The following is a 144,179-nucleotide window of genomic DNA, read 5'->3' as shown; positions in this document are numbered from 1 at the left end:
TTGGGCCAGCACTGTTCCAGGAATAGTCAGGGAGTTATTAAACCCTCGTAGCACAGTCTAACAGAATTTTTCTTCCCTTTTGTCCCCTTCCCATTAGAAAGCAAAGATTAGCTGGCTCTCCGCAGTCAGCGGGTTACAAAAGAGTCTTTTAAATCCAAAACGGTAAAATGAGTGATGGAAGGTGGAAGGGCCCATAGCAGGGCATATAGGTTCAGGACTACCGGGTATAAGATCTTCACAACTTTGTTAACAGCCCGCAAATCTTTAACAAAATGTTACTCAACGGTCGATGTCTTCTTCACGGGAGAACAGGAGTGTTGACTGGGGATCGGCACTCCCACAGCAGTCCTCATTCTAGGTATCCAGTGGTCAGTCCCTGCAGCCCCAGGCGAGCAGAGCCTCACTTTGTTTAATCTGAGGAGGCACGACGTTGAGTAACAGCTCCATAGTCACAGGGAGGGCCGTCTGAGCTCGTCTTGGCTGGCCACTGGCCCAAACCCATGGGGTCACAGCATCAACCACTCTTTGAACTTGGTCTCACTGTCCTCTTCCAGATGATCCTAGAACGGCGGCCAGTAGATTGGCCTGTTTCTTCTTCATGTCCTGGTCTTTTTCTTTCTTCTTCTCGACCTCTTTTACCTGATCTCGATTGGTAAAGACCTTAAATGCGTTCAGATGTCAGGGACGGATTATAGATTCACATTATCTGAGGTGGCCCTTCTGCAGTGGGGACTGGCACCTCCTGGAGTGGGTAAAGCCCTCCCAGGGGAACTGGGCCAAATTCTACCCCACTGCTAGTATGGGGTGGGGAGGCCATATCTGTCCCACCTCCTCTGCCCCCCCCCCTTTCAGCGCCTTCCCATTCTCATCTTTTGATACCACCTGGGGGGGGTCACAAATGGGGTTTTTCTAGGTGGGGGAATAAGAACATCCTCAGGTTCTTCATCTCGTCATCACCATTCACCTGCACAAGAGGGGCTAAAACAGAGGCTTTATCCTTTTTCAAAGGCATAAAACATTCTGCATACAGTTTTTCCTCTCACTTGTTACTTCAGAACAGATCAAGCTTTACAATAGTATCAAAATCTCCAGAACCATTTACAGACCACACTTGATTATGCAAAATATCAAGACGTCTCTTAGGGAATCCCATCCTAAATAAGTCCAAGCTGGAACCTTACCTTCTGGGTACCCATTTGCAGAAACTTTCTCCCTCTGGAGCTCGCTGCCGTGGGGTCCTCCCCCGTCGCCAGACCTCTGGGCCACCACAGGTTGAAAGACCTCCACAATTCAAGGAGGGGTGCACCTTCTTTCTTCCCGGGTCCATCCCAGGGGCTTGGTCCTTAGGGAGACGGAACCAGGGTCTGCATAATTCGAGCCCCGCGTTGGATGCCAAAATTTGTTACCCGATTAGGGTCCGTGCCCTGGAGCAGTCAAGCCAATGAAACATACTCTGAGTCAGAAAGAGTGAGGAAGTTTATTAAGGAAATGCTTGCACCACCGGGGACCCCCCTCTCCCTGTCGCAGCAACACAGGCTGTCTCTATGGAGACCCAAAGAACAGTTTTACATTAGAGCTTATATAAAATCTTACAAGGGTTACAAGTGTCTTTGTAGTCCCCTGCCAGTCATTTCTTTATTAGACTAAAGACATATGTATCTGATACCTGGGCTCCAACTCTCCTGTAGGGGTTGTATGCCACAGGTAGTCCAGGCAGAACAAAAGGTTATTTGCATCAGGTTTTAAAACAAAGAACAAAATCATTAACATTTGTTCAAAACAAGGTCATTAACAGAGGCATGTGAGGAGGCAGGCAGAGGAAGAACAATTTATAGGTTTATCATGGCCTTAGTTAAGCTCCCAGTTGCCCATTTTGAAAAAGGAGGAAACATGATGAGTGGTATTGGGGTCACACTCTGCACACATGGGATCCACACGAGTCAGAATTAACTCGTGGGCAACTAATAACTAACCAATGGCTGTTGTATGGAGAATGGACTGTTGAGGTCCAGGAGGGCAAATGGAAAAGTAGAAAAATCAGAGAGAAAGCTATTGCAGTTGTCCAAATAAGGCATGTTGATGGCTTGACTTGGCTGCTAGCAGAAGAAATAGGAAGGAGTGGATATTTTCAGGACATGTTGGTAAGGCACAACAGATTTGATGATAAGGGGTGCATAAGACAGGGTCCAGTCAGACAAACCACACCAATAATTTGAACAGGGAAAACTTAATATGCAGAATTATTAACTAGTAACAGGAGATAAAGCATAACGAACGATTGTGAGGATACCGCCGGGCTGGGCAGTGTTTCGTTCCCTTTCCTTCTGTTGTACATTAGTTGATATGAGTTGGAACCGACACAATGGCGCCTAACAACAGCGAGAGATTAACTATTAAGAGGGGTGGCACTGACTCTAAAAAATACAGGAATAAGAGATGAAGGAAGTAGCCATTACTTCTAGGGCTGAAGAAGACCATCCAAGGAAGGAACAAACTTGAAAAAAGGCCCAAACTTTACAACAAGGCTGAGATTCAGACCTTGTTGGAGATGGGGTGACTGTAGCTCAGTGGACGATAGAGAAGTTTGCTGAGGTGCCACACACTTGAAATGGCAAGCAATACATCAGTGACTGGGGTACCAGAGGAATTCTCTAGAAAGTTGCCTGCTGGGGTGTTAATGAAACTTGCTGAGAAGGTGCATGCTGTGATCTGGCAAAACTCACTGGTTATTTTGACCCAGCAATTTCACGCCAGGTATTTACTCAAAAGAATGAAAGCATATGTCTACAAAAACGCATGTGGGAACTTTCTGGGGTGATGAAAATATTTGATATCTTGATCATGGTGGTAGGCACACATGTGTATACATTTGTCAAAACTCATTGAACTTTACCCTTCAAAATCAGTGTTGGGGGAGGGAGGGGATGTTGTAGATATAATAATAGAAAAGAAAGTGTGAAATTGTTGTCTCAGATTTGGAAAATGAATTTACAACAGAAGTAGAATTAGCGGGCAATGCCAAAGGCCTATTAGAGATTTGTGATAATAAATGTAAATTAAGAGTTCTAAGGTTGTGTAATGTTCTCCAGCAAGCTTGAGCTTCTCAAGTACAGGTGCAGAGTAGAAGGACAGCTGGGTGTATCAGGATTAGAATTTTGCTAGAAGAGTATCATGAAAGAAGAGAGACAAGGTGTTTAGGAGTCTTTGCAAGAGAGGGTGATTTGTGTGATAATTCAATGGACTGTAAGCTAGATAGGCGTCCCTGGGTGGTGCAAATAGTTAACCCACTTGGTTGCTAACAAAAGTTTGGAGGTTTGAGTCCACCCAGAAGTGCATCGGAAGAAAGGCCTGGCGATCTACTTCTGAAAAATCAGCCACTGAAAATCTTGTGGAGCACAGTTCTACTCGGACACACATGACGTTCCCATGACTTGAAATTGACTTGGCAGCAATGTGTTTTAGCTGGATATTTAAAAATACAGAATATATGTTTCCTGTAACATGGCCATAAACACAAGCCAGTTATTTTATCTGGTGGTCAAAAAAATGAGTGATCTCTGTCATTGATGAAAAAAAAAAAAAGTTTGCTTTGAGGATATATGGTAACTTCCTGTCTTAGTCATCTAGTGCTGCTATAACAGAAATACCACAGGTGGATGGCTTTAACAAAGAGAAATCTATTCTCTCACAGTTTAGAAGGCTTAAAGTCTGAATTCAGGGCACCCACTCCAAGGAAGACTTTCTCTCTCTGTGAGCTCTGGGAGAAGGCTCTTGTCATCAATCTACCCCCGGTCTAGGAGCTTCTCAATGCAGGGATCCCAAGTCCAAAGGACATGAGCACTTCTGGCTTTTCTTGCTTGGTGGTAATGAGGTCTCCCTGTCTCTCTGCTCTCCTCTCTCTTTTATATCTCAAAATAAATCGACTTAACACAAACTAATCTTGTAGATTGAGTCCTGCCTCATTAACATAACTGTCTCTAATCCTGCCTCATTAACATCATAGAGGTAGAATTTACAACACATAGGAAAATCACCTCAGATGACAAAATGGTGAATAATCACACAATATTGGAAATCATGGCCTAGCCAAGTTGACACATATTTTGGGGGGACACAATTCAATCCATGACACTTCCTAAAGGATTTTCAATGGCAATTTTAACGTTAAATGATTTTTTTCCCCTTACATATTAGCTGGAAAACCTAACCCTAGAGAAATATGTGACTCTAGTATGTACCAGGAATGCATCAGTTATCCATTGCTTCAAAACAAATCACCCTAAAACTACTGACTTACAACAATGGTTATTTTATTTGCCCATATTTCTGTATGTCAACAATTTGGGCTTGGTTCAGCTAGCGTTTCCTCTGCTAGTCTTTAGTTATGCAGTTTTAGTAATCTGGTGGCTCCGTTGGGACTGGATGGCCTAAGATGGCCTCACTCACATGTACGGTGGTTAGTATAGGCTGTTGACTGAGTCACATGTCTCTAGCTGACTAGCCTGGGCTAGCTGACTAGCCTGGGCTTGTTCACTTAAATATTGGAGTCTAAAATAAGCAAAAGAGAAGGCAAACTCCAATGCACAAGCATTTTACTAGCCTCTGCTTGTGTCACATTTGCTGATATTCCATTGGCCAAAGGAAGACAAGTGGTCAGACCTAGAGCCTAGGTGTGGGGAGGGACTAATACAAGAGCATGGACTGGGAGGTCATAAAAACTAAAAAAAAAACAAACAAAACAAAACCCAAACCTTTTGCCATGGAGTGATTCCAACTCATGGCAACCCTGTAGGACAGAGTAGAGCTGCCCCATAGAGTTTCCAAGGAGTGCCTGCTGGATTTGAACTGCCAACCTAGCAACCACAGCACTTAACCACTACACCACCAGGGTTTCTGGTGTAGTACAGGGGGGCCATTAATTTAGCAATCAACCACAAGCCCATTAGGAGCAGTACTCTCTTCCTACAGCCAATTAAATAGCAACTAAAACCAAGGACCACGGGTCGGCAGTTTGAATCCACCAGGCGCTCCTTGGAAACTCTAGGGGCAGCTCTACTCTGTCCTATAGGGTCGCTGTGAGTTGGAATCGACTCAATGGCACTGGGTTTCTTGGGAAAACCAAGGAGGAAAGTGAACCAGTTATTTTCCAGGAAAAACATAATTTTCCAAAGGGTATTATAACCTAGTCTAGGATGTCTGAAATTTTCTTCAGTGTCACAAAATTCTAAAGATAATCAGTTTGAAAAATACACATGTCATAGAATACTTTGGGAAGAGAGAGCGCATACAATTAGATGGTAACAGTGTTTAGCAGCTTGTAAAACTTGTAATATGGCCCTTATACTTGAAGTGAACATATTTGTAGACAGAAGATTGAATCATATGACCTTCAATGTTTTTTCCTTTACTGATATCTATTACAGCTCGTCCTCTCTTGGCTGAGAAAATGCCCTTTTTTCTTACAAGTGCACACACATTCGCCTCTGCATATAGCAGAGCTCTGAGACAGTCCTGTTTCATAATATTTGTCTCCTGACAGAAAAGGACCAGCTGTTGAGTTATTGCCTCATTAGAGAAAATAAAAATCATTGACAACTCCCAGAATTATGGGAAAGGAAATATTAAAACTTTCTTTTAGAAGGGCTATTTCTGACTTTCATTTTTCTTTGAACACCAGAAACTTGGATTTCTTAACCTCTACTTCTAGATGAAAGGTGCCCTCGTGGCGCAGTGAATAAGTGCTTGGCCGCCAACCGAAAGGTGGGCGGTTTGAACCCAACAGCCGCTCCGTGGGAGAAAATATGGCAGTCTGCTTCCAGAAAGATTTACAGCCTTGGAAACCCTATCAGGCAGTTCTTCTCTGCCCTACAGGGTCTCTATGAGTTGGAATCGACTCGACAGGGATGGGTATAAGTCCTAGAATGATAGGTCCCTGGCAGTTCAAATGGTTTGCACTCTACTACTAACCTAAGGTTGGCAGTTCAAATCCACCAGCAGTGCCACAGAACGGGTCTGGAGATCTGCTTCCACAGAGATTACAGCCATGAAAACCCTATGGAGCAGTTCTACTCTGTCACATAGGGGTGTCCTCAGTCGGAAGCCACTTGAGAGCAATGGGTTTGGTGTTTTTGACTTACTCCTAGATGAGTGGAAAGTCTCTAGAAGGAAATATAGAAGTCTGGAAGTAAAAAAATTTAGACGTGGACAAAGGAAAAAAAAGAAGTAATCATTATCATACCTCGTAGCGATTAGAAGGAAAAATGTAAATAATTTTCATTGTTTTCTGAAAAATTCCTTCTCATGGGGGAAATTCTTATTTCATATAATATCATAAAAAGAGAGCTTTGTTGACCTAGAATTAGATCCCCAAGTATTTCTATTTGCTCTGCTGGCACAGTAAAGCTTATGGGCAACATATAATTGCCTGAGTGCCCAAAGGTTACGGATCAATCACTGGGACTGCCAGTCATGCCAAGTCACAAGCCCAACAATAGACAAAGAGGCCTGGGATCTTTTTTCACGAAGGCAAAATGGCTTATTGTTAGATTTGGAGGAAAAACAGAGTGAAAGGGAAATGCTATCGAGTGTACTTAGTGAGAAACATTATTTATATCTGACAGTAGCACATTTTTAATAATGAGGCCAGCAGGGAACAGACAGCAAGCAAGAAAGAAATCGCGGAGAGAGCTCTGTGCAGCGAGGCAGCTCAGCTGTTGTGAAGTGGACCCAAAAGTCCACAGGGGAGAAAAGAATATTATATTTTAAAAATGCAGTGTACAGTGTTTATTTTTATTTTATTTTAAAAAGAAAAAAAAATTGCTGGAGAGTCAACCCCACCCATTGACTTGATCTCATATCTACAATCATTTTTTCTTGCTAGCTAAAACTTTATTACCTACAGCCGAATTCTTTCTTCACTGAGCTTATTTTTTCAATTATTAAAACATGCCACACCATCCTTTAATAAAAGGGAATTTCAAGTTTGCCAAGAGCTAATATTAGGTTGCATCATATGAAATTGCCAGTATTCCTCTATTTTTGATCCCAAAACAGGCATGTTTTATTGTTCAGGTTTGTGTAGTACCTCTAAGTGATTAGGATACGATAGGTTTAGTGTTTTATATTTGTGTGAAAGGGTGATGGATTATTTAATAGACAGCCCTGAGACTAGAAGGAGACCCGGTGGTCCAGTGGTTAAGGGCTCAGCTGCTAACCGAAAGATTGACAGTTCAAACCCACCAGCTGCTCCACGGGAGAAAGATGTGGCTGTTTGCGTCTGTAAAGATTACAGCCCCAGAAACCCTATAGGGAAGTTCTACTCTGTCCTATAGGGTGGCTACGAGTCGGAATCGACTAGCTAGCACTAGGTTTGGCTTTGGGTTTTCCTGGGACTATTAGACAAGAATTTGGGGAAAAAGTAAAGACAGAAACCCTACATCACCCCCCACACAAAAATAAATGCCAGCTATTATTATTGAGTTCATTGTAAAAATAATAGAAAAATCAGAGAATTTGGGTGAATATCTACATAATTTGGGGGTGAGGGAGAGGCCATAGAACACAGTTCTTATCAAAAAAGGACAGGAAAAGACCAGACCAGACCAGATGCTGTCCAGTCGATTCTGACTCACGGGGACCCCCTGTATGTTAGAGTAGAACTGTGCTCCACAGAATTTTCAATGGCTGATTTTTTGGAAGTAAATCACCCGGACTTTTTTCCAAGGCACCTCTGGATGGACTCAAACCTCCAAGCTTTTGGTTAGCAGCTAAGCGCTTTAACCATTTGCACAACCCAGGGACTCTGCATAGGAAAAAAAAAAACAATAAACAGAAATAAGAATTTTTCAGTACCAAAACATCCATACATTTTTTGAAAACTCTGTAAGTAGAAGTAACCAAACCAAAAAACCAAATCTTTTGCCATCGAGTCAATTCCGACTCATAGCTATCCTATAGGAAAGAGTAGAACTGCCCCATAGGGTTTCCAAGGAGCACCTGGGGAATTCAAACTGTCAACCTTTTGGTTAGCACCCGTAGTTCCTAATCACTACGTCACCAGGGTTTCCAAGTGAAAGTAAGGACAATTTAAAAACTGGGAACAACGTTTGCAACATATATGGCAGTAGAAAAGCCGGGACCCTTAAAGTCTAAAGAGCTCTTAGGAATTAATAGGAAAGAGATAAGTGCTCCAATTAAAACTGGGCAATTTCTAAAAGGAGACAAACAAACCTCAGTAAAGCTTACAGTCAAGATTAGGGCAATTGAAAACTCTAATGAGATACCAAGTGTCGCCTGTCAAATTAATAAAATAAAAAGAATGACAGTACATCTGGGGTCTTAAAAGCTTGTGAGCGGCCATCTAAGATACTCCACTGGTCTCACCCCGTCTGGAGTAAAGGAGAATGAAGAAAACCAAAGACACAAGGAAAAGGTTAGTCCAAAGGACTAATGGACCACATCTACCACAGCCTCCAACAGACTGAGTCCAGCGCAACGAAATGGTGCCTGGCTACGCCACCAACTGCTCTGACAGGGATCAAAATAGAGGGTTCCAGACAGAGCTGGAGATAAAGGTAAAACAAAATTCTAACTCACAAAAAAAGACTAGACTTACTGGCCTGACATAGACCAGAGAAACCCTGAGAGTATAGCCCCCAAACACCCTTTTATCTCAGTATTGAAGTCGCTCCTGAGGTTCACCCTTCAGCCAAAGATTAGACAGGCCCATAAAACAAAATGAAGACTAAAAGGGCACACCTGCCTAGGGGCAAGGATGAGAAGGCAGGAGGGGACAGGAAAACTGATAATGGGGAACCCAAGGTCGCAAAGAGGGGAGTGTTGACACGTGACGGAGTTGGCAACCAATGTCACAAAACGATATGTGTATTAATTGTTTAATGAGAAACTAATTTGCTCTATAAAGCTTTATCTAAAGCACAATTAAAAAAAAAAAGAATGATGGTACAAACATTGGTGAGAATATAGGGAAATAAACATCCTCATATATATCTAGAAAGATGGAACTAAATTCATGCCTTCTAGTGGGCAACTGGTAATATATGCCCCAAAATCTTAAAACTATGCGTGTCTTCTGAACCCACAATTTTCCCTTTTGCAAGTTTTCCAAAGGATAAAACCACAAATGTGCCTAAAGTTACATTTATAAATATTTCATCATTGTGAAAATTTGGAAACCCAATGTCCCCCCAAAAAGCAGTCATTCAGTAATGATGACACATACAAAGGAAAATACCGGTGATAAAATGATATTATGAAGCAAGATTTCTAGGTATGGGGAAAGGTATGCATGCTACTACACGAAAAGAAAAAAAACATGTAATCTATCAATATGTGTTTTATATGTGTACTGTACAATTGGGTGAGGGCACCATTCACACTATAGTTTAAACTTTACCCCGTGGCCCTGGTGCCTTACTTCCTGGTCTTGGCCTAGTAGGTACTGAGATACATGACGGCGATGTTATTACTATGGAGAACATAATCATATCCTAATTCAGCCTCCTTCTTCAGAGCTTGGAATGGATCACCTAGAATCATTTTGACCTAGTTCTAGATTGTCATGGAAGCGGCCTGTAGAGAGGGGCAGGATAAATCCCACTTTGTGGGCCAGATGAAAACGGGCTTTAATAAACATTAATACTAATAATATCCATTGCCCATTGCCATTGAGTCAACTCTGACTCATAGCGACCCTATAGGACAGAGTAGTACTGCCCCATAGGGTTTCCAAGGCTGTAAATCGTCATGGAAGCAGACTGCCACGTCTTTCTCCTGTGGAGCAGCTGGTGGGTTCAAACCGCCTAACCTTTCAGTTAGCAGCCAACCGATTAACCCACTGCGCCACCAGAGCTTCTCTTACCAGAGTCTTCTTGGTACTAATAATAGCTTATTATTTCAGTGGCATCCTCCCTCCCCACCTCCAGAACTCCGCATCCCTCTCCAGCCCCCTCATCCTGATTTTCTCTTCTCCATAACACCACTTCTAAAATTTTCTATAATTCATGTATTTATTATTTTTATTGTCTATTTCTCCTAACTAGTAGGAAGTCAGAGATTTTTGTCTGTTTTATTGACCACTGTTATCATTAGCACCTAGAACAGTACCTGGTACACAGCAGGACCTCAGTAAATGTTAGTCAAATACATGAATGAAAACTCATATTTACTGTATATACACTATGTACCAGGCACCTTGATTTATTTAGTTAAGTACAGCTTTTAGGTGAAAAGAGATCACGAACGGGCATCATGAGGGGTATATAGGAAAAGGGGCCATGTCACCATCGTTTTTTCCTTGCTAATAGCTGTGAGGGTATTGGGGAAGAGCTGATGAGTGGTGAGACAAATTTCTTTTTCAAATGCAATCATGAGGCGCTGTCTCCCTCTTCACCAATTGTTCCCCTGAGAAGCGAGCCCTAGTGGCGCAGTGGTTAAGAGCTCAGCTGCTAACCAAAAGGCAGTTTGAATCCACCAGCCGCTCCTTGGAAACTGTATGGGGCAGTTCTATTCTGTCCTATGGGGTCGCTATGAGTCGGAATTGACTCAATGGCAATGTCAATACGCTGCCTGATGAGTGCAGAGTGAGGACCCCAAAGTGAGAGAGCTAGGGAGGCCCTTCTCATTCACTCTGCCCTGGGTTTAAAGCTAGTGGACACTTCTCTAACAATCCAGGGTGATACATTAGTGGTCAGAGGAGTATGTGAGAAGACAGTGGCATTAAATTACCAGTCTCAGTAAGGAGAATAATTGCAAAATTGAGCAGATGTTCATGATGGTTATAGTTTTTAATTATTTTTTTAAATCCACAGTGGCCTCACTATTTGAAATCTTTCTTTTGCTCTCAATATTCAAAATTCATCATGCCCAAAAGGACCATAATTTTGCCCTAGAAAGACTAGTTCTTTGAATCCTACCCCATAATAATGTGCATTATATTGTCCTGCCGAGCAAGATCATTTTTGAGCTGGTTTAGGCAGAAGTGAAATTTAAGAACATATGTCCTGTCCTCCTTTCCTTCTCCCGGCGTTATCTGTCATAGCTACTGGCTTTCGCCTCTTCTCTGATCATTAGTTTGAATGTGCCTACCATGAATAAAGCCTTCATTTTGATGCTTTAACAAAAGAAAAAAAGATGTCTCCTCCCGCGAGTACAAAATAGCCAGGGTTAACAACGTGAACAGGAACTTCAAAATTATTGCCAGTTCCTGACATGCAGATAATTCTTCTAGAATTGCAGTTTTCCAGTCCAAATTATACTTGAAAAACTACCAGCTCCCTAGAATAAACTCTGTGCAATGTCCAGCTCCTACCTCCCCCGCAATAACAGGAAGAATACTTCTTCATATTTCTCCCTTGAAAGGCAAGGCAGCCTAGCTGATAAGAGATCAGAGCAGACACTGGAAAACCTGGCTGGATTTATGACTCTACTTCCTGAATACTGTGCTTTTTTCCCCTCCCTCCCCTCCCCTCCCCTCTCCTCTCTTCTCTCATGTCCTCCCCCTCCCTTCCCCGCTTTCCTCTTCTGCCTCTCCTCCCCTCTACTTCCCTCCCCCCTTCTCCTCTCCTCCCTTCCCCTCCCCTTTCCTTTCTTCTCTCTTCTACCTCTCCTCTCTTCCCCTCCCCTCTCCTTTCTTGTCTCTCCTCTTCTCTCTTACTCTCCCCTCCTGCCCTCCTCTCTTCTCTCCTTCTCCTTTACTCTCCTCCCCTCCCCTCTCCTCCCCTCCCCTCCCCTCCCCTTCACTCTCCTCTCCTCTTCTTTCCCACCCCCTCCCTGCCCTTGCCCTCCTTTTTTCCCTCTCTTTGCTTTCTCTCTCTCCCTTTCCCCCTCTTCCTTTCTTCCCTTGTAAAATAAAACCTTAGTTATAAATTCATTCTGGGGCTGACAATGCTAAGTGTTATCAAGGATGTGGATCAACTGGACCTCTCATACATTGCTGGTCTAAGTGTAAAGTGGCACAACCACCTTTGGCAGTTTCTTATAAAGTTGAAACATGAACCTACCTTTTGACCCAGCAGTTGTACTCTACTTTGTTTGCTCAAGAGAAATGAAAATATATGTCCACAAAAAAGACTTGCACGGATGTTCATAGCATCTTTGTTCATAATATTCCAAAACTAAAAACAGCCCCAAAACCCATCAACAAGTGAGTGGATACAAAATTGTAGTATGTTCATGCAATAGATTACCACTCAGCAATGAAAAGGAATGAACTGCTGACACATGCACAGCTTGAATGAATCACACCAACACTGTGTTGATTGAAAGAAAGTAGACACAAAACAGCACATACTATATGGTTTTCATTTATTTTAAGTTCTAAAACAGATTAATCTATGGTGATAGATTAATCTATAGGGTCCTGAGTTTGAATCTACTCAAGAGCAGTGGGTTTGGTTTTTTATTTTTGTATTTTTGGTTATGGTGCTAGAAATAAGATCACTGTTCCCTGGGGCCACACAGATGGCAATGGTCAAAGGGCATTGACTTAAAAGGGGAATGAAGGAAATTTCTGGTGAGATGAAAATGTTTTATAGCTTGATTGTTATGGTAGTTTCCAGGCTGTTCACATTTGTCAAACCTCATCAAACTGTATACTTAATAGCTACGCATTTTATTGTGTGCAAATTATATTTCAATAACGTTGACTGTAAAATTCATACTGGTGTCTGGGCAAGTGTTTAGAAAGTATGTTTTTCCCAGGCTACAATGGTGAATCCTGTATCAGCCTTTCTGTAAATTAGTTGGTAGGATGGAGAATGTGTGTTGAATCAGTAACGTTGCATGTCTGCTGGTGAGACTCAGGCTATCTACCCCATTAAATTCAGCAGATATTCACTGAGTACTTCAAGCTGCATGACAATATGTTAGGCATTGGAGATATAAAGATAAATAATTCAGAATTTTCACTCTCCAATTGCTGTTTTTTTTTTTGTTTGTGTTTTTGTTTTTCCCTAGTGATGATAAAAATAGTGGTCATGCACTCAGTTAATTACTGTAAAATAAAAAATAAGTGAGTGTCATGGATTGAATTATATCTCCTCCAAAATTTATGTATCAACTTGGTTAGGCCATGTGTGGTTGTCCTCCATTTTGTGATTGTAATTTTATGTTAAGAGGATTAGGGTGGGATTGTAATTTTACCGCAACTTCGCGAGTTAGAGCCACCTGCCCCAAATAGCCAATTCTTGAGACAGAGGTGAGGTGGGTAGCAAGAGCTTTATTCGATATACTGGTATATGGAGAAAGAGGGGAATGATCTCCTCCTAAAGTCGCCTGTCTCACCAGACTATGATCGGTTCGAGTTTTTAAGGGAAAAGGGGCCATAAGTTTTAGGGACTTGTGGAATGTGCACTCTCTTTCTTCTGTTTGGTTTTAGTGGTCGTATCTCAAACATGTTGATCTTTTCCTGCCATTATCCCATCAGCTCAGGGGGTAGCTGGCGCCATCCTTCGTCTTATTTGACAGGCTTAGGTCAATATCGCTTGTTTTACACAGTCTTAGAGGAAACATGGGTTAACACTTAACTATTTGGGGAGCTAACATCAGGATCTTCCTTGGAGGCAGGGATGGGCTAGGGGAGGGAAAAGGAGAGAAAGAAGAAGGAAAAAAAAAATTGGCTCAGGTACTGTTCAAGGTACGGCCGAGCAGCCTGTTTCAGTAACACCACCCTTACTCAGATCACCTCCCTGATCCAAGGTAAAGAGAATTTCCCTGGGGTGTGGCCTGCACGGCCTTTTATCTCTCAAGAGATAAAAGGAAAGGGAAGCAAGCAGAGAGTTGGGGACCTCCTACAACCAAGAAAGCAGCACCAGGAGCAGAGCGCATCCTTTGGACCCAGAGACCCTGCGCCTGAGAAGCTCCTCAACCATGGGAAGACTGACAACAAGGACCTTCCTCCAGAGCCAACAGAGAGAGAAAGCCTTCCCCTGGAGCTAACGCCTTGAATTTGGACTTTTAGCCTACTTTACTGTGAGGAAATAAATTTCTCTTTGTTAAAGCCACCCTCTTGTGGTATTTCTGTTATGGCAGCACTAGATGACTAAGGCAGTGAGTATCACAGGGTCATACTTATGGCCTACTTACTCAATAGCCAGGAATGTCACAACAAACTATTGGATGTCTTAGACCTCACTTGATGTACAGATGACCAGGAAAATAGGGAACACACGCCTAAGATGAAGGTAAGTCAAAAGGTGAGTGCCTACTTTGGGACACAGAGGTGGAAAATATGAAAGATAGTTATAGAATAGTAAAGAGGAGAACTATACAGAATAGCTTCACATGGTCTTTGTCTAGGTCTTTATTAAAGAGAGTTGTAAAACTGAAAGGGCAAATATGTTAGAGCAGGTAATCTCAGTGACTTGATACAATAAAATTTTATTTCTTCCTCACTCAGTGCTATGAAGATATTCCTGTTTGGCCAGCTCTTTTGGGTCATTGTCCTCCAAGTGGTGACCTGGGGACCCAGGGACTTCCATTTTGTGACTTCAAGGTAGCTCTGGTGTTATCTAGCTAATAGACGGGGATATGAGAGCACAGAAGATTATGTGGAATGTTTTATGGCTTAGGCCTGGAGGTGGCATACATCAGTTCTACCTCCATTCCATGGACAAGGACTCAGTCACATGACCCAATTTAGATACAAAGGTAGCTGAGAAATTTAATTTAGCTATGTTCCCAGCAAGGAGAAGAGCCAGATTAGTGAATACCAACAGTCTTGACTACAGTAAGGCTACCGCAATGTACCAAGTTCATAAATTCTTAGTGTGAAGAACCATTTGAAGTAGAGCATAGGCCTGACACTCTTTTAATAGTCTGGTCAACAGGCATTTATTACTTACAGAATAACCCGGACAGGGATGAGTAGAACGGCAAACATCATCATCAACCAAGTTTTCCCGAAGTTAGGCTCCCATCCCAGGGTGGAATATTACAATAACATCCAAGTGTGCCCAACTTTGCATCATGGGTGAAGAACTCCGAAGTCCCTCTTTCCTGGGATGAATATACAGTGAAACTTGTGAGAGCCAGAATTTGACAGAACTGCCTTGTTTTTCTGGGTCTCACAAGTTTTCCACCTTTGACAGTTTTATCACTTTTCTGTCGCTTGCTTTAGTGGAAAATATTTGAGTTTTCCTTCTCTGCCAGATTTCTGCCTTCCATTCTGCTTTCGCAGGTTTTACTGTACTAGCAAGCTACAATGATTACGTGCCAAACAGCATGTACAGAAGAAATAGAGAAAGGGAGTAATAAAAGGGGAAATCTTCCCTGCGAGCAAGGACACTACTCATTGCCCCCTGCTGGGGTGTGTGGCCATCTCCTGATGGCTATTCTAGACTTACTGGCATCAGTGAACAATCCTTCCTCCTTTAGCCCACTAAGATAGACGCTAAATGTTTCGGGTCCCTTGGAGCACAATCGTCTCCCCCTAAGGCACATACTTCACACCCATTAGTAGCTATGGAGACAGTGGGGGGACGATCACAGTGCAGCATACCTGGGCACCTAGAGGCCACCTACTGAGTGATTGGAGGACTATAAACGTTCAGTGCTCAGTTACTTAAGGGCAGCTGAAAGAGACACCATGAAGCAGAGGGAAAGCCTTCTTCTCTTTGAGTAGAAACTGCTGTGCTCCTCAGCGGGACTAGGTGAGCAAATCATCGACAGTTGAGACCAGAAGAGCAGCTCTACCCAAAAATGCGAAGTAATTCCAGAGCCAGGGGAGAAAAGTAGCAGAGGTCTGGGGTAGAAATAACTTTGTCAAAGACCTGATAAAACGGCTCCTATGCTTTAAGGGGAGTCCCTGGGTGGTGCATATGGTAATGCACTTGGCTGCTACTTCAAAGGTTTGAGGTTTGAGTCCACCCAGAGACACCTCAGAAGAAAGGCCTGTTGATCAATCATTAAAAACCCCGTGGAGCGCAGTTCTACTCTGACACACACGGGGTCACCATGAGAAGGAATAGACCCGATAGCAACTGGTTTTATGCTTTGAGGACCCCAAGCCTGGGGTTGGTGAATTACTCAGAGCAGCGGGTGGTGGATTGAGTTGATTCGATTGTGTTGAACTGGCAAATATAGTTCCAGAGTTTAACTAGGAGCTCTAGCCAGATATCTCATTATTAGTTGGGGTCTTATTTTTTTCCCTTTGTTTAATGTAGACTAAAACTGATGGACCAGGCTCTCCAATAGAGAAAAAAAATAATCTGCTAATAATCAGATAAAGATTCCAGTTGGTAGATGGGGATGGGAGAAATCAAGTAAAGCTTCACGGAAGAGGGAGTTACTTCACCTGGGCGATAGAGAATTTCAAGCTGAAGACTGGTAAGAGGAAGAAGGAGGGCATATTCCAGGCTGGGGGGAAACGGGAGCAAGGGTAGATTAATAAGAGTATGTGCTATATCAAAAAATGATGATTAGTCCAGTTTATTCATTGCATGAAACTTCAACTCACTTTTTTGGACATGTCATCAGGAAAAACCAATCTCTAGAAAAGGACATCATGTTTGGTAGAGGGTCAGTGAAAACAAGGGAAACCCTCAGTGAGATGGATTGGCACAAGACCAACAATGGACTCAAACATACCAATGACCATGAGGATGGCACAGAACGAGGCGACATTTTGTTCTGTTATACATAATGTCACCATGAGTCAGAGCCAACTCAAAGGCAATTGACAATATTCATTGCATTTCCTGTTATCCCTGCTGGGAGTTTTGATATTCTCTCCCTGGAACTGTGGTGGCTGAGAGCTCAATACTTCCCGGTTCCTGGGCCATGGGTCCTCATCCGAGGCACAGAAAACTCCCACCTGGCTTAACATGAGGAGGCATAACCCTTAGTCATTGTGCGTGAATGAGTTTCTACTTTCTTCATACCAGGGGAGTTTACATAACTGTGCAATGTGTACGTGCTACCTTTTTCAGGGGAAACCATGATATGCTGAGGAATTTCATCCACAGACGCTCTTTACATATTGTCATGGATTGAATTGTGTCCCCAAAAAATGTGTGTCAACTTGGCTAGGCCATGATTCCCAGTATTGTGTGATTGTCCACCATTTTGTCGTCTGATGTGATTTGCCTATATGTTGTAAATCCTACTTCTATGATGTTAATGAGGCAGGATTAGAGGCAGTTATGTTAATGAGGCAGAATTCAATCTACAAGGTTAGATTGTATCTTGAGTTGATCTCTTTTGAGATATAAAAGAAGTGAACAGAGAGACAGGGGACCTCATTACCACCGCAAGAAGAGCCAGGAGTGCAGGCTTCCTTTGGATCCAGGGTCCCTGCACTGAGAAGCTCCTAGACCAGGGGTAGATTGTTGACAAGGACCTTCCCCCAGAGCTGACAGAGAGAGAAAGCCTTCCTCTGGAGCTGGCACCCTGAATTCAGACTTCTAGCCTCCTAGGCTCTGGGTAGGCTGTGAGAGAATGAATTTCTCTTTGTTAAAGCCATCCACTTATGGTATTTTTGTTATAGCAGCCCTAGATAACTAAGACATGTATTATCAGACACATTTTTTTTGGATGGATAATATTTCTGAAATATTAACTAATATTTTTTCTCCCCCATGCTTCCTCCTTTGTTTCTGCCTGTTCAAGCAGGTATGTGAGTTGGTGCAAGTTGCCTCAAGGGAGGGGTGAGACAGGGTGGTGTTTTAGATCCTTACAAAAGTTAGACACAACTTTTCTCTGGACTAAGCGTTGTTTTGACCCTTTAAAAACCAAGACAGAAGTTTCTGAATACCAACAGTCAGGTTTGTTTATTTGCATGTGTGATTTTACCTTTATTCCCCATCCAAGACAGTTCTAAATGCTATCAAATAGTGTATTCTCTGCACCATTTTAAGCATTCTGCTTAAGATGGACTTAATCTTCCTACCTCTGAGCTGTACTGGATCAGGAGCTGCATGAGCTCATCTGGCCTCAGGGGTGGCTTGACCACACCCCCAGCCAAGCTTTGTGGACCTGCCTGGTGCACTCTTGCAAAGGGGTCAAGATGTTCTGACCATTGTATCACTTGTCCTGGGGCAGAAATGAAGGGCCGAGGGGACAGCCAAACAAACCCTTCCTGCCTCATCCAAGGGGCAGTCTCTCACTAACGGCTGCATCATATAGGAAGTGAAAAATAATTTCTAAGCACAGTGTGGTTTTCCAAATCATTACATAGTCTCGTAGTAGAAAAATCAAACCAAGTGATCAAAATTACCATCATGAGTAATAGGGAACCCAAGGTCGAGAAGGGAGAGTGTTGACATGTCGTGGGGTTGGTAACCAATGTCACAGAACAATATGTGTACTAATTGTTTAATGAGAAGCTAGTTTGTTCCGTAAACCTTCACCTAAAGTACAATAAAAAAAAAAATTAACACCACGAGTAAAGCACAAACAGACATGTTGTGCCTCTCATACCTTCAGTAGAATGCAACATCACTTCATTGCTATAAGATGACAAGCTCAACCTTAGGATTCCTAAAAAACATCTCCTGGTTGCTTTCAGAAATTTTAGGAAGCATTCGACTAGTAGCCAAAAGGTTGGTGGTTTGAACCCAGCCAGAGACACCTCGGAAGACAGGCTTGGTGATCTCCTTCTGAAAGGTCACACCCTTGAAAATTCTATAGAGCAGTTCTACTCTGAACACATGGGGTCGCCATGAGTCAGAATTGACTCAAAGGCACCAAACAACAACAACCCACATTAGAGAATAATTATGTTCTAGTTCCTATATGGAAACCCTGCTTGGCCATTAGGAGCTCGGCTGCTAACCAAAAGGTTGGCAGTTCGAGTCTACCAGATGCTCCTTGGAAACCCTATGGGGCAGTTCTACTCTGTCCTATAGGGTCGGTACAAGTCAGAATTGACTTGATGGCAATGGGTTTGATTTTGGTTTTAGTTCCTATATAGCACTTTCAGCTTAGGTCATCAGTTGTAAAGTACAATGGATAATTAAAGGTAAATTTGCATTTTTAATCTTTAAAAAAATCACCTAAAAACAACAACAACATTTGTAATTAGTTCTCCTGGTAGAAAGACACACTTTCTCTATATCTCCTAAAAGCAGTGCTTCTCAAATTTTAGTGTGCTTAAGAGTTCAGCTGCTAACCAAAAGATCAGCAGTTCAAATCCACCAGGCACTCCTTGGAAACCCTATGGGGCAGTTCTACTCTGTCCTAGAGGGCTATGAGTAGGAATCGACTCCACGGCAACAGGTTTGGTTTTGGTTTTTTTGGTTTGTCAATCACCTGGGGATCCTGCTCAAATGCGGATTCTGGTTTCAGTAAGTCTGGGATGGGGCCCAACATTATGCATCTCTAACAAGATCCTAGGTGGTGGTGGTGGTGTTGGTCTATAGGCCAAAGTTTAAGTAGCAAGGTCCTAAAGCTGTGGTTCTCCACGTGGTCCTTGGACCAGCAGCATCAGTATCACCTGGAAACGTGTTCTAAATGCAAATTCTCAGGCCCCACCCCAGACCTACTTACTGACTCAGAAACTCTGGGAATGGGGTCCAGTTCAGCCAGGGAAGGGGGACTTGTTACATAAAGTCGAGTCGATTCTGACTCAGCAACCCTACGCATAACAGAATAGAATACTGCCTTGTCCTGCGCCATCCTTACAATCGTTGTTATGCTTGAGCCCATTGTTACAGCCACTGTGTCAATCCACCTTGTTGAGGGTCTTCCTCTTTTCCACCGACCCTGTACTTTATCAACATGATGTCCTTCACCAGGGACTGATCCCTCCTGGCGACATGTCCAAAGTATGAAAGATGCAGTCTCGCCATCCTGGCTTCTAAGGAGCATTCTGGTTGTACTTCGTCCAAGACAGATTTGTTCATTCTTTGGCCCATGCTTTTGGCAGTCCATGGTATATTCAATATTCTTCGCCAACACCACAATTCAAAGGCGTCAACTCTTCTTCGGTCTTCCTTATTCATTGTCCAGCTTTCACATGCATATGATGTGATTGAAAATACCATGGCTTGGGTCAGGCGCACCTTAGTCTTCAGGGTGACATCTTTGCTCTTCAACACTTTGAAGAGGTCTATTTCAGTTGATTTGCTCAATGCAATGTCTTTTGGTTTCTTGACTGCTGCTTCCATGGGTGTTTGTGGATCCAAGTAAAATGAAATCCTTGACAACTTCCATCTTTTCTCCGTTTATCATGATGTTGCTCATTGGTCCAGTTGTGAGTATTTTTCTTTTCTTTATGTTGACGCGTAGTCCATACTGAAGGCTGTGGTCTTTGATCTTCATTAGTAAGTGCTTCAAGTCCTCTTCACTTTCAGCAAGCAAGGTTGTGTCATCTGCATAACGCAGGTTGTTAATGAGTCTTCCTCCAATCCTGATGCCCCATTCTTCTTCATATAGTCCAGCTTCTCGGATTATTTGCTCAGCATACAGGCTGAATAGGTATGGTGAAAGAATACAACCCTGATGCACACCTTTTCCGACTTTAAACCTTTAAAGTCAAGGCAGGGGGACTAGGGTGAGGCAAATGATGTGCCTAGGGTGCAAAATTTAAGGAGGCACCCATTCACTAAGTGCCACCTTAAATTTTGAGCCCTAGGCATCTTGTTTTACGTAGCCCTGGTGGCACAGTAGCTAACTGCTAGGGCTGCTAATCAAAGGGTCTACAGTTCGAATCAACCAGGTGCTGCTTGGAAGGAAACTCTATGGAGCAGTTATACTCTGTCCTATAGGGTTGCTATGAGTTGGAATCAACGCGACAGTAAAGGGTTTTGTTTTTTTGAGTGGTACAAAGGAAACCTTGGTGGTATAGTGGTTAAGAGCTACGGCTGCTAACCAAAAGATCAGCAGTATGGATCTACCAGGCGCTCCTCAGAAACTCTGTGGGACAGTTCTGCTCTGTCCTATAGGGTCACTGTGAGTCAGAATTGACTTGACAGCAACAGGTTTGGTTTGTTTTTTGATTTGGCGGCGCAACGGTTAAGCTAAGCACTTGATTGCTAACCGAAAGGTTGGCAGTTCAAACCCACGCAGCGGCTCCACAGGAGAAAGACCTGACAATCTACTTCTGCAGTTCTATTCTGTCACATGGGGTTACTATGAGTCAGAATCCACTTAACAGCACCCAACAACAGCAACGAGAGGAATCTTGTCTGCCTCACCCTAGTCCAGACCTTGAGTCCAGCAGTCTGTGTCTTAACAAGCCCTCCAGGACATCCTGATGAACCCAGAAGTTTGAGAACCATTGTCCCCTTGCTTCTTAGTAAACCACCTCATGACAACAGCTTAATTGTGTATAAATCATCTGAGTTCCTGTTCAGAGACATGGAGTCAGAATCTCCGGAGGGAGAAAATTTTTTAGCTGGTCCATAAGAGGATTGAATGAGAATGCTGACCAAAGAGCTGTTTCAACAGCAAGGATTTGGAAGGAAAAAAACCCGATGTATCCACCATGGTCCATTGGATTAGCAAAATGGGTGGTGACATACTGGGCAATACTATATAGCAGTTAGAGGCAAGAAAATAGATGTACCACAGAGAAATGTGATAGGATCTTCAAAACAAAGAGGTGGACGGAAATTGTATGAAACATGATTTATGGCACAATACCATTTATGTAAATTTAAAACATATTTTTTTAAAAAGAAAAAAACACTATTTCTTTTAAATCTTGTTGTTATTAGCTGCCATCCAGTCAGCTCTATCTCAGGGTGACAACAGAACAAAATGTTGCTGTGTCCTGAGTTATCCTTACAATCACTAGCAGGTTCAAGTCCATCGTTGTGGCTATTGTGCCAATCCATCTCCCTTGCCCCGGCTGACACTTTACTTCACCAAACATAACGTCCTCCTCCAGAGATTAATCCCTCTTGATGACATGCCCAAAGCAAGAGAGTCAGACAATGTTCTGTTGTGATCCATCGGGTTTCCATTGGCTGGTTTTCGGAAGGAGATCAGCAGACCTTTCTGCCTAGTCTCGGTCTGGAAGCTCCGCTGAAACCTGTCGTCATGGGTGACCCTTGCTGGTATTTAAAATACTGGTGGCATAGTTTATAGCATCACAGAAACACACAAGCCACCACAGTACAACAAACTGAAAGCAACACACTGGTTCTTTTAAATAAACATGCATAAACAGAAACAGTGTCAGCAGGCAAGTGGAATGGCAGTGAGGGCCAAGGGCGTGTAGAAATCTCTGCAGATGGAGTCGGGATACCCATTTAAAACAAGAACCCCAGATAATTTCTCTGCACACCACCTACATCTTTAATTCCGAAACATTTTGACTCTTTAGCATTTCCACGATTGGTTGCTGCTTCTCTTTCCAGCCTCACCCTTGCTGCTCTCAACCTACCCCACAATCACCCTGCCTTGCACAGTCCAATCCAGTAACACAGTAAATGTCATGATGTTTCCCACCTCCAGATCTTTACTCATGCTGTGTCTCCTGCTTGAAACATTCGTTTTATCTTTCTTCACTTGGCTAACTCCTATTTATTCTTTTTAACTCAGCTCAGGAGCCATCTCATCAGGAAAGTGTTTCTGACCCCTCTGGCTGGGTTAAGTTCACTCTTTTGGCTTTCATAGCACTAGGTTCTTTGGTCATGCTATATTAGACTGAAAGCATTGATTTGTGTGTTTTTTCAGCCTCTCCAGCACAAGGACCCACTCTTATCGCCTTTTGTACTTTAGCGCCTGTCAATATTGCACTTGGAATTCAATAGGCCCTCAGTAAGCGAACTGAACTTAAAGTAGATGTGGTAGGGCCGAACCTGCACTAGGAATCTTGTTTATTTATCCGTTCACTTATATAAGACCTTGTTCAGAAAGGAGTTAAGGCAGCACTTTAGAACGAAACTTCAGAGAGGGAGAAGGTGGAATTTCACTGTAACTACCACCGACAACAGCAGCCCTCTGCAAGCTGTAAGGATCCATCATGGTTGCCCATGTGGACGGTCCAGGATCAAGAGCCCTGCCTGCAGTTCTGGCTGTGGCTGGTTAGCAAATAATTTCCATCCCAGCCTGCTACTGCCATCTCCAGGGGACTGGTTGATTTTCACCCAGCTGCAGGCCTCTCGGCTGAAGGGAAAGAAGCAGCTAGGAATGAAAATCACCTTCATCCATGAGCTGAAACATAGCTCGTTCTTCCCTTTTCTCTTCCAGGTCTTTGAGAGATGTTGCACACCCCGTATCTTCCAGTCAGGTAGAGACCAGAGACCATTTTATACAGTCTCCTCATGTACACCAGATAATTTCTGAAAGTATAGCTTCAGAAGAAAACTCCTAAAATATAGACTGCCTAAGCAAACCGGGGAGCTGCATGATAGACTTAATGTAAAAAACTGGAAAGTTCATGTCTTAAAAGATTCACAAATCCACCATTGAGACAACGTTTGCAGCTATAGTCATGCCCCTCCCCACAGAAAGGAAAACAAATGTTTCATTTAAATCAGTGATTATGCAAGAGTAAAGAGAAAGCTGAAACACCCAGGCTCAAATGAGCTTGTCTTTCCTTCCTGCATTTTCTTCAATCTTAATCATGACAGTTCTAAGAGAATCATCATAAAGTTTTTGTTTTATTTTAACTGAACAAGTTATACTTGCCTAATGATTTTTTTAATGATAGAAAGGAAACTCTGGTGGTGTAGCGGTTAAGAGCTACGGCTGCTAATCAAAAAGTCAGCAATTCAAATCCACCAGCTACTCCTTGGAAACCCTATAGGGCAGTTCTACCCTGTCCTAATAGGGTCACTATGAGTCGGAATCGACTTCATGGCAACGGGTTTGGTTTGGGGTTTAATGATAGGAAAATACAGTCTGGTAAAATCTGAAATTCAGTTGGCTAGAAAAGCCTTTCCTATCATTGTAAAGGATTATCTCAGAAAAAGTCAAATATCAGAGAGGTAACTGGGATACTCAGTAGAGCAGGATTTCTCAGCCTCAACACAATTGATGTTCTGGGCTGGATAATTCTTTCGGGGGATGGTGGGAGGGGAGCTGTTCTGTGCACTGGAGGATGTTTAGCAGCATCTCTGGCCTCTACCCTGGGTACCCTGGTGGCATAATAGTTAAGAGCTACGGCTGATCACCAAAAGGTCAGCAGTTTGAATCCATCAGGTGCTCCTTAGAAACTCTATGAGGCAGTTCTACTCTGTCTTATAGGGTTGCTTTGAGTCGGAATCGACTAGACGGTGGCAGGTTTCTGGCCTCTATGCAGTAGATACCAGTAGTGCCCACTGGCCCCCAGCTGTGACAACCAAATATGTCTCCAGACATTGCCAAATGTCACCTGGGAGGGGGGAATCACCCCCAGTTAAGAACCACTACACTAGAGGCAAGACACTAAGTTGCTCACGATGGAGTCTGTAAATAAGAACATGAGACAGAATACACAGGCCTTTCCTCCAGTCCCAACCGTGTTGATTTATTTTTTTTAATTCAAAGGTGTCAAATTTTGCCAATACTATATTTGAGAGCAGATTCTTTTCTTAATTGCATCTCAAAATCTACCCAAGAGATCTGACAGCAGAAGTCTATTTTTCAATAATTAATATATTCTTTCCCTAGAAAAACTGACCCTTAAATTTTGGCATCTAACAAAATACTGCTACCTAAGAAGAGCAAAAGCTATGTTGACCTCAGTGACCAAACTTAACCATTCTTGAGAAGAAATAATTAGAGTTTTAAATGCAACAACTAATTATGAAGTGGCTGTGGTAGGCAGAACAATGCCTTTTGATTCCCGGAGTGTTTCTGACTCCTAAGCCTTACTTGTCAGTTCTTTGTTTTTTTTTTTTTCTAATTTGATGGGCAGCCCCATATTCTCCCAATAAAGCTCCTTTTCAGTCACAAAATGACTTGTGTATAAATTTTTGAATGAGAAACTAATTTGCACTGTAAACTTTCACCTAAAGCACAATAAAAATTTTTAAAAGAGTGATAATGATATTGTGAATACTAACAACAACAAAAAAACTCCTTTTCATTTAAGTTTACAAGGGTCAGTTACTTTGCTTACAAACAAACTTAACTGACCGGGCATTTGGGAGACTTATTTGTTGAGAACCCAAACTGGAAATTGTCTTTCCCACCAAACGAGATGCCCTAGAACAGGCAGAACACAGAAGGTTGATCAGAGAACAAGGAGAACTCCTATTGAAGGAGGTTGAAGACTGCAGAGCCATCCAAAAGAAATGAATCTACAGTCCAATAATGAATCAGGAGCACTTTGGCAAGTAGACGATTTTTCCTTAGCAATTACTGTCGCATAGATTACGTAGAGTGAACTTTGAACACTGATTCAACCATCCCAGCATCCACTGGTGTGGAAACAAACAGTAAGGGATGTGCCGAACCTAAACAGTACAAGAGGTGAAGTGAGGCTCCAGCTGTTGATAATTAATCCTTCTGTTGTTTTCATGTACTGCTATAGACAAGGAACCCTGGTGGTGCAATAGTTAAGCACTCAGCTGCTAACTGAAAGGTTGGTGGTTTGAACCCACCAGTGGCTCTGTGGGAGAAAAGATCTGGCGATCTGCTCCTGTAAAGATTTCAGCCTGGGAAATCCTTTGAGGCAGTTCTACTCTGTTATATAGGGTCGCTGTGAACTGGGATTCAACACCATGGCACACAACTGTCATAGGTAGCTATCTCAATCTGATAGATCCTACTGACCACTGCAGTCAAGGTATTATTGACACAGTTGACCAATCAAGTACAGTAAGGATCACCTCCAACAGACGGCTACCTTCCAAAAACCAAACCCATCGTTGAGTCAATTCCGACTCATAACAGGGACTTTATAGGACGGAGTAGAACTGCCCCACAGGGTTTCCAAGGCTGTAATCTTTACAGGAGCAGACTGCCACATCTTTCTCTTGTGGAGCGACTGGTAGGTTCCAACCGCCAACCTTTCGGTTAGCAGCCGAGTGCTTAACCACTGCGCCACCAGAGCTCCCAGTTCCCAGCTAGGTTACCTTAATAGGGCTCATTTCTTTTATAAAAGTAGGACATGAATAAAACTTATTTAGGATTCCCTAGGCTTCTGCAAGCCTCTGCAACATTGCGATCTAAAAATGTTTCATTGGGATGCATTTTCCCTCTGCAAATATCTATTACAGGTATAGCTACAAACCCACAGCCTTCAATCTCTCAATGTTATGATAAAAACTTTGAGGTCATCAGCAACTTCACTGACCTGATTTTAACAGGTCTTAAAGTCGCTTTCAGTGTCAAAACTTTTTTAATTACAAAAAGCTACATTTTTCCAATAAATGAAATGTCAAATGTTTGGAGATTGCCTGAGGCAGACTTTTTTAAGTGTTGTGGGTATTTTTTTAACTTGCCATTCGTGACTGATTCAGGGACATTAAAGTCCTTATGTATACTGTCATCATGCCCTCAACCTTTTCAACGATTTTGTCCTAGATTTAGCCTATAGAAGACAAGTTTGACTGTCACTCTTTAAGAATGTTACTAAGGAGTCAGTCATTCTACTTTTCCGAGGCAGCTGACTCTGTGATTGGTAGATCTTTACGGAAAAGCACTTCTACTCTAGTCTTTTGACTGAATGTCTAAGGAAATTAAGAGAACAAGAGCAAGTTAAGGAAACATTCACATCTCCGTGTATTTTGTTTTATTACGAAAATATGGCACAGTTGGTCTGCACTCATCAGTCATCAGGTCTGGCTTCTCATCACAGCATACCCACTAATTAGCTATATATCTGGGATAAAAAAATGTCCCAAATCCGTTACCTTTCCCTGTTACAGCTTTTCCCATCAAAGGGTGGGGTCTTTTCCCATCCTTGGAATTTTAACTGTTCTGGTGATTCGCTTTGGCCAATAAAATGCAGTCAAAGTGGCATTGTGTAAATTCCAAGTCTAGGCCTCAAGAGGTCTTGCAGCTTCCACTCTTAGGAACCTGACACCACTATGTGAATAGGCCTGGGCTAGCCTGCTAGAGGTTAAGAGGCCATGTGGAGAGATGCCCAGCTATTCTAGCCATCCCAGCCAAGGCCCCAGACATAGGAGTGAGCCCAGTCGAGAAAAGCTGAGCTTGGTCAGACCATATGGAGTGCCATTAAAATCACGAGTTAACTAAGTGGATGCTGTTTTAGACCACTGGGCGGCAGTGATGGTTCAGCGGTAGAATTCTTTTATATGGGAGACCTGGGTTTCTTGGCCAACGCACGTCATTTGCAGCCACGACCCCTCTGTCAGTGAAGCCTTGCATGTTTTTATGATGCTGAACAGATTTCAGACTATGACGGACTTAGGAAGAAAGGCCTGGGATCTATTTCCAAAAATTAGCCAATGAAAACCCTATGGATCACAACGGTCAGATCTACAACCGATCACAGGAATGTTGCAGGATTGGGTAGCATTTCCTTCGACTGTGCATGGGGTGGCTATGAGTTGGGGGCTGACTTAAAGGCAGCTAACAACAACAACTTTAAACCACTAAGTTTTGGGGTGTTTGTTACACAACAAAAGCTAACTGATACAGTAGCCCTGATGGAGATCAAAGCCACACAACTCAGATTCTTCTCCAGGCACCCTCAGGCCCACTGGTGCCCTCTCAGATTCTTGGAGGTTTAGGAACACTCAGTGCTTTCCCCTCCCCAGGCTGATGTGTGTGGGCCCCCTATGAGGCTATATCAGGTATAGCCACCGGGGAACCTCTCTCAGCCTCAGCTTCCTCTGTTCTGTGCCTTGCTAAATGAGAGGTTTCTCTTAGAGTCTTGCAGTGTCCTGGACACACCTGAGATGTGTGGCACAATTCCTTCTGCCCTCAGGTCCTCCATAACCTATCTGAGGCTAGCATCACCCCTCCCACCTCAGACTCATTCCAGAGAATGGGGGCCAGGCTCCAGTACTCTCTTAGGAGACACTCACTGAAGTCTGTCTCTCTTTTCTCTTCCAATTCCTTTCTTCCCTCATCCTAATGGACTCTTTACCTGGTCTGGGGCAGGCTTTGCCCTTACATCATCCATTCTTACCCATTTTGCTGTTTATGGATAAACTTTATATTCTACTCCAGATTGTAAAGGGAGTCAAGTGGGGAAAAAAAAAATGCTCTTTGAAAACTCCAAAGTTCGGTTAAACATATAAGGTGGCATTTGAACTAATGTCTCCATAATGAATAATACCTTCTTAGTTTGAACTTAGTATTTCTTAAAACTTTGGGGAAAAAAGAAAAACCAAAGTAGTCTACAATTGATGATCCTAAAATGTCAATTTATAAAGTTGTTTGCACATGATATTCTTTAGCTTAAATACCTTATTTCTCTAGGGTATGGGTCCCTTTTGTCAAAATTTGCATTAGCTGTAATAACAGCTGATTTTTCTTCTCGGCACCAAAACTAGTTTGAGGCTTTATTTTTCTTACTTCTTGTGTCACATATAATTGATTATGAGATGGACTCCCTCAAGAAACATTGACCACACTATTAACATATTTGGAAACCCTGGTGGTGTAGTGGTTAAGAGCTGCAGCTGCTAACCAAAAGGTCGGCAGTTCGAATCCACCAAGTGCTCCTTGGAAACTCTATGGGGTGGTTCTACTCTGTCCTACAGGATCGCTATGAGTCAGAATCGATTCATTGACAATGGGTTTGGTTTGGGTTTTTTATTATTATTATTAACATATTCAGGTCACAGCCAGTCCAAATGTTCAATGGTCTAGAACTAAAACGAGGAGGAAAATGTGTGACATTCAACTTTAGATGAGAAATAAGGTTCCCAGGAAGTACCAGAAGAATTCTATATGTTGGGAGACCCTTTCATAATCTTTTCTCACTCTTGGTCATGCACCAGGCCATCCCTAGGGCAGCTGGATCCACAGTATTTGATATTTTATGCTTCCTCCTTCTACTGTGAGTTTTTTTAATCTGATATAATTTGATTTTTAAAAATCAGATGCAGCCTTAAAGCAAAAAAAAAAGGTTTTTTTTTCCTGAGCCAAATAGGCATTTTATTATTGTTGTTTGGGAAGTGCTTTATTCAGATTGATGCTAGTGATAAGAATTTCAGGATCATATATTGATTCTGAAGGTAGGAAACTTCTTTTTTATTTTTGGTGAAATATATACACATTAAAGCAATACATTTCAACAATTTCTACATGTACAATTCAGTGACATTGGTTACATTCTTCACGATGTGGTGCCTTTCTCGATATCCCTTTTTTCAAATTATTTCACCATGATTAACACAAACTCATTTCCCACCTAAGCTTCTCATCTAAACCGTTGAGTTTCTGTTGTCAGTTTGAGCAAATATAGATAATTCTTTAAAAGAGCACAAGGCAGACATTCTTTTCTAATTAAGCTAAGCCGTTGTTTGGTTTAAAGATGACTTTTGCAGATAGTTTTGATTTAAGGTTTAAAGATGTCTTCAGGGCAATAGTTTCAGGTGGTCATCAAGCCTCAATGGTTCCAGAAAGTCTGGATTCTGTGAGAGTTTGAAATTCTGTTCCACATTTTTCCACCCTTTTGACCAGGATTCTGCTATAGAATCTTTGATCAAAATGTTCAGTAATGGTAGCTGGGCACCATCCAGTTCTCCCAGTCTCATGGCAAAGGAGGTAGTTGTTCATGGAGGCAATTAAACACACATTCCAGTTCCTCCTCTGATTCCTGACCCTTCTTCCTCTGCTGCTCCAAGGCAGATAGAGACCAACATTTGCGCCTTGAATGGCTGCTTAAAATGAAAAATGTTTACCTTGAAGAGGTTGCACGGAAGGGAGAAGAGCTAGTTGCATCTACTTGCTTAACTTTGATGATGATACCCTATAATAACAATAAAATAAAACAAAAAACTCATTGCCATCAAGTCAATTCCAACGTATGGTGACTCCATGTGTTTTAAAACTGCTCCATAGGACTTTCAATGGCTGTGATCTCATGGAAGCAGATAGCCAGGCCATTTACTCCACCTAGGAACCTAATAAGATTTAAAAACAAACAAACAAACAAACAAAACCCGTTGCCATCGAGTCAATTCCAACTCATAGCGACCTTATAGGACAGAGTATAACTTTCCCATAGAGTTTCCAAGGAGAGTCTGGTGAATTCGAACTGTCAACCTTTTGGTTAGCAACCACAGCACTTAACCACTACACCACCAGGGTTTCCAATAAGACAGTAGCTAATATTTATTGAGCACATACTGTGGGCAAAGCACCGTGCTGGACCTTTTACTTATTTTATCTGGTTTAATCATCACAATAACTCCATAAAGTAGGTACTCTTATTATCCCCATTTTATAAATGAGGAAACTAAGACTCAGAGAATGTAAACCACTTGCCCATGATCAATCACACAGCTGAAATAGTGAGATAGTGAGAGCATCTAACTCAGGAGATGCATGAGCATGAAATGAAATATTCTATGTAAATTAATTAGAATATTGTGGGAGCTTTTTAAATATTAGATCCCTGGGTGGCACAAACAGTTTGCACCCAACTACTGACCTAAAGATTGCTGGATTGAACTCACTCAGTCGTACCATAGAAGAAAGGCCTGGCAATCTACCTACGTAAAGATTATAGCCAAGAAAATCCTACGGAGGAGCAGTTCTACTTTTTGCTTCACTTGCTAATCTCTTTTAGGAAACCCTGGTGGCTTAGTGGTTAAGCGCTACAGCTGCTAACCAAAAGATAGGCAGTTCGAATCCACCAGACGCTCCTTGGAAACTCTATGGAACAGTTCTACTCTGTCCTATAAGGTTGCTATGAGTTGGAATCCACTCAACGGCAACAGGTTTCTAGGGCTGGATTGCTCATTTAGGATCTAGATAGAAGAAAAGGCCAATTGAACGGACAAGAAAAAAACAAGCAAACATATACTTGAAACTGTTGATTTAATTTTGGCATTGATTTTTATAATTGCAGGCAAGAACCACTGTCTTGGTGGTGGTGGGGGGGGTCCATTATGGTAAGAGCCTGTACCATAAACAGGATAAGTTAGAGGCTTTAGCTTTGATTTTCTTAAACCTGTTGTTACCCGTTGCTGTCGACAGGGTGGAACTGCCCCATAGAGTTTCCAAGGAGTGCCTAGCAGATTCAAACTGCCGACCTTTCAGTTAGAAGCCGTAGCTCTTAACCACTACGTCACCAGGATTTCCATTGGTTTTCCTAAAAGCAGACCCTAAGACAAGGATTTTGATGCAGGTAGTTTATTTGGAAGTTGGTCCCAGGAAGCACATGTGAGGGAGTGAGGAAAGTAAGAAAAGGGAGGGAGAAAAGTCTATAAAGGATGTAGTAATAATCAGGTCATCATTGTAGGTGATTGGAACTCAATCCTGCCTGCTGAGCATCCTCTGAGATAAGGTGTGATAAACTCCTCAAAATTATCCCATTGAAGCTTGCGGAAACTGAGGAATTGATCCAGCAACTCTTTGACTGAGAGTTGTCCTTAAGGCCATCAACTGCTCCACACAGGCTTTGCCTACACGAAGCTGAGGGAGCTTTAGCAGTGCCAGAGAAAGCCATTGGCAGAGGAGAGTGACACAGGAACTTTGTCACTAAAAAACTTCTAATTTGCTGGGAAAGTCCATCTCTTCAAGTGACTTAGGCAAGCCGAGAGGATATGAAGCAGGATTTCACTTCTTATGTCTCCTTGCTTAAAGCAGGTCATATGGCCAAACCTTACCTCAAATGGGCATGGATATATCACACTCTCCCAGAAAAGCAAAGTGAATATTTTGAATAATTATATAACATGCCATAGATATGAAAACTCAAGTTGTAAAGATATCGATTCTTCTAAAATAAAGTGATTAGTTTGATGCAATTCAAAAAAATCCCAGCATTTTTGGGGGGTTAAAAAAAAAAAAAGGCATTGCCTTCAAGTCAATTCTGACTCATGGCTACCCTATAGGACAGAGTAGAACTAACCCATATGGTTTCCAAGGAGCGCCTGGTGGATTCAAACTGCAGACATTTTTGTTAGCAGCTGTAGCTCTTAACCACTATGCCACCAGGGGGTATGTACTTCTCTATTTGTCTGTTTTTGCTTTTCTTTCTCTCATCTGTTTTGTTTTTGCGGAATCTGCAAACCTGGTTCTAACTGTATATGCAGAACAAAGGACCAAGAGAACTGAAGTAATTTTAAAGAAGATAATCAAGGAAGAGAGATTTCCTCTGTGAAATATCATTCCTCATCATAAAGCTTTATAAATTATGAGGTTGCAAGTATAGACTCAATGATTCCACTTCTAGGGATATTGTGTAAAGAAATTATTATGAAGTATGTACAAGGAGATGCTAAAGAATAGTTATCTGTGATTTAAATGGGGCTGTTTGTAACAGCATAAATTGGAAATAACCTAAATGGGCACCAATAGTTGAATGAATAAATAATTTGCAGTACATCAAAAAGTGGAATGCTATTTAACAACTTAAATGACTCAAAGCTACATGTATCAATATCTATGAATTTTAAAAAGCAGAATCTTAATAGAAAAAAGGAAGTTACAGAGGGACGTGTACTTGGTTGTTGTTAGCTGCCACTGAGTCAGCCCCTGACTCATGGTGACCCCACGTGTTACAGAGTAGAACTGCTCCACAGGATTTTCTTGGCTGTAATCTTTCTTTTTTTCAATTGTATTTTAGATGAGGGTTTATGGACCAAATTAGTTTCTCATTGAACAATTAATACACATATTGTTTTGTGGCATTGGTTGCTACCCCCATGACATGTCAACACTCTCCCTTTCTTGACCTTGGATTCTCCATTACCCAGCTTTCCCGTCCCCTCCTGCCTTCTCGTCCTTGCCTCTGGGCTGGTGTACCGATTTAGTCTCATTTTGTTTTTTTATGGGCCTGTCTGATCTTTGGCTGAAGGGTGAACCTCAGGAATGACTTCAGTACTGAGTTAAAAAGGTGTCTGGGGGCCATACTCTCAGGGTTTCTCCAGTCTCTGTCAGACCGGTAAGTCTGGTCTGTGTGTGTGAGTTAAAACTTTGTCCTACATTTTTCTCTAACACTGTCTGGGACCTTCTACTGTAACCCCTGTCAGAGCGGTCGGTGGTAGTAGTTGGGTACCATCTAGTTGTGCTGGGCTCATTCTCATGGAGGCCGTGGTAGTTGTGGTCCATTAGTCCTTTGGACTAGTTTTTCCCTTGTGTCTTTGGTTTTCTTCATATTCTCTTGTTCCAGACTGGGTGAGACCAGTGGAGTACCTTAGATGGTTGCTCTCAAGCTTTTAAGACCCCAGACACTACTCACCAAAGTAGGATCTAGAACATTTTCTTTATAAACCATGTTATGCCAATTGAACTAGATGTTCCCTGAGACCATGGTCCGCTTGTCTGTAATCTTTACAAAAGCAAATCATAAACATTTGCTTCCACAGAGATGCTGGGTTCAAAACTACCAAGGTTCAGGTTAGCAGTTGAGCCCAAACCATTTGTGCCACCTAGGGACCTACGTGTACTTTAATAACATTTATCAGAAGTTTTTTTAAAAATGTAAGCAATATCATATATAGAGAGTATATGTAACATAGTATATATTTATGTACACACACATTTGGAGTGATATTTATATTATTGTATATATAATATATAATTCTGGCACATACAGAATAGTGTTTAACTTTAGTAGTGAGGGGTGAGTGAATTGAAGAGGGGAGAGAGAAGGGAACAGGTTAGGAAAGAGTCCATGTGGAAGGTTTCAACTGTCTCTGAAATGTTTCATTACTTAAAACATATCTAAAACAAATACGGCAAAATGTTAACATTTCACAAAGCCAAGTATTGGATACTCAAGTATTTATTATTTCATTTTTTATAACATTGTGTGTTTACAATATTTCATAGTAAGATAGCTCTAGTATCTAGCAATAACCACTGTTAACATTTTCTACTCTAAATTTCCAGACTTTTTCTATGCATAAAAACCACTGTTAACATTTTCTACTCTAAATTTCCAGACTTTTTCTATGCATAGGTATATGCAATTATATAAGTCCATATTTTAAATAATATTGAGCTCATAGGATTCATAGTACGCTGTTACATGCTATTTTTCACTCAATAGTATCATGAATATCTTTTATATTAATGAATATACATTTAAATTATTTTAATGGCATATAATAATTTATTATACATTTATATCAGAATTTTAACCAATTCTATATTGATATAAATTTCATTGTTTTTAATATTTCATTGTTGTATTCAGATCTACAATAACTATTACTTTACAAATGTCTTCATTCAATTATGTGATTATTTTCTTGTGATAAATTTTTTCAAGTGAAGGTGGATTGATAAAAGAAATGCAGTTTTTAATACATATTGCCCAGTTGTCCTTGAGAAAAAAATATATTCCAGTTTACACTTTAAGTGTGTCTGAGATGTTTGTTTTTCTCTATTTTATGTTCTCCCAATTTTTACTTATAGATCTTTGGAAATCTAAATATCGCAACTGGCAGAGGGCAACTAGGGCTGGTTCTCCCTAAACTAGTTGTCCAAAGAGAGTTGTTTGTTTAAACGTAAAATTTCTCAACAAACCACCCTACCTACAATTATAAATTGTGTATTGCTGAGTGGTAGAAAATGTGACAAATTTGGGGAACATATTGTTTATACCCTTGAGGTCAGTGCTATCTGTGACATTATGGTAATTTGAACTGTATAGAATGTGTACAGTTCTCCCTCACTTTAACCATTGACTTATCTTGTCCTGTAGTCTAATTAGTCTAATTGAATGGGGAGATTGAAAGACTGAGAAAAGTAATCCAGAGCAAGAGGTGGTTTGTTTTGTTTTGTTTTTAACTCTATTGGTATTTTCCTGCTGGTTTTTAAAATTATCCTGAGCGCCTGGAGAGAGAATCTTCCCCTTTCATTTCTAACAACAGACTATTGAAGAAACTAAAATCATGTTTCAGGTTTTGGTAAATGTGGGCCTCGCCCTTCCAGTTTCTGGTTTGACAAGTACTGTTGGGAATCAACAAATCAAAACAAAGCCTTAATCAGGTTAGTGCAGTGCCATGTGAAATGAGACACAGAACAGGCCACCTTGGCAGATCTTATTAGAGCTAGCCCTCATCACAAACTTCTTATTCCCCGAGAAATTGCTTAAGTTACAAAATAAAATAGTCATAAATAAAAAAAATGTTTAGGTAAAAAAAAAATGCCTAAGTAAAGTATGTCCTTGTTACATGATAGATTGCCCTAGGCTAGACCTCTGTAAGCACTAATGAACATAGTTCAGAGGACATTATGGATGCATATTTGGAATCTGGTGAGTGAGGTCGAGGAAGCAAGATCAGATTTCAATCAACACCCAGGAGGCTCCTTTACTCAGCTTTTATAATCCAAGGACAAGTACCTAAAATTTTGTCAGTTCCTCCTAAATTGCATTCCTGCTAAGGCTTTTTACATAGTATTATTTTTATGGGCAATTCTCTAATCCACCCCAAACTACAGCCCTACTGGTTTGCTGATCATTCAATTGAAATTTAATATTCACATCTATTTGCTAAATTTTATATATGATATTGTTCAGGCAATATTTTACATGGGCATGAATGGCCACTCATATACTCTTTATAACCTTGGAGTGATATCTGTTAGGAACAAGTCATTTTTAGGTTTGATTTCATTGACCAGTCCTTGATCATTGACTGTGCAGATTCAAACGGCAACTCTGTGATCTCAACATGTACCTCTAATTATTCATGCTTGTTAGACCCCCAGCCTCAGCACCATTGTAAGAATTAGGATCTGTCTTAATGACCTCCTGATAGCTAAGTCAATGAGTTAAGGGGTGTAATATAGGGTTGAGGGCACTGATGGTTCGGTGGTAGGATTCTTGCCTTCCATGAGGAAGACCCGAGTTTGATTCCCAGCCTACGTACCTCAAGTGCAGCCACTACCTGTCTGTCAGTGGAGGCTTGCGTGTTGCTATGATGCTGAACAGATTTCAGTGTAGCTTCCAGACTCAAGATGGACTAGGAAGAAAGTCCTGGCGATCTAGTTCTGAAAATCAGCCAATGAAAAGTCTGTGGATCACAACATCAGATCCACAACCGATCACGGGGATAGCACAAGACTAGGTAGTATTTTGTTCCTTTGTGCATAGGGTTGACGTGAGCCAGGAGCTGACTCGCGGCAGGTAACAATATAGGGTTGCCTTTTTTTTTACCCTTGTCCCTCCATCTTATATCTTGACTATTTGCAAACCTCTTTTAGATATCATATCCTCTCAGTTTAACTCTCGTTATAGAACAGAAAGATAAGTATTTTTTTTTAATGCTGATAACGTGGTTTTATTGACATGAATTGGCAGCCATATCAATAGAAATTAGGTTTGAAACAGAGGATTAAATTCCCCTTTGAAGGCTCTTCTTTTGCTTTGGGAAGCCCACAAAAGTGAAGTCATGATCATATTCCAGAACGGACTGTGAAGAACTAATCTACTGTCTTCATTGTGGGCAGGGTACCGTGCTTAGAGTTTATGCTGCTTTGACTTATGGTCATTATTATTCCCTAAGTAAGTTGCTGCAGTCCCTTTTTTCACTCCTAACACATAGAAATGCTTGATAAAATATTTTTTAAAACTTTTTTTTAAATTTAGTTAAGCTCAAAGGCAAATCTCCAGGTATCAGAAGAACAAGCGTTGTCATGAAGCAGTGAGAAAGAATTGAAGCTTGGAAGCATTTGGAGTATTGAACCTGGAGACACACCTCAGGGACTAGGCTACTGACACATGATCAAGACAGGAATTCAGGCTAAAGGAACATTCCAATTGGGAAACTGGACAGAGGCTCTCTACGTAAAGGAGGGCACTAGGAAGGAGCTTCCCTACCCCTAGTCAGAGAGCAGAAGCAGAATGAATACAAGCAGGGTGCTCACCCTGGTGGAAACAGAGCTACTTACAAGAAGCTAGAACCCCAAGTCTGATCTGTGCCTCGGCTTGAGTACAAATTTGCATTACTTTACAGTGTGAGTGCTCTATGCTGAGAAGCTTGCTCAAAACATCTTAAATCCATGAAATTTTCAAGGCTAGAGCAGAGGAAAATGTCAAACCATTTAACTGAGACACCTCCTCAGACCAGAGAACACAGAGGACTCTCAGGAAAGATAATTCCTACTGAAGATGAGCTCACAGCAGAAAATTACCTAGCACTTGAGGAAACTCTATGCCGTGAGTTTTTTTTTTTTTTTTTTCCTGTTGCTGTGGAGTCGATTCCAACTCATAGCAACCCTATAGGACAAAGTAGAACTGCCCCATAGGGTTTCCTAGGAGCGGCTGGTGGATTCAAACTGCTGACCTTTTGGTTAGCAGCCATAGTTCTTAACCACTACGCCACCAGGGCTTCCTAAACACGTTATCCTGCCAATTAACTGGGATGTCCCATTAAACCATGACCCTAAGCCTCTAAACCAAGGAACCAAATCCTATTAGGTTTTTGGTTGTACACAAGCAGCCTCAGATGCTAGTCTTTTTTTTTTGTCATTATTGTAATATGTCTATTACTCAACTTTTGCCAAGTCAACTTTTTACAGGCGTACAACTTCTTGACAGTTTGCAAGAATCAGCTGTTCAACCTTGCCCTTAATCAATTCTATTTTTTCACCACCTTATACCCAAACTCAGTATTCTATGAACAATAACCTCCCCTTTCCCCCTCCCTTCTGCCCCTGGTAATCACTAATAAACTTGGTCTCTATACATTTGCCTTTTCTTGTCTTTCTATATAAGTGAGGCCATACATATTTATCTTTTGTGACTGACTTATTTCACTCAGCATAATGTCTTCTAGCTCCATCGATACTGTTGCATGTATCAAAACTTTATTTCTCCTACTGGCTGAGTAGTATTCCATTATATGTGTATACCACACTTTGTTTATCCATTTATCCATTGATGGGCATCTAGATAGTTTTCACCTTTTGGCTGCTGTAGATAGTGCTGCAGTGAACATTGGTGTACAAGTCTCTGTTTGAGTCTCTGCTTTCAAGTCTTTTGGATATACACCAAGGATTGGCATTGCTGGGTCATATGGTAGTTCTATTTTTAGTCTTTTGAGGAACCGCCACACTATTTTCCACAATGACTGTACCATTTTGCATTCTACCTGCAAGGGATAAGGTTCCAATTTCCCCATATCCTCACCAATATTTGCTATTTTCTGGGTTTTTTTTTTTAATGATTTTTATTGTGCTTTAAGTGAAAGTTTACAAATCCAGTCTCTCACACAAAAACCCATATACACCTTGCTACACACTCCCAATTACTCTACTTTCTGTTTTTTAATCTAAGTCACAATGATATCTCATTGTGGTTTTGATTTGCATCTCTGATGGCTAATAACGTTGAGCATCTTTTCACGTGTTTGGTAGTCATTTGAATTGTCCTCTTTGGTGAAATGTCTATTCAAGTCCTTTGTCCATTTTATGATCGAGTTATTTGTCTTTTTGTTGTTAGTTTTATATATTTTTTGGTTACTATATTCTTAGCAGATTATATGGTTTCCAAAGATATTCTCCCAGTTGGTAGCTTGTCTTTTCACTTTTTTGGTAAAGTCTCTCTCTCTCTCTTTTTTTTTAGTTTGTATTGTGTATTAGGTGAAAGCTTGCATGGCTAATCATTTTCCCATTTGATTGTTTGAATACAAAGTGCTCTATGACATTGGTTCCAGTCCTCACAAAGTGCTTGCCCTCCCCTCATTTCTATCCTAGGTTCCCCATTATTTTTCGTCCTGAATTGCTGCCCCTTCCTACCTTCTCATCTTTGCTTTTGGGCAAATGTTGCCCTTTTGATCTCTGATAATGTCTCTTGATGAACAAACGTTTTTAATTTTTATGAGGTCCCATTTGTTTGTTTTTTGCTCTCTGTGCTTTTATTATTATATTAGATAATACACTGTTATTAAAAGCTAGGTTCAACGACCTTGTCCCTGTATTTTCTTCTAAGAATTTTATGTTTTTTTTTTTTTTGACATTTAGGCCCAATCCATTTTTTTTCTTATTAACTTTTATTGAGCTTCAAATGAACGTTTACAAATCAAGTCAAACTGTCACACACACGCTCATATACACCTTACTCCGTACTCCCACTTTCTCTGCCCCTAATGAGTCAGCCCTTCCAGTCTCTCCTTTCGTGACAATTTTGCCAGCTTCCCTCTCTCTCTACCCTCCCATCCCCCCTCCAGACAGGAGATGCCAACACAGTCTCAAGTGTCCACCTGATACAAATAGCTCACTCTTCATCAGCATCTCTCTCCTACTCACTGTCCAGTCCCTTTCATGTCTGATGAGTTGTCTTTGGGAATGGTTCCTGTCCTGGGCCAACAGAAGGTTTGGGAACCGTGACCGCCGGGATTCCTCTAGTCTCAGTCAGACCATTAAGTCTGGTCTTTTTATGAGAATTTGGGGTCTGCATCCCACTGATCTCCTGCTCCCTCGGGGGTTCTCTGTTATGCTCCCTGTCAGGGCAGTCATCGGTTGTGGCCGGGCACCAACTAGTTCTTCTGGTCTCAGGATGATATAGGTCTCTGGTTCATGTGGCCCTTTCTGTCTCTTGGGCTCTTAGTTATCGTGTGACCTTGGTGTTCTTCATTCTCCTTTGATCCAGGAGGGTTGAGACCAATTGATGCATCTTAGATGGCCGCTTGTTAGCATTTAAGACCCCAGACGCCACATGTCAAAGTGGGATGCAGAATGTTTTCATAATAGAATTATTTTGCCAATTGACTTAGAAGTCCCCTTAAACCATGGTCCCCAAACCCCCGCCCTTGCTCCGCTGACCTTTGAAGCATTCATTTTATCCCGGAAACTTCTTTGCTTTTGGTCCAGTCCAGTTGAGCTGACCTTCCATGTATTGAGTATTGTCCTTCCCTTCACCTAAAGCAGTTCTTATCTACTAATTAATTAGTAAAAAACCCTCTCCCTCCCTCCCTCCCTCCCCCCTTCGTAACCACAGAAGTATGTGTTCTTCTCGGTTTATACTATTTCTCAAGACCTTATAATAGTGGTCTTATACAATATTTGTCCTTTTGCCTCTGACTAATTTCGCTCAGCATAATGCCTTCCAGGTTCCTCCATGTTATGAAATGTTTCACAGATTTCTCACCGTTCTTTATCGATGCGTAGTATTCCATTGTGTGAATATACCACAATTTATTTAAGCATTCATCCGTTGATGGACACCTTGGTTGCTTCCAGCTTTTTGCTATTGTAAACAGAGCTGCAATAAACATGGGTGTGCATATATCTGTTTGTGTGAAGGCTCTTGTTTCTCTAGGGTATATTCCGAGGAGTGGGATTTCTGGGTTGTATGGTAGTTCTATTTCTAACTGTTTGAGATAACGCCAGATAGATTTCCAAAGTGGTTGTACCATTTTACATTCCCACCAGCAGTGTGTAAGAGTTCCAATCTCTCCGCAGCCTCTCCAACATTTATTATTTTGTGTTTTTTGGATTAATGCCAGCCTTGTTGGAGTGAGATGGAATCTCATCATAGTTTTAATTTGCATTTCTCTAATGGCTAATGATCGAGAGCATTTTCTCATGTATCTTTTAGCTGCCTGAATATCTTCTTTAGTGAAGTGCGTGTTCATATCCTTTGCCCACTTCTTGATTGGGTTGTTTGTCTTTTTGTGGTTGAGTTTTGACAGAATCATATAGATTTTAGAGTTCAGGCGCTGGTCGGAGATGTCGTAGCTGAAAATTCTTTCCCAGTCTGTAGGTGGTCTTTTTACTCTTTTGGTGAAGTCTTTAGATGAGCATAGGTGTTTGATTTTTAGGAGGTCCCAGTTATCTGGTTTCTCTTTGTCATTTTTGGTAATGTTTTGTATTCTGTTTATGCCTTGTATTAGGGCTCCTAAGGTTGTCCCTATTTTTTCTTCCATGATCTTTATCGTTTTAGTCTTTTTGTTTAGGTCTTTGATCCACTTGGAGTTAGTTTTTGTGCATGGTGTGAGGTATGGGTCCTGTTTCATTTTTTTGCAAATGGATATCCAGTTATGCCAGCACCATTTGTTAAAAAGACTATCTTTTCCCCAATTAACTGACACTGGGGCCCAATCCATTCTGAATTAGTTTTTGTGTGTGATGTGAGGCATGGATCCTGTTTCATTTTTCTTCATGTGGAAATCCAATTTTCCCAGCCCCATTTATTGAAGAGACTCTTCTTTCTCCATCAAATGAATTTAGCAACCTTGTCGAAAATTGGTTGACCATAGATGTGTGGGTTTATTTCTGGACTCTCAATTCTATTCCATTGGTCTCTGTGTCTATTTGTTATATCATTACCACGCTGTTTTGATTACGGTAACTGTATAATATGTTTTAAAATCAGAAAGTGTGAATCCTCCTACTTTGTTCTTCTCTCAACATTGCTTTAGCTCTTCAGGGCCTCTTACCGCTCCATATAAAGTTGAAGATTGGTTTTTCCATTTCTGTAAAGAAGACTGTTGAAATTTTGTTCAGGATTACATTGAATCTACAGGTTGCTTTGGGTAGTGTTGACATCTTAACAATATTAAGTCTTCCAATCTATGAACATGGAATACCTTTCTATTTATTTATGGTATTTTATGAAAATAATGTGCACCCTCTATGTTTTGTTTGCCAACTGTGCCCTCCCCCCCAAGATATTTTTGTCAGTGCACTGTGCTAATTTTTTTACAGCAACATATAAAAAGATATTGGCGTAGCAGAGAATTTTTTGCATAAAAATATGGTAAGTCTTCTTTATCTCTTTTAGCAGTGTTTTATAATTGTTACTGAATAAGTTTTACACGTCCCTGGTTAAATTTGTTCCTAGGTACTTTATTTTCTTAGATGCTATTGTGAATGGAATTTATGATAGCATCCAAGAAAATAAAATACCTAGGAATAATTTTCCTAATTTCCTTTTCATATTCTCCATTTCTGGTATGTAGAAACTCAACTGATTTTTGTTTGTTGACTTTGTACACTGCAACTTTGTTAAATTCCTCTATTAACTCTAGAAGTTTTCTTGCGGACTCTTTAGGATGTTCTATACACAGGATCATATCATCTGCGAATAGAAATAATTTTACTTCTTCTTTTCCAATCCGGATGTATCTTTTCCCTTATTCTTCTTTTAAAGATATTTTATTATGTTTTAGGCGGAAGTTTACATAGCAAATTAGGCTCCCATTTAACAATTTTTACACAAATTGTTCTCTGACATTGGTTTCAATTTTCACAGTGCATCAGCATTCTCATTATTTCCATTCTGTTTGTTCTGTTTCCATTGATCTAGCTTCCTTTCCCCCCTTTTCTTCTCATCTTTGCTTTTGGGTAAATGTTGACCATTTGGTTTCATATACTTGATTGCTTAAGGGAGCACATTACTCATGGATATTATAAGCCCATTTATTGTTTGACCGAGAGTTGACCTCCAGAAATAGTTTCAGTTCCACGTTCAAAGAATATTTTAGGAGGATAGTCTCAGGGGTTCCTCTAATCTCTATTGCTCCAGTAGGTCTGACCTTTTTTGGAATTTAAATTTTATTCTACATTTTTCTCCCATTCCATCCAAAGTCTTCCCCCTTATTCTTTATAAAAAAATATTCTTTATAGGCCTCTTTAAAAGGAGCATTCCCCTTTTTAAGTATTTGAAAGAGTCGTGCCTTAGTTTACACATATCGGGAAGCAGACTCTGAGACAAGGATTCAAGTGTAAGCACTTCATTTGGGAGGTACAGAAAACATCTGTAGGGGAGTTTGGGGAGTAATGCAGGAAAGGCAAGGCAGGTAATGAGGTACATTATTAAGCCAGACACTATAGTGGGCACCTGGAGCTTAATCTCATGTGGCAACTCTGGGAGAATGGTGTTGTTTTGGTGTTTGATGATTTGCTTGAAGGAATCACAGAACTCAGAGACACCGTTATACTCCCAGTTACAATTTATTACAGTGAAAGGATACAGATTAAAATCAACAAAGGAAAAAGGCACGTAGGGCAGAGTCCAGGAGCAACCAGGCAGAAGCTTCCAGTTTTCCACCTTTAATGGAGTCATACAAACAGTGCTTAGCTCTCCCAGCAGTGATATAGAATAACAAGCACAACGTATTGCCAACCAGGGAAGTTCACCAGAGTTTGGCGTCCAGGATTTTTATTGGGGGTCAGTTACACACGCATAGAGATCCCACATGACTGGCCTTAGCTACTCAGTCTCCAGCCCCTCCCAGAGATCAAACTGATACAGTATGGCCCAGGGCCCCAGGCAAACAAAAACAGGCATTCACCATAAATCATGTGGTTGGCATAAACTATTTGGCGTGGCCTAAGACCCCAAGTATGCAAAGACACTCTTTTGGGGCAAGATATTCCAAGGGCTTAGAGGTGGTCTTCCAGGAGCAGGTCAAGAGCTGTAAAAATGGCGCGGGGGTGGTGTCTGACCTCCTCTAACTTCTCACGGGGGAAGGAGAATCAAGAGCAACAGCCCAAGGCTGATCGCATGAGGCAAAGATCAGACATGCCTCCTCTCTCTGCCGTCTTTACTAATTCTGAAACCAACTGTCCCTCCCAGGGCACCCTCTACTTCTCTGCTGGGTTTGATAATTCATTGCAATGGCCACATAGAACTCATAGACAATACTCAAAATTATGGGATTTATTGGGGAGGTAACAGTTATGATTCAGGCTCAGGAACACTCAGGATACAGTTCTTCCTTCAGGGCAGACTCCTCCCAGCTGTAATCGCAGGCATGCCTCTTCCTGGCCCTCGGCCTCTGCCCAAAGGCTTTCTCTCTCTGTGGGCTGAGAAGCCCACCACGCTGTCTCCTGCTGCCAGGTCTCTGCTGGCTCCTGGCTTTTCTTCCTGGGTGGTGGTGGGATCTTCTCTCTCCTGCCTCTGGGATGACTCACCTCAAGCCCAGCTGGATGGCAAAAACTGACCATTCCCTTTGGTGGGCCACAATTACCCTATCACACAGTCCTGCCCAATCACTTGGGTAAGAGTTACAAGCCCATGGCTAGAAAGGCCACACTAAAGTGATCTACTGCACCACAAGAGCTAATCCTTTCTTTGCAATGTGTAGGGTTTGAACACCTCGTGTTTGCTGAATTAACCCTTTACTGAACAGATTCTAAAACATGCGTCTCAGAATTATCCCACCTGAGGGGTGAAGAGCTAGGGTATTAATAATGAGCTATAATTTATAACACATATGTCTTAGGGTTCTCTAGAGAAACAGAACCAGTGACGTATATGTATATAGAGAGAGAGAGAGAGAGGAGAGAAATTTACTTCAAGGGATTAGCTGACATGATTGTGGGGGCTGGCAAGTTCAAAATTCATGGGCCGGGTAACAGCCTCACAGGATTGTAGAGGGCCGGAAAGTCCAAAATCAGTAGGCCAGGCAATAGGCCAGTCAGAGAGAATACACTGAAATGATTAAGCTGTAAGGGACACAGATGAGGCACTGAGAGTGTCGGCTACAAGCAATTTTTGATGACTTCTCTGTCCTTTTATTCTCTTTGCCTCGCTAGGGGTGGGGGCAGTGCAAGCAGAGCATAGGACCCCTTCTCAGGAACACGCCTGTAAGTTTCTTTTTCCCCTCTGACTCTCTTCTAGTCCTGGAAAGCCTTTATATAGCTTCAGGCGCCTCTCATTGATCTGGTCTTCTGCCAGATCTTTCTTTGTCTACCCTGAAGCCTTCAGGGCCTTGGCTTTTGATACCCAAGCCACTCAGGCTCTTGCAACCCAAAAACTTTTTCTCAAATAAATACCAGCTCTGCCAAGAGCTTCAAAAGCCTATTATGTGACACAGAAGTAAATATTTTCCTCTCTCTCTTTCCACTCATTTTAATAAAGGAGGGACAGTGGGGGTAAAAAGGCATTACAGATAATACAAAAACAAACATTAATTTACATTTCAAAATACTATTCTGCTACATCACATATGTAGGAAATATGGCATTTCTTTGTTTTCTATAAATCACCTTAAATTCTGTTTTGAGTCTCCATTCTTATAGGGCCCAAGATTTCAATCATTATTGGGACAGTTCCCCTCTCAGTGATACATCAGAACCCAAGAGTCTTACAGAGAAACAAAACTCTAACCTTTAATTCATTGTGGCTGCTTGGTCTGTTGTCAAAGGGAGTTTCCTTTGAGATATAGTGGTTCTCTGTTTTCATGCCTCGCATGGATCACTGAATTCACAGAGGTGAGAAGCCCCATGGCTAGGGTCTAGTTTCACCACTGCCACCTTGCAACCACCTCTTTGAGTGTGCTGCCTCCCTACGATTCTACCAAATCTCTACCCCCTTTCCTTCCTTACCATCAAAAGTATTCATAGCAGCACTATTCATAATAGCTCCGAACTGAAAACAATCCAAATGCCCATCACAAGTAGAATGGATAGATAAGTTGTGGTGTAGTCATACAATGGGCTACCATACAGCAGCGAGAATGAACAAACTAATGACCACAACAACGTGGATGAATCTTGCAAACATAATGTTCAATGAAAGAAACGAGGGTATGCACTGTATGGTTCTATGAATAGAAATTTTAAAAACAGGCAAAACTAATCAAAAGAGTTTTAAGTAAGGATGATGGTTATCTGAGGGGGTAGCAACTGAAAAGATGCACAGGAGGGCTCCTAGGGTTCTGGAAATATTCTCTTTGTTGGTCTGCGTGCTAGTTCCATGTGTACACTCACTTGGTGAAAACAGAGCTGCACACTTATGACTTGTGCATTTTTCTATATGTATGTAAGACCTCAATTAGAAGTTTATATACACAGTAGCCCCCCTCTCTTCTTGCCTTTAGGGACACCTTCCTTCAGTGAACACAGGGTTTAGAAAAAACCCAGGATCGGAGGTATCTTGTACATGACTTCTGCCTAGGGTGACCAACTTGTCCTGGCTTGCCTGGGGCTTTCCTGGTTTTAGTACTAAAAGTGTCGCATCCTGGGAAACCCTCCATTGCCCCTCAAGTCCTGGGCAAACTGGAACAGTCGCCCTAAGTTGGCCTACTAACAATATAAGCTTGTCATTTGGGAAGAAGCACAAAAAGAATAAAATTGGGGGAAGGGAAAAACAGGAAGGAAGAAGATACACTATTATCTCAATAAATTATCCTGCCACAATCTTTATTGCTTACTCATTGTCACAAACACCAAAACTCTCCCTGCTTGGGAAGTCAAAGACACACTATATCGCTTTGAAAAGTCGGAATCTACATTAACCTAAAAGCTCAAGACACACACACACACGTCCATCTGAACCTAGATCCAAAGGAAGATACTCAGTTGGAAAGTTTACTTTACAAAAGGTCAAGCTATTCTCCCTGAAGTTCCTGTAGACAAGTGATTTTAGCGATAGGGGCCCCTTGAGATCTAAAGGAAATGCTCTTATAATACAAATAAACTTTCATGCAACCCAGCTGTGACATTTGATACCAGAGAGAATATGACTGAAAATACACAGCACCACTCTGGCTTTTCTCAAACGAAAAGGGAATTGTCAGAGACAACTATAACTTGCAAGGACAAAGACCAAAACGTGTAAATTTCCATTTATAGTTCAAAGGATGAAGATGCCAGGGAGCAGGGAGTGGAGGTGGGCTACAGAATAGCTATCTAACAGAAATATTGAGTTCAATCTTGGTCAAACATTTCCAAACTGGAAAGCCAGAGAAGAGAGGGAGAAAGAGGACCCAGTTTAAATTAACTTCTCGGTCAATAAGCCTCTTCAAACGAAGTGTTATTCCTTTAGTTTTCTATTACACAGTGATTAAATGTGTTCCCACACAGCTCTGATTAAGAACATTTTGTTGGGCCCATTTCTCCAATTCCAGTTCTATAGCACTTAATGTTCCCTCCAAAATTACTTTTGGGGAGAGCAATTTCATGTCAGGGAAATGAATTCAAAAGTGCTTCCCTACGAAGACTGAGAGAAATTCACACCTTCAATCCACCCTTCAGAAAATATCAAGGTTTAGATTGCTTTTGGAAGTTCACAAAATAAATTCAAGAACCCTGATATTGAATGAGGAAATCTTTAGACAACAACCTACATACACATTTAGTCTTTAAAAACTATCATTTTAAAATAGATGATTACCAATATTCTTCGTCAGAATGTACTTGTTTACCCAAGTGAACTATATGATTAGGATGTTTTGTTTTTTAATTTTTATTACGCTTTAAGTGAAAGTTTACAAATCAAGTCAGTCTCTCATACAAAAATTTACATACACCTTGCTATATTATTTTTTGCTATATACTTCTAATTGCTCTCCCCCAATGAGATAGCCCGCTCCTTCCCTCCACTCTCTCTTTTCGTGTCCATCCCACCAGCTACTAACCCCATCTGCCTTCTCATTTCCCCTCCACATAGGAGATGCCAACATAGTCTCAAGTGTCTACGTGATCCAAGAAGCTCATTCTTCACCAGCATCTTTTTCTATCCCATTGTCCAGTCCAATCCCTGTCTAAAGAGTTGGCTTTGGGAATGGTTCCTGTCCGGGGCTAACAGAAGGTCTGGGGGCCATGACCACCGGGGTGCTTTTAGTCTCAGTCAGACCATTAAGTCTGGTGTTTTTACAAGAATTTGGGGTCTGCATCCCACTGCTCTCCTGCTCCCTCAGGGGTTCTCTGTTGTGTTCCCTGTCAGGGCAGTCATTGGTTGTAGCCGGGCACCATCTAGTTCTTCTGGTCTCAGGCTGTTGTAGTCTCTGGTTTATGTGGCCCTTTCTGTCTCTTGGGCTCCTAATTGCCTTGTGTCCTTGGTGTTCTTCATTCTTCTTTGGTCCAGGTGGGTTGAGACCAATTGATGTATCTTAGATGGCTGCTTGCTAGCATTTAAGACCCCAGATGCCACTCTTGAATAGAATGTTTTGAAAGCACTTGCTTTTTTAAAATATCATCTTTTCAGAGACTGTAATTTAAAGTTTTACCTTTGACAAATAAATCCTTCACAACTTTTGAACAGATACACTATGTATGTAAACTCTACCTATGCAAAGTTTAGTGCTCAGTCACAGACTCAAGGGGACCCCTATATGGATTTCTGGGTCTCTTTTTCTGTCTAGTCCCCTCCCCTCCAGTATTTTGCCAAGTATACACAGCTGCCTCCACTGGACAATCTTGCTGGACACATGGGCAAAGGTTTATGTCAAGACAGTTTGCTTGGCCTTGTGTCCACTAGGGAACAGACTCCTCACCTCTTTCACGCTTTCACATATGGCTCTGTTATTCTTTCCTCCCAATGAATCCTCTAACAAAGGCCATAAACCAAAACCAAACCCATTGCCATCAAGTTGATTCCAACTCGTAGCACAATTCCAGGAGGCACTATTTACACATGTGTTCCAGGGAGTGCCACTCAATTAGAATTGGGTGATGCCAAGCCCTTGTTGCACCCTCCAGTCCGTACTTCTGTCCATCTAAGTAAGGACTGTTCACCAGTTCACATTCCCCTAAAGCCATGATCTCTATGCTTTTTTGATTACTTGTCTCAATAGTGAAATGAGTCTCTCTCTCTCTCTATTTATATATACTGTGTTGTTGTTAGTTGCCATCGAGTCAATTTTCGACTCATAGTGACTCTATGTGCCAGAGTAGAACTGCCCCATAGGGTTTTCTAGGCTATAATCTTTACAAGAGCAGATCGTCAGGTCTTTCTCCCGTGGAGCTGCTGGGTGGGTTCGAACCTCCAACCTTTAAGTTAGCAGCCTAGCACTTGACTGTTGCACCACCACATATATGCCTTTATTTATAAAATATATGCATGCCACAACACACACACCCACACACACACACACAAAAGAACTTCTTAAAAGTTTGAAATACAAACTAAATATAAATAGAACTTCTAATAAATTTTTGAGAGTGTCAGATTGGATTAAAAAAAAAAAAAGACCCAAATATGCTGCCTAAAGGAAATCCGCTTTGAACTTAAGGACACAAATAAATTAAAAGTATGGAAAAATATATACCATGCTAAAAAAAAAAATAAAAAAATCTTGTTGCCGTCGAGTCGATTCTGACTCATAGTGACCCTATAGGACAAAGTAGAGCTGCTCCATAGAGTTTCCAAGGAGCACCTGGTGGATTCAAACTACCAACCTTTTGAATCCATAGCTGCAGCTGTAGCACTTAACTACTATGCTGCCAGGGTTTTCCATGAAAACACTAGTCAAAATAAAGCTGAAGTAGCTATATTAATATCAAAGTAGATTTCAGAACAAAGAATATTGTCACGGAAAATGAGAGTCATTTCATAATGATAAAGGAGTCAATTTATCAAGACCCATTGCCGCTGAGTCAATTCCAACTCATAGGAATCTATTAGGACAGAATATATAACAATTACAAATGTTTACAAACCTAATAACAGAACTTCAAAATACCTGAAACAAAACTGATAGAACTGAAAGGTGAAATAGATAATTCCATAATTACAGTTGAAAATTTAAATATTCCTCTCTCATTAATCAAGAGAGCAAGTAAACAGAAAAATCAGTAAGTATGTAGGAGACAGGAACAACACTAACAACCAATTTCACTTAATTAACATAAGACAGTTCATCTGCCAAGAGCAGAATACCCATTCTTTTCAAGTGCACATGGAATATTTACCCAGACCGTATTCTGGGCCATGAAACGAGTCTCGACAAGTTGAAAAGGGTTCAAATTACATAAAGTATGTTCTATGACCAAAATGGAATTAAATTAGAAATTAATAACAGCAAAATATCTGGAAAATTCCCAAATACTTGGAAACTAGATAACATAACCCTAAATAATGCATGGGCCAGAGAAGAAATCAAAAGGGAAATTTTTGAACTGAATGAAAATGAAAACACGACAAATTAAATTTGTGGAATGCACCTAAAGCAGTGCTTAGTTTTAGAGGAAAAGTTATAGCCCTAAGCATTTACATAAGAAAAGAAGAAAAGTCTCAAATCAATGACTTCCCACTGACGAGCTGGGAATTTGACTTATACACTCTTGTACAAGCCATTGGGATTCCTCTTCCCCTGGATTCTGTCTTTGGAGGTTCTTACTCTTGGCCTCTCCCTCTTTTCCCCAGTGACTAGTAGTGACAGATGGGCCACGTCCCTTCTTTTCCTCACTGTCCACTACAGATTGGCAGATCCCTCCCCCCGCAACTTGCATGTCCTTAGAAGTTCAAGTAGAAAATAGGTTCAGACTCAGGAGGAAGGACACATGGGAAAAGCCACTAAGGTCAGTGCACCTCACCAGAGTTAAATATCCACATTGAGACTGGGGAACCAAAGCACTATAGAGGTGTTCCTACTAAATAGCTCTCCCAGAAATCTGTGACACGGTAGGTTGTTAGTGGAGAATTCTGAGACTTTGGACTCACCCATCGTTATCTTCTTCTTGAAGACCCAGCAAACATGCATCACCTTGGACACTAGAAGAGAAAAGGAGTTCTTTATTAACTCAGGGCACAGAATAGCATTACAACATCAGTTCAACATCTTTTAACAAGATAAAAGGAAAATATGCTGCAGAAGAGGGTGAGAGAGAGAGAGAGAGAACTGCAGAGTAGCTGAATGCCAATGGAGCGAAAGCATGACTTCTTATCCAACAAGACATTTATTGTCAAATACCTTCAGGTCTGGGCTCCAGCAATCATCGGCTTTGTGACTTTGGGCCAGTTACTCACCTCTCCGAGGATCAATTTCCAGCTTTGTAAAATGGGAATAATAATAGAAAGCATTTCTCAGATTCGTTGTGATTCCAGGAGACTATATATATGAAGAACACTTGAAAATGTTACTTCCATATTACTGTTACCAATCATTGTGATTAGTGCCTTCCCAGCCATCTTTCCCTATCAGAGATACATGTCCAAGACATGTTATTACATAATTATGCTTCCATAGTTTGTTCCCCTCCTTCTGTCTCCTGGTATGAACATTCAGAGACATTAAACTGAGGTTAAATTCCTTTTCACCAGGTCTGAATGCTTTCACAAACTTCAATATTCTAAATCATATACAGGCAGTCCCCAGGTTACAAAACGTCTGACTTAAGTACAACCCGGAGTTACAAACCAACCCCCGTAAATCCTATTATATTAAAAATTCGGGGTACATACAATGGTTTGTAATAACAAATCGGTGCTACTTTGCAATACACATCAAAACATTATTACTATATTATTATGTTGAAGCCCTAGTGGCACAGTGGTTAAGCGTTTGGCTGTTAACCAAAAGGTTGGCAGTTCAAATCTACTGGCCATTCCTTGGAAATCCTATGGGGGCAGTTCTACTCTGTCCTATAGGGTCGCTATGAGTCGGAATTGACTCCATGGCAATGGGTTTGGTTTTTTTGGTTTTATTAAGTTAAAAATGTTTTAGTGTATGTGGAAATGTGTCTTCAATGTTTTTATGCATAGTGTGGTGTGATGGATCACTTTTGTGTAGCCTTTCTCGCCATGGTCTTGTAACTCCCACCCAGGTGATTGGGTGGGGCTGTGCAGATAGGGATTGCAAAGGGATTGGTCAGTTTTGCCATCCTGCTGGGCTTGAAATGAGCCACCCCAGAGGTGGGAAAGAGAGGCTCTCACCACCACCAAGGAAGAACAGCCAGGTGCAGAGAGCGTGTCCTTTGGACCCAGGATCCCTGCACTGAGAAGCTCCTAGAATCAAGAGAAGGAGAGAGAGCAAGCTGTAACCCTGCCTGGAGAAGTGGTGGCTGGAGAAATCCGCAGGAGACTGCACAGAGGGCTTCCTGGCCCATGAATGGAGAAAGGTGAGTGCCTGGAGTGCTTCTGGGGACTTATTGGCAGGGGCTAAAAGAGCTTCGTAACACTTGCCTGAGCAGGGCAGAGGCTGAGGGCCAGAGAGGTGTGCCGGTGAGCACTGCTAAGAAGGGGCTGTCCTTATGGAAGAACTGTGTCCTGAGCCTTCTTTAACCTGAATTGTAACCTGTTACTTCCCTAATAAACCCCATAATCATAAGTGTTGTCTGTGAGTTCTGTGTGGCCTTTGCAATGAATTACTGAACCCAGCAGAGAAGTAGAGAATGTCATGGGAGGCATGGTTGGCGTCAGAATTGGTAAAGATGGTGGAGAGAGGAGGCTTGTCTGACCTCTGCCTCATAGCAATCAGCCTCGGGTTGTTGATCTTGATTCTCCTTTCCCCTTGGGAAGTTAGAGGAGGTCAGATGCAGCCCTCATGCCGTTTTTTACACACAGAAGCGTACACTATAGACTAAATACTAAGACAAACATTAGACTAACTGACATTAGATACGAACTGTACCTAAGTGTTCCGATTTACTTACAAATTCAACTTAAAGACAGACTTAGGAATGCAACTTCTCAGGCACCTTCCCTCTTGATTACTGCTTATAATCCCACCATGATTTTCCTTGTTAGACTCAAAAAAGACCCAATTCTCCTCCAACTATTTTTGTGTTATATATTTTCCAGTGTACTTTAGGATTATTAAAAAGAAAAAACTCATTAATTTATTAACCTAATAAATACGTATTGAGTGTCTACCAAGTACTGTTCCAGGCATCAGTGAACAAAATAAACCAAAGTCCCCTATATTGTATTTTATACCAATATAAGTAACCTTGAGAATATAAACATCTCAAAGTCTGTTGGCTTTGTTCCAGAGCTTCTGCTTAGAATGGTCATTGTCTCCATTCTCAAATAAAATTGATAATTTAATTTGTATTTTGAGAGTACAATCTAATGAAGGTATCATTAGTGCTAGAAATGAAGGAATCAGGAGCAGATTTATCAGACAAAATAAACATCAAGAACATGACATGATAAAGAATATGAACACACTGAGAAGAGAAAGAAAAATCTCTTTGTGACATTGATTTTTAATTCTCTTTAAAGGTTTATTTTATAATATGATAAGGTAGAAAAAACCTTTATTCAGAATATGTTACAAGCTCCAAATTCACAATAAATATACCTGGAAGAGAATACAAGAATTTTAGAAGCAAATTCAACAATCTGATAATCGTACTGAAAAATTATAAAGGTACATGGGCTTTCTTGTTTTTGTAGTTCTTAAATTGGCTTGCAGCTGTTTTCCTAGACTTTTGAAATCAAGCCCTTTTATTTAGTTCTTGTCAGGGCCCAGAAAGGCAGTTTCATTGCTAGTTATGAGATAATCTATGGGCATCTATACCGATCAGATCAATACTAGCAAGACTAGCTACAATTTGGGCCCTGGTGGCACGGTAGTTAAACATTTGGCTGCTAACCAAAAGGGTGGCAGCTTGAATCCACCAGCTGCTCCTTGGAAACCCTATGGAGCAGTTCTACGCTGTCGCTGTCGTATAGGGTCGCTGGGGATTGGAATTGACTTGATGGCAACGGGCTTGCTTTTTTTGTTTTTTTCACGGTGAGTTATTTGACACTGAACGATACGACAATCTGAGCGTGCCAGTTTTCTATTTCACTGGCCCCGTGCCGCCCACAAGTTGCTGACTCACTTTAGGGAGTGGAATTAAGAACTTGCCTGAATCAATATGCATTTGTAGCAGAGAGTGCTAGCTCTCCTCCAATATCCATTTTGCCTTTCTTCCATAGAAATAGGGATTTTAGCTAGGCACATGGCTTTAGCTAGGCACGGCACTGTGCTCTGGAAGATCTTGGAAGGCAGCTCCCAAGCAACCAGAAGCAATAGCGTTTGGGTAAGTGATTGAGGAAGATTTACAATGTAGGGGAGTGTCTCCTGTTACTTGCTGCTTTAGCAACATCCTGCAGAGGGATAGACCCTGGTGAGGACCAGCCAGAAAGCACCCCAATATGGAAGGGGATAAACTCTTTCAAAGCATACATTCTTCGCCTGGCCTGCAATTTCAGAGCCCCACACAACTGAAAAAGCCAACTGCTTTCTGTAACTCCACAGTGAAACAGTTTAAAGAGGTCACCAAAAAAAGAGAAAAAGGAAGACTTGGTAAGAGGTAATTCTGTGGCTTCTCATTTTTTTTTTTTTAGGCACCTTCCTTTTTGACCAGTAAATGAGAACCAGAGTGGAAGTAAAGGCCATATTAAGGATGTCAGCGTCCCACCCAAATCCACTGTTGCAGAAGAGCTTAGGGTAGCAGTTTTTAAGTTGAACAAGACGAGGATGAGTCAGTGCAGAGAACAATGAAACAGCAAAAGAATTTGCCAGGAAAAGATCTTAGGCCATGGTTACTTTTACATATAACCGACAAGAAGCAAATAGACCAGAAGACTAAAAAGTATTGGAAGGAATCTGAAAGCCAAAGAACCCAAAAGCCTGGCTTGCAAATGCCCGTGATTATTAGAGCCCCAAAGTAATGTTAGGATCCCCCAAACTGCATAGTAGGAAATAGACTGTGAAAGTTGAGCAATCCCTAAGAAAGGCCTGCTGCAAATATGGCCATAAAAATCAATGGAAATGAACCTGTTGCAGGGCAGAGACCAGGGCCCCAGAGAACAAATGAGGAGGGATTCCTTTAAGAGAAGAGAACTAAAGGTTGTCAGAGGAGTTAACCAAGGAACTTAAACTAAAGCTAGCACAAGGAGCTTTTGCATTTCCAAGCAACCAGGATTTAATAATTGCCATAAACTAGTGGCTGCTGAGCAGTTTCCCTTCTCCCTTTTCAGTAACAAACAGTGTTTCTGTTCTTGTGACCTTGCTCCTACTCCACCATTGTATTGTGAATGGGGCACATTAGTTGTCTGATTTTTTATAAATCTCAGTGTTACAAGGAGACACCTCTGAACCTGATATAGGGGCTCACACATCACTTAGAGATCTAAGACTTTGAGATGTATGCAGCAACAGGATTGTGCTTTGGAGTTCTCTCTCTTGGCAACAAGCAAGATGTTTGTATGGCCAGAACAGCAGAATGGCAGAGGCTGATAGTTTTCCCCAAATATCTGTTCACCCATTCTTCTATAATAATAGGAATTTGAGGTGAGTGTATGTTGTTGTTAAGTACCATTGAGTCAGCTCTGACTCGTAGCAACCCTATGTATAACAGAATGAAACACTACTGGATCCTGTGCCATCCTCACAATCCTTGTTATGCTTGAGCCTACTGTTGCAGCCACTGTGTCAATCCATCTTGTTGACAGTCTTCCTCTTTTTCGGTGACCCTCTACTCTACCAAGCATGATGTCCTTCTCAAGGGACTGGTCCCTCCTGATAACATGGCCAAAGTACGTGAGACATAGTCTTGCCCTCCTTGCTTCTAATGCGCATTCTTGGCTGTACTTCTTCCAAGACATATTTGCTCATTCTTCTGGCAGTCCATGGTGTATTCAATAATCTTCATCAATACCATAATTCAAAGGCATCAATTCTTTTTTGGCCTTCTTTATTCATTGTCCAGCTATCACATGAATATGAGGTGACTGAAAATATTATGGCTCGGGTCAGGCACACCTTAGTCCTTAAAGTGACATCTTTGCTTCTGAACACTTTAAAGAGGTCTTCTGCAGCAGATTTGCCCAATGTAATGCATCATTTGATTTCTTGGCTGCTGCTTCCATGGGCGTTGATTGTGGATCCAAGTAAAACAAAATCCTCCACAACTTCAATCTTTTCTCTGTTTATCGTAATGTTGCTTACTGGTCCAGTTGTGAGGATTTTTGTTTTCTTTATGTTGAGGTGTAATCCATATAGAAGGCTGTGGTTTTTGATCTTTATCAGTAAGTGCTTCTAGTCCTCTTCACTTTCAGCAAGCAAGATTGTGTCTTCTGCATATTGCAGGTTGTTACTAAGCCTTCCTCCAATCCTGATGCCCTGTTCTTCATACAGTCCACCTTCTCATATTACTTGCTCAGCATACAGACTGAATAAGTATGGTGAAAGGATACAACCCTGACGCACGCCTTTCTTAACTTTAAACCATGTAGTACCCCCTTGTTGTGTTTGAACGACTGCCTCTTGGTCTGTGTACAGGTTCCTCATGAGCACAATTAAGTGTTCTGGAATTACCTTCTTCACAATGTTATCCATAATTTGTAATAATCTACACAGTTGAATCCACACAGGTAAACACCTTTCTGGTATTCTCTGCTTTCAGCCAGGATCCATCTGACATCAGCAATGATATCCTTGTTCCTATGCCCACCTATATAAAAATGTCATCTCACAGCCTCCCTTGTGCTTGGATGTGGAAATGGGACTAAAGTCTGGCCAATAGAATGTGAATGGGCATGATGTGTGCAACTTCTAGATTTAGCCCTTTAAAGGGAAGGCACATACATGGCTTTCTCTTTCTACTTTCCTTTCGGCTGGAATATGGAGGTGGTGGAAAGCCATCTTGGACCAGTCATTCACTCTTGAGAAAGGACATATGAAAAGGAAAATCACCTGGAAAATATTTTTCCTACATATCCATCAAAGGAGGAAAAAGTAATCTAGAGATTTCATGCTACATGTAGCAATTGTGTTATCTAATGTTTCCTGGGGATTTATTTTGTGCTAGGCCCTATGCTAAGCGCTTTATGTAATTTAATCTTCACAACATTTTATATATGAAAAACTGAGACTTGGAAGAGGTTAAGCAACTCACACAAGGTCACATAACTAGGAAGTGCGTAGAGCAGGGTTTTAAACCCAGGGGTGTATGACTTCAAAGTCAGTACTCTTGACAACTAATGTTGCCAAAAGAGCAACATTTATAATGATAACACACAATGCTGGAAAGACTGGTAAAAGTGGTTTACTCATTAATTACCATCCGGCTTGTTCTCAGATTCCTCACTGCCCTTCTGTTCTGTATCATAGAAGACTACATTTCCCAAGTTCTTTTATTCTCTGGCTTCTGGGTAGGTTTGGTCAATAGAAGTTACTGGCAGAAGATTGGAGAGCAGGAAGAGGGAAGAGATCAAAGTATTTCTCTCTCTCTCCTTCTTTCGTGGGTCCAGTTTTTGCCAAACCACACCTTCTCCATGATCCCAGCTACTACTGGACAGTTCTGACCATGTAGGCCCAGCCATTGTTCTAGTTTCCTCAACGTGGCCCTGGTTTCTGGGATCTGGTAATACAACCTTCTTCAAGTGTCTCTCTATCCCTAGGGGTGGTAGCATCTTTCTGCTGTTGTTAATCTCTGGGTTATTTTACCATCCCTAAATTGACTTCTAAGATTCTCCATTGCTTGTGAAGTCAATTTCCTGTTTTATTTTCCCTGTGTTTTGTTTTCTTTTGTTTTTTTGCTGAACCTTGACTTAATACAAAGCAAATACACCTCCTTTGGAAACAAGAATAATAATTATAATCATACACATTAACCCTATTTTCTATCCTAAGGAAATAATTTAACAGAAACAACAACAACAAATTTGCACAAGGATGTCCATTTCAGCCTTATATATAATTGCAGAAATTGGAAATCACCTAAATGTCCAATATTAGGAGAACGAACAAAAAATCAGCGTCCATAACACAATAGAACAATATGCAGCCATTATAACTACCGTTTCAGTCAGTTTATTCTAGATTATGCTGCAGCGTAACAGACAATCTCTAAATCTAAGTGACTTATCACGGGTTTATTTATGACTCACAATACCTATTCTTTATGGGTCAGCTGCAGTTCTTCTCCACATCTCTTTAGTCCAGGTCTCACGGCAATGGGGAAAGAGCGAGGACAGAATAATACATTAGTTCTTAAAACTTATATGCAAATGTAGGATACACCACTTCTGTTCAAATTCCATTGGCCAAAGCAAGTCATATGACCAAACCTGATATCAGTGAGACAGATAGTGCTTTTACAAGGAAAACCACCAAGGAGAGGCTCTGTAGAGCTGGGGCTGGGGGATGGGGAGTAGGGGGGCAGCAAATACTTTGAACAATAATAAAATCTACCACAATAATGAAGACTATGAAGAAAAATGGAAAATGTTTGACTTAATAAGTAAAGTAAGAATCTACAAGAAGATTTTACATATAAAATTGTAATGGAGTCTGGTAGCTGTCCACCTAAACCCATTCTAACTTTCTTTCTGGACATATGAAGTAAGATGTGGCCATATGATCTAGTCAATGAGATGTCAGCAGAAAGAATGTGTGACACTTTTTGGCCAAGTGCCTTCTCCACACAATTTTCTTCTTCCACTGGCTGAAACCTGGACAATCTCAATTTTGTAGATGACAACAGGGCCTTAGGAGTTACAGAGGTATAAAACAGAAAGAGCTTGGGTCCCTGGTTCACCATGTGAAGGAGAGCCACCTGTCAACCTAGAATACCTGACCTAGACTGTTATATTAGGGAGAAATGAACTTGTTCTTTAGGCCACCAAGTTCTGGGGGTCTCTTTGGGGCTCTATTAGTCTGTCTTATCTGTTGTTGTTACCGTTAGCTGCCTTCGAGCCAATTCCAACTCATGGCTACCCCATGTGTGCAGAGTAGAACTGCTCCATAGTGTTTTCAAGGCTGTGACCTTTTGGAAACAGATTGCTAGGCCTGTCTTCTGAGGTGCCTCTGAGTGGGTTCTAACCTCCAACGTTTTGGTTTGTAGTCAAGCAGTTCAACGTTTGCCTCACCTGGGGACTCCCGCCTGCCGTAACTAATACAGCTATTATTGCAGAACCCTCTGCGTAGTAGAACGATTCTGACGTTTCCTTCAGCTTAGATGTCATTTTCTCTGTGAAGCCTTTCCAGAGCTCCTCCAGGCAAAATTAGGTATCTCTGCTAGGTTCTTTCCATACCTCTTCTTCCCCTACATTATTGTACTTGTTGGTGTATCCATCCGTTTCCTCTAAATGGAAAGTTATGACCACAGTTGTTTTGTTCCCCGTTGTGTCCTCAGCTTCTAGCAAAAGGCCTAGTATCATAGAGACGACTTACATAGATGTTGAATCAATGCATGAGTAAAGAGGAAAGTTTAATTGTGTTACAATCATAGGAGTACAGGTAATTTAATGTAATATTTTAAATAACTATCAATATGACTTTTGAATATAAATTAATATACTTCATTTATAATTTTCTAACTCCAAATATGCTAAATTAAGTATTGTCAACTATTTCTCCTAAGCCCATCTTTTAGACATTACACATATAAACCATGTTATGGGTTTGAAACTAGTTTTTAACCTGTTGCAGTTTAAAAGGACTATGCATGCAGTTCATCAGCTACCCCAATACTATCCTCTCCCCCAAGGAATATATAAGGGGACCCACTCTCATGCACCCTGATTTACCTTTGCCCAACTATTCTCTCTCATATCCCTCGGCTCATGATGATGGGTCAGGAGAGTATAAAGTGAGTTTACAAAGCATTCCTGTGATGTCATCACTCTCTGATTGGGAGCACAAAATTTGGGAGTATACAAGTGATCTTTTCAAGTATCAAAAGGAGAAATTTTTTTTATTAACTTTTATTGAGCTTCAAGTGAACGTTTACAAATCAAGTCAGACTGTCACATATAAGTTTATATACACCTTACTCCGTACTCCCACTTGCTCTCCCCCTAGTGAGTCAGCCCTTTCCAGTCTCTCAAAAGGAGAAATTTTAAAGCATTCTGTACATAATTTCTCCTTGTTGTTGTTGTTGGGTGCTGTCGAGTCAATTGTGGTTCATAGTGACACCACGTGACAGAGGAGAACTGCCTATAGGGTTTTCTTGGCTGTAATCCTTATGGAAGTAGATTTCCAGGTCTTTCTTCCTCGGAGTTGCTGGGTGAGTTCAAATCACCAACCTTTTGGTTAGCAGCTGGGCGCTTAACCACTGTACCACCAGGGCTTCTAATTTCTCTTTAGTAAGACTGAAATAATGATAGACCTTTGTTTATGTAATTTCTTCTCGGTAAAATTGGAACAATGATAAACCTTAATCTTGAATGTTTATTTCATTTATAACAAGCAGGAATATATTCACTTATTTGCATTATGAGTTTATACATGAACTCGTTTGGGATAATCTCCCCAGACAACTCTCTCCTTCCCATAAATTCTCTTAATTCTCACCACCCCAACACTTTCCCAAGACCTTTTTTTTTAATAGCTTCTAGAACATCAAAGACATGAACTATATCTTCATTAGCCACATTCCATTATACTTATTTGTTTATATGACATTTTTCTCCAGTAGTCTGGAAATATCTTGAAGCCAGGGACTTTGGCTTATTCATTTCTGAATCCTCAGAATCTGGCTCAATAAATGTGTGTTGAACAATGACTGAATTCCTAAGGCTATGAGTAAATGACACTAGCTGTCTCTGATGTAGAGAGCTCATTGCGTTTGGGAAGGGAAGGGCCGAAATCTCATCTTGGCTAGACCAGTTTATCCGTTATCTTGGACAATTCTCTTAACCTCAATTTTCATCTGTCAAATGTCTCTTTGTACTATTCCATGTTTACCACGAAAAGGAAACTCTGATGGTTCAGAAAGACCTTAAGAGCATTTGGAAGAGAAAGAAGCTGAAACGGAAGTCATTCTTTTTGTGTATTGCGAAGGTGTCGAGTCTTCTCAAGAGCAGAAAATACTCTCAGCTACTATATTTTGTAAGCACTATTGGTACATCAATCACCTACTTTTGGGGGAAAGGGGTTCATATTCTGCCTCTGTCTAAATTTACTGTATCACCTTTGGTTCCCCAGGTTTGTTTCGTCTCTCTCTTCGTCTCTCACTTCACTTCTTTTGAGTTGGTACCATTCTTTAGGCAGGGATTCCCACTGTAGTTATAAGATGGCTGTAGCAACATCAGATCTTACATTTTCTTGGGAAAATGTGAAAGTGTCCTTCCTGAAAGTCCCAGCAAAAGTCTCATTGCATCTGATTGACTCTGCCTAAGTCATATGCCCACCTCTGAACTGACTGCTGTGGCCTGAAGAATGTGAGAATCTGATTAGCCAGGAGTGAGTACCACGCTCACATGTAGAGCTGAAGGTGGAGGCAACCTCAGTAAAAGTACTTGCACTTGAGAGGGGAGTAGTCTCCTCCAATCCCCACCAAAGGAAATCTGGGAACAATTTCTAGAACAAGAATGCTAGACAGTAAAACAACTCAGGTCCACTACATATAGGTCTTAGACTAGGTTCTCTGGAAACAGATTTTGAGATGAATAAGTAAGTGCAGAAGGTTTATTGGGGGAATTCTCTTGATAAATACACCTGAAGGAAGTGAGAAAGGTAAGACTGAACAGAAGGAGATGCTGACCCATGATGTGGTTACAACCAAAGCCTCAGCCTATCTCATGGAGCTCTGAAGCTGGGATGGCCCTTAAGAGTTGTCCCCATTCAAGGATGCCAGGTCTTTGTATCTCCACATCAGCCAGTCATTGACTGTGTGCTAGCCATCGGGAGAGTATATAATCTTTGGTGAGGCAGTTCTCTGAAGGCAAAGGCAACTCCCAGTTCAGGACATAAATGTAAACTGTCAGGAACTGATTGTCCCAGCTGATAAAGTTGAAGAGAATAAATGCTAAGTTCTGTCACATTCTGAAGAGAGCTTCTAAGCCCTTCTGTACAGAACTTACCAAGAGGTGGCAAAACCGGTTCTATTACTATCACTTAAATATATCTTCCAGCCTATATAAGAGAAAACTAGAAAAGAGATTTTTATTAGTTATCATCTCTGAGGAAGTGTTATAAATTTTCCCGGTGAGGGAAGAGAGGGGGTTTGCTCTCTCCTCCCCTCCCCAACAGAATCCAAGTGAGGGGGCCTCTGAAAGCTAAATTAGGGGTGTCTTTTCAAGACATATCACCCTCCAGCTTCTTGATTACTGAACTGAAGCTATCTGTAGGTCCAACCTAGTGAGAGAGTTTTAAGAAGAGCCTGCCATGTATCCCTGGAGTTTGGGGGCCTGTGTCGGCATAGAAACTGGTACCTGCCTCTTGCCAGAGAATTCTGAAGGCAGGAAGCTTGCTGGAGCAGCAATGACGGGGCATCATATCTGTTGTCTCCTGATGACTGGAATGTGATGTGCTGCTAAGCCAATCTGGACCACATAGACTGGGACAATACTCTAGTAATAATAAAGCAAGATGACAGAAGGAGACTAACTCCTGCTCATTTTGTGGAGCAGAGGTATGCATCAGTCAGCTTTTGCCATGCAAGAAACAATTAAAAAATCTCAGCGGCATACAACAATAAACATTTATTTCTCACTCATGGTTTGCAAGTCAGCTAGGGCAGCACTGCTTGGTATGAAACCCTAAACTTGAAGCAGTTTTTCTACAAATGTTTTAACATGATGGTCCCTATAGGGTGGGGTGTGTGACAGGAGTGAATGAATAGTTCCTGTTCTGACCACAGGCAGCTTCTAAAATGAGTGGCTCTCCACACTAGAACTGCTCTGCTTCAGGATGTGGGTCAAGTTCTGCCCTGGTGCACATGTCCATTCTTATCTCCTGTGTGGAAGGGGATCAGAAGCTCCCAGAGGGACAGCAGTAGTTCCTTCCAAGTTTTTAGTTTTCTGTATGCTTGCAGACACAGCGTCTTGAGACCACCTCAGAGACATCAGCCCCTGCAGGATGCTGCTTCCTTCTCAGTGGTCTGAGTTTCAGCTCCACAAAGCCCCTCCTCTAAACACCTAAATTGTAACAATCTCAACCTCTTCCCTTAGTTCAGCTAGCTCTAGGCATAGTAGCAGCTTCCTGCAGTTGCTACCTCCGTGAGACGTTAGAGTTCTCTTTTTCAGTTTTCAGTTTGTGGCACAGTGATTAAGAGCTCAACTGCTAACCAAAACGTCGACAGTCTGAATCCACCAGCCGCTCCTTGGAAACCCTATCAGGCAGCTCTACTCTGTCCTATAGGGTCGCTGTGAGTCAGAATCGACGCGATGGCAACGGGTTAATTATCAATTCCCTGTGGTAAATCCTCTGCTAAAGTAACTGGGGTGGTTTATTTCCTGACTGGCCCCTGGTTAAAGCCTCTGCCTGTGAAACTCCCTTCAAGAATTTCCTCTTTGATGTTTTCCTGACACCCTTCCGCCCATATCTGTCAGTCCTCTCTGTACTCATATGCATCATAGAACTTAATGTGCTGAACAGTAATCATTGTTTTTTCTCATCCATCTCCACCCCAGGCCAAAAGCTCCCTGAGGTCAGAGTTCCTTCAGGTCTGTTTCGTCAGTACCTGGTACATAGGAAACTCTGAACAACACACGTTAGAATGACTGAATAAATGAGTGAGAAAAAGCAAAACAGGAAGATAAGCTGTTATTAGCATGAGATTGGAACGGCTCATGTAGCACCAAAACCTAAGATAAAGTTAGGCGGTAACGTGCGAAACAGGAGGGTTGTGGCTCTCAGCTGTCAGCGCAGCTCCAAGCACTCAGCAAGCTTTCAATAAATAACGTGAACTGTCAACAAGATGAAGACGAGACAACTAAGACGTTGCAAAGAATAGTTGGTGACAGCGAAGGTGGCTATTCGGGCTCCTCGGGGACGATCAAGCCTTAACAGAGCCGCCTCTCCCTTCGCTGCCCGATCCTGCGTGGTCCTTTCCGGGGTTTCTCCGCCCCCACCTTCTCCGCCCCGTGCCTTTATAGGAAGCAGGTAAAACCCGGAGAACCAGGTCCCTGAGAAACGCCGTTCTGGGCATGCGTAGCCGCTCACCCGCGCGCAGCCGCAGTAACTTCCCCTGAAATCGCTACTGACCATTTTCGATATGGGGGAGTGGTTTGCCCCGAAACCCACTCAGGCTACACTAATTTATCACCTTTCCAGTGAGTCCCCGCCCTCCCGTTCCCGTGGGGGAGCCTCGCGAGATAGCACTCGGCAGCTCCCGGCGGCGCCATCTTTGTGCCTGGCGAGCGACGGCGCCCGATGGGAGCCTGAAGCCTGCGGCTCAGTAGCCAAGCTCACGCCGAGACCGGATCCAGGAAATACGAGGCGGTCCCCGGTGGGAGGGACGCACTGAGAGAGGAGGGAGGGAAGGGGGCGGCGGCGGCGGTGTCTCGCACCGGATCCGGGCCCCGCGCAGCGCGCACCAGAGGGGGGTCGGGCGGGAAAGCGGCGCCGGCCCGGACCCCCCGCGGGAGCAGGCGGCGGGCGTGAGGGCGAGGCGGCGGCAGTGGCGAACGGGGAGCAGCGGCCGACGGGTGAGTGCCTGCGGGGAGGCCCGGCACCTGCCGGGGCCGGGGCGTGGGGGGCGGCCCCGGGTTTGGTCCCGGTGGCCCCGCGCGCGGGGCGGTGGGCGTGTGCGCGACTGCGGGTGTCCCGGGGGCTCGGCTCGGCTCGGCCTGGGGCTGCGCGGACACCGGGAACTGCGGGGTTGCGGGAGGTCTGCGCAGGGCCTGGCGTGTCCGCGCCCGCCCCCGGAGGCCGAGGGGAGAGGGAGTGGCCGGGGGGCTGGTTGGCCTTCGGACCCCGAACCGAGGGATGATGTTCCTCCTCGCCGAACCCTGAACAGGCTTCAAGCCCCAATAAGGTGTTTGGGAATAAAGACTAGCAATACCAAGGTGGTTTAGGGTGTCGAGAGCGATGTGCGGAAGGTTAGTAATAATTGTTCTAAAAGAGGTTTGCAAGTGACTGTTGGCAGGTGTTGAGTAAGGAGAAAACATTGTCTACATTCGTTTAAAGACGATCACACAGCAGTTCTCTGAGGTCTAACAACAAATTAGAGTTATTCCTGGTTGGAGTTTGGTAGTTTAGTACTATGTGCCGGTTCATAAAGTGCATAGAAGCAGAATTGGGGGTTGGGGGCAGGAGAACAAGGTGGGGTGTAAATTGCATATGAAATCAAAAGTTCATAGTGTTGATGTGTTAAAATATAAAGCTTGCTTTCTTTACTGAAACATTAAATTCCATAAGAAAATTAGTCACCTTTGGTCTACACAGGGCCTGTCAATTCGAGATGATGTTTGTCAGTCAAATTACAGTTTTGGCATGTGATGTATTTATTACTGGTTTGTAAAAGAATAAGAGTAACTGGAGAAAAAAAAAAAGAATAATTGGACAACCTTAGCTTGTATGTTTTCGTTTTATATCCAGTGGAATGAAAAGGGATTTAGTTTTCTCTTTGCTTCCCAAACGATTTTGCAAGAGTGTACAAGAAGGAAAAAAAACTTTGATCAAGAAAGGGCTTTTGAGGTGAAAGTTTAAGTTTTCAAAGTGTTAAATTATAAAGGGCATCATCAGCCATGGAAGGTTGTGGTGTTGTCTTTTTATGAACTCCTGAAAGAATGCATGCATGTACCAAAAAAACAAATCTGTAGCCCTGGAGTGGAGTCTGACTCAGTGTGTGATACGAAGTATTCCAGTTTTGCCCCCGCCCCCACATTTGCCTAAAACTGTGGCTTAATCAAAGAAAAGTTAGACTTAAGTGAAGGCAAATATTAAATATGCAATTTTCATCTTTACATCTGAGGACATAATCTGTGTTCAGTCACACTGGATTTTCTTTCACGTGTTTGTTTGACAGTTTCTCCTTAATTACAGATACCGCCCTATGTACAGTTTGTATTGGGGTGAAGGGAGCTAACATTGCCTTCATTGTATATAGGCACTGGGCTTAGTGGGTTTTATGTATATTTTGCAGTTGACCCTCTTAGCTACCCTGTGCTGAAGATAATGCTATCCCTATTGTGCAGATAAGAATACTAACCTTCAGTATTCTTCCATTAACTTTCCTAAGGAGGTCATATAGTTGGTAAATTGCAGCGACAGAATTCAGACTTATGTGTGTATGTTTCTAAAGCATGTGATCTTTCTACTCTGCATAAATTTCTGTGCTGACTGATAGAAACTTTATGAAAATGGAAATTTTGTTACAAAGAAACCTTTCAATTCTGTTAGTAATCTGGAAAGCTTTCAGTGTCCTTGGTTCAAGATAACCTTGTTTTTTGTTTTTTTTTTTTCCTTTTCCAGTGCTCTGTCCTCTGCTTTGTAGCCAGAGGTAATATTTTAGCATTTAGAACTGTAGATTTGTAAGGATTCCTAATAACCAGTAGTGACCTATCTGGAATTCCTATGCTTTCAGTAACTTTGCCTCCAGTTTCTGCATGCCCAGGATACTTCAAAGATCAAATATTTTGTTTATTGTCATCCTGAATAATATTTCAAATTATATTGCCAAAACAAAATGCCAGCTATTTATAGGGCTTTGGATTTCCTTTATTATAGTTTAAGAATATGCCTCTTCCATCAAACAGAGTACTTGGTAGCTGATGCTGTTTTCCTTCTCTTTAACTTAGTACTAAGGTTTCAGACCCAGTTCATTGTTTGCAGGAAATATGACAGCTATTAAGGAACTCGGCAAAATCTCCTATGGGGCTAGGGACTGAAAGACCTTGCAGATTCCCAGGCACTATCCCAGATGTTCGTGCAACAGCAGGAATATCTTGTCAGTGCACGGCCATCGGTGACTTCTGTCCCCCCACTGGTCTGTTATTGCATCTCTGTTACGCTGCTGAGCCTGCCACCCAGACCCTTGTCTCTCTGCTCAAGAGAGAGTCTCCACATCTGGATAGAGTCAAACTACAAAAATAGCCTTAGAAATCAGGGGGAAAAAGATACCAAGGGTCTGACACATTCTCCAGTAGGTCATTTGATCAGTTTACCTGTCACATTAATTATCCCTGGCTGGAAGTTCTAGATAAGTTATCTAGAATTTGCTGCTCCATCTTTTAAGGAGTGAATTATTTTGAGACCTTCAATTAAGTAGCCACGTCTCATAAAACACATGGGTGTTAGAGGCTGAAGGAAGAAATCCTGTGCTCCGCTGTACACATCAGCATGTGTATATGGGGTTTGGGGTTGTGCTTTAAATAGTACCTTGGAGTCTTGACAGGTGATCTTTTGCAGTTGGGCTGAATGTAATTGTACTTATACACTCCCAAGAAAGAGTTAAGTATACTTCCTTATTTGTAAGGGTAATTACCCATGGCATTCGGGCTATTAGGGCAAAAAAAATTGACAAACGACAATGTAACTGAGTGCTTACCAAGTAAATAAAAAAACCTTTCTGAAGTGATTTATATTGCCACTATATAAAGGAAAGACATCAGGAAATTGTCTTATATGTATGTAGTTTATTTTCATACCTTCTGCATAATAAGGAGCCCTGGTGGTGCAGTGGTTAAGAGCTCGGCTGCTAACCAAAAGGTTGAGTTCAGATCCACCAGCTGCTCGTTGGAAACCCCATGGGGCAGTTGTACTCTGTCCTGTAGGGTCGCTATGAGTCGAAATTCAACTTGACATCAGTGGGTTTTGGTTTCTGCAGAATAAACCTCAAATTATTACCATAGCCACAAATATTCATTTGTCTAAAAACGAATTGGGCATGATAAAGTATTTGGAACTGTCAAACTGAATTAATCCTACATATTTAAGAACATTTATAGTTTAATTCGTTGGCAGTTCTATTAATTTTTTTTTTTTTTTTGGCCAACTCTGCAACATTGCACTTCCTGCCTCAACTTCTCTCCTTACTTTCCTTCCTCTCTTGCTTCTAATGCCGTTCCTGGCATTACCTGGAGCCTTCCCTGAGTTGGCACTGAAGTCTTTGGCAGAGTGGAAGTTGAAAGGAGGGTAACAAACACCTCTAACTCCACTCCCCTCCTCTAAATTTCTGTGCTCTAGGAGGTCAAGAAAGGAGCCCTGGTGACGCAGTGGTTAAGCGTTCTTCTGCTCACCTAAAGGTCAGCCGTTCAAACCCACCCAGCCTCTCTTTTGGGAGAAAGATGTGGCAATCCGCTTCTGTAGAGATTACAGCCTTGGGAACCGTATGGGGGCAGATCTCCTTTCTCGTATAGGATCGATATGAGTTGGAATTGACTCAAACGCAGTGGGTTTTTTTGTTTGTTTTTTAAGGAGGTCAAGAGAGGCCCGGTCAAGACCTTGCAACCCACTGACTCTTTCTTGAAAAGGAGAATGAGAGTAGTCAGAGGGGAGGGAGGCAGTGTTAAGACTCCTGCCACAGTTTCTTTTCTGAAGAATTTCAGAATTTAAGCGCATGTTTTAAAATAAAATTTAACAAGTTTAGTCCATCTTAGCTTAATGTTTGTTGCTAAAGCAGATGTCACATTGTTGTTGAAAGAACAGAGCTATGATTTGTCATACAAAAGGAACGTCTTGTTCCTACCATTTCTTGCTGCTGTTTTGAAATTTTTCAAAGGTATGGGAACTCTTGCACTTATTTTACCCTGGTTTACTTAGTGATAAACATAGACGATGTATTTGTTTTACCTGGTAATTTTAAAATAAAGTTTTATCAACCTGTTGTTGAAGTTACATACTGTTACCACTGTTTATGGCATTCAAACAATTAAGTGAGGAATTTCAAAGTAATAAAACCAGAGCAAAATAAATTTTAAATTTGTTTTCCATAAATGTGTTTAGTCTTAGCTTGGCTGAAGGATATATTCCTAATAAAAGCAAAGATGGGTGGGTCTTTTTTTTCCCTCCAAACCACTCTTTTGTTTTAACAATGAAATGAGTAAGCACCCTCTGTTCATTTTAAGAGTTTACCAAATTATTTAATTACACACAGAGTGTGGTAGTTAAAAACATGCTCTCTGAGGGTAAAATGCTCGAAAGTACAGCCCTTCTGATATAAACTACCTCTGTGACCTTGGGCAAGTTACTTAATCTCTGACCTGTTTCCTCATTTTTGAAATGGGGATAATATCTACCTCACAGGATTTTTGTGAGGATTAAATGAGCCAGAGGGTGTATAGTATTGGAACATAACCTACTGATGGTAAATTTTAAAAAATTACATTGTCATCATCAGCATTACTACTATTACTATTTTAGCTACTTTCTGAGATGACACCACTTCTCTTCTGGAGGGTGGGGGCAAGGGGTGAGTCAAGCTATGGCAGGCCGGGCGGGGCAGGATATTAACCACTGGGTACATCCAAAATTGACCATACTGCAGGAATGCCACAGAATTTTTTTTTCTGGTCTTATTAAGAAAAAAAAATTTTAATAGTGCTTTAAAAAATTTTCATTGTGGTAAAATATATAACAAAACATTTGCCATTTTAAGCATTTTTAAGTACCAAATTAGTGGAATTAATCACATTCACCATGTTGTACGATCATCACCACTATCTCCATGAGTCTCCCATTGCTCCAAACTGAAACTGAGCACCTCAAGCAACAGCTCCCCATTTCCTTGCAACTTCCCCTCCTCGTAACTACCAGTAAACTCTTGTCTATGCGTTTGCCTATATTAGATATTTCGTATAAGGGGGATCATATAACATTTGTCCTTTTGTGAATCCACAGAATATTAAGCTACTTTTCCCCCCCCAGTAACATCAGTCCTATCATGTTGGGTAGAAAGAATTGTGCCACTTTGATGTATGAACAAAACAGGATTATTTGAGTAACTGCAATGTCATTATTAAAATTTGTTTAATTATCTTGGCATCCATAAGGCTAGAGTCTGTGTAGACAGAGCCTCAGTTTCTAAATGGTTCCTTTATAAGGTTTTTTTTCCCCTAGAAATCAGCATAATTTTTCCACAGAAATGATGTTACATATGGTGTTCAGATTCCAGGTAGTACTATAAAAATTTGAACACTGGTAGTACTATAAAAATTTGAATACTGGTAGTACTATAAAAATGAACTTCTGTGTATAACAGTGTTTCAACAAGAGCATGTACTGAGTATATCAGGTACTGAAAGGTTGTGAAGGGGGGAAAGGAAGTTTCCAAACTCCCTTCCGCACTCTTCAGGATGGGGTGGTAGAGTCAGATTCCTTCAGGATCCTAATAAGGACTCCAAAGCCTTGGGAGGAAGACTTTCTCCTCTGGAGGCTCAGGCTAGGGTGAGTAGTGGGGAATGGCTTCTAGAAGTCAGGAGTTTTTTTCCTGCTTGGCTCCTCAAAAAGTTACATGTATAGTGGCTAACCCATTGCCGTCAAGTCGATTCCGACTCATAGCGACCCTATAGGACACAGTAGAACTGCCCCATAGGGCTTCCAAGGAGCAGCTGGTGGATTCGAACTGCCAGCCTTTTGGTTAGCAGCCGTAGCTCACGGTAGCTCTTAACCACTGCACCACCAGGCTTCCAAATAGTGGCTAAGAGCATGGAATCTCCACCCAGAGTGGGTTGAGATCTCTGTTCCACCGCTTACTAGATATGAGACCTTGGACAAGTTATAGAAGTTCTCATCCGTAAAATGTAAATAGAAGTAGTACCTGCAGTGTAGAGTAAGGAGCCCTGGTGGTGCAGTGGTTAAGGACTCAGTTGCTGATCGTAAGGTCGGCGGTTCAAATTTGCCAGCTACTCTGGGGGAGAAAAGACCTGAATCTGCTCCCGTATAGATTATAGCCTAGGAAAACCCTATAGGGCAGTTCTACCCTATCGAATAGGGTTGCTAAGAGTTGGAATCTCCTGGATGGCATCTAACAACAACAAAAACCTGTGGGGTTCTTGGGAGTACTAAATGTGTTAATATGTATCTTGTTGTAAGGTGCCTTTAAATCAGTTCTGACTCATAGCAACCCTGTGTACTACAGAACAAAACACTGCCTGATCCGGCACCATCCTCACAGTCATTGTTATGTTTGAGCCTGTTGTTGCAGCCACTATGTCAGCCCATCTTGTTGAGGGCCTTCCTCTTTTACACGGACCCTCTACTTTACCCGGCATGATGTCCTTCTCCAGGGACTGGTCCCCCCCTGATAAAATCTCCAAAGTTCATGAAACGAAGTCTCGCCATCCTTGCTTCTAAGGAGCATTCTGGCTGTACTTCAAGACAGATTCGTTCGTTCTTCTGGCAGTCCGTGGTATATTCAATATTCTTTGCCAATCATAATTCAAAGGCATCAGTTCTTCTTCGGTCTTCCTTATTCATTGTCCAGCTTTCATATGCATATGAGGTGATTGAAAATACCATGGCTTGGGTCAGGTGCACTTTATTCCTTAAAGTGACATCTTTGCTTGTCGACACTTTAAAGAGGTCTTTTGCAACAGATTTGACTGCTGTTTCAGTGGGCATTCATTGTGGATCCAAGTAAAATGAAATCCTTGAAAACTTCAATCTTTTCTCCATTTATCACAATGTTGCTCATTTGTCCAGTTGTGAGGATTTTTGTTTTCTTTATGTTGAGGTGTAATCCATACTGAAGGCTGTGGTCTTTGATCTTCATCAGTAAGTGCTTCAAATTCTCTTTACTTTCAGCAAGCAAGGTTGTGTTGTCTGCATATTGCAGGTTGTTAATGAGTCTTCCTCTAATCCTGATGCCTCTTTCTTCTTCATGTAGTACAGTTTCTCAGATTACTTGCTCAGCATGCAGATTGAGTAAGTATAGTGAAAAGATGCAACCCTGACACATACCTTTCCTGATTTTAAACTACTCAGTATCCCCTTTTACTGTTCAAACAGCTGCCTTTTGTACAGGTTCCTCATGAGAGCAATTAAGTGTTCTGGAATTCCCATTCTTTGTGATGTTATCTGTAATTTGTTATGATCCACACAGTCAAATGCCTTTGCATAGTCAATAAAACACAGGTAAATATCTTTCTGGTATTTTCAACTTTTAGCCAAGATCCATCTGACATCAGCAATGATATCCCTCGTTCCACGTCCTCTTCTGAATCTGGCTTGAATTTCTGGCAGTTCCCTGTTGATGTACTCCTGCAACCATTTTTTGAATTATCTTCAGCAAAATTTTACTTGTGTGTGATATTAATGATACTGTTTCATGATTTCTGCATTCTGTTGCCTCACCTTTCTTTGGAATGGGCACAAATATGGATCTCTTCCCAGTTGGTTGGCCAGGTAGCTGCCTTCCAGATTTCTTGGCATAGACGGGTGAGCGCTTCCAGTGTTGCATCCGTTTGTTGAAACATTTCAGTTGGTATTCAGTCAATTCCTGGAGCCTTGTTTTTTGCTGGAAACGCTGCTGGCGTAGTGGTTAAGTGCTGTGGCTGCTAACCAAAAGGTTGGCAGTTCACATCCACCAGGCACTCCTTGGAAACTCTATGGGGCAGTTCTGCTCTGTCCTGGAGGGTCGCTGTGAGTCGGAATCTACTTGATGGCAATGGGTTTGTTTTTTTTTTTTTTTTTTGCCAGTGCCTTCAGTGCATCTTGGACTTCTTCCTTCAGTGCCATCGGTTCTTGATTATACACTTGATTACACTTATACACTGAAGTGGTTTCTTTTTGGTACAGTGACTCTGGATTCCTTCCATCTTCTCTTGATGCTTCCTGCATTGTTCAATATTTTGCCCATAGAATCCTTCAGTATTGCGACTTGAAACTCAATTTTTTTCTTCAGTTCTTTCAGCTTGAGAAATGTCAAGCGTGTTCTTCCCTTTTGGTTTTCTAACTCCAGGTTTTTGCTTATTTCATTGTAATACTTTGTCTTCTTGAGCTGCCCTTTGAAATCTTCTGTTCAGCTCTTTTACTTCTTCATTTCTTCCATTTGCTGTAGCTACTCTACGTTGAAGAGCAAGTTTCAGAGTCTTTTCTGACATCCATTTTGGTCCTTTCTTCCTCTTCTGTCTTTTTAATGATGTTTTGCTTTCTTCATGTATGACATCCTCTATGTCATCCCGCAACTCGTCATTAGTGTTCAGTGCGTGAAATCCGTTCTTGAGATGGTCTTTAAATTCAGGTGGGATATACTCAAGGGTGCACCTTGGCTCTTATGGACTTGTTTCAGTTTTCTTCAGCTTCAACTTGAACTTGCTTATGAGCAACTGATGGTCTGTTCACAGTTAGCCCCGGCCTTGTTCTGACTGATGATGTTGAGCTTCTCCATCATCTTTTCCCACACATGTAGTCGATTTGATACCTGTGTATTCCACCTGGTGAGGTCCATGTGTATATCATTCTTTTTGTTGTTGAAAAAAGGTATTTGCAATGAAGAAGCCATTAGTCTTGCAAAATTCTATCGTGCCATCTCTGGCTTCATTTTTTATCACCACAGTCATATTTCCAACTACTGATCTTTCTTTGTTTCCAACTTTCACATTTCAATCACCAGTAATTATCAATACATCCTGCAGTTTGATCAATATCAGACTGCAAAATTTGGTGAAAGTCTTCAATTTCTTCCTCTTTAGCATTAGCGGTTGGTGTGTAAATTTGAATAATAGTCATATTAACTGGCCTTCCTTTTAGGTGTGTGGATATTAGCCTGGCCCTAATAGCATTGTACTTTAGGACAGATGTTGAAATGTTCTTTTTGACAATGAATGTGATGCCATTCCTCTTCAATTTGTCATTCCCGGCATGGTAGACCATATGACTATCTGATTGAAAATGGCCAATACCAGTCCATTTCAGCTCCCTAATGCCTAGAATATAAATCTTTATGAATTCCATTTCAGTTTTAACAACTTCCAGTTTTCCTAGATTCACACTTTGTGCATTCCATGTTCTGATTATCAATGGATGTTTGCAGCTGTTTCTTCTCATTTTTGAGTCTTGCCACCTCAGCAAACGAACGTCCGCAAAGCTGTACTCCATCCGTATCATTAAGGTCAACTCTCCTTTGAGGAGGCAGCTCTTCCCCAGTTGTATTTTGAATGTCTTCCAACCTGAGGGGTTTATCTTTTGGCGCTATATCAGAGGTTTCCACTGGCTAGTTTTTTCAGAAGTAGATCGCCAGGTCTTTCTTCTCAGTCGGTCTTAATCTGGAAGCTCTGCTGAAACCTGTCTACCATGAGTGATCCTGCCGATATTTGAAATACTGGTGGCAAAGCTTCCAGCATCACAGCAACATGCAGGCCACCATAGTTTGACAAACTGACAGACGTGTGGTGGTTTAATATGTATAAAGCACTTAAAATAGGTCCTGCCCTGTGAGTGTGTAAGAAATTTTATGTGTTTATTACTAAGCTTTATTGTTTTATGACCTCTAGGATACCTCTCTCTACTTGGCTGTCCACTGTCCCCATTTGTTGTACTTAAATAGGATTATTCTCTTCCCTTTCCATCCAAGAACGGGTTCATAGCTTTCAATTTTCATCGTTCCTAAAATACACATCTTTTTTTTTTTTTTGGAGGCTTTTTAGGTTTTTTTCATTTAGCAATATTGAAGAAATAGACAGCATTTCGAGTCCCTTCTGTGAACCTACCTCCATCCCCCATTTAGAACTTGTGGGGCTGGGGGTACAACACTTAAAGGTAGATAACTGTCTGTGGACATTTGATTGGGTCAGAATTGAGGTATTAAATTCTCAACTTTTGGAGTTCTTGCTAAGTCATTACTTATTAAGTAAGTTTTCTATTTTGGAATAATTTTAGATTTACAGAAAGGTATATAGTAGTATAGAGCGTTCCCGTATACCCTTAACCCAGGCATATCTAACCATTGTACATTTGTCAAAACTGAGATATTTATGTTGGTTCATTACTATTAAGTAAACTGCAGATTTTATTTGGATTTCACCAGTTTTCCCACTGAATGTCCTTTTTCTGTTCCACTATCCAGTCCAGAATACCATATTGCATTTAGTGTTTAAGCCATTTTAATTATTTGTATCTATATCATTGAGCTCTTCAGTTCTTTAGTGAATAAGTTTCTGTGACCATAAAACCATTTTCTGACTTATGTTTAATTTTTCTGCAGGTCCTCAAAGGCCAGATGGCATGGGGGATAGCAAGTCCAGGGATTCACCTTGATACTGAACTTTATAGTTTGAAATAAAGGGAGATAGTCCAGTTTGTTTTCACGAGACTGAATGTGTTATTTTATGTACTGTTCACTTTTATAAAGTTGGTCTCAAAATGGCAAGTCATTGTTCCTTTTAAAGATGTTAAAGTTACGTGGAAAGCACACTTTGTTCATATTCTTGGATGTAAAAGCTAATTGGAATACATTGGAGAAATTAATCTTTTAGTACTGGTCATAGTTTTGATTGATTTAATAAGAAATTAATATTAAGTAGTATAATAACTGAATGGTGGTAATTTAGCAGATTTGTTTATATGGACTTTTAGAAAATTCTTGGTTTTAATTTGTGATTAGATTAACTTTTTTAAGTCTTTTTCAGGGACACCATATGTAATAGGTGCGGTTGTCATTCCAGTGATCACATATGCCTTAAGTTTAATGTCAAAGTCATCATTTAGTGTAAACAAAGTTATCTGTTAGGTTGCACATCATGAACTCTACTATTCGAAAGTCTTATCTTTTCTGCCACAGAAATAGCTTTTGGTTATTAGTCATGGATGGCAAAGAAAGTAATTTTGAGTTGGTAACATTAAGATGAAAATATTTGTTTCAGTTGCATGTGGTGTGTATTGAGGGACACTGCCAGTAAATAAGCTCTCTTGGTGGGTGGAAATCCCCGAGTATTTACAGAAAATTGGGAGGGGGTGAAATTAAATAACTTCTATTGTTTATACCTATTCAGAGCTGCTTAGGACATTGGACAAATCACCCAATTTCAAAGGACCTTGGTTTCTTCAGTTGTAAAATTAGTTTGACTGGTTTTGACTACTTTGACTAGTTTCACTAGATTTGTAACTCCATTTGTTAGTTAATTCTTAAGATTTGAAAGACCCTCTTATTTAATAACCACCACTCACCTGTCAGTTTGTCGTGCTGTGGTGGCTTGCGTGTTGCTGTGATGCTGGAAGGATCATCCGTGGTGGACAGGTTTCAGTGGAGCTTCCAGACTAAGACAGACTAGGAAGAAGGACCTGGCAGTCTACTTCCGAAAAAAAAATCGGCCAGTGAAAACCTTACGAATAGCAGCAGAACACGGTCTGATATAGTGCCGGAAGATGAACCCCTGAAGTTGGAAGGCACTCAAAATACGACTGGGGAAGAGCTGCCTCCTCAAAGGAGAGTTGACCTTAATGACATGAATGGAGTACAGCTTTTGCGACCTTCATTTACTGATGTGGACAACTCAAAATGAGAAGAAACAGCTGCAGACATCCGTTAATAATCGAAACATGGATCGAGTTGCTTGTCTTAGCTCTTCCTGATTCAACATTGTATTCACTAAATCTAGATACAGGTCAATTTATCCTATTGTATTCAGATAGTTTCAGAGGAGTGTTACTATAAATTTCAGAGTCACTAGTTGGTTTGACATGTTTATGAACATTTTTTAAGTAAGTACCATGTTGTCTAATGCCTGCATTTTTAGTTTTTGCTAGTTATTTGATTTTTGTGCTTTGATCTGAAGCAGCGGACTTCAAACTTTTGCTCTCATATCGCCTAAACAATTTTGCAAACTATAATTCTTTCCTTCATACTTAAAAAAGGAAACCTTTTCATTGAAGTTTAATATATATGCAGAAAAGTACACATTATCAATCGTGAGCAGCTCAGTTTTCGCCAACGGAGCACACTTGTGTGCCAGCACGCAGATCAAGAAACTGAACATTACCAGCACCTTAGAAATTCCCCTTTTGTGCTCCCTCTGGTCACTTACCACCCCCACACCCCAACCATTTTCCTGACTTTTAACACCCTAGGTTAGTTCTGTCTACTTTCATTCTTTATATAAATGAAATAGTAATACTCTCGGGCAACATTGTGAGTGTGAGAATCATCTCGTTACTGTGTTATCCCATTGTACAAATGTATCACTGCTTATCATTGTTGCTGATGGATATATAGGCAGTTCTCAGTTTTTGGAGAAGATCTTTATTACCTTGGAGTAGGCAAAGATTTCTTCACCAGGACCTTTCAGTGACAAGTGTTTATTTTAGAGTTCTGACTATAGAAAGACTGAGGAGAACTGGCTTACCAAAATATGAGCATTAAAAAAATTTTTTTAAAGTTAATATATAGTAACACCATTTACTCTTCTGTAAATCTCAGGGAAAGAATCAGTATTTATAACTACTTTCCAAATAACTGAGCTCATGCTTCGTAACTATTTGTGCTTTGATCCGAAGCACAAATTCTTTCAGAATGCGTAGAATTCTTTCAAAAATGTTTAGTGTACTTCCTTGCCTTTTTTGACTTGCTAACTTGTAGAAGTTCTTTATTATATGCTGGAAATGAGCTTGTGCCAGTTGCAAATATCTTCTCCCGCTGTGTGGCGTGCTTTTTCATTTTTAACGTGTCTTTTGATAACCAGGAGTTCTTATTTTTAATGTAGTCTGATTCGTGAATATTTTCCTTTATGTTTAAACTAGATAGCGAATCCTTCAAAAAAAATCTTTCCCTGTCCCAAGGCCTTTAAGATATTATCTCTTATCTTCCAGAAGCTTTACTGTTTTGCCTTTCACATATAGATCTAGCGTGTGCCTGAAATTGGTTTTTGTGTTTCTGTAAGGCAGGGGGCAATATTATCATTACTGGTTTCCATATAGGTAGCTAATTGTCCCAGCACACTTTTCTCATACTGCTGTCAGGGATAAAATATTCATATGTCTGTGATTCTGTTTCTGTGCTCTCTGCTCTGTTCCATGGGTCTGTCTCTCCTGTCACCAGCACCGCACCGTCCTGTTTACTATAGCTTTAGAGTAAGTCTTCACGTTCAGTAGAGCACATTCTTCCATCTTGCTGTTCTTCTAGAGCATCTCGGCAGTTCTTGGCCCTTTGCATATTGATATGAATTTTAGTATTGTTACTTTATACACGTACACACAAACCATGGGATGTTTATTGGAATTGTATGAAATCTAGAACAATTTGGAGGGAATTGACATCTTTACACTATTGAGTTTTCTAAACCACAAATATGAAATTTGATTCCATTTATTTAGGTCCTCTTTAATTTCTTCCCATAATGTTTATAATTTTTTCCAGAAAGTCACTCACAGCTTTTGAGACATTTATTCCTAGGTATTTGATATTTTTTTGATATCGTAAATTTTTATGGATTTTATTTTGTTTATAAAAATACAGTTGACATTTTTGTATATCAGCCTTGTATCTAGCAATCGTAATAAACTTTTATTACTTGTAGTAATTTATCTGTAGTCTTTTGAGTTTAGTACGTATTCAGTCTTCTTATCTGCAAATACAAAAAATGTTTCTTCCTTCCAAATTATTATACTTTTATTTATTACTTGCTTTACTGGACTGGCTCGTACTTTGATTATAGTGTGGAACTGAAGTGGTAATAGTGGGCACCATTGTTTTGTTCCTGTTCTCAGAGGGAAAATTTTCAATATTTTACCATTAAGTATAATGTTTGTTTTAACTTTTCCCCGAAATACTCTGTCAGATTAAAGAAGTTTCATTCTGTTTCTAGTGTGCTAAGAGTTTATATCATGAATGGGTATTGGACTTTATCAAATGCTTTTCCTGCTTTTGTTATAATGATATGGTTTTGTTCCTCAAATCAAATTATATTGATTGATTTCCTAATGTGAAATCAACTTTGTATTCCGGGAATAAACCCATCTGTTCAATAGCACGTTTTTCATCTATTTGCTTAGAAATTTTGGATCTTTGTTCATCAGTGAGATTAGCCCCTAATTTTTTTTTCTTATACTGTCCCCAGGTTTTGGTATCAAATTTATGCTAGCTTCATAAAATGGATGAGGGAATATCCCACTTTTTCTGTTCTCCTCAAGAGTTTGTGTTAAGATCGGCTTTATTTTTTCCTTAAATATATGGTAGAATTCAGCAGTGGAGCCATTTGGGCCTAGAGTTTTCTTTGTCGGAAAGCTTTTCATTACAGATTCAATTTTTTAAAATAAGTATTGTATTCTTAAGGTTTTTTATTTCTTCTGAGGACCATTTTGGTAAATTGTATTTTTATGAAATTTATCCATTTCATCTGAATTTTCAAACATATTGGCATAATGTTTATACTCTTTATCATTCAAAGTATACAGAATCCTTAGTGATTCCATTTTAAGTCTGTTCAACCTTGGGCAGTTTCTAGGCCTTGGCAATGGACAGTTGTATTGCATTTAAGTTTCAGCTGAAGATAGTGTCTAGAATGACTGCCAGAACATGAAATCTCTCTTAATTGCCATTGAGTTGGGGCACACGTTGTCAACAAAGTTTTTTATTTTTCCCTCTCACGGAAAAGAATACTTCCCTAGTTACACTTTTACCATCATGACTTCTTTCTCAGTGTACCTGTGTTGTGGTTGCTAATTGCCATCTATATGTGGGTATGTATATGCCCTTGTGAAATAGAAAAAGTGGCAGTTCTTCTGAGATTCCTAGGTTTGCTGCCATATGAGAGCTCTCAAACAACCTAATGAATAAATATGGTGCTTTACAAGTTACAAACTTTTTCCTTCTATGTAAATTAATTCCCATAACAGCCTTGTGAGGTGGGTACGTGATAGGTGTAATATTAAGCAAAGAATGAGAAAACAGTCTCAGAGAGGTGAAGTTACTTGTCTGTGGTCCCATACCTGGTGAATGGCGTATGTTCCTTGTTTATTAGCATTTTATTTCAACTATTATGTTCAGTTAACTCTTGCCTGTAGATATTCATTGACATCCCAGTTTTTATCATTTTATGCTTTCTTCTTTCTGTAAGCCATGTAATATCATGACCCCATGACTCATGTCCTGAAGATTGAGACAACTGGGAGATTACTCCTCTATGTCCCATCCTCCTCCCTCTTCCCGCCCCACTTCCAGAACGTCGTCCCACCATCTCTGCCACCTCTTCTGCCCTGTTGGACAGCTTGCTTTGCCATTAGTCCCTCTTTATCTCCATATGCACAGTCCCTTATGAGTTGGAATCGACTCAGCGGTAACGGGTTTGGTTTCCCCTCTTTAGACATACTTCAATTTTTCTAATTCTAAAAAAGCTGCCTCTTTTTCTTTCCAATGCATTTGCCTCCCCCCCCCCCCGCCCCTTTCTTGTGGTTAAACTCAAACTTCTCTATCAACTTCCTTACTGGATATCTTCTGTAAGGCTTCCTTTTTCCTTCTCCAGTCACCCTTGAAATGATCCTGGCCAACATCTTATTTGATCCTTCCCAGTCTTGGGGAAGGCAAAAATCTCTTCTCTCTCAGATCCTTTTTCCCAGCAGTAGAGTCAGTGTTCCGGTACTTCTGGTGGTGCTTCTACTTCTCAGTGTTCTCATATCTCATTTTCAACATCCTTTGCTATTCCCTGGTAATGATAGCCTTAAACAGTTATCTTACATTAGGCCTGTGAATTTCAAATGTCCTTCTTTACTTGGAGCATATTCAGTTACATGATTTTCCGTTACCTATGTTTTAGGGTATGAGGACACCTCCTTCTCTAATTTGGTATTACTCCGTTTTTTCTCAAGCACATTTTTTTTTTTAATTCCTAAGGATTTTTTTCTTGGAAGTTTATTCATTATGTTTGTTCCCTGTCCCCACTCACAAATCGGTCATGCTGTAAAATGTTGCTAGAACTCTGGCTGGTACCAGTATCTTTTGAATTTCCTGATTGAGAACATTTGTATTTTTTCTTCCCTTCTCTTTTAGTCCTGCATCTTTTTTGTTGTCTACTTTGATTATTTTTCTTCAACAAACTTGCTTTACCTGAACTGGTCTCTCTCTTCTCTGAACTCTGTCTTCAGGGTACAGTGTATGTTCTTTTTTGACCAGCTCAAGAGTAAGCTTGAGGACAGGGCATGGACGTCACTCTTCTTAGCTTTATTGTCACATATTGCAGGGTCTTACATATAAGTTTTTGATAAATGTTTAAATATAATGGCTTTGGGTTTTAAGAATTTTGCCTTTGGACTGCCTTGAGAAATCTTCAGTAATTTTATGTTTATAGCTTGTCTTTTGTGAAATCTCTGCAAACATAATGAAAATTATCATCTTTCAAGTATTATTTTGGATACATTATTTTTATTCCTAAAGGTCTCTGTAATGACTCCTAGTTGATTGTTCTTATTTTTTAATGTTTTATCATGAATGTCTCCAAATATACACAAATGAAAGAGTTCAATGAACCTCTGATGCCACAACCATCAATATTTCACCATACTTGTTTCACCTGCCCCCTTGTTGCTGAGTATTTTAAAGCCTGTCCAAGATGTTATTTCACCTCTAAATAATTTGATACATGTCTGAAATGACACATTTTCTTACATAGCTGCAACGTCATCATCCATATTGTTTACAGTGTACCTAATAACAATCCCTAATAGCCTTTTTAATAGCCTATGTAATGCTTAGTCCATGTTCACATTTCCTCAGTTGACTAAAAAAAAAAAAAATTTTTTTATGGTTGGTTCTTTTGAAACAGGATCTACTCATTGTATGTGATTATGTCCCTAAAGTTTCTTTCAGTTTCCTTTTAATCTATAACAGTCTTCTCTCTCCCTTTTTTTTTTTTAACCTCCAGAATTTGGCTGATTACTTGCTTCCTCCTCATGTTTAGCTTGCTCCATTATCCTCTGTATTTTACATGGACTGAAAGTTAGATCTATATGCTTAATTAGGTTCAGATTATATTTTTTCGAAGGAGGAGCAAGAGTACTTGCTGTCACTTCATAACACATCAAGAGGCACGTAATGTCTGGTAATTTCACTTCACGTGGGGCTAAGATTTATCAGCGGATTCAGGTGGAATAGCCAGATCCTTTCATGAAGCCCAACTTTTCACCTATGGTTTTGTCATCCGTTCATTACCATTGCAAAAATTAGTTATTTAATTAAAGGATGCAAAATTGTGCTTGCTCTGTTTTGTTCACTTCTGCAATTATTAGCTGAAATTTTGCTATATGGATGAACTTCTTTCTCATCCACTAGGGCGAGTTAGTTATCCTGCAATATCTAGTCAGTTGAGTTGTTAAAATCCCCAATTGGGGACTTAAGATGCTACTTTCTCCTTTAACTGAAAAGTCTTTCTATCATTTCACTAGACTTATAACAAAGTATTTTTCTTCCTTCTTGAGAAAGCTAAAGTTATTCCTGAATGGTGGGTTGGTGATTTTGTGAGTTGGATTTTGGGGTTATGGGGAGGGTCTCCCAGTCCTGAGTGAGCAGTTCTAAATCAGCTGTGAAGGTGTAGGGCAGCAAAAAATGGCAGAAAATAACGAGTATAGCCCTTTCACTGTTGGGGGCTTGCAGTGAGGGTGTGGTTCACTTGGGGTATGGGAATTTAAATAGTTCTACTTTACTAGAGAATAAATCAGACTCAGTATGGCACCATTAAAATTTTAAAGAACCGTGGCCTTTAAAGGGCCTCAGTACAGTTTTGTAATCAAACTCATTAAATTTTAATGACTAGTAAGTATATCATGGGAAGCTGTGGGGACCCCGATGACTTGCCAAAGACACAGTTGGATGTTCTGCTCGCTGTCTCTGAAGCCACAAACTTCCCTAGATGTGACTGAAGTGGGGAGCAAGGTGGCTCAGGCAGTCAGGAGAACTCTGCCTTAGTATTTATTGAATAGAAACTTCACTCACCGAAATTTCTGGTAGTAAAGGTGTACAAATGGCTGCGTGCTTTCTCATGACCTGTTATCCGTACTATCACTTGCTCATGCTTGCTTTTTTAAACCTTTCAGAGTTTGCATCTTATCTCTTTCATCTTTCATTTTTTAGGACAGTAATCATTTTAGGACAGTGTCTTCAGTCTGCTCTTCAAGTTTTTTACCATGAATTATAGTGCGTCAGACTGGACAAGGTATTTTAGTTGAAATTTCACCAATTAAAAAATTGGAGGTAAGGGTCATATATCTGTGTATTCCTGTAGTTATTTATTTATTAAAAAGTAAATTATATCGCTAATTCTGTTAATATATTTGTTACACCCCCACCCCACTTATAACCCCATTCCTTTTGTGGATTTAAGGGCAAAGGTGAAAAAATAAAAGATGTTCAAATGACTTCATGTGTTTAAATCAGGACCACTACAAACTGCTTAGCAGTGGGAGTTACAAGTTCTTTGGACAGTTCATTTGCTATTAGAAAACTAACTGGTAAATGGAAGGGTAAATGGATCTCCTAACAGTTGATTTTGAATAAAAGGGGCTAATATTGCCCAGGAGCCCTGGTGGCGCAGTGATTAAGAGCTATGGCTGCTAACTAAACAGGTCGGCAGTTCGATTCCACTGGGCGCTCCGTGGAAACCTTATGGGGCAGTTCTACTCTGTCTTTTAGGGTAGCTGTGAGTCGGTATCTACTCGACAGCAATGAGTTTTTTGTTTTTTGTTTCTTTTTATTAAATACCACTCAGGTCCCAGACCCTCAGTGGTTGGAGTTGGTGGAATTTGGAATTTGAAACGCCTGCCCCAAGGAGTAACTCTGTGTATGTATATGCCTATCATCCAGCTTCCTAGTTTTTATTTTAATTTTTCTTATTCTCAAATATATGTTCAATAATTGGTTGAACAGATGATAAATCTAGTATTTTAACAAATAAGGGCATAATTTTTAATGGTATTGTATCATATAATTCTTGTTTTGAGCCATTGGTGGATCTGTATCAAGAAAGGCTGTATGTATATCAGCTTTGATTTCTAGATAGTTCGTTTTTCCACCTTATAAAAATAATCCTACTTTTTAAAACATCTGTTTCCTTCTATAATAATATGTCAGTATGTGTTGTGAATTAAATACTGGACAAGATGTTTTATGAGGCAGGTTTTATAATTTTGGCTTTTTAGCAAAAAATTTTAACTCCTCTAGCCTTCGTTATCTTCTTGTGTAAAACAAGGGGATTGTATTGGGTAGGACGGCGCTATTGATATTTTGGGCTGGATAATTCTTTGTTATCAGGGGCTGTCCTATGCATTGTAGAATGTTTAGCAGTATCCCTGACCTCTATCTCCCAGGTACCAGTAGCACCCTTCCCCAGTTGTGACAATTAAAAATGTTTCTAGACATTGCCACATGTCCCCTGGGAGAAGAACCACCCCTGGTTGAGAACCACTGGGTTAGATAACATATAGAGTTCCTTCCAGCTTTATATTTCTATTGTTTTTATTTGAAAAACATCAGTCCTACTTATCTTTGCAACCCTGCTTAGGTGGCATCTTTTCTGTGAAGCTTTCCTCAGCTCTCCTTCCCCTACCTTAATTGTTTCTTTTTCTGACCGCTTCTTATTATAGCACGTAACCCCACTCTATTATAATTATCAGTGTGTTTTTCTCACCTAGCGGGCACGGACCATTTGTATCTCCAAGCTTAGTGCCGAGTGCTCAGATTTTATTGAATGAGCATTGGATTCAGGGATATTTTCTGATTAGGAATTGTTAAATTATTATAAATGGCATCTTTATTAATCTTTCAAACCTTTCTAGTAGGTAATTTCCATAGTTTGTGGTCTTGAATTTCTAGCTTAATAAGACTGATTTTTTCATCTTTGAGAAGGCAGGGCTCCTTATATATATGTAAAGGAACTACCTAAACAAATTTAGACTGCATTTGATAGAAAGTCACAACAAAAATTCATAGCGTCGTGAATTAAGCTGCTTCAGCTTTCATATCCAGAGGTTTCTCAAGCAACTCTGCTTTGTTTATCAATTGGAAAGCTACCATCTGCTCAGAAAAAAAGTAAAACGGAAAAGTAGTAAATATTTTTCTTATATAACCTAAAATACTTAACCATGCTCCTAAGCTTTATTTTTCAAAGCAACCCACAGTAAGAAATACATTTTAATCATGATCTAGTAGGTACACACACCTACACCCACATCCCTGAAACAAGGTTTTAGAAACAGTATTTACCCTTACAATGTATGAATCATTCATTAGGGTGCTATTGTGTTTCTTTTTTTTTTTTTCTTTGAATACTGGTCATGACCCAGTAAATTTATTTGACAACTCATGAATAGATCACAACCCACAGTTTGAAAAGGACTATTTTAAGCTGTCTCTTTAAGTACTAAAATACGGAGATTATCTCCCCCTGTTATTTGTCACTAATAGGTTTTCTTGTTGTTCTTTGTAAATAATGCCATTTAATAGTTGACACAACAAAGACCTTGGAATGCCTCGACCAAAGCAGATTAGACTTCCAATTATCTCTGAAGTCATATTTTGTCATTTATACTAAGCATTTAGTGTGTACTGGCAGTGGGTGTTTTTTTTGTTGTTTTTTTTTTAAGGAATTGTGGCAACAGAGCATGTTTGGTTTTTGCTCTCAGGATTTATAGTGATAAAACCTAGAGGAGAATAAAAAAAAATAGAGAATAGAAAGTTAATAAACATATTATTTCAAGTTCTGAAAGTAGCAATAAATACACAGTGACTTTTTAGGCATTTAGGACGGCGAGTAAACTGTGCTGATTGAAGTGAATGGTAGAAGGTTAACATGAACAATTTTGTACTGTTGTATTAGAGATTGGAAAAACCTACTACACATGGTAGAAAACAGCATTCGTGCAGGTGCGAAGTCCTTCTTGTTAGTACTGAAGTTCATTTTCTGGGTAATATTCGAGATAAAGTGAGAGATTAAAAATTAAGAAAAAGTGTAGTAGCATGCTGAAAAACATGATATAAACAAGGTTATGTTATTTAAGGTCTACTGTAGAAACCCCGGTGGCGTAGTGTTTAAGAGCTATGCTACTAACCAAAAGGTTGTCAGTTCGAATCCACCAAGTGCTCCTTGGAAACCCTTTGGGGGGCAGTTCTATCCTGTCCTCTACGGTCGCTATGAGTCGGAATCGACTCGACGGCAACGGGTTTGGGTTTTTTGTGTGTGTGTGCATGGTTGTAAAATGAAGTTGATTGGGGAGATTAATTAGAAACGTATGCATAATAAGTCAGCATTTGCTGTAAAGTGATAAAAATAACATTGAATTGCCAGGTTTGCTGAAAACGAAGATAGTCTCTAAATTTGGGGGAGAAGGCATGCTCACCTGTTAAATGAATAAGGCTACTATTCTATGTACATTTCTCTCCATGGAACAGAGATGGGTTATATAATTGTCAGTATTTTCTTTAAAAAATTATATACTATTTCAGCTATACAATTAAAAATTTTATATATGGTCAGTAAGCCCTGGCTTAAGACTGGAGGGCTGAGGATGCTAAGTCACAACCAGGTAGGCTGCAAGGGACTTAAGGAAACAAGCAGTAGATTCTTTTTTTTTTTGAACTGCTGCTCTCTTCTGTGAGATAATGTAGAATTTAGTTACTGTAGAGAATATTTGTGACCTAAAAGAAAAGAAGATTCAGCACATGATGATATTTGGGACAGAACTGCCTGCCCTGGAAGTGTGATCTAGCCTGTTTGCTGTCACTTTAAGGCACCAGAAGTCCATGAGCTTTTGTCATCTTGGGGGTTAGCAAAACAATAATCATCTCATTTTTTTTTTAGATTCCAGACTACTGAAAAGAAGGTGCTTTCAGAGCTGGAGATGAGAATAAGACTCCTGTGCCAGGCCTCATAAACCACCTTGAGGTATTTTTTTAATGTTATTTTAAATAGGCTTTATTTTTTTTAGAACAGATTTAATTTTACAGAAAAATTGACAAGATAGTACAGAGAATTCGCATATACCCCACATCCAGTTTCCTCTATGATCGTATGATTAACATCTCACATTATCGTGGTACATTTGTTGCAATTAACGAACCAGTATTGATGCATTGTTATTAACTAAGTCCATACTTTATTCAGATTCCCTTAGGGATTTTTTTTTAATTGTAATAAGTATATAGGCGATAGAACATTTGCCGTTTCTACAGTGTTCACATGTGCAGTTTAGTGACATTAATTACACTCATCATGTTGTTCAGCCTCCTTACTTTTTATGCAGTGTCCTTTATCTGTGCCAGGATCACATCCAGGAACTACATTACATTTAGTTGTCATGTCTTCTTAGGCTCCTCTTGGCTATGACAGTTTATTAGACTTTCCTTGTTTTTGATGATCTTGACAGTTTTGAGGAGTACTGTCAGGCAGTATTTTGTGGGATGTCCCTCAGTTGGGATTTGTCTGATGTTTTTCTCAAGATTAGTCTGGGTTTTGGGGAGGAAGACTACAGAGGTAAAGTGCCATTTTCATCACACCATGTCAAGAATACATACTAGCAACGTGATTTACCACTGTCAATGTTGCCCTGGGTCACCTGGCGAGATACTCTTCGTCAGGTTTCTCCACTGTAAAGTTACCTTCCCCCCGCCCCCTCACCCTTTTTCAAACTACTCCTTGGAAGGAAGTCACTATGTGCAGCCCACAGCTAAGGAGTAGAGAGTTATACTCCATCTCCTTGAGGGTGGAATATCTACATAAATTATTTGGAATTCTGATGAATGGAAAATTTGTCTCTTCTCCCTATTAATTTGTTCAGTCATTTCTTATATCAGTATGGACCCATACATACTTATTTTATATTTTTGGTTATAAAATCTAATACTACTTTATTTTATTGCTCAGATTATCCCAGCTTTGGCCATTGGGAGCTCTTTCAGTTGGCTCTTGTGTCCTTTTAACATTCCCTTATTATTTTGTTTGCTGATAAAACACTACTTTCTGGCACTACTAGATGCTCTAGGCTCATCTTGTATATTCCTTGCCCCAGCCCTAACGTCAGCCATTTCTTCAAGGAGCCCTGGTTCCTTTATTGGAGACCGATATTGAAAACCAAGATCAGGGTGCTAGGGGCTTGTTGTTACTGAGGTGTTGTTGCTTATAGGCCCTCTCAGCTGACAGAGCAAGGAACTATATATGTGTAAACTCAGGCATGTATATCCACATACCTATAAATACTTCTATATGTAACCATCTGTATCTGTATTAACCTACACGTGAGTTTATGCTGATATCTCCAACTGTAACCTCCCACTCCAACAGTGAGAACCCTGGCTCCCACCATCTGCTGTCCATTTACTTTCTTGTTCGATTCCAGTATACGTGTATAACAGTATCAGAATTGTTAACCTGTACCCCCAGGGGAAAGGACTTCATCGAGTAGAGTACGGTGCTGTTGTAAAGTTCCTTTTGCCTTTAATCTTACAGACTCTACTCACTTCCAGAGTCAGTTAGGTCAGCACCCCTAAGTATTTTATACATATATATGTACATATATTTTTATACAGTTAGATTCTCTTGTCATAGTTTGCATTCCTTTCTGGGATCCCCTAACCTCCTAAATGATTTTTTTAATTTGCTTTTTAAATTTTTTTAATTTGCAAACTTTATTCTTCTTTGCAGGAAAGTTCTGTGGGTTTTGACAAATGCAAATTTTCATGTATTTACCATTATAGTACCATATGGAATAGTTTCACCTCCCTAAAAGATCCCCTGTGCTTCACCTATCAACCCTCCCTACCTCCCCCCATACCGCTGGCAAACAGTGATCTTTTTACTGTCTCTAGAGTTTTGCCTTTACCAGAATGTTCTTGAGGTATTTTAAAGTCACTTTTTTCTTTTGTTATAGGGAAACCTTTGATTTCTCTAGCCTAGATGCCATTTTGGGAAACCCTGGTGATGTAGTGGTTAAGAGTTTGGCTGCTAACTAAAAGGTCAGCAGGTTGAATCCACCAGGCGCTCCTTGGAAATCCTATGGGGCAGTTCTGCTCTGTCCTATGGGGTCGCTATGAGTTGGAATCAACTTGACAGCAATGGATTTAGATAACATTTTATCCCAACCACCAAATCAGTATTCCTAATTGAGCAATATTTAGAATTCATGAGATTTAAGGCTTTCCCATTATTTCTTTCATATGCCACTTACTATAAGGGCATTAAACTTTGTATGTTTATTTTTAAACATCCTACCTCTTTGTTACCGACCTCATAATTAGAAGGAGATTCCAAATGTTTTGATTTTCCTAAGGAGGTTGGTGGAGAAAATCAGGGAGTCGTAGCATTTATGATATGCCCTGTATAAGTGGAAGCTGGCAAACAGACACTTATTTCAGGAGAGTTAACCTTAAATTTAATCTGAATATGCTTCTGTTTGTTTCTGGGGAGCTATCTTTAACTTGACATTTTTTTCCTGGTTTTTGAAATATAAATATTATTTTGGTCTCATAGTATATCTCTTTTCAGAATATGACAGAGTAAGAGATGGAGGCAGCAAATATGGGACTCTTTCAGAATGATCTTCACTGTAATAAAAATCCTGTAGAATGATTATTTTAGAAATTATTTGTAAGACTCATTAGGGGAAATAAGAACTATCATATTCCTGTCTCTCCCTTGTTAAATAGTAGCACCTTTACATATATGCACGAAAAATCCTGAAATTGACACTCTAACCTCTGCCTGCAAAAGATGATGTGTTATGCTCCAGTATCAGTGTCTTATTACTGTTTAACTTGAAGGACTCATGAACTGGCTCAAAAGCTCTTCTGTTTAAAAGCAAGTTTTAGTTTAAACTTTACACTGTCTTTAAAAATTGCAACATCATCTAAGTCTTACCATGTATCTCAAAGTACAGAAGAATAATGGCTAATAGCACAGACTTGAAGTTTTGTATCCTAGCTTTGCCATTTGTTGATTGTGTGACTGCAAGGAAATTACTGAGCCTTATAAGCTGTAAGTTTTCTCATTTGATTATTATGGGATCATTGTGAGGATTAAATGAGGTAAAGCACTTAGCGTAGTGCCTGGCACATAGATAGGGCTCAGTAAGTGTTATCTAAACTCAGAACCTCCCAAGGAGCAAGAAAATGGATGAAATCTCCAAAGCTTCATACTAGTACACATACTGGTTTTTATTCATCAGTCTTTACTGCGCCAGGCCAATCAGAAAATGAATGATTCCTGTATTTTTTGAATCTTAAAAGTCCCTTCAGGACGAGGCTACCTTTTCTTCAAACCTGAGAAATGCTTACCACACCAAACTTAACATGCTGGTAGTAGTGGTTCTCAACCCGAGATATTACTCTCTTTCTAGGGGCTCCTTTGGGGATGCTACTGGGACTTTAGTAGGAGCGACTAGGATGCTAAGCACCCTGTGATGTATGGGGCAGTCTCACGTAATGAGAAATTATTGCACCAAAGTTATGGTGTCAGTAGCGTGCCATTGAGAAACACTAGACTAGACTCATATTTACAGTGGTATCTTTAAATCTCTGTATAGAGCACATTCCAGATGTCACAAACCCAGCAAGTATAGAAGTGAGTGAGCAAGGCTACGCCTTAGTGCCCACAGGGAGTATGGGACCTAGGCAAACTGGGGAGCGCATGTCCTTTCTAAAGGGGAGCCGTGCCTCAGCTTCAGCCAGTTGTTTCCTAGGCTGCTGGATCTTCTGATTTTTCTGAGAAAAGCTAGATATCCTAGTTTATGTGAAATCTCCCTCTTTTAAAATGTGGCTCAACTTTTTTTTTTTTTAAATCCTTCCGAGGCCAAACCAAACAGGTCTGTGGGCTGAATTCGACTCACAGACTATTGGTTTGCAACCTCCGATATAGTTATTTTAGGAAGTGAGCTAAAATTCTGCCAGAGGTAAAACACTCTGGGCCATAACAGCACCTCCCTGTGTATTCGCTGAGCTCAGAAAAGTCAAGGAAACAAAACACTAGGTATTGTGGTCATTTTCTGGAGTTTGGGGAATTGAGGCATCAGAGCAGAGCTCTGGGGGAGCTTCCCCTCTGATTGGGAGGAGGAACCCTGCTGGGAAAAGTCTTAGCAACTGCTTCTTCAGGAACAAAGCCCACTGCACCTCGTGGTGCCGGCACTTGTGGATTAAGGAGGTCGCTGCACACTGGCGGAAGCCTGAGCGTGATTCACTGCGGAGATGTAGTACCAGGGTCCCCAGTCTCTGTTGAATCAGAAGTCCCTGCAGAGCTGCCAGGCAATCAGTTGAAGGCTGAACCCTGCAGAATCTCCTGGTTGATGTGGCCCCTGAACCATGTGCTGCTTGTAGGGTTTATGCCTCCAGCATCTTTTCTTTCTTGATCTCGGGCTACCACGTACACACTGCACAATCCACAGCTGTGGCCATCTATGCTTTCCTGGCAGTGTTTCCAGGTTGTCCCAGGAATTTGGTCACGTCCTAGTCTATCCCGTATAGCTCAGTACTCTGCCTGGTTTTAAGATCTCAAATTATCATTAATCATTTGAATATTGTGGAAAAAGTAGCAGCCCATTATAATGCTGTTAAGAAACAAAGTCAATGTTTATTTGGCATTGTTGTTGCATACATCGACACTTATGGACAAGAATAAATTGTATGTTTTAGTCTACATCATACCCTAATGTATAATATCACAAGGTACTATGTGAGACTGTTTCATTTTAGTTGTATTCTCTGAGATTAAATTAAAAAAATACAGTGTGGTACTTTACCGTAAAACTGTGTTTTTGAGAAAACTGGCTCATCTTATTGGCTGGAACATTTTCTGCTTGTAAATTGTCAGTTGGCTAAATGTCCCAGTAAGTAGAAAGGAAATGGCTTTTTTTTTTTTTTTAAAAGTATTTTAATGTTTTACAATTGTCAAGAAATCACTATGTGTACATTTCTCTGAAATACTTAACGATTATCCATGTCAATTAGTGCTTAGTGTGAATGAATGTATAGGGCACAGTGCTAACCACTATTAAGATTACATACGTAATCCCTTTAGAAAGAGTAAGTTTTTTTTATCAGTTTGGATTCCTACTTGTAGTGTAAAGTAGGTTTACTATTAGTCATCTTTTCAGATAGCAACCATCTTTGTGGTTGTATAAGTTGTTGGCTTCAATTTCAAAGAAGTTTTAATAGGTTTTGTTCAAAGACAAGTATTTGTAACGATTGGAGAAAAAAAAAAACAAACCCCAAAACACAACTTCTTCCCTTTAGCTCTGCTTCTTGTGCATGTCAAAATAGGTAACTTATTTGCACAAGAATTCTTTCCTACTCCCTCAGCCCTTCACCTCCTTTCACACCTGTAACCCCCTATTTATTGATGATAAACCAATGAGGGTTTGCTGTCTTTGAAGGTGCTCATCACTACTGGAAATGTCCTTGATAATCTGTCAATGACAGTGGAAGAAACACAGACTTTGGAGAAGGCAGGTGTGGATTTGGGTCACAATTCTGCCATATGCTTATTCTCTGAGAGTGTATTGTTATCTGTAAAATGGAGATGACCATAGTTACTTTCAGGACATAATTGTTCAGTATACATACATACATACCCAGTGCTGTCGAGTCGGTTCCGAATTGTTCAGTAAATGGCAGCTAATAAGAAGAATGATAAAATTAAGGGTAACTTTGTCCTTGGTAGCAGCTGAGGTTTCTGAAGGCTGCCAAAGCTAGCAGAGAGCTAGCAGCTCCTAAGAGCTCTAAATTACATGCATCCCAAGCTCTTGACACCTGAAACCTGTCTGTTCTTGCTTATCCTTGTCACCTTTTCTCTTTCTCATAAAAAGGCACCTGTATTCCCCCTGTATTTTAAAGACTTGTAATTAGGGTTGGAAAATGAGTAAAACCATTCTTTGGAGCCACTAGGAAAGCTTGAGTTAAGCCTTTGGGTGCTTCAGAGGCCGTTTATTGAAGATGATTAAATAGCCATAAAGTATTTTTAATGTGGTTGGCCCCTCAGGTATTGAGAAGTCATTTCTAGATAGGAAACCTTTTATCATATTCATAAATACAGGCAGATTTGATTACTGGAGATCATTCTTACCATTAAGTTCAATGAATCCCAGTTTTCTCATTCATCTAAAAAATAGTTACCGAACACCTAGCCTGCGCTAGGCCCTGCGCCTGGTTAACTATATCCTCTCAAAGGAGATACTGAAGAAAGAAATCTTAAAGTTTTAGGTCTCAGGCTGTCATTTAAATGAAAATCCTAAAATTATCATTAATCACTTGAATATCGTATAAAAAGTAGCAGCCCACTGTAATATCGTTAAGAAACAAAATCTATATTTTGCAGTTGTTGCGTACGTGGACATATATGGACAATAATAAATTATGTTTTTATCTGCATCATATCCTAATGTATAATATCACAAGGTACTATGTGAGACTGTTTCATTTTAGTTGTATTCTCTGAGATTAAATACAAAAATACACGTGGTACTTTACTGTAAAACTGTGTTTTTGAAGCCTTAGAATGCGTTGTCCAGTAAGGTAGCCACTAACCAACCACATGTGGCTGCTGAGCTCTTGAAACCTGGCCAGTCTGAATTGAGACGGAGCCCTGGTGGCACAGTGGCTAAGAGCTCAGCTGCTAACCAAAAGGTCGACAGTTCAAATCCACCAGCCACTCCTTTGAAACCCTGTGGGGGTAGTTCTGCTCTGTCCTGTAGGGGTGCTATGAGTCAGAATTGACTTGATGGCAGTGGGTTTGGTTTTCTTTGGAAGTTTAAAATACACACTGAATTTCAAGGACTTAGCTTGAAAAAAAAAACTTCAGTAATTTTTATATTGATTACACATTAAAACAATATTTTAGGTATATTGGGTTAAATAAAATATATGAAGATTAATTTCACGTTTCTTTTTACAATTTTAGCATGGTTACTACAACATTTCAAATGCTGTGTGTGACTTGCATTGTGGTTTTACTGGCCAGCACTATGTTAGAGCTTCAGTGGCATGGCAAGGTTATTAATCAAGTTACAGCTCTCTGGCTAGTGCAAATTATAGTTTTTTTTACTGTGAAGATGGCAAGTTATGTCTGTTTTGATCAAAATGATGGATAATTCAAACTCTGTTGGACAAAAAAGTTAAATTAACACTAAGGAATTTGAACTAATTTATATTTTAAAGACTGGATTGTTAATCTGGTAGAATCTCTTAATGTTTCAAATTTGGAATATTTCAAAAGAGACAAACTGGGAAAAGGTACCCATTGATTCAGCAGCTTCACCCTATTCTTTTTTCCGAATCATTCACAAATCATCCTACATTGGTGGTCCCTGCTCCCCCAGTTTTGGCGGGGGGAAGGCAGGATGTAAGGGACAAAGTCCGTCTAAAGGTTTATCTGTATATTTTTGAGTATGAAGAGTGTTTTACCTAAATCTATGTTCTTAGCTAGATGGGTTTAGTATAGTAAAAGCTATTCTTCACCATTTAACAAATACGTGACTAGGCACTGGGTTAGGCCCTGGAAATGCAGTAGTGAGCAAGGCACAGACCCTGAAGGGAACTACAGGTTTTCGTTTGGTTAATTGGTTTTGTTTTTTTTTTTTTTACTTCGTATTTGGAAATAATTTTCAACTTACAGAAGAGCCGCAAGAATAAAAAGAATACAAAAAACCCCCATATATCCTTTATCCAGATTTACCTGTTAACATTTTTCATTGTTTGTTTGTTTTCTGTGTATATGTGTGCACATGCACACATGTATGTGCTTGTTTGTATAAACACACATATTCATACATAAGATATTTATTTTTTCTGAACCATTTGAGAGCCAGTTACCTACATCAGGCCCTTTACTCCTAAATGTTTCATCGCATAATTCCTAAAAATAGGGGCATTCTCATATATAGGAGCCCTGGTGGCGCAATGCGCAATGGTTAAGAGCTTGGCTGCTAACCAAAAGGTTTGCAATTTGAATCCACCAGCTGTTCCTCGGAAACCATATGGGGCAGTTCTACTCTGTCCTATATGGTTGCTCTGAGTCGGAATCGACTCGATGGCAATGGATTCAGTTTTCTGGTTTTCTTATGTATAACCACAGGACAGATACCTATTCAGTACAGTCAATAAACTTAGCTGACATCCACATTTCAATTTTGTCAGTTGATCCATTAATTTCTTTTAATAACATTTTCCTCCTTTAGGATCAGATATTACATTTAGTTGTCATGTCTCTATCACCTTCAGCCTGGAACATTTTTTCCAGCGTTTGTCTTTTATGACATTGACATTTTTTAAGATGACATCCCCCCCCCTTTTTTTGTTTTAATAGACGGTTTCTCATTTGGGGTTTGTCTGATATTTCCTTGAGTAGTTTTAGGTTATGCATTCCTGATTGGAATACTGTAGAGTGATGTGCCTTTCTCAGGGTATCCCATCTGGAGTTGCACACTGTCCATCTGTCCCTCATTGGTGATGTCAGTTTTGAGCACCCAGTCAAGATGTTCAATTTATTCACTGTCTCATTACATTTTTCCCCCTTGCAACTAATAATCTTTGGAGAGAGACTTTAAGACTATGCATATATCTTACTCTTCATCATAATTTTCCCCTAAATCTAGCATTCCTTGATGATTCTTGCCTGAGCCAGTCTGTACTATGCTGGCTGCAGAATGATGATTTTTCCTGCTCTAGCATTCCCTTGCCTATTTACCAGTTACTCCACTATAAGCAAGGGTCTTCCCTTCTCCCTCATCTATGTGTGTATGTATTTAACAGACCGTTTGTTTTTGATATCGGCACATGGATTTCTTTTTTCCAAAGGTATGTAATTCATTACTGTTCCTAATTATTTTAATGCTCAAATTGTCACAGATTTGACCAGAGCCCTTTCAAGCTGACTCCCAAGCCTTGTGACATGTTCCCATCATTTTTTGAATGTATTTTTTCACTCTCTGACATAACACCACATTCTAGGTGGAGCTACAGGTGGTTCAGTATAGAGTGTTAAGTGCTACCGTAGCAGCAGAGTGGTGGGTCCTATAGCACGGTGTAGGTGGGGGCCAGGCGTGACAGCAGGACTATGGGGAGGGGGTGTGTCAGCGGAAGCCTCTTTAGAGGAAGTCTTACCAAAACCAGCATGTACAGGATAAATAGGACTGGGAAAATGGTGTGTGTGTATGGGGGCGGGGGGTGACAACAGTGTCTCATATGGATGGATGATCATGGGCTGATGCCATGCAAGGAGGGAGCGTGGCACATTCATGCCTAGGACCACACATGGTTCCATTTGGTTGGAATGCAGAGAGCAGAGGGGATATGCTCAGATTTGCATCTTAGAAAACAAATACTCTGGCTGTGGTGTGAAGAAAGGCAAAACCAGGGGCAGGAAGTTAACTGCAACACAATTGACAAGAACAGTATTCAGATGTGACCTGACTAATGGTAAGTAATGCTTTCTGATTTATGGTTTTGTTAACTGAGGGAATGCTCGTGACTTTCATGGACTGAACAGGGAACATTTGGGGAAGGGCTCTGGTGAGGAGATGAGTTCCTTTTTGGACATGTTGACTGATACCTTTGGGCATATCCAGATGGTGCTGTGTGGTAGGCTGTTGACTATATGTGTCAGGAGTCTTAGAGCATGATGCTTACAAATTGGGAATCATCAGCCTTTAAATGCTATTGAAACCTTAGTAGTGGATGTGATCACAAGGCAAGAGGGTGTAGAATGAGAAGAGGAGGCAGCCTAGGGCAAAACCCAGGGAAATGCCAACATTAAAGTGACAACAGAGGTAGGAAGAAGCCAGGTTACTGTGATGTTCCAGAGGCTGAAAACAGAATGAGCATTGCAAAAAAAAAAAAAAGAGAGAGAGAGTGATTAGTAGCATCAGATGTTGCAGAAGTCAGAGGGGATAGAAGATACCCTCAGTATTTAGCGCCAGAGAGATGGGGAGTGTTTCAGTGGAACAGTGTCATGGGCCAGGTTAGAGCAGACTAAGGAGCGAATTGCAGGAGCAGAGTAGTACAAGGTAGCCATAAACCCATATGCATGCAAATCAAAAGTTATCCATGTTCGCCTCCTGCATTTTAATATTTCATCATGTTCTTTAGACATCTCCCATGTTGATGGTTAGGAGTCATTAAAACCAAACCCGTTGCCATCAAGTCGATTCCAACTCATAGTGACCCTATAGGACAGAGTAGAACTGCCCCACAGGGTTTCTAAGGAGCGGCAGGTGGGTTCGAACTGCTGACTTTTTGCTTAGCAGCCAAACACTTAACCACTGTGCCACCAGGGCTCCAGAAGTCATTAAAGCATCCCTAATAGCTCTTTTTAGGTTTTTTTAAGGCAGAGTAGTATTCATGGGGGGCAGAGTAGTATTCATGGGGCTTTGTTGCCATCCTGTAGATATAAAGAGTATATGTAGCCCTTTGAGAATCTTGGCTTGGAAGAGGGAAGAGAGAGAGCTAGACACCCAGTAAAAGTCAACAGATGGCGTGCAAAATGAAATTCCCTGCCTATAATGAAAGTCAGATTTGAGATTATATGGTCTTTATTTTTTAATTATCTACTTAGTTATAAGCCAGCAAAAGTAATTCAGTATTTTCCTTAAACATTTTTTTTCCAGATATTCTCTGAGGTTCTCTACGTTGCTCCAGCAATGGCATGATTAAAGGTTCTGAGGGTCAGTTTCCTCTACTCAAACTGTACCCCCAAGTCATGCCTTCTTAGTACCTGTGCTGGTGGCACCAGAATTAGGTGAGAGCCTAGCTGGGCAGGTCTGGCTAATGATTAGCCACCAGTATCATTGTTGAAAACAAAGGATTGTACGTTTCCATTTTTGTTTGCCCAGTTGTTTGATTTAGACATTGGGTTTCCTTTACTCAGTCTTCAAATTCAAGCCTTGTGGCTTCAAAGTACAGGGAGAACGCAAGGCATATGGGACAGGTGTGCTTTGTGCTATTATTGTTCAGTCCGAATTTCATGAAGGTTTTATTATTTCAGACATCAAAATGAGTACTCTGCTTTAGAGCAATAATACGATAACCCTTGGGAAAACAAGAGTGATTACATATAGATAAGTAAAATTTCTCAAGGCTAGAAAAATATGGTTGCCAAATAATGCTACTCTGCATTTTTCATCTTGCTGCTGCTTTATTATTATTATTATTAAAATGGAACTGAAGTTGTTTTTTTGTTTGTTTTTTAACCACTGATTGGCTATATTACATCAGAAAAGCCTGGCTAAGTTGAATTTGTCGATTTTCCAACTTTGGAGTTAGGTATACTAATTTTAGATTTTTCTATTTTAATATAGTTGCTGATAACTATTTGAATAAAATTTTTTGAAATGTGTAATTAAATTTAACTGCACTTTAATTTCTTTCAGTAGAAAATGACTGCGGTGTTCGAAGATCATTGCTACTGGAAGGCCAGTTAACATCCATTCCCTCAGAGAAACTTGATCACCATTTACTCTGGCATGGCGCAAAGCAGTCCACAGCTTGATATTCAGGTTCTCCATGATCTCCGACAACGTTTCCCGGAGATTCCAGAGGGTGTGGTGTCTCAGTGCATGTTACAGGTAGATTATCTACCAGCACTAGTGAGGTTAAGTTATGTTTCTACTTATTAGAACTAGTTTTGTGCTGTGGTGACTAGAACTTTGTTTTCTTGTGTGTGCGTGTGTAGGGGGAAACATTTAGAGCAAGATTGCTCAACTTGGCACTATCGGCATTTCGGGTTGGTAATTCTTTGTTGTGGGGGCTATCCTGTGTATTGTAGGATGTTTAGCAACATCTCTGGCCTCTGCCCACAAGATGCCAATAGCAAGTCCCTTCCCCCATGAGTTGTGGCAACCAAAAATGTCTCCAGACATTGCCAAATCTCTTGCAAAATCTCTCCCCATGGAGCACCGCTAATTTAGAGAAAAGAGTGAAGGCATGTGTGAAAGGAAAAAAAAAAATGTCCTTACTTTTCACTTTTTGAATTTTTTGGGTTGTGCCATCAGTTCCCAAATCCTTACAGTTGAATGTCAGATGTTATCATTATAATATCCTAGGGCCCAAACATAGCAATGATTGTGAGGATGAAGCAGGACCAGGCAACATTTCGTCCTGTTATACATAAGTTTGCTATGAGTCAGAACCGACTGGACGGCACCAAACAACAGCAACAACATATACTTTGAGCCAATTTTTAAAAATCTGTAGACATTCCACCACCTTTCTTACTGGTTTTCCAGTTGTCAGGTGCTTACTAAAGTCTAATTTTGAGTTTTAAGCCTATTTTCTTTAGTTTAATCACATGCCCTTTGAGTTGCTGTCTTCTATTGAAATAGTTTTCTGGTAGAGAATGTGTCTTCCCACTAAAGAGGCAACAAAGAAACAGACCTAAGGCTCCTTAAATTGAGTTTTGCATCATCCTTCACAAGGTCTCTGCTTTGGACTATGGCATTTCCCTATTCAGTTGACCTTTGGCAGCAGCACTTCTAGCCTGCCCACTGGTCTTCCTCACACAGTCACTACCAAAAGAAAAAAAAAGGCCAAACCCATTGCCGTCGTCGAGTCAATTCTGACTCATAGTGGCCCCTGTAGGACAGAGGAGAACTGTCCCATAGAGTTTCCAAGGAGTGCCCAGTAGATTTGAACTGCCAACCTTTTAGTTAGCAGCTGTAGCACTTAACCACTCACCACCAGGGTCTCCACACAGTCAGTACTTGTGTTCAAACTCTGCCTTATTACAGTGTGAGTGACTCAGGGGGGCGCTTAACCGTACAGGTGAAACTAGAGACCCATGGAAGCTGGTGGTAACAAAGGCGCTTCCTTTGTTCACAGGTGCTCTTACTAGCTCTAGACCTTCGAGCTTATGGTTTTTGTGTTAGTCTACCTTTTTTTTTTTCTAACTCACATTCCAATCTTAGCTCTTGACCCCATTTTGGTTTCTGAAAGAAACAAGGTACTTCCCACTAGAGTGAAACCAAGAAGGAGTGAGGTTTCTTGTTTAAATCATTTCCTAGCAATCACCAATCACCTTCCTCACCAATCCTAGGGGCCCCACCTAGCTATGACCTTATTTGTTTGTTTAATTATTCATCCCTTATTACCTGTAGTTTTTCATGACCCAGTGTCTTCATCTCCCTTAACTAAACTGAAGGAATGGAACTTTAAGTTCAACTCATTGAATATTTACTGATAACTTACTATATGCAACAAAAACATCATCCTGAGTTTTTCCCTTTGGGTTAATATGGATGTGGAGATTTACCACTACTCTCTGGAAGGTATCTCTTTTGCATTAAAATGTGTGAAACTCAGTAGTTGACATTTTATTACACAAGCTTTTAAGGCTTCTCTTTGGATCATATTTTAGGAGTATGATGCCTTTTTTTTGCCTCCGTCCTTCGAAAACTGTTCATATATGCCTCCTTAAAAATTCTGACATCTTTATCCAACTAAACAATTTTGATTTCTTTAACCATTCTTATTTCCTGTTCGATAATTTTTTTATCCACTAAGAAAAATTTTAGCAGGTCAAATATAACATTTGAATCTACTCTGGTGGTATTTTTACAGTACTTCCAAAAAGATGTCCTTAAATAACTTGTCTTTGTGGTTTTAAATTTCTTTTCATAGGAAAATTTACTCAGTTTGTCAATGTAGACATGCATTTGAATAGGCTGAGAAATCCAGCTTTGTATCATTTTGAATTTGAATCCTTTTTGCAAAGACACTAGATACTAATTAGGCTACCTAATTCAATGTAAGGAGTCCTGATGGTGCAGTGGTTAAAACGCTCAACTGCAAACCAGACGGTCAATGATTCCAACCCACCAGCTGCTCTGCAGGAGAAAGGTGTGGCAGTCTGCTTCCTTAAAGATTTACAGCCTTGGAAAAACTATGGGGCAGTCTACTGTGTCCTATAGGGTGGCTATGAGTCGGAATCGACTCAGTGACAGCGGGTTTGGGGTTTTTTTGGTTAATTCAGTGTAGAAAACAGGAAATTTCAGGGTTATTAATAAAAATACCGACTAATAAAGCATCCACGATTGTAGACTCAAATGGAACTCTAACTTTTGTTTTCTGCTAATCCCTAGGTTTGTAAAAAACTTAAAGGAGACATTTTATTTTCGCTTTTTATATTTTCTTTCTTTTAGATATCTGACCGTGACATTTTCTGGTTGAATCAGTTTGAATCCTTTGGCTGCAAATTTACTTTTTAACGTGTAGCTTCTCTCCGTTTTTCATCATGATTCTCAAGCAGGATAAGGAAAGGCCAAATCTTTGAGTTCTAATTATTTTCTTCTTAAGTTCAATAAATACTTTTTTCTGTGACTCACCGTGTTTTAAAAAGTATTTGAATTTCAGTATCAAGAGCTTTATATAAGGAAAAGGATGTAAATTATTTATGAAATATTGACAAAGCCAATTCTTTAAATTTCTGATAATTCATTTTGTAAAGGTTTATTGACTGAACCTTCTTTTACTTCCTAAAGCCCCAGTATAATGATTTACTTTTAGCCTAACATTCTCTTCCTTGAAAGGACTGTGTTATAGTGAAAAGGGCGCCAGGAATCAAGAGACCAAGAGCCTAGAACGGGAGAGTTAACCCTAGGTAACTAGTGCCTGTTGTTGAGCCATGTATTTCCTAGGTGTCTGTGAGTTGAGCTGGAGTAGATGAACTCTCAGAGTTCTCCCAGCTCTAAAATTGCAGCACTGTATGTCCTGTTCTTATATAAAATGTAGTTTTCCCCAAAATGTACAAATATACAATAATGTGTATATATTTATGAGCTACAGAGAAGGTCATGCTGATTGAGAAATTTTTAGAGATTATTTCAAAGGGAATGAATAATATCTTTTTTAGGCTAATAAATAGTTCAGAAGTCTATATTTTAATGGAAAATTTTTATTTTATATACTTTTTATTACATTTTAAAAAAGAGGGAATCTTTTTAGTTTGATTTCTGTCTCTTGGAACTTCTAAAATGTCAGTTTGCTATTACCATCCTTGTGTGTGTGCATAACTCAAAAATTTCAAATCATTAAATTATTTTGGAAGTATGCCAAGCTGCCTTTCAGCAGGCAAAACCTTTTGAGACAGTGGAGGTATGAATGAATTTCACTAAGGTAATGGAGACTTTGGCAAAGTCATGGGGCCATAGTTCAAAATGTAGATGTGTCTTTTTTACTGATTTCTTTGTTTACCTTAAATCTTTCATAGTGATACAGACAATTGAAGTTATATAGGGATAAATTTGGTTAAAATAAAAATGAAGGTTGCTTTAGAACTTTGTTTTGGCTGCTTTTGGAATTTCGTTGTATTTTTTTTCTCCTTTGGTTGTTTCAATGACTTTTGAAAACTAAAGCATGGTTATTTTCATGTTTATCAGTTGAAATATTAATAATGAATATTACTTATATATTGCAGCAATTTGTGGTGAATCCAAGATTAGTCCAACATTTTAATTTTTTGAGATGCAACAAGTATAAAATGAGTCCTGGATTTGGAGTCAGAAAACTTGGGGTTGAGTCACAATGTTCATTAGTAGGTACTTTACATTTCTGTAGCAGTAGCTGTAGCAGTAGTACTAGTACTGTGAGCTAAATGTTTATAAAATAATAGGAGTCGTTTGGGATCTCCTTTTCAGGATAGATGACCATGAAGGTTTTTGTGGTTCACATACGATTCTCTGCTTCCTCTATGACAATTGTATTTGCATAACATTCTGGCAAAGCCTGATTTCCACTGTTTAGGATATTTCAATTTTGCCAATAGTGCTTTTCCTATTTTTCTCCCCCAGAATAACAACAATCTTGAAGCCTGTTGCCGAGCCCTTTCCCAGGAGAGTAGCAAATACCTGTATATGGAATACCACAGTCCAGATGACAACAGGATGAATAGAAATCGCCTTTTGCATATTAACTTGGGTATCCATTCTCCTGGTAGCTACCACCCAGGAGATGGAGCTCAACTTAATGGTGGTCGAACACTGGTACATAGCTCAAGTGATGGACATATTGATCCACAGCATACAGCAGGTAAACAGCTGATATGTTTAGTTCAGGAACCACATTCAGCTCCTGCTGTTGTGGCTGCTACTCCCAACTACAATCCATTTTTTATGAATGAACAGAACAGAAGTGCAGCTACTCCTCCTTCACAACCACCTCAACAGCCATCTTCCATGCAAACAGGAATGAATCCATCTGCTATGCAAGGGCCTTCACCACCACCACCGCCACCTCCTTCATACATGCACATACCTCGGTATAGTACAAACCCAATTACTGTTACAGTATCCCAAAACCTCCCTTCTGGACAGACTGTACCAAGAGCTTTACAAATTCTTCCACAAATTCCAAGCAATCTCTATGGGTCTCCTGGTTCTATTTATATTAGACAGACATCTCAGAGTTCATCAGGAAGACAAACTCCTCAGAGTACGCCATGGCAGTCCTCACCACAGGGCCCAGTGCCTCATTATAGTCAACGTCCTTTACCTGTTTATCCACATCAACAGAACTACCAACCTTCTCAGTATTCTCCCAAACAACAACAAATCCCTCAATCTGCCTATCATTCGCCACCTCCTTCTCAATGTCCTTCACCCTTCAGCTCTCCACAGCATCAAGTGCAACCTTCCCAGTTGGGCCACCCAAGTTCCCACATCTTTATGCCACCTAGTCCTTCAACTACTCCACCCCATCCATATCAACAAGGACCTCCTAGCTATCAGAAACAGGGAAGCCATTCAGTAGCTTATCTCCCATACACAGCATCTAGCTTACCCAAAGGTTCCATGAAGAAAATAGAAATTACAGTTGAACCCTCCCAAAGACCTGGAACAGCAATTAATAGGAGTCCTTCACCCATCAGTAACCAACCATCTCCACGGAATCAGCACTCACTGTATACAGCCACCACACCACCTTCAAGTTCTCCTTCAAGAGGGGTATCTAGTCAACCAAAACCTCCGTTTAGTGTTAATCCTGTGTATATTACATACACACAGCCAACTGGACCTTCGTGCGCTCCATCGCCATCTCCTCGGGTGATACCAAACCCAACTACAGTTTTTAAAATTACTGTAGGCCGAGCAGCGACTGAAAATCTTTTAAATTTAGTGGACCAAGAAGAACGCTCTGCAGCACCAGAACCTATTCAGCCCATTTCAGTGATACCAGGCTCTGGGGGAGAAAAGGGAAGCCATAAATATCAGAGGAGTTCTAGTTCTGGATCAGATGACTATGCCTACACGCAAGGTAAATTTTAACTCTTTTATGAAATTTAATCTTTGGGGTGAGGTATTCAAAATAAAATAATTTATATTAGCTGTGTAGTTGAAATGTTCAGTAACTATTAAATGTTAGCAGTTAACAGTTAACATCTGTTAAGAATAAGGTCAGTGCTTCCGAGTCATCTACAGACTTTGTTTTAAAATATGAAAATGCAGACATGGAATAATAACCTAATAAAAGGGTTTTTTTTTGTTTTTCAGAAGAATATTAATGGGGAGAAAAATATAGACAAGTGAAGTGTATATTGTCAAAAATACAAACTACAGAGTAGGAAAATAGATTCATAGAGAGTGGACTGAAGTTCATCAAGGTGAAAGGTTTAAAAAAAAAAAAATGGCCCGAAGGGCACAGTGATATTTATAAGTAATACATATTTATAAAAAGTGGAATTAGCAATGAAGATAGCTTCTGGATTAGTTAATAGTAGGCCAACTAAATATATAGGAGAATAAATTTATTAAAAGTCTGTTCAGATAGTTTCAAGATACTTGAGAATTTAGCATTCACTCAGTACTTAAGAAGGGAAATAATTATGATTGTAATTCAATATGCCTTGTGTTGAGTCTGTTTAAAATGCACACAAGTATAGTTAAAGAGAATCTTAGGGAAACTAAGGATGACAGAACAAGACAGATGCATAGATGATGTCATTTCGGTAGCATGTGTAAGCATAAAAATTAAAACAGATATGGAGGCAGAATAGCATTAGATATGAGAGTAAATGCTGACGAAAGTTGGCCGATTAGGGTTCCTATGAGTATTTTATACATTAACAATGTATATAGAAATTTCCAGGTCACTTGTTCAATGTTATTCTGTGTAATGACTTTATCTGTAATGCTATAGCCTTGCTGTTACATCAGCGAGCAAGGATGGAGAGGTTAGCAAAGCAATTGAAACTTGAGAAAGAGGAACTAGAGCGGTTGAAGGCTGAAGTTAACAGTATGGAGCATGACCTGATGCAGAGACGGCTCAGAAGGGTCAGCTGCACCACTGCGATCCCAACGGTAAGTGATCTGTTGGGATATGTTGAGAGAAACGTGGGGAGATTGGCTTTTCCATTTTGTCCCTGGTTAAAAAAAAAAAAATGGATGAAGGACGTTTGCTTTCAAATAGCTCTTGTTAAAACAATATGATACTTTATTTTTCATGTTGTGAAGTCCAGAGGCTCATCAATATTCTCAAATACTGACAGTTGCAGTCAAGATACAGCATCTCATTTACTACAGATTCCTTTCTGTCTAAGTAGAAATGGAAAGTGCACCCTGACCAAATACGTTATAAATTGTTCTCTGTGTACTTTTATATATATATATACACACACACTTTTTTTTTCAAACATTGAAAAATTATTCTTCTAGGTACATTAATTCAGATGAGTTAGGAGATCAGTAAGAATTTGGGAAGAGTGTTGACCGTAGAGTATTTTAAGGTAGAGCAGTTTTGTTAAGTGCAAGTAATTGTAGACACTAAGATAACAGTATTGATAGATAGCAGCCTTAAGGGGAAGTGTTCCAATGAAAAGATTAGGATAATATATTTTTAACATGTTAGTTAATATATATGAACCCTAAAGATCTTAAACAATTCAGAAAAATGTGAAACACGTCTCCTAAAATCTTGTGACATCACAAGCTTTCTGTGATCCTACTTCTTATTTCACCTTTCAGCATTCATTTTTTCAACAAAGTTTTTTTTTTTACATAGTTTCTGAATATGGCATGGTGCTAGGTGCTTAGAGCAACTTGCTAGTGGAAGGAATAGATACACCAGCTGACGTAGCAATAGACAATACAGCATGGCAAGTGGTGTGTTTGCTCTCTGGAAACGAGAGAACACATCCATCAGCTAATTTATGTATATACTCAATGCACTTTTCCACTCTCTCATACTGTCCTCCTGCTGGATACCCTTCTACGGCTCTGCGTGTATAAACCCTGTCTGTTCTTCAAGGCTTAGCTTAAACTCTGCTTTTCCATGGAGCCATTTCTCATCTTTCTACCCTCTGTACACTGAGGGTAATCTCTCTGTCTTGGAGTTTACAAATTTAGAGAAGTGGGCATATACTTCTGGCCTCTTGTAGTCAGCGTGTCTGCAGCCAGGTCCTCATATAGAAGTTTTTAACAGATCCCTGGCTTCAAGAGGAATCCGTGAGTTCCCTGAAATTATATGCAGAGTTTCATATGTGCGTGTCTATGGGAAGTAGGTTTAAAGCTTTCATTTGGTTTTCATAAGGTTATTAGACTGAAAAAAAATAAGGATGAAGAACCACTGCCCTAAACGATAGGTACTGTTGCTATAGGCAGAGGAGAAAGGGGAGGGCATTTTAGAAGGGAAAGGGACATGAGGTAACCGAAGCCTTGAAGTCAAGACGGAGGCTGATTCTCAGGAGACAGCGAATGCAGTTCCCTGGTTAAAGTGTGAGATTTCTGATGGCGTAACAAAGGTTAATGTGTATAGGTAGAGTGAGGCTTAGACCTTTACACAAGGTTGAGGTATTTGAACTTTATTCTGCTGGTAAGGGGGAACCAAGAGAGGTTTTTGAGAGATTATTGAGAAACAAGCATATTCAATAATTTCATAAAATTATTTCTAATATTGACCAAATTTCTGAGTTTAGACAATACTAAAAGTGAGAAAGGAAAGTTTTAATTATTAAGACACTTAGAAAATTACAAAGCTATCTTTAAATACAAGATGATTTTAATGTGAATAAAGTTGCTGCCTCATTTTTTCTCTATTTGAAATCTTAATTGGATCGTCTGACTGGGAGAGAGATTTTAGGATGTAACCAATTTGGGAATCTACCTGTGTTGTATTGGGCATTTTGGAGTTCTTTAGGTACCTGTATAGCATGAACAATTTTTATTAGCATAGAAGTCATTGCCTTTAAAATAGCCATGTGAGCTTTGTTTACCAAACATTTGCTTGTGTGATAACCTCTGCTAAATAAAACCCTGTTGATTTTGTTTTTTTGGAAGTAGAGAACTGTCTAATGTAGCAGGGGTAAACCCTGTTGATTTTGTTTTTTTGGAAGTAGAGAACTGTCTAATGTAGCAGGGGTTAGTATTTCAAAAAAAAAAAAGATTTTAGATCAGAGCTTTTATTGGTGAGTCTTCTTTAGAGAGAAAAGAAAAAGAGGGGAAGTTGGTTGAAACTGGTACCCTGGGCTGTGATTTATTTTTAACTTCTTATTATAGAGAATTTCAGAGATTTATAAAATAGGCAGAATAGTAGAATGAACCCCCATGTAGTCATCACCCAGCTTCAGAAATTGGCAGCTCATGTGGGTGATAATACTTGAGAGGATGAGAAATTTGAGTGGGTGATTCCCAGGCTTTTTCACTGCCAGGCCGAGAGTAAAGTACACAGAGGACAATTAGGAGCGCGTGGCTGAGGGGAGTATCACATAGTGGTTAAGACAGTGGGCTTTTGAGTCAGGTGTGAATTTGACTCCTACTTCTGTAGCTTACCTGTCACTCTTGTATCCTTGAATAAGTAACTTTCTCTGTGCTTGTCTTGTCTATCAAATGTATATGGCAGCGTGCCCATTTCATGGGATTTCTGTTAGGGTAATATAAGTTAATTTATGTTAAGCAATTTGTACAATGCCCAACAAACAGTGTTTTGTAAAATATATGTGGGTTGCTACATACTGGAAAAATCTGCTTGGATACAAGCACACACACACAAATCTGAAGCATTTTAAAAAACGTTGATTTCCTTTTAATTTTAGGAACATGCATAACAGAAGGGTATACTTAATGGAGAAAATTAATCAAGAAATAAAACACTTAGTCACAATTCCCTTTTTGTTCATAGAGGCTCATTTGAGACAATGTGACATAGTGGAAAGAGCACCCACATAGGCTTTCAAGGCAGAATAGCTCTGGCACTGACTGCTCTCTCTCACTTCTCTGCATTTTTGTTTCCCTGTCTATCAAAGGGAATTATAACAAGTCCATTATAATATTGTTGTCAAGATAAAGAGATAATGTATGCAAAGTGTCTGGCGTAGAGTACGTGCTCAGTAAATGGGTATCCTTATCCTCATTGCTCCACATAGCTTGTGTGCAGCCATACCTAATAGAGAATTTTTACTACGATGCGCATATTGCTACGTTCACATTTTCAAAGAAGTTAATTTCTTATCAAGCACTGTAGGAAAAAAACAGGTTAGAAATGCATTTGCCTAACGAGACTGGGATGTGCATGTGTGTGATGCAGAAACTTAGAGCAGCAGTGGAATGATTTTTTTCTGAGGAGGGCAGAAGTGCAAGATGTGTGACAGCCAACGTTTCTCTCAGTCTACTATTTGCAAAGAATTGTATTAAATGCAGTAGGACATGCCATCTCTTAAAGAGCTCTGTATGTGGAAAGTATCTGCCTGTGTATCTGCATGTATTTGTGTGTGCGAGAAAAGATAATTAACATAAGACGTAAATCGGAATTGCTGGCCAGTTTCATGGTAACAAAATATTAAGTACTGTCAGAGTTCAGAGATAGAAATGTTGGCTTTATACTAGTAGGGTTCAAGGATGAGACAGCTTTATGGAGGAGGGGGAGATTTCAGTTATACCTTAAGGACAAATGAGATTTTAATAAGCAAGGAGCTGCCAGTTTCCCCCTCCCCCAAATCACTTCCCCATATTCATCCTGTTCTGACTAACTGGGTTTCTGGTACTCCATAGCTTTGAGTCCTGGGTGCATAATTGGGCCAAGCTATCAAAGAACGTGATGTCGGTTTGTGAGACAACTTCTTAGGGTGCCTAAGGTATTTCTGCCACTTGCTGAAAAAACCTTAGAATTTTTTGTTTTTAAATGTCAGACATCAACATCCGGTTATCATCCAAGCAACTTGCTAAGTTTTACACAGTGAATCTTGAAACCCCTCCTCCATGAAAACACAGTGTACTTTTAATAAATGATAGTAACTTTTCAGAAACCGCTCCCTGCACCCCTGAATTAATTTGGAAGCTGTGAAAAAGGACATAGGGATCTTACAGATAAACCCAAGTGAGTGCCAGTGGTTCTACTCATCTTTGGAAATGAACCTGTTGATAAGAGCTTTTTTTTTTTTAAGTTATAAGTAAATGTGCAGTAACTTCTTGACTATAGACTATAATATTCCATACTTAGTGACAAAGATTCCACTATTCAGGACCACTGCGGCAGAAGCATCTCTCTCCTCCCCTCACCCCCAAAATATATAGGAAGGATCCACCCCTTTAGGTCCTTGACTTTCCCAGTATGCTCCTACAAAAAAAGATTGGGTTCTTTCACATGTTCCTAGAAAGATAGCATCACTTTTTGGAGCCCCTAGATAAGTGCTCTGTCTTTAACGTAAATACTCAGGTATATGTTTTAAATGATTTCAGTGTTGTCTTTTAGACAAGGCTTAAGTATTTTAGACGTTAATGTCACATGGTTTTCCCATAAAAATGCGAAAAGTAATCCTCACTAAATATTTCTAAATGGCTTTTTTTTTTGTTCTAGAAGTCTAAAGGATTGTAGCTCTTAGTATATTCTGCCTGTTACATCACTTATTTTAAACTTTTGATACCTGCTAATGGCATTCCTATTCTCTTAATACCTCTTAACGGCATAAGATATTGTATTATTGTGACTTAAGGTATCCTTTCTGTTTATTTTTCTTCACTGTTGTATTAACATATTCAGTTTTTAGCAAAATGTATGTTTTTAACATAAGAGGATTTTGCTGTCTTCATAAAATAGAAGCTGTCTAATCTGTTACTTTGTATAGTTGAAATTATCCTAATAATTTAGTTAATACCTGGCAGTCTAATGAAAGTAGGCTCTGCTGAAAGCTTCAGTATCAATGCCTCTAGATTCTAAACCCTGAATTTATTTTTTACTGTACGTATATGTAAAGAATAAAGAAATTAAGAATGTCAAGGGAAGTAATGCCTTCTAAAAAGCTTTAATTGACGATTAAGGGTCTCTTCACATTTCAGTGCCTCATGTATGCCCCAAGAGGCCTAAGGAATAGATCGAGCTAGAAAGATCAAGGCAGAAGAAAACAAAGCTGGAGAAAGGATGGAGTCCCTTTTCTCCTGAAATTTTCATGTGCTAGATTAATTGCTTCCTTTGATGTAGAAATTGAAGACAAAAAGATTTATCTATGAATTTATATAGACTATTTCTATATTTTTTTGATTTCTATATAAATTCTGGCTCTGTCAACTACTAGCTTTATAACCTTGGGGAACATTATTTAATCTGTCTGTGCCTCAGCTTCCTCATCTATAAATTGGGGGTGATATTAGTGCCTACCTTGAAGGATTGTTGTGAGGAAAGAATGAGAATTCTGGGAAACACAGTGCCTGATGCTTAATAAGCACTCATAAAAATTAGTACTGTTTGTAATTTTTACCAGTCTGGATAAGACTAAAGTCATGGGCCTTGTTTATTTAAAAGGTTGATTCTTAACAGTTCCCCTTACCATGAACACAGAAAATAAAATATTCCCAGAGCTGTGTGATTAAAGTAGTAGCATTTTGTGTGGTAGAACGCAGTCTAGTATTGTAGCCCACCACTTTATATGCAGATTTTGTTATATATATATATGTGGCCATTTTGACGCCCTCATTTTACCTTTATTCCTTTAAAAAACATATGTATAGAACCTCTTAAACTTGCCCTTTCTTAGGGATTGAGGCCGTATTCTTGGTAATACCCAATCAGAACGATTAACATGAAACGCAGTTCTTAAAATGTTGGGCTTGATAATGACTTTCCCACAATTGCTATTTTGGGTCCTTTCTTACTAGCCTGAGGAAATGACAAGATTGAGAAGCATGAACAGACAACTCCAGATAAATGTTGACTGTACACTGAAAGAAGTTGACCTCCTTCAATCTAGAGGTATAGACTTGATTATTTGATAAACCATAAGTAAGAGTGTGGTATTTTAAACTGCTTAAATAGCATTAATTTTGGTTTTATAGATTTTAAGAGACAGTTTTTATCTATTATAAGATTACAATCCTGGTAAAGACACCCCTCTCTCCCAACCCCTGTCCATGGTTATGGATCAGATTTGGGGGATCAGAAATTAGTTTTACTTTGGCAATTTTTCGTCCTTAAGTTCTTATCGTTTAGACTATTCTGTGTTGTTACTCTGCGTTGATCCTTTTTTAGTTGGTCACTTACTGTGAATATTTTACAAATTGATGTGTTTTAATTCTAAACTTAGTAGAGTTCATATTATTGTGATAGTCATTGCAAATATCTATAAAAATAGTGATCTCAAATAAAAAATCAGGTATTTCAGTTTTAAAATAAATTCTATATGCCATTTTTTGTATGTTGGTATATCTGTTACATGAAAGCATTCACCTACATCTTATAGTTTTGGTTTTTTAGGTTTCTTACAGAAGTACACTGCAGTAGAAGCTCTCTTAATTGACTTTCACTTACTCAGCTCACCAGATTAAGTAATGTTCTTCATTTCTTCTATAAAATTAGCTAACTGATGTTCACAGCCGCTGCACACTCATGACTAGCAGTTGAATTATCTGCTTACCAAGAGTCACTTGTGTCTGTTCTCAAACCTCCTTATGCTGATTACTGTAATTGAGTAATTCAATATACTATTTCATAAACTGACATGAATGCAGAAGAAGCTCCTCTTTCTATAAAAACTAAAGGTGGTTGCTTTCTAAAGACTCAAAGACAAATCACTAAAAAAATAGTGTGTGTTATATATGGATGAAAAGAACTGAAAAAGGGTAAGGGGGGAAATCATAAAAATCTAAAAGGATTCTGTCTTCAAATTGCTTTATAAGTGTTCTTAGTTTCTTTCTTGCTCCATTCTAAAGAAATCAAAACAGGAGACTGTAGATCAGGGGTCAGCAAACTGGAGCCCATCGCCTATTTTTGTAAATGAAGTTTTGGTGGAACACAGCCACGCTTATTTATTTAGGTACTGTTTGTGGCTGCTTTGTGCTACAACAGGGAGTTAAGCAGTTACAACAGTAACTGTCACAGCTGCACAAAGCCTAAAATATTTACCGTGTGCCTCTTTACAGAAAAAGTTCGTGGACCCCTGCTTTAGGTCATCCTGGGTGTGGTTTATGTAAGAAAGACAATACAGAACTTCAGTCAGCAGACACATACTCAAAGAAAAAGTCTTGGTCCAGCATAAAAATATTGCTGTATGTCTTGTGGAAACCCTGGTGGTGTAGTGGTTAAGTGCTATGGCTGCTAACTAAAAGGTTGGCAGTTCGAATCCATCAGGCGCCCCTTGGAAACTCTATGGGGCAGTTCTACTCTGTCCTGTAGTGTTGCTATGAGTTGGAATTGACTCGTTGGCAGTGGGTATACGTCTCGTTACATTCAAAGCTTGTATGTGTAATTTTTCTTAACAATTCTGTGTTTTGATCAGCCTTTTTTTGTTTGTTTGTTTTACCCACCGATTACTGTTCTGAATTATGGCAGCTAAGAGAGCTTCTACTGCATTTTCAAAGTATATAATAAAACACCCTGTTGCCATTTTTAGGCAGTATTAAATGGTAGAAGCAGGTGATCCAAAGAGATACGGACCCATCTGAACAATAGACAGAAGCAGCTTTGAATGTGAAAACTGAGCAATCTAGTCAGGTACCCTTAAAGTTATTTTCAGAAGCCTAGTCATCGTAGTCATCGTACAGCCTACTAGCTTTAAGCACTGAAAAAATGATATGAGTAGTGCGGGGGTTACACAAATGATTGCTACTATATTATAGACAATTGCATCAACTTTTTTGCCTGTGTGTTCTTTGAAGCAAAACAAGAAACACTAACTCAAACATTTGGCTAGGCTATTTATAGTAAGCCTTATGGGATCTAGAAATTAGAACATCAGCTGTAACTTAAGTAATTGAAGAAAATGTATATGCAGCATCTTAAAGCATAAAAAGATCCAGTTAATATATCAGATAGCATTGTGGCTTTCATGCGCTGTCATAGGAATTGTTCTCAGAAAATTATCTTAAAATAAAATAGCATATCCAAGTGGATCTAATGTCTGTAGTAGTATGTCCAAGAGAAACCACTTTCAAGGTTTTATAAGCTAAGAGCTGTGTCTTTGGTCTGCATTGGTCAATGACCTTAACAATGAGCTCTTTTCGGTACTTCAGCATTTTTAAATCTCCTTTTATAAGGGGTCCAAACATATCTATTTTAATACTAAATTCTGTCCTTCCACTCTGCAAAACTTTTAATAGCGAGCTTCCAATCCATAACTTTGAAGCTAGAGATGGAAACTAGGCATTATCTTGGGCATTTAAACTAGATGAATTATCAGTACATGATTTGATGAAAAGCAATTTTGTTGTTGGTTTTGGTGAGGAAAAACTTTTGTTGGAAAAAAAATTAGGTCTACAAATCAATAGATTCAGTATAGTTGAACTGTCAGAACCATAGCACATCCTCTGTAAGTAAGCATAGGTACAGTTAAAATGCTTAATCGAATTGTTCATAGCAATCAAATTACAGTGATAGATAGGTTCAAAGAAATGAAGGTAGGACCCAAAGCCAGAACTGGGATCGGAACTGACCTTGGGGGAGTCGTGGCAGATGTGGCTGAAATACACATCAGGGAGTGAACATTTTAAGAAAGATGAAATTTTTGTGGCAAGACAAGATTCTTAGGGATTGTTTTATTAAATTATTCCGAAGTTGGCACCATATCTTCTATCATGGACAAATCTGTAGGCAACATTTAAGATTCTCCTTTTCTTAAAAATAGGAATCTATAAACTGCTGATATCATTTCACATTTACCCAGGTTGCTTAGAGATCTCAAAATACAACTTGATGATGAATCTTTGTAATTTATATATTTGGCTTCTTCCATAGTTAAATTTGTAATGGATAAAATTTAAAGGTTAGTTATTTTTTTGTTGTTGTTACGAAGGGTATAAAATGAGCTTTCATGCTTAAAATTCTCTTTCTCATGTTTTGGTCATTAAAATCAAAACAAGCAAAAAGAGAAAATAATGTAGACATCCTTTCATTTATCTTCATTTACTTCTGCAAATGCCCCACGTGCTTCATCTTGCCTGAGGAGACTAGCCTTACTTACAGTTACAGAAACAGTCCTTCAGGTGATACATTGTAGACGAGCACTGGTGTGGTAGATTTCTCGGGTCTTTTCCCACAATGATAAAAAGCAAACACACTTTTAGTGGGAGGATTGTGGGTTAATATAAATGAGTTTTGAAACCCTGGAAAACAGCTTTCCTTCTTTTATGTGTTATTTCCATAGTTTCCTGAAAAATAAAATAGCAGGAGAAAAAAAATCCTAAATGCCTGGTGGTTTTATTTTTTTTATAGGAAACTTTGATCCGAAAGCCATGAATAACTTTTATGACAACATAGAACCTGGCCCAGTTGTACCACCCAAGCCATCTAAAAAAGGTGAGTAGGGAAATGTCACAAACATGTAAAAGTTCTTTGGAAGCTCACATATATACCTGAAGAAATTTTCATTAGAGATAGTCATTAACTTGTACAGCATTAAAAAATACCATATGGATACTTCTGTGGCAATAATGAAATGTTCCAAATTTTTAAAAAGCACTAAAATAGCTCCTAGAATTATTCAGAGATAATTAAATGGGATATACAGTTTATTTAAAAAGTGAATATGAAATGGTGTATTATATAGTTAACATTACAAATTCACTCAGCACTGTAAAAACTACTATAATCCTAAAAATAATTCTCATAAAATAATTAAAAATTTTAAGGTATAATGTTAGAATGGAAAGTTGGATCTGCAGTGCATTTAAAGTTATTTAATTGCCAGGCAGCAAAGAATCCTGGTGTCATCAAAAGGTGAGCGTAACAGTTTGATGGGGACTAGGTGCTTTTCTCACCAAGAACAAACTGAATCCCACAAAACTAAGGTTTGGAGGAATTCTTTTTGGATAATTAATTAGTACATAGAAATAAGTTAATATTAAAGGTGTCAAATCTGCTGTCCTTATTTTTATGTACCAAATGTTTAATTGGCATTTCAGTGTCTTAAAACATTAATTTCAATTTAAATGTTGAGTCATTAAATTTAGGTGAACCTCTGTCTTGTTCTTGTAAATAACCCATGTTGTTTTATAATTTTAACTCTCAAGACAGACCTAAAGTATGCATTTCATATCTTAATCCCTTTTGTTTTAAGCAACTCAAGATAGATTGATCATGAAGATGTATCAAAATAATTGAGAATGCTTTATTTTTTAAAAAAATCACTTAAGGGTGTAACATTTAAAAAATTTCATTGGACTTCCTTAAATTATTTTTAATGTATAAATTCTAAACAAAGTTACCTGACCTAAATTACTTACATTTTAGGTAAGCAGCTTTTAAGCTCAGTGTGGAGTGTTTTAAGTATTTCATTTATTGCTTGCAGCACAGTGTCCTTTTTATTGTTTAATACTACTATGGAAGTTTCATCTGATCTGCATTTAAAATAATCGGCTGACTTCCAAAAATGGCACAAAGCAGAATCTTGGTGGCTGGCTGCCTGCCAAGTACCAATTTGGCACCGTGGCAACACTGTGTGCAGTTTCATGCTGAAAGTCACTGGGTTGTACATCATTGATCACTTTAACCTTTTGGATTCATAATACATGAGCCTTTAAACTTAATTTTGCCTCAGTATTAAGGAAGCATCACCTACTGGTAATACAACCAATGAACTTGAGTTAATTGATTCAAGAGGCACCATGGAGGAATCACCCTATTTAAGGGAGTGCACTTGAAAAGTTGTTAACCTGGGAACAGAGGACCGAGTTGATGAGAAATGATAGGCAATATTTGAGGAAGAAAACAGTGATCATATGTCTTTAGTGAGTGCCTGTGTTGATTACATCACATTAATTTTTTATTCTTGTTTAGATGAGCTACCTTGTTGGTTGCTTAATACCTCAGTCCTTTCTTTGTCTACTGTATTTGATTTTTTTTTTTTTTTTTGCGTACTACTGCCATCTCTTCAGAAACAGGGAAAGAGGAAATGAAGATAATTCTTAATTTTTGTTTGGAAGAAATTTCCTAGGAGGAACCAGTCATCATTTTCATCATGTCTCTAATACGCTAAGTTTGTTCCCATTACTTTTTCTCTTTCAACTTCTCATGTGAGGTAAATATTACTCTCAATTTATAGATGAAGGGACTTGAGGGTACAAAATTGACCTCAAGTACACGCTAGTGCTCATTCTAGTAGAGCGCAGACAGGGAGGAGTGGCATTCATTTCATCAAAATCAAGAAAAAGTATTGAGGAAGTCAGTGGTGATCAGTGTTACCATGTAAGAAGCTTTAGAAGAAAATTTGTTTAGAAGAAAGTTGTACGTGATCTTCAAGATTGTCAGACATGTGCAGTGAGAGTGAAATCCAGACTGCAGTGTGTTCAAAGGATGAGGAGCGAAAAAAAAAGAACCTTGGGCCCATAGCAAGTATTCCTATAACTTTGTAAGCGACACTCTTCAGGAGGCCCAGGCATAGGACAGTGCGCTGGGTCACACACCCTTCCAGCTCACCAAGCCTGTTATTGCACACAAGAGGTGCTCAGATATTTGTTTCATGCATCATTGAATATGGATTTGTCATAGTGATGTCTGTACTCCCTAGGAGTCATAGATCGCAGAGTCTGTCAGGTTCCTGACCTTGATCTCTACAGCAGGCCTGTCAACTCCACTAGAAGACGTTGAATAAAAATTATTTTTTATCATCTCTTATCTCTGGGGTAAGCCAGTTGTTAAACTGTGTCTGCTTGGTCTTTCTTTTTAAAGAATTATTATTACCTACATTATAACTTACAGGTATTACAGTATATGGTATATCTCTAATAGTCCAGGAATTAGACCATGGATACAAGTTATTAAATTGATGAGTTTTTTTTGTTTGTTTGTTTAATTCCACTGGCACAATTTTGGCCCACTCTTTTTTTTCTCAGCCCAGGTAGCAAATAAAAGTAAAAAACAAAAAGCCCTAAAAAAATACTCTTTCACAAATAGAAGGAAAAAAAAATCCATGATGGTGTCATTCATGTGATTGCTGTGGCTTTTTAAAACAAAATTGGAATAGAGAACTTAATTTTCATTAGTTTCTCAGATAATATATGTGTTTATTATATTCTTATGAAAAATCTATATTGAGAACACTTTTGGTTCCAAGGTAGAACATGTGCTTATTTTCACTGAGTTGTATAGTTTACTGCTACAGCACCTTCTCTTTAATTGTTACTAATGACTTTTTAGAAGGGATTGCCAGTTAAATATCAAGTTCTTGTTTTTCTTTTTTCACACTACGAATGTCAGTTAGCAAGGTTAATAGCAGTATTTAAAGGCAGCACCATTTTGATCATTAGGAACAATTTTAGTGTTTTAACTTCCAACACTGGTTCATTACATTTAATAGCCCTCTGGAATTCTAAAAGACTGTATTAGGTTGTTTGACTTCTCATGTTATGAAGGCAGCGCCGAAGGCATCCAAATTATACAACGGTGCAAATAGTTAAGGTTGCTTACCAAGTTGGCTGCTCACCGAGAGGTTGGAGGTTCAAGTCCACCCAGAGAAGCCTCACAAGAAAGTCTTGGTAATTGACTTCCAAAACATCAGCCATTGAAAACCCTATGGAAACCTTAAACCAAAAATATCGCCTGAAGTCTTCTTACAACTGAATAGTAGTGTAGCTCGACTGGTACAGAATGTCTGCCTTGAGCGTGGTGCTCCTTCCTGGTATGTGTGAATGGGGTCAAACTGACAAAGATTGGATAGGAACCTTAGGAGGCGGTGAGTTTATGGTAATGGGGAACAGCTCAGAAAAGGAGGCTGAGAATGGTTGCACAACTCGAAGAATTTAATTAATGGCACTGAATTGTGCATGTAGGAACTGTTGAATTGGTGTCGGTTTTGCTGTGTAGATTCTCAACAACAAGAACAACAAAAAATATTTTAAAAAACACATAAAGAAAACCCTCTACAGCACAGTTCTACTCTGACACACGTGGGGTCACCATGAGTTGGAATCTACTCGGTAGCAAATTTTTTTTTAAATCGAAGCAAGAGATTAAAACTTAGAGAAAATAAAATTTTGTTTTAATAAATAATCCATTTTCTAATCTATCAAGAAAAAATAAAATTCTTCATTTTCCTGTCCATGGGATTAATTTTTTAAAACATGCTTAACCCCTTTACTATGTATTATCCTAATACCATCGGGGTATATTTACTGATTAAGGATCATTCTAAAACTATAGGTGGTGTAAAACAGTTTTTATACATCGCTTATTTAAAATTTACTAAATAAGCCCTAGTGGTGCAGTGGTTAAGAGATTGGCTGCTAACCAAAAGGTCAGCAGTTCGAATCTGCCAGCTGCTCCTTGGAAACCCTCTAGGGCAGTTCTACTCTGTTCTGTAGGGTCGCTATGAGTCAGAATCAACAGCAACGGGTTTGGTTTGGCTTGGCTTTTTTTTTTTTTTTTTAAACCTGTATACTAATTTTCATGATACTGTTTCTGTATTATTCCTCGGTTCAGTGAATACCATAATGACTACAAAACCAGAAATTGTATAGGAATTGCTTTGTAATCTAAAACTAGCTTTAAAATTAAAAAAAGCAAAATCCCTCATTGACATCTGTGCATCAAGTTCTTTTTACACATTTAGAAGTTATTTAACAATGATTTTTTAAAAATACAATTATGCATGATCCATGGGCTATCAGCACACTCGAATTTTATAATTTTTATTAGCTCACTAATTCGCTAGAAAGTTGCAAATGTTTGGGTACCCTTTAATACAGATACGAAGATGGGAATTTACTTATTCTTTAATGTTTTCTCCTTATCACCTAGCCATTATTTTAAATCATATGTTTTTCTCTTATTTTTTTTAAAACCTCAATATGTTTTTCACTCATTCATTCAAGAAATATATCAGGGCATGCAGTGAAACTAAGACCAAGGTTTATCCCCCACAAACGAATAATTACGTTAAGGCACTAAGTAAAAAGAAATGAAACTGCATTTATTAGATCCCTTGTTTTCTGCGTGGGCTATGTTAGGCCCTTTGATGATAATTATCTCATTTAAGCCTTGGATTTGTTACCCATTTTTCAGCTGAAGGTGTAGGTTTCAGAGAGATTAAGTAACTTGATAAAGGGAACACTGATTAACAGTGGCAGAGAGATGTTTCAAACATAAGTTTGTTTGGCTTATGCGATTTTTCCTTTATCTCAACCTGTACACATGCTTTAGGAGAAGTTAGGGACCACTTCTGAGAGCATCAGATAAGGCTTTCTGGAAGATCTGGCATTTAAACTAGACCTCGAAGACTCAATAAAATTTCTGCAGATGGCCATTGGGTGAAGGTGGCCTGGACGGGGATAAACAGTGTGGGCAAAGACCATCAACAAGGTCGTGTAGGCTGGAGGGTAGAATATTGGGACCTAATCCTTGAGAGTTAAGATGAGGGCAGAATAGGGATGGTCTTTAGTGCCAACCCATAATTTTGGCAGGCACCAGGGAACTGAACAGACGGAAGTAGGGATTAACTGGGAAGGGGCATGAGGGGACTTTCTGGGCTGATGGTAATGTTCTAAGTCTTAATAGGGATTTGAGTTATCCAGGTGTGTAGTAGCATTTGTCAAAACTCATCAAATGGCACACTTCAGGTTTGTATATTTCGTTGTATAAAATTTACCTCAGAAATTAAAAAAGAAAATTTCTTAAGGATCTACTGCCAAAAGCCCATATACACAAATTTGTGGCTTTCCAGCAGTGGTGTTAGTGTTGCTAACGTGTCATTCTGCCTCTGTCTTTGGGACCAGTGCCGTGTATTTGAGGTGGGAGGTTCCTACTTGGCGTACTCCTCCGCTAGGGACTTATACAAGGCTTACGTTAATAGTCCATGATGTGATCTCATTAATATGAAGCTTTATCTAGCCCTCTACAAGTGCATTTACCCTAAAAAGACTTTTTTGCACGGCTCATTGAATTCAAACAAAATTTGCTAAAACCGATATTGGGTAGTTTCTTAGTTGTAATGGGATTCCAATTATGAGCAATTTCTTAAATATGTATCAGAAGCTCGATAATGTAGATTGATTATATAAATAAATATGTAGATAGATGCTAGATACTACAGAGGGAAGACGTGACTCCCACCCCTAGCAATTTATACTCTGTTGTTGTGTGCCGTCAAGGCCATTTTTTTACTCATAGCAACCCCATGTGACAGAGCACAACTGCCCCATAAGGTTTCGTAGGCTGTAACCTTTACGGGAGCAGATTGCCAGGTCTTTCTCCCAGGGAGCCCCTGGGTGGGTTCAAACCACCAACCTTCTGGTTAGCAGTGAGTGCTTAACCATATTCGTCACCAGGGCTCCTTAGTTTATACTCTACATGTATACAAAGAGTTTTAATAAAAAGTAGAACAGAAAGCCATCTAAAATAACATCTTTATTATAAATGAATTTCTATTTTAGAAATTTAATTGAGCTTTAATTATGTAATAATTTATATTGTTGGTGAGAGTGTAAAATGGTGCTATTGTATGTTATACAGTTTTTTAAACCTTTCACTTTTTTCTGCTAGAACTTATAAACAGTATGACTTGATTAAATTCTGAAATCCTTTGGATAGCCTTTTCCATCACAGATTTGAAGTCAAATTTATTTCCTTTTAAGCACTTTGCAGGTTGTAGTTTTTTTTTTTTTAACTAAATTGCCCGTATCTAAAAGTATATCCAGTTTGATGCAGATTGGCTTACTTACTTACTTAAAAAACAAGCAAAAAAGAATGACATGCCACTGGTAGAACTGGTTAGCATAAATGACTTGTAGTTATTACAGATATATGCGGGGCATCCAGGTGGAATATAGACGTTTATCTGAATAATAACTGTGATAATTAAAAAGAGAAACGGGAGACAGAGAAAGACACTTTTTTTGGAATGGACTTTGTAATTAAGCAGTATGGTGTGAGGGTGTGGGTGTGTGTGTGTAAGCTCCTCAGATGTTCTGATTATCCTCCCCTCCCCTCATCATTGGTAATACAAACAGTAGCAAGAACACTGACCTTTGGTCTTGGTCGTCTTGACCATCTGTCCTTGCTCAAATCCTGTCTGTGCACCACAGAGAGGTGATCAATCCAAATGCTTACTTTGTTTATTTTATAGGATTGTTGTGAGAATCACTGGGATGAAGTATGTGACATTATGAAAATGCTTTACAAATCTAAGGAATAGAACTTTACTCTTTGGAGCCCAAGGAGATCAGTCAGTAACCACTGTCATTTACTCTGATAATGGAAGGTTTAAGTGCCTGTGCGCTATGCTAAGGGGTCCTGGAGCAGTAATACCAAGGGCCTAGGCTCAGTGGTTAAGTGCTCAGCTGTTAACCCCAAAAGGTTGACGGTTCAAACCCAGCACGGCTCTGTGGGAGAAAGATGTGGCGATCCGCTTCCATAAAGATGACAGCCTAGGAAGGCGTGTGGGACAGTTCTGCTCTGTCCCTCGGGGTTGCTGTGAGTCAGAATCCACCTGACAGCACCCAGCAGCGTTGTACTAGAGGGCTGCTGGTGGGCTTATAACTCGTTTAAAAATGTGAGATCTATCTCTGGTTCTTAAAAGGGCGAATAGGAAGTCTGCCATTTTTCATTTATACTTAATATAAAGGGCTACCGACTAGTAACCTGTAAGTTAACAGAAACAGTACTCTACCAAGAACCTGGGATGCCTTCAGTTCTTGTCAGTGTTGCAGAGCGTTTCCTGGGGTCATGTACATGTGGGTGATTGGAATTCCTGAAATGACTGGGGAGAACGTGTTATTCTGAGTTGGTTCACCTTTTTTAAGTACTGCTATTCTTTTTAATTATAAAATGCTGCAGTTTAATTTCATCATTTTTATTGTAATGGGTTCTTTGGTTAACCTCCCTGTATTTTCAACCTCTAATTTTCTAATAACTATTGCTTATTCAGGAAATAGCTAAAGCATAATCTCCCAAATGTTGCTTTCACATTGGCATTTAATTGCTATCACTGAGTTTGCACCCCTGACCCACTAGAAAGTGGGAAACTGGTGAATTAGGGCATTGTTCCAAGTAATTAGACAGGATCGAAAAAGCTCTAAGAGCCACTGCGCTGTATAGGTTGTAAGAGCACTGTTAAATATGGTTCTTGCCCTCACAGGGGAACCGAAGGTAGTATGAAGTAATAGAAACATTAAATACTTAACTGTGTCGGTCCTGTAAGTTGGAATGGACTCCGCCGCAGTGGGTTTGGGTTTGGCCTTGGCTTTTTGGTGGGTGCTAGGAGAGATCCTCTTGCTAATTAATGACTTGATCCCTTTTTACTGGCCTTGTGTCTTCTTATACAGATTCCTCGGACCCCTGCACAATTGAGAGAAAAGCCCGAAGAATTAGTGTGACCTCCAAAGTACAGGCAGACGTTCATGACACCCAGGCAACAGCTGCAGATGGTTTGTACTTGCGTATCCAGAGTTTGTGTAGCGTGTCCAGAGACATGTGTTAGCCCACATAGAGTTATCATAACCAAAGCCAACCCTTAATTTTGTTCTTTCAAGAATTGTTCTCTTTATTAAGTTTCTAAGGCTGCACTGTCCAGTAGAGATACAATGTAAGCCTCATACGTAATTATAAATTTTCTAGTAGCCACATTAAATAAGTAAAAAGAAAACAGGTCAAATTATTTTATTATATTTTATTCAGCCCAGTGCAACCTTTCTGTTAGCAGCCGAACACTTAACCCATTGCACCACCAGGGCTTCTTCACACAGAATATTACCATTTCAACATGCAGTGAATATAAAATTATTAGTGAGCTATTTGACATTCATTACTTCATACTAAATCCTCAGAATCTGGCATGTGCTTTACACTTAAAACTCTGAATTCAGACTGACCACTGTCAAACCCTTCCTTCTTTACCACTGGCATATTTCCCATTTTTGGAAAAAATAACTACTGTCCTATGAATTTTTCAATTTATCTTTGAAACTTGAAGAAAATACATGTAGGATTTTTTTTTTAAATTTCAGTTGCATCTTTGAGCAGTTTTTCTTCTGTATCCTACTAACAATATAAACAATATAGGTGAAATAAGTAAGTTTATTTGTGAGAATTTTAATTTTTGTGGAAATGTAGCCTATTAGAATGAATCCGTTTAAAAATAATTAGTATTAAAGGAGAAACCTATTTAATTCAAGTCTTATTTGTTGATAAATATGCATATTCCTTTGCAGTTTATTTTTTATGAGGCCTCAAATATTTTAACTTGTTAAATGTTATTCTGTAAAAGATTGCACACCTGTAAATCAAATAAGAACAGACCTCTAACATGCCTTTTGGGTTTTAGATGCTTCTAATCAACAGTACTGCTCTGTGATGAAATGAGCAGTATCTTTTTTTAGGACCAAAAATAATTCTAAATTAGATCCCTTTTAAATATATTTTTTGGTAAGTAGCTTTAGAGTGATTGATCATTCTAAATTAAATCCTCATGGCACTAAGCAGTATTGAGAGTCTTCAGGTACCTGGGATTAGTTAGGTTAAAAGGGGCTTTTCAATTATTTAAGAAAAAAAAGGAGAGTTTGACAAAAACCTTTTCATATTAAACACGTGCACTGCCACAATCTAAAATTGAAGCCTGCACTTTGAATCAGCATATGAAGACAATGTAACAGCTTAAGGACTTAATATCTTAAATTTCCTAACTTTGTAATAAATATTTCATGAAATAAAAAGTCGCCTGCTCTAGAAAAGTATAAAATATAGTTTTTAGAGCCTGTCCGTTAAAACCAAAAGAAATAAGGTAGGATTTTTTTGTTTGTGTCCGGTGTTTGGGGCGTACTGCCCTTTTAAAAAGTAAAGACTCCTATATGAGAACAGGACCTTTTCTAGAAATGGCATAGTGAGCATTTTCCCTCTAACGAAGGCTTTGACAGTGTGCTTTTTATTCCTCTACCCACTAACCACTGCCGTCTTTTATTCCTCTATATGAGACAAAAAAAGAAAACCATCAGATGTGCATGTTTGGGAATCACGAGCCAAAAAACACAAGGTGAGTGATAAAGGCAGTTAACAGCAGCAGTTGAGGCAAGAGAAGCAAGCCCATCTCTTTTGAATATACTCGGGAATAGGCCGAATTTTCTGTGATATTATAAAGCTAAGATCATCTTCCCGACTGAGGCCAAGCCTTATCATACCTTGGGGTAAGGTTCAGGGTCTAAAACTCAGTTCTCTTTACTTCTGGGGGAATGATTCACATCAGCCATTTGTCACGACAGACAGACTTATAAACCAGAAGTCAGCTAATAAATTTCCACTGGAAGATATGCCTAACCCAAAATGGTAACAGATCACACTTCCCTAAATCTGTTTCTTTTATTACCTAGTTAGGAAGGTTGCTTACCTTACATCTTAATCTCACTTTCAATTCACTGAGGATTGCCAGTGCTTTGCAGGTGGGTTATCTCAGCCTCCTAACCTTGCTCCAGATTCCAGGGTGAATTCCACCTAGAGACCTTTAGCCTTTTATTTACTGAGCCAACTTCCAGTAGGTACTGTTCCCAAAAGGTAGGATTTACAAATTAACTCTAGAATCTGAGAGCCTCTTTTTTAAAAAAATTATTTAGTTGTTGAAAATGTACACAGCAGAACATATACCAATTCTTCAGTTTCTACACGTACAGTTCATCAATTTCTACAGTTCATCAGTTTCTACAAGCAACCTTCCTAACTAGGTAGCAAAAGCAACAGATTTAGGGGGAAGTGTGATCTGTTACCATTTTGGGTTAGGCATATCTTCCAGTGGAAATTTATTAGCTGACTTCCGGTTTATAAATCTGTCTGTTGTGACAAATGGCTGATGTGAATCATTCCCCAAGAAGTAAAGAGAATTGAGTTTTAGACCCTGAACCTTACCCCAAGGTATGATAAGGCTTGGCCTCAATCGGGAAGGTGATCTTAGCTTTACAATATCACAGAAAATTCGGCCTATTCCTGAGTATACAAAAGAGATGGGCTTGCTTCTCTTGCCTCAACTGCTGCTGTTAACTGCCTTTATCACTTACCTTGTGTTTTTTGGCTCAGTGACATTGATTACATTATTTAAGTTGTGCAGCCATTCTCACCCTCCTTATCCAAATTGTTCCTCCCCCATTGACATAAACTCTCCCCTGAGCTTCTTATCTAACCTTTCAAGTTGCCATTATCAGTTTGATCCCATGTAGACAATTCGAAAAGAACCCTTTGAGCACAAGGCCAGAGAGAGTGAGGATCTAGGAGGAATACAGAATCGTCTCGAATTTTTGATAAAAAGCCCAGGGCCAGTGTAAGGTTGCCAGCATTTTATATTGCCAAGTACAGATACTTTTAAAAACTAATATCCAATAGTACAGATAGTGCTCTAGGGAGGAAAACCCAAGATGGGCTGAAGTTGCCAGGTAGGACTTATGGAGGAGACAGACTTAATTTAAGATGCTATATAACATTTCTGATTTTTTTCATTTGGCTAGAATATAGCCTAACTATCTACTGTCTATGACTAAAGAACTGAGAAGGTAATCTGTGCTGGACTTCTATCCATCTTCTTAATTAGAGTAAAAAAAACAAAAGTAAGTTGTTTAGAACAAAGTAGACTATATGTCATCAACTTTCTGTTCAGTTATACATTTCCAGTAGACATGTTTGCTAATTGGGGGACACAGTGCTAGGAAATTACCTCCCTTGCTTTTTGGGTAGCTTTTAATTTCAACATGGATTATAATTGAAAAACAAATTCACCTGTTTTCTCTCTCTCTTTTTTTAATCCTGACTCCCCTCAGAGCACCTAACTGGCTCCAAGCCGAGTCCTCGGACACAACCACGAGATGAAGACTATGAAGGGGCACCCTGGAATTGTGATAGCTGCACCTTTCTGAATCACCCTGCACTAAACCGCTGTGAGCAGTGTGAGATGCCGCGGTACACTTGAATTCAGAAGAGGCTGCACCAGGTTGTGAGTGACATTTTGAGCACCCATCCTAAGAAAAGGAAGCTTCGGGAATCTGTCCATCAGCCCAGCCTTTTCATTTCAGTTCACACGGGGAGGAAGAGTGACACTGGATCCACTTGTGCTCACTAAAGGAAAAATGGGGATTTTTTTTTCCCCCTTTCTTAACTCATTGCAGAGTGAGAGATAGAAAGGGATACTTGAAACCGGGAAAGCATTCACTCCTGAAAGAATGTACACAGATCAGTCAGGATTTCTTCTGTGGAGTCCCTATTGTTAAAGTTACTGCTGAGTGGCCCTTATTTTTTAAACTAGAACTTTGATTCATGGTGTAAAATGTTACAGTTTATGCAGACAAACTGTGAATTGCCAGAGCAGACTTCTCTGGTCACAGCACTCTGGAAAACAAAGGCTCCCCATGCTTCTTCCAGTTGCTTCCTGCTGAAGAGGAAGACAGGAAAAAGCACCCAGAATATGATTTCTTTTCTTTTCTTGAGAGGGGGCAAAATAATAAGGGTATTTGTAATTGCTGCTTTTTTCAGGGGTAATTTCCAACACACATACATGTACACAAGCAAGATGTTTGAAAATGTGATTTGTAGCAGTCAGGAATTAGGCATATCATGCCCTTTGTTCTAAAGTACAATCAGGTGGTGAGATCCCTTTTGCTTGTACAATAATGATTCATCAAACCGTATCAACACTGGTAACTAAAACCTAATTATGCCACTGTATAACAGATATGTTTTTTAAGTTACTGCATGCTTTGACAAGGCCATTGGTTTTCAAACAAGCAGGCAAGTCCTTATAAAGTAGGACTTTTAATAAATGACATTCTTGTAAAACTGCGCTTTGCTAATAGCACAGTGAATCTGTGCCAAATGTAAACCCATTCCAAAATCCATTTGGAAATCTGGAGCTCAGCTGTGGGTCTATAAGACATGTTTGCAGGCCATAGGGCTTTCTTTTTTTCCCCTCCTTCCAGTTTTGTGAAGAATTCCTAATGTTTACAGCACAGATAAAACTTTGTGCCATGATCCTAATTTCGCAGAAGAATGATCAACATTAGCTGTTCGATAAAGATTTATTTGCACGTATGTTAATGTACCAGTGTGAGGAAAATTACAGTTGGCCAATATCATAAAGTTGCATACTGCCTTATTCGGGGAAGAAGACTAGTCAAGAAATGTGACTGAGAAAGATAAATACAGAGTACTTTGAAACTAAGAACTTTTTAAATTGAACAGACCGTATCCAGAGATAATACTGAGGTGGTTCACGGAGCTCAGATAATACTAAAGCACCCCTTATTTAGGAAACCAGAACTTTAGGGTGTGGGTAACTGAACAGATATAAAATCATGTGAGTCACTAGGATACATCACTAGAAAATTAATACTAGCACATTTAATTAAGGTTTCTGCCATCGTTGGATTTCCTTCCTAGCTCAGAATTGGATTTTGTAGTTTCCCCTCATTTTGGTGAAGATAAACAGCAATAAAGCTGGTAGGTTTTCCAGTCGTAAAGGATTTCACCTGAGGTTATAACCTTAGGAGTATTCACTGTCCCGTACCATGTGCCCCCTACACAGACACACACTCACTCCCTCACACTCTCTCCCTTCAAGCTGTCATTCTGTTGTAATTTAGCAGTAATCTCTGACAGACCTGCAAAAACAAGCTGCACTTAACAGCATAATGAAACCAAAGGCATAATAACTCATCATACTTTTCCATCAAAACCATGATTTCACACTCCACCTACAGCTTTGAAAACAGGTTTTCATACATGGAAAATTCCCTAAAATACATCCACTTGTCTCACAAAGTCAGCGTGGTTATGTAATTACACTGATAAAACATCTCTCGTACAACTGGCAAAACTGTGAAAATGATGAGAAGGCAGATGAGCTTAAAAGCGTTGTTCTGAAAGCAGCGGTCTTTAACGGCTTTGTAACAACACTGCTATCTGTTAGTCCTGTATCCTCAGTAACAGTCTGTCAGTCCTATCGTTCTGTAATATGCCAACGCCTTTGCCTTTGTATGGTTTCCTATCTCTAGTGATGGTCAACCCCACTTGGTTTTAAGTACCAATATAGGGAAAAAATACATATACTGCTTGGTGTTCTAGCTGAAGTATTCCTAGTGATATGCTGAAGTGGCAGCAGTTAACTTGGCAGTTGTCAGTTGAGAATGAAAGTAGCATGTATGAAAACAGTTTGATGCTTTATTAACACCATGTAGATGACTTTAAAACTAGTGCATGAAAATACATCAAGGTTAATAAGCTGTTATCATACAGTAGATGCATGGTTTCAGTCCTTTGGTAATATACCTAGTCAATCATTGTTTTCACCTGCCAGGAAAAATGAGAAAAGAGTCTATTGGATAGGTGTGGGGGGTGGGGTATGAGACATCAGAGATTGATTTTAAGGAAGTTTTGCATGTGGTAATTTCTGATCGTGCACAAGTTTCATATGCCAACCTAGGCTGTGTTCAGTTTGTAAAATAAGCAAAATTGTTTGACATTGATCAATTTGATATATTTAACTGTGTCCCATATGTAGACTGCTTCTTGCCAGTTTGAACAAGGATTCACCCAGCTTTCAAGGTGCCTTTTCAAAAGCATCTACTAGTCAGATTGGTATGTACAGGTAATTGGCGTACAAGTGGTAGGATAAAAATTGGATGATGTCTGGCTGCTGAAGGTGTCGATGTTCTTTTAATCAGTCGGCACACTTCTTGTTTCTAGTCAGTTTTCTCTGAAAATACAAATAGTGTGATAGTAACAGATAGACCTGACTGTACATTTTATATTATTTCACTGTTTTATAAACTGGGTTTTTAGAAAGCACAGTTGCCGTTCTGTTAAAGTATATTGCCCCTTAAATTATGACATAGTTCTTCAAAGTTTAAAGTGGGAATAGAGGAGCCAGAAACGTTCTAAGCGTTGTAAAACGTTTGAATTTATATCGACCTTGTATGGGAGAGAGTAGAGGCAGGGGGTTTTAAAGAAATGCCTTGTAAAAATGTAGTTTTAGAGCAGATTAATGATGGTGGGGAAAGTGTTGCTAATTTGTTTATTTCCCTGAGAGAAATGGGAAGTGTGATGAGCAGTTAAGTAATTTTTTAAGGAGCTGGTCTCAATTTTAGTACTTATTAATTATTAAAAGAAATCAATGTTTCCTTAAACTTTGTCGTTGCTTTGTCACAGTTATCTAGGATTCATATCCAACTTTCTGTGGCAACTCAATCTTATATAGTACTTTAAGAGGTAATTGTAATGTCTTTTTGACAATATAAATGAAAAGCAAGAATATAAGGCATAGAAATGTCCTTTAAAAATATCAATGATGTATCCTGGAATGTGAAAATGGCCCTTTATAGTTAAAAATGGAATTATTTTAATGTTGTACCATTGTTCTGACCTTGAATGAGTCCATGTTGCAGTGTGTGTCTATATATCCTTAGAGGAAGAAAAACAGCAATTGAAATGTTACTTTAAAAAATCAGAATACGTTGGGCACTGTCTGTGTTGCACCACTACTGTATCTTTTTGAAAGAATTAACAGTATTTTCGTCTTGTAAAAGTTAATTCTGATGATGTTTTCACGTGCACCAAACATGCATTTTTTTTTCCTGTACTATTTGCATCCCCAAGTATTTAATACAAGTAGATTTTGCATGGCTTGGGCAATCAGAGATAATAGAATGATGACTCAATTTTAATTTCTAAAGCCATGACAAGTTGCTTTGAGACTGAACAATTCTGAATTTTTATTTATAACGACATCTAATGTCCATGTTTCCCTACTGTAAAAGAATTGATCAGTTTCTTCATTAAAACAGCAAGAACTTATTAAATCTTGTAAATATCATGTCTCTCTTAGATCTCTGTGTATGCTGTGAATGAAATTATTTTGAGATGAAATTGTACAAAGGCATTTTAAAAAGCTATGCATGCATCGTACCTCCAAACAGTACATATTCGGAGAGTCAAAGATTCCTGCAAAATAAATTAATAAACTAAAAGCAAACACTACATTCTGCATTTTTTCTGTGTAGCTGGAAATAATTTAAAGTATCAGACTAGTTCTGCTACCGGCACTCATGTATTTCTGGACTGAAAGATGCTGTCACAAACCTAATCTTCCATCACGTTTCTGTTCCATAATGTTAGATTTGAGGTGAGTACTAAGTGCACATTAATTTAAAATTTTAGTAAAAGCATATATAAGTAGGTTTTGTATAAACATTGGAGTGAATATATTAAGACTATATTTTTCATCCTACTTCAATATGGAAACCCTGGTGGCATAGCGGTAAGTGGCTACTAACCAAAAGGTCGGCAGTTCAGATCCACCAGGCGCTCCTTGGAAACTATGGGGCAGTTGTACTCTGCCCTATAGGGTTGCTATGAGTTGGAATTGACTCGGAGGCAGTGGGTTTGGTTGGGTTTTTTTTTTTTTTTTACTTCAATCTATTATTTATAGAGAATATTTTCTTATATTTATGTCTCTTATAACTAGATTTCAAAACCAAACCCGTTGCCATCAAGTCGATTTCAACTCATAGCGACCCTGTACAACAGAGTAGAATTCCCCCATAGTTTCCAAGGAGCGACTGGTGGATTCGAACTGCCAACATTTAGGTTAACAACCATAGCTCGCCATAGCTCTTAACCACTGCGTCACCAGGGCAAAGACTAATAATAGTCTCAGAGGGCCCTGACTTTCATCTTGTTAGGGACTGTGGCCAAACCTTCCCAAATTTTGTACAGAAGCCACCACAGATGAATTATAGTAGGTAACCTTTTCAGTAATCAAGTACATTTTAACTCAAATTACTTCCACTAGACTTTTTTAATATATGAAAAATTGCAAGCACAAAAGTACAGAATTGTGTGATCATCTCCCATTTATTCATTACCCAGATCCCGAAATTATAAGCAATCTTATTTACCTATATTCTCATCTCCCCACCCTGGATTATTTTGAAGCAAATCCCAGACATTTTACTTCATCTGTAAATTTTGAAAAACCCAAGTAGGGTATACCCATATTACACCTTAATATTGTTTAATATCAAATATTCAGCGTTAAATTTCCCCAATAGTCTCAGGGTTTTTTTTTTAGAAGCTTGTCCAAATTAGGATCTAAACAGGTATACTTGTAAAAAATCGACAAGTTTCCCAAATCTTTATTCTCATATATTCTCTCTCCCCCTTCTTCCCTCCCTCCCTCTCTTTGTCAGAGATCCGGTCATTTATTAACTGGAATAATCTTACAAAGCAACTTCGCCCCATTAGTGACTTGGTTACTCTCCGCCAGATGTTACAGTAATGTAATGCATAGAAAGAATATTACAAATAAATTTAGAAATAGGCTTGAAATGTATATATTTTTTATTCCCCTCCCCTTTGTTCGTCATTACCATATCCTGGGTTGTGCCTTTTAAGTAATTGATTTTGAAATAGAAAATTATTTTAAATCTGTTTGGTTACCATGATAGTGATTTACAATTGAGCTCATTTTCATAATTACTGAGACATCATAACCCACGGAAACTCTACTGAGGCATCATAATCATAGAACTGCATTATTTGTAGTCCCCACCAAACCAAACCCATTGCTGTCAAGTAGGTACCAACTCGCAGCGACCCTGAAGGATAGAGTAGAACCGTCCCTTGTGGTTTCCAAGGTTGTAATTTTCATGCAAGCAGACTGCCACAACTTCCACGTAGTGGCTGGTGGATTTGAACAGCTGACCTTTCGGTTAGCAGCCGAGCACATAACCGCTGTGCCACCAGGGTTCCTTTTGTAGTTCCACTACCCATATAACGATTTTGTATAAAAAACTGACCAGCTCAGTTTTTTGTTACAGAAGTCTGGGGGGACTGTTGGTGTCTGAGGGATGCGCAGTGTTTGCCACCTGTGTTTCTCCAAAGACTTACTGACTTGATACCGTCCTGTTGCCTTTTCTTCTAGAACATTGGCTGGGTAATGTTTCATGTTGAAAGTTCCAAAGGTATCAATAGGATATGTAATATGTGAATGTGATTTCATTCCGTTGCCAGTTCAAGATTTTCAGAGCAGTTCAAACTGTCTCAATTGTCCTGCCTCTTGAACATTGGTGGGTGTGCCTTTGAACAGCCACCCCTCTCGTGACATCACTGTGCTAAGAATAGTGAAGTAAGAGTCAATTGATGCAGCCTAGCTTCCTAGGGTTTTGCATGGCAGTTTAGGAATAAAACACTACTCACTATATTACTTCCATATCCCTTTGCCTGCTCTTGCCATGTACTCCTTTGGGGACCTTCAGGGGAGGGGACTGAGGCAGTTTATAGGTAATTCTGATCCCTTGAGCAAGAACCACTAACATCGTTAGGCATTTGTAAACCCCATCCCCCAATTCTGCTGCTTTTAGATTACTAATAGCTGTCTGTTTGAGATGTGTATGATCTAAAAAAGATCTTTATTTGAAAGACATTTGGGTTTGGGAGGAGAAGAAAATTAGGTTAGCATAGAGAGTTGGCATTCCCTGTGTACTTTATGTGACAATGAATCAAAGGGTCCTACGTGGCAGGGGAGACTCCTATCTCAAGATTGCAATTTGAGATCTTCTGCCAAAATTCCAAGGAAAATAAGTTATGAAAAAAAAATCACGAAGGGTTCCCTCAGGGTGGAAATGATGGGATGCAGATGGGGATGAATTGAGGGCAGCAGCAACCAGGGTCAGCCCACCGTCAGTGAAGGTCAATCTGCAAAGCAGGTCTCTGGAACACCCCAGCAGCGTCCAGGAAGACCCACGCTCTGAGCAACAGGCAAATTGAAGGTATATGTTGGACAGGCAGCATGTCAATTGCAGCACCTGCTCTCTAATTTCTCTCTAATTTGACAACACAGTCCACTAAATGAGGAAGGAAAAGGGGTGAGATCCACCAAATACCTTCAGGCTACCACAATAGATGTGGAGGAAAAATTTGCATGGCCCAGTCAAGGGTTCCAGGGAGCAGTTTTCAGCCCACAATAAATACCTAAAACAGCACCCGCAGCTGTCTGTTTATGCAGTGGCTAAAAACAAATGCTTAGCTAAAGCATGGAACTTCGATATAGTCCCTACACTTGCTCAGTTAATCTAGAAAAAAAAAACTACAGCAAGTAACAAGCTTTCCTTTTTGTCAGGGCTTGAGTGGTGTGACCCACATAACCTTTAAAATGGTTCTTTAAAAATCAGTGAACATAGGGAAAGATTTAGCATTTTGAAAGAAGGACCTCACTCCACAGAATCAGCACAAGAGAAAACTTCAACTTCTAATTTTAATTCCAAACAACATTTATAAGGATGTGGCATCAAAAAGGAACAATTGAATCAGGAAAAGCTGCTTTCAAATGAAAACTAGTTTTACTGAGTTCTAATGCACAAACGTAGTCCCTGGGCGTTTGCAAATGGTTAAGCACTTGACTACCAACCAAAAGGCTGGCAGTTCAAACTCACCTAGAGGTGTCTCAGGAAACAGACTTGGCAACCTGCTTCTGAAAGGTCACGGCCATGAAAACCCTATGGAGCAGGTCTACTTTGCACACATGGAGTGGCCATGAGTCAGAATTGACTCAGTGACAACTAACAACAACATACAAAGATAGCAAAACTTCAGAAAACTGGATCAACAGAGAAATTATTCAGAGGAAAGAGATGAAGAGCTAAGAAGAAATGAGAAATATAGATGTAGGAGCTACAATAAGGAATACCAGACAGAACGACCAAAGCAGACAGGAGAGAAGCAACAAATAAAGATAAAAGAAACACTGGGCTGGGCGGGAGGGATGCGGAAAATGGGTTGAAAAAAAGTATTACCTACAACGGTAAAAATAAAGTCGACAATGGGATTCCCAAATCTTTGTGTAAAATTTGAACATAACTCTGTTTTGACCTGCAAAATAGACAAAATAAGTGAATATCATAATCTCCTTGGTTAAATCTACATGTAATAAAACTTTGTACCTCAGAAGAATTAAATGTTCTTTCAAATGTCCACCAAACACTTCGCCCCCCTCCCCAAAAAAGAACGTCAAACAAACTTTAATTTCTAAAACAAATTATACAGACCGCATTTTTCTGACTTCAAGGCATTAAATCTACAAATTATTTAAGAAAGGAAAAAAAAAGCCATCTGCGAAGTTAAAAAAAAAAAAAGCTCAATTCTTGGATAAAAACATACTAAAAATAAAGTCATCTTTAGTTCAGGCAAATCCTGAACAAAGGTCATTAATAAAGACATCTGAAACCAAAAAAGCTTCCAACTCCCAAAAAACGGCAGAATAACACAATGTAATATCCCAGTGACATTTTAGAGACCGCATCTGCTAAACTATTTCTGGATGCAAATAAACTGTCCACACCTGTAACACAGAACAAGTTGCACAAAGAAATGATAATTCAGAACTGAAGCTGACTCACGGAAAATACATTTCCAGCACAAAATATTTTTGTGCAAACTCTAACAGTGAAATGGAAACGTGGAAAATCACAGCCAAATTATAGTCTGAACAAATACCGTAAGTCTAGTAAGACCAGTATCGAGAATCCTTACAAGCTGGAGAGCTCCAGGCAAGAACTGGAGCAGAGAGAGGCATGCCACACCGATGTGCAACACGTGTGGGGAAGTGGTTTCAGGTGCCAGCAGGTGGAGGAGGCACGTGACAACACATAAAGGAATAAAACCTTATGCCTGCCACACGTGGAAAGACATTTACCCAGTGTAATCCTCTGAAAACTCATGTAAGAACTCATACAGGTGAGAAGACATACAAATATGAATTATGTGATAAAGGCTTTCTCAGAAATGTCAGATAGTCGTCCACAGTTGCACGCATTGAGGTGAAGAAAAACCCTCTAAGTGTGATGTATGTGATTTACAATCTGCAACTTCTAGCAATCTCAAGATTCATGCAAGGTGTTGACAGAGATTTGCCCAAGCCAGCATGTCGATCCATCGTGTTCTCAGGCACGTTTGGAGAAAAGCTGTATGTTTCAGACCTAGGAGAAGCGGGACATGCTGAACCATATAACATGTACAGTACCAGTTGCTGACTAGTTGACTCCAGATCATGGTTACCCTGTATGTGTATCAGAGATGAACTGAGCTTCATAGGGTTTTCAATGGCAGATTTTTCAGAAGTAGATTGCCAGGCCTTTCTTCCAGGGTACCTCTGGGTCAACTGGAACTTCCATCCTTTTGGTTAGCAGCCAAGCGTGTTAACCATTTGGACCACCCAGGAACATATGACATATACACATATGATATTTCCACATACGTAGCTATCACCCTGGTCCCAGATGTTGTTAATTAGCACTTGGCTTCTTTTCCAGCATCCTTTATATGTTCCATTCCTCCTTCTTTTGCCAGGGCTGGAGAGTTGAAAACTTTAAACCCTTGATAGCCTTCCATGAGGCCACTGGATGCAACTTAAGTTCTGCCCATTAGGTCAATTCATGTGTGATTTAGATGGCTGAAGAGAGGCAAATCGTTCTGCAGCAAGGGTGACCGGCAGATGCTGACAAATGCGAATTTTTGCAGTGGCCAGATTCCACACACCACTGTCTATTCATCAGCTTTGCAGGGGGAAGGGGATGGGTTTCCTGGAGTTTCCTGATTTCTGGATCTAAATCGCATCAGTGTGACCTGAAAGATTATGGCAAACCCCCCAGGTTTCTGCTCCTCCAGCCCTTCCAATGATTGTGTAATTCCCTACATTAAATACCTTTCTGTTTTTGGCATAACTAGAGTGGTCTCTGTTTCCAATTGCACTGGTACAATTTCTGAAATACCCGTTTCAGTTTCTTTAAACTTGTATCATCTAGCACTTCTTCCTTTCCTGGTAAATTCAGGTTATTAAGTCTAGTAATAAGAAGTCCTGGTGATGCAGTGGTTAAGCACTCAGCTGTTACCTGAAAGGTCAGCAGTTCAAACCCACCAGCCCACTCCAGGGAGAAAGATGTGGCAGTCTGCTTTCGTAGAGATTACAGCCTTGAAAACCCTATGGGGCAGTTCTACTGTGTCCTATAGAGTCTCAATGAGTCGGAATCCGCTCAACACCAACGGGTTTGGTTTTAGTTTTGTTTATCCTTTAAAACATATTTTTTTCTTGAACAAGGCTATTTGCTGAGGCCCAGCCAAATGTGCTGGTACACCACTGTCCACAAGATGCCGAGAACTGGCTCAGTGCAAACCCACCATGTAAGGGCTGTTTCTCTAAGATCCGTTTGGAATTATCAAACCTTGTGTTGTATATAAAAAGGTAAAGTAAATGATAGACTCTGATTTGGGGACTTTGCAGAATATTACGCTTTTTTTTTTCTCCTCTTGAAACAGAGATGCATGGACCATACTGACACGTTTAAAGGTTCAGTTATGGAAAATGTTTTGCTTTAAAAAGTACACGATATGCTTCTGTAGGACCAGGTGTTTGATCGGGTTAGCTCTCTTGGTCTTGGCCTTGGTGGTTCTCAGCTCCTGCTCTACTGGTCCATATCACTGAGGGCTCGACATGCCCAGAAGGCAAATTTAGGATGCCTTCCAGAATAGATTATAAACCTAAAGTAAGATTCTGGAAATCTTAGCTCTGTTTATCCATCCAGGTGGATGGGCTGCTTTGCCAAAATATTTATACATATTTCAATTAAGCAGATATCAAATTGTGAATATAATCACTTATGTCAAAATATTACCGTGTGGGAGTATTATTAGATTTTAAATTGCCATATTGTCTCTTAGAATAGCACGATGTATTCTACAGAATTGAATGTATTACGATGTGACTTAAAGATTGTCACATTAATTATAGGCAAATGAATATAGAAGATTTTCAACTAAAATTTTGAGGATATCTGTATTTGGAGAGAATCAAGGGTTGATCAGCTAACAAATAGGCACTATGTTAAATTTAAAGCAGATGAAGCTTAGGCAAAACACATTCTAACTAATGCAGGGTTCTCTAGCATACATGAATTACCACCTCTTGTATGATTAAGGAAGCAGCCCTGGTGGCACAATGAGTAAGCACTCAGCTGCTAACCGAAAGGCCAGCATTTTGAACCCACCTAACTGCTCCGCAGGAGAAGGACCTGGTGATCTGCTCCTGTAAAGACTTTAGCCTAGGAATTCCTATGGGGCAGTTCTACTCTGTCCTATAGGTTTGCTATGACTAGGACTCAACTTGATGGCACACGACAACAACTTATGACTAAGGAGGGCGGTGGAGGTTCAGTGGTAGAATTCTCACCTTCCATGTAGGAGACCCAGGTTCAGTTCCTGGCCAATGCGCCCCATGCGCAGCCACAACCCATCTGTCTGTCAGTGGAGGCTCGTGTGTTGCGATGGTGCTGAACAGGCTTCCGTGGAACTTCAAGACTAAGACCAAATAGGGAAAAAGGCCTTGCAATATACTTCCAAAAATCAGCCAGTGAAAACCCCATGGACCACAACAGTCTAATCCACAACCAATCATGGGGGTGGTACAGGACTGGGTAGGGTTGTGTTCCACTGTGCATGGGATCGTCATGAATCCAGGCTGACTCAACCGCGGCTAACAACACCAACAATATATGATTAAAGGTTATTTATTCTAAAAGAAAAGCATGCCCTAAGGAGGCTGCACATGCCATCCCTCTGCAGCAAAGCCCTGAAAAACTAAGTAAAACAGACACAAATATCAATCCTGGGACCTTAAGCATCAAATGAAGAGATAAAGAACTAGATTAAACACCGAATGGAAGAAGAAACTGATGGAAAACAAAGAACGAGGAGAGATACGGAGTGGAAGTCCCTTGCCAACTATCACAACACAGCGTTGCCATCTTGGAAAATAGCCAGCAACAACCCCAGACGGGGAGTACAGGAAAGCAACATCACAGAGCTCCCAACAGGAGACAGAGCACCCAGTAATCAGAGAAGCACGCTTTCCTATTCCTCACCCTTCTGGTAAGTGGCAGCAAGAACTCCTTCAGCCCAGCAATCCCTACCACCAGGGTCCACAATACTAGTCCCCCTGCCCCACCCCACCCCTCCCACTTTATAGCCTTTTTCCCCCTCTTTCTTCCTTTTTTCCTCCCTCCCACCTAGCCCTGTACACCACCTCACCCACTTCCCAAAGGCTTGTGCCTCACTCCTGTGACCAGAGAGCCACCAGCCCACCAACAACCTGGGTCTGCCCCACCCCCACCCGCTGGCTCCCACTGTGCTGCCATTTTTTTTTTTGCTTGTTTTCTTTTTCTCACTTTTCTTTCTCCCTCCCATCTAGTCCTGTACACTGCCTCCTGCCACCTCCTGCTGAATCCCTGCCATGCTGCAGCAGCTAGAGAATCACCAACCTACCACCACCCCAGGTCTGCACCACCTCTACATGCTGGCTCCTGCCAGGCCACCATTTTTTTCTTTCCTCTTCTGTCTTTTCTTTTTCCCTCCAACCTAGCCCCATACATCACCTCCTCTCCCTTCCCACTGGTCCCCAAGTCCACCCCGTGCCTACCCCCCGTACACCATCTCTCTCCACTTCCCGCCAGCCCCCAGGTCCACCCCACCCCCCGCCCACTGGCTACTGCTGCTCTGCCCTCCTTTTTTTCTTTCTCTCTCTCTCTTTTTTTTTTATTTCTCATTCTCACCTAGCCCTATATGTCACCTCTCCCCACCTTCCTGCTGGCCCCTGCTGTGCCACCACAGCTAGCGTGTCCCCGGTGCTCAGGCCTGCCCCTGCACTGAATCTGCACTTCCCCTCCCATCCTGCCATTGGACCAGCTGCTGAACAGCGGGAAGCGAGCCTGCACCACTTCCCGTCTGACACCACCACCCATCTGGCAAGGGGCTGTGAATGCTCCCACACCACTGGTCCAACATTAGTAGGCAGACAGCACCTGCCCACTCTGCCCTCAGCTACCTCACTAAACCAGTGAAGAGTGAAGCAGACTTGCCCTCCTGCTGCTGTCCTGCCCACTTGGACAAGGTGGTGAGAGCAGTTGTGCCCACAGACATACAAGCAGCAAAGCACACACAGCTTGCCCACCCTAACATCTCAAAACAAAATAAAAAAGCAAGATGAAAAAAAAAAGAATATATAATCGATCAGTAGAGAAAATAATACCTCAAAGTCTCAGAGACAGCAGACAATATCAAAACATAAAAAAAGCGGGACAACATGGCTCCAGCAAGTGACCAAAACAAAGAATCAGATAACCTTTCAATAGAAGAAAAGGCAGTGGAACTACTTGATAGAGAATTCAAATGAGAAATGTTTAGGGCTATCCAAGAGATTAGGAAAGAGATGAAGGAGTACACAGATAAAACCAAGGAAAAAATAGATAAAATCATGGAAAACACAGACAAAGCAACAGGAGAATTCAGGAAAATAACACAAGAACAAAATGTCAAAATAAACAAACAATTGAAAATCATACAAAAACAGAAACTAGAAATCCAAAAGATAAACAACAAAATTTCAGAAATGGGCAGTTCAACAGAAGCTTTTAGGAGCAAATTTGGAACAATGGAAGACAGAATCAGCAAGATTAAAGACAAATCCATGGATATCACTTTGAGAAAAAAATCAGAGAAAAGAATAAAGAAAATCTAAGAATTATGTAGGACACAATCAAGAGCAAAAATTTGTCCATGATCAGAGTTCCCAAATGAGGGGGAGGGGGAAGGGGAGAAAATGAAAAACACAGAGAAGATTGTTGAAGATTTGCTGGGAGAAAACTTCTCAAAAATCTTGAAAGTAAAAAAGCTGACCATCCAGGAAGCTCAACAAAAACCGTATAGGATAGACGCCAAAAGAAAGCCAACAAGACATACAATTACGCTTGCCAAAACCAAACACAAAGAAAGGATCTTGAGAGCAGCTCAAGAACAATGCAGAGTCACATACAAAGAGGAAATAATAAGACCAAGCTCAGATTATTTGGCAGAAACTATGAAGGCGGGAAGGCAATAGGGTGACATCATACATAAAACCTTGAAAGAAAAAAAAACTGCCAACCAAGAATAACATATCCTGCAAAACTCTCTCTCAAATACGATGGCAAAATTAGGACATTTCCAGATCAACAGAAATTAAGGGAATTTGTAAAAACCAAACCAAACTTCCAAGAAATATTAAATGGAGTCCTTCTGTTAGAGAACCAACAATATCAGACAACAATTGGAGTCTAGGCCACAAGACGGCATCAACCAGATACCAACCTAGGTAAAGAACTCTCAATAATAAAACAAAGCTAAAAGACTTAAAACAGGGAAACAGAAACACCGATCTGCAAAAGATGACAATGTCAAAACAAAAAAAAAGGGGGACTGTCTTAGTCATCTAGTGCTGCTATAACAGAAATGCCACAAGTGAATGGCTTTAACAAACACAATTTTATTCACTCATAGTCTAGTAGGCTAGAAGTTCAAATTCAGGGTGTCAGCTCCAGGGGAAGGCTTTCTCTGTTGGCTCTGGAGGAAGGTTCTTGTCATCAATCTTCCCCTGGACTAGGAGCTTCTCGGCACAGGAACCCCGGGTCCAAAGGACATGCTGTGCTCCCGGCACTGCTTTCTTGGTGGTATGAGGTTCCCCCCACCCCCGACCCCCACTCACTTCCCTTTCCTTTTTTTTTTTTTTTTTGTAGTCCGATGAGTTTTTTTTTTTTTTTTTAAATTTTTATTAAGCTTCAAGTGAACATTTACCATTCCAATCAGTCTGTCACATGTAGGTTTACATACATCTTACTCCCTTCTCCCACTTGCTCTCCCCCTATTGAGTCAGCCCTTACAGTCTCTCGTTTCGTGCCAATTTTACCTTCTTCCCTCTCTCTCTATCTTCCCATCCCCCCTCCAGTCAAGAGTTGCCAACACACTCTCCTGTGTCCACCTGATTTAATTAGCTCACTCTTCATCAGTATCTCTCTCCCCCCCACTGACCAGTCCTTTTCATGCCTGATGATTTGTCTTCGGGGATGGTTCCTGTCCTGTGCCATCAGAAGTTCTGGGGAGCATTGTCTCTGGGATTCCTCTAGTCGCAATCATACCATTAGGTGTGGTCTTTTAATGAGAATTTGGGGTCTGCATCCCATTGGTCTCCTGCTCCCTCAGGAGTTGTCTGTTGTGTTCCCTGACAGGGCAGACATCGATTGTGGCCGGGCACCAACTAGTTCTTCTGGTCTCAGGATATTGTAGGTCTCTGGTTGAAGTGGCCCTTTCTGTCTCTTGGGTTCTTAGTTGTCGTGTGACCTTGGTGTTCTTCCTTTGCCTTTGCTCCCAGTGGGTTGAGACCAATTAATGTATTTTAGATGGCTGCTTGTTGGCATTTAGGACCCCAGGTGCCACAATTCAAAGTGGGATGCAGAGTGTTTTCATAATAGAATTGTTTTGCCCATTGATTTAGAAGTCCTCTCAAACCAAGTTCCCCAGACCCCAGCCCCTGCTTCGCTATCCTTTGAAGCTTTCATTTTATCTCGGAAACCTCTTTACTTTTAATCCTGTCCAATTAGGCTGACCTTCCATGTTTTGAGTGTTGTCTTTCCCTTCACCCAAAGCAGTTCCCATCTACAGGTTGATCAATAAAAAGCCCTCTCCCTCCCTCCCTCCCTCCCTCCCCCCTTTGTAACCACAAAAGTATGTGTTCTTTTCCGTTTTTTCTATTTCTCAAGATCTTATAATAGTGGTCTTATACAATATTTGTCCTTTTGCAACTGACTCATTTCGTTCAGCATAATGCCTTCCAGATCCCTCCATGTTATGAAGTGTTTCAGAGATTCGTCACTGTTCTTTATCGATGCGTAGTATTCCATTGTGTGAATATACCACAATTTATTTACCCATTCGTCCGTTGATGGACATCTTGGTTGCTTCCAGCTTTTTGCTATTGTAAACAGAGCTGCAATAAACATGGGTGTGCATATATCTGTTTGTGTGAAGGGTCTTGTATTTTTAGGGTATATTCCGAGGAGTGGGATTTCTGGGTTGTATGGTAGTTCTATTTCTAACTGTTTAAGATAACGCCAGATGGATTTCCAAAGTGGTTGTACCATTTTACAACCCCACCAGCAGTGTATGAGAGTTCCAGTCTCTCCGCAGCCTCTCCAACATTTATTATTTTGTGTTTTTTGAATTAATGCCAGTCTAGTTGGTGTCAGATGGAATCTCATCGTAGTTTTAATTTGCATTTCTCTAATGACTAATGATCGAGAGCATTTTCTCATGTATCTGTTGGCTGCCTGAATATCTTCCTTAGTGAAATGTGTGTTCATGTCCTTTGCCCACTTCTTGATTGGGTTGTTTGTCTTTTTGTGGTTGAGTTTTGACAGAATCATGTAGATTTTAGAGATCAGGCGCTGGTCTGAGATGTCATAGCTGAATATTCTTTCCCAGTCTGTAGGTGGTCTTTTTACTCTTTTGGTGAAGTCTTTAGATGAGCATAGGTGTTTGATTTTTAGGAGCTCCCAGTTATCTGGTTTATCTTCATCATTTTTGGCAATGTTTTGTATTCTGTTTATGCCCTGTATTAGGGCTCCTAGGGTAGATCCTATTTTTTCTTCCATGATTTTTATCGTTTTAGTCTTTATGTTTAGGTCTTTGATCCACTTGGAGTTAGTTTTTGTGCATGGTGTGAGGTATGGGTCCTGTTTCATTCTTTTGCAAATGGATATCCAGGTATGCCAGCACCATTTGTTAAAAAGACTATTATTTCCCCAGTTGACTGACACTGGTCCTTTGTCAAATATCAGCTGCTCATAAATGGATGGATTTATATCTGGATTCTCAATTCTGTTCCATTGGTCTATGTGCCTGTTGTTGTACCAGTACCAGGCTGTTTTGACTACTGTAGCTATATAATAGGTTCTGAAATCAGGTAGGGTGAGGCCTCCCACTTTCTTCTTCTTTTTCAGTAATGTTTTGCTTATCCGGGGGTTCTTTCCTTTCCATATGAAATTAGTGATTTGTTTCTCTATTCCCTTAAAGTATGACATTGGTATTTGGATTGGAAGTGCGTTGTATGTATAAATGGCTTTTGGTAGAATAGACATTTTTACTATGTTAAGTCTTCTTATCCATGAGCAGGGTATGTTTTTCCATTTAAGTGTGTCCTTTTGAATTTCTTGTAGCAGAGTTTTATAGTTTTCTTTGTATAGGTCTTTTACATCCTTGGTAAGATTTATTCCTAAGTATTTTATCTTCTTGGGGGCTACTGTGAATGGTATTGATTTGGTTATTTCCTCTTCGGTGTTCTTTTTGTTGATGTAGAGGAATCCAAGTGTTTTTTGTATGTTTATTTTATATCCTGAGACTCTTCCAAACTCTTCTATTAGTTTCAGTAGTTTTCTGGAGGATTTCTTAGGGTTTTCCATGTGTACGATCATGTCATCTGCAAATAGTGATAGCTTTACTTCCTCCTTGCCAATCTGGATACCCTTTATTTCTTTGTCTAGCCTAATTGCTCTGGCTAGGACTTCAAGTACGATGTTGAATAAGAGTGGTGATAAAGGGCATCCTTGTCTGGTTCCCGTTCTCAAGGGAAATGCTTTCAGGTTCTCTCCATTTAGAGTGATATTGGCCGTCGGCTTTGCATATATGCCCTTTATTATGTTGAGGAATTTTCCTTCAATTCCTATTTTGGTGAGAGTTTTTATCATAAATGGGTGTTGGACTTTGTCAAATGCCTTTTCTGCATCAATTGATAAGATCATGTGGTTTTTGTCTTTTGTTTTATTTATGTGATGGATTACATTAATGGTTTTTCTGATATTAAACCAGCCTTGCATACCTGGTATAAATCCCACTTGGTCAGGGTGAATTATTTTTTTGATGTGTTGTTGGATTCTATTGGCTAGAATTTTATTAAGGATTTTTGCATCTATGTTCATGAGGGATATAGGTCTAAAATTTTCTTTTTTTGTAATGTCTTTACCTGGTTTTGGTATCAGGGAGATGGTAGCTTCATAGAATGAGTTGGGTAGTATTCCGTCTTTTTCTATACTTTGAAATACCTTCAATAGTAATGGTGTTAAGTCTTCTCTGAAGGTTTGGTAGAACTCTGCAGTGAAGCCATCTGGGCCAGGACTTTTTTTTGTTGGGAGTTTTTTGATTACCGTTTCAATCTCTTTTTTTGTTATGGGTCTATTTAGTTGTTCTACTTCTGAATGTGTTAGTTTAGGTAAGTAGTATTGTTCCAAGAATTTATCCATTTCTTCTAGGTTTTCAAATTTGTTAGAGTACAATTTTATGTAGTAATCTGATATGATTCTTTTGATTTCATTTGGTTCTGTTGTGATGTGGTCCTTCTCGTTTCTTATTCGGGTTATTTGTTTCCTTTCCTGTTTTTCTTTAGTCAGTCTAGCCAATGGTTTATCAATTTTGTTAATTTTTTCAAAGAACCAGCTTTTGGCTTTGTTAATTCTTTCAATTGTTTTTCTGTTCTCTAATTCATTTAGTTCAGCTCTAATTTTTATTATTTGTTTTCTTCGGGTGCCTGATGGATTCTTTTGTTGCTCACTTTCTATTTGCTCAAGTTGTCGGGACAGTTCTCTGATTTTGTCTCTTTCTTCTTTTTGTATGTGTGCCTTTATCGATATAAATTGGCCTCTGAGCACTGCTTTTGCTGTGTCCCAGAGGTTTTGATAGGAAGTATTTTCATTCTCGTTGCTTTCTAAGAATTTCCTTATTCCCTCCTTGATGTCTTCTATAACCCA

General features: G+C 39.8%; 1 protein-coding gene across 5 annotated transcripts; it reads left to right on the top strand.

The window, feature by feature from the left end:
- Positions 1-63,882: 63,882 nt before the first annotated feature.
- On the top strand, positions 63,883-129,311 carry TAB3 (TGF-beta activated kinase 1 (MAP3K7) binding protein 3). 5 transcript variants are annotated; one of them, XM_023539132.2, is made up of 9 exons: positions 63,883-63,979; positions 85,991-86,074; positions 97,539-97,730; positions 101,949-103,410; positions 104,293-104,453; positions 110,238-110,331; positions 113,785-113,868; positions 121,827-121,928; positions 125,295-129,311. In XM_023539132.2, the coding sequence occupies exons 3-9, from the start codon at positions 97,629-97,631 to the stop codon at positions 125,441-125,443; spliced, it is 2,154 nt and encodes a 717-aa protein (XP_023394900.1). In that variant the 5' UTR covers positions 63,883-63,979; positions 85,991-86,074; positions 97,539-97,628; the 3' UTR covers positions 125,444-129,311. The 5 variants fall into 5 exon arrangements, with proteins under 5 accessions (XP_023394900.1, XP_023394896.1, XP_003420230.1 ...); XM_023539128.2 differs by having other exon boundaries at positions 97,536-97,730; XM_003420182.4 differs by lacking the exon at positions 63,883-63,979 and adding an exon at positions 79,620-82,389.
- Positions 129,312-144,179: the final 14,868 nt, after the last annotated feature.

The sequence above is a fragment of the Loxodonta africana genome, chromosome X (assembly GCF_030014295.1).
Source record: "Loxodonta africana isolate mLoxAfr1 chromosome X, mLoxAfr1.hap2, whole genome shotgun sequence".
Lineage (NCBI taxonomy): Eukaryota > Metazoa > Chordata > Mammalia > Proboscidea > Elephantidae > Loxodonta > Loxodonta africana.
The sequence above is the reverse complement of the archived record's forward strand: the minus strand, read 5'-3'. Positions and strand labels throughout refer to the sequence as shown.

Bases quoted from the DNA above. Each gene is read 5' to 3' on its own strand.
- TAB3 (XM_023539132.2), top strand. From the start codon at position 97,629: ATGGCGCAAAGCAGTCCACAGCTTGATATTCAGGTTCTCCATGATCTC. The intron at 103,411-104,292 runs GTAAATTTTAAC...GTAATGCTATAG, and splicing joins TGACTATGCCTACACGCAAG to CCTTGCTGTTACATCAGCGA. The intron at 110,332-113,784 runs GTATAGACTTGA...TTTTTTTTATAG, and splicing joins TGACCTCCTTCAATCTAGAG to GAAACTTTGATCCGAAAGCC.